This window comes from Strix aluco, chromosome 17 (genome assembly GCF_031877795.1).
Source record: "Strix aluco isolate bStrAlu1 chromosome 17, bStrAlu1.hap1, whole genome shotgun sequence".
Lineage (NCBI taxonomy): Eukaryota > Metazoa > Chordata > Aves > Strigiformes > Strigidae > Strix > Strix aluco.
This window is the reverse complement of record NC_133947.1, coordinates 16,183,033-16,320,549: the sequence shown is the minus strand read 5'-3', so window position 1 is coordinate 16,320,549 and position 137,517 is coordinate 16,183,033. Positions and strand designations below refer to the sequence as shown.

At 53.2% G+C, this 137,517-nt stretch overlaps 3 protein-coding genes across 5 annotated transcripts; all 3 read left to right on the top strand.

The window, feature by feature from the left end:
• Nucleotides 1-52,022: 52,022 nt before the first annotated feature.
• SRSF6 (serine and arginine rich splicing factor 6) lies at nt 52,023-56,775 on the top strand. Its single transcript, XM_074842818.1, has 6 exons — nt 52,023-52,279; nt 52,604-52,752; nt 54,169-54,296; nt 54,528-54,736; nt 55,043-55,132; nt 55,252-56,775. Exons 1-6 carry the CDS (start codon nt 52,173-52,175, stop codon nt 55,613-55,615), a joined length of 1,047 nt encoding a protein of 348 aa, XP_074698919.1. The 5' UTR covers nt 52,023-52,172; the 3' UTR covers nt 55,616-56,775.
• A 7,858-nt stretch (nt 56,776-64,633) lies between these two features.
• L3MBTL1 (L3MBTL histone methyl-lysine binding protein 1) lies at nt 64,634-95,732 on the top strand. The gene is made up of 23 exons (XM_074843225.1): nt 64,634-64,665; nt 72,298-72,491; nt 72,757-72,900; nt 75,020-75,243; nt 75,970-76,114; nt 76,268-76,406; nt 77,103-77,226; nt 77,847-77,934; nt 79,962-80,053; nt 80,693-80,797; nt 81,645-81,780; nt 82,739-82,830; nt 83,865-84,016; nt 84,999-85,075; nt 85,519-85,604; nt 86,173-86,283; nt 86,540-86,654; nt 86,899-86,998; nt 87,906-88,103; nt 88,428-88,474; nt 89,403-89,560; nt 90,405-90,467; nt 91,420-95,732. Exons 2-23 carry the CDS (start codon nt 72,479-72,481, stop codon nt 91,552-91,554), a joined length of 2,544 nt encoding a protein of 847 aa, XP_074699326.1. The 5' UTR covers nt 64,634-64,665; nt 72,298-72,478; the 3' UTR covers nt 91,555-95,732.
• Nucleotides 95,733-105,524: 9,792 nt separating this feature from the next.
• LOC141931133 (sacsin-like) lies at nt 105,525-119,782 on the top strand. 3 transcript variants are annotated; one of them, XM_074842920.1, is made up of 7 exons: nt 105,525-105,621; nt 105,999-106,086; nt 106,291-106,393; nt 106,734-106,836; nt 107,193-108,525; nt 108,764-108,852; nt 109,487-119,782. In XM_074842920.1, the coding sequence occupies exons 2-7, from the start codon at nt 106,067-106,069 to the stop codon at nt 119,551-119,553; spliced, it is 11,715 nt and encodes a 3,904-aa protein (XP_074699021.1). In that variant the 5' UTR covers nt 105,525-105,621; nt 105,999-106,066; the 3' UTR covers nt 119,554-119,782. The 3 variants fall into 3 exon arrangements, with proteins under 3 accessions (XP_074699021.1, XP_074699020.1, XP_074699019.1); XM_074842919.1 differs by having other exon boundaries at nt 105,531-105,621; nt 106,690-106,836; XM_074842918.1 differs by lacking the exon at nt 105,525-105,621 and having other exon boundaries at nt 105,637-106,086.
• Nucleotides 119,783-137,517: the final 17,735 nt, after the last annotated feature.

Sequence of the window (137,517 nt, the reverse complement as noted above, 5' to 3'; positions counted from 1 at the left end):
TGCTGGCATTTGTGTCTGCCCTGCTCAGATCTCAGGAGTCTCCACCGTGCTCCCTCCTTCAGCCCTGTTCAGGCTCTGCTGTGCCTTCCCACTCTTCCTGGAGGCTTTTATCTAGCTTTCTTGGTTCTTCCCCTTGGTTTTTGTCATTAGTCCTCTCAAACAGGAAAGAAATCCCTCCTTACTGGGCAGGTACATCGGGGTCCTTGGATGTTCTTTCATTCTTCAGGGTCCACCTCTGGCCAGCCGTGCTGTGAAGGGACCCAAACCCTCGTTTCTGCACCACTTGCACTAATTGATGCATTTACCCCTGCCTTGAGCTCAGAGGATGGCCAGGCACTGGTGCACAAAACCTTCTGGAGTACTGCATATATGACATTGCATGGAGTAGGGGAGGGAGGGCAGCTAGGAGTGTCCAGGAGTAACAGCAAAGGCTTGAGCTGAGCAGCAGCCATGCCACCCTTCCTGCACAAAACTTCCTATACTCTGTTTATCCAGGGTCCAAAAAGGGAAATCTCAGATTTTTTAATTAAGTGGAACACTGCAAGGAACAAAACAAAAGTGTCACTTCTGGAAAAGGAAAGCATGTGAGGGGTTTTTTTGATGTGTAGTCAGCAAGTATTACCAAGGTGGAAGGAACTCTTGTAGTTTGATGAGCAGATCCAAAACATTTCATATGGGTCAGTTCAATGTGACACTTCTGTTTCTCTCTGGTGCCATGTTGCCTCACTTGTACTGGGGTTCAGGAGCCAGGCATCCTCAGCTCACTCCTGAAGTCATCTTCTGAACTGCATCTCCTGGGTCCACTGGATGGTGCAGAGGGACATGCCAGGGCTGCCAGGCAGATAGCTGAGCTGTGGCCATCAGGAATGGGGCAGCGGCTGCTGTGGCAGAGTGGGGAGATGAGTACACAGGCTCTGCAGGCAGCTCACCAGCCCTTGGTAGGTAACACCAAGGTCAGGGCTGCCAGGAAGCACCAGTCAAAATCCCCTCTGGGGAGATAAGCACTTTGGCAGGAATTGCTCCTGCAGGCCATGCCAGCTGTCATCGGGGTTTTGCTCATCCTCAGGGATTGTTATCCCTTTGGATTTGTGCATGGAGCACATATTGCTCCTATTGCTCTCAGAACAGGTTTGAAGTGATGTTGTACAAGTGCTTTGAAATCTAGCTGGCAGAGAGGGAGGTAAGTACCCATTGTATTCCCTGGGTGCCCCAGGACTCCCAGGCTGCTGGTGTTGTTGGGAGACCCACCATGCTGAGGGTATGGGTGGCTGGGTGGTGACTCAGACTGGTAGGCAGCACTTTGCCAGCAGGACAAGGAAGGAGCACTGATTACTGTTCAAGGATCTGATCCTGGAGCCCCCATATGCCAACGTGCTGCTTGCAGCCTGCTTGGGTCGTGTGGTGGTGCAATCCTTACCCACCCCCCGCCCCTCTTTGTTGGCCTGCTTGGTGCTAGGTGCGATTCCACCCACATCCCCCGAGCTATACACCAGTCTGTGGAGATAAGGACTGACAATGTTAACGAGCCTGGCTCCTGCCCCTCCCGATTGCTCAGAAATGGTTAAAATGGCCCATCAACTCCTAAGAGCCTGGCACACCTGTGCCTGGGATGTGATCAAATGGGAGCAATAACAGAGTCGCACATTAATCAAATTCTTTTGTAACTGCTGGAAGGCACCAGAAGGCATTTGACAAAAGTCAATTATCTTGGACCCTATAAATGGCGACCACCAGGGAGACCCTTTGAGCTCTCCTGGATCGCAGCGGGCCTGTGACCAGCATCTCCCCTGAGCTGGGACGCCTCTCAGGTACCAAACCCTTAAGGTGTCGTCTGCTCCAGACGGAAGGCCAGGGCGAAGTCCCCCGCTCGAGTCTCAATTATTGCCCGTTGAGGAATGCCAAGGCATTGGGAGTATTTGCTCTAAACTCGAGAGGGAAATTTTCTTTGAGCTAGCTTCTCTTTACTCTGTGTGTGTGTGTGTGTGTGTGGGTACGTACCCTTGTTTCTGTGTGTGTATGTCCGTTCTGTGTTCATTCTACTGAATCTAAACACCTTTGTTTCTGTATGTTTGTCCATTTTGTTATGTGCATGCAAGTGTGTATATACATATATATAGGTACCGTTAAGTAAGTTAGTGTGAATCTTGTCATTTTAGAATCTGAATAAGTCGCTTTTCTTTCTTTTAGTATCTCTGAATTATTTTATAATAATAAATTGCTGTTAGTTATTAATAAACCTAGATTTCTTACTAAATATTACTGTGTCAATACTTTCATCCGCGACAGGTCGCTGGGCAGGACTAGGGAAAAACAGTGTCAGGGAGCAAGTCTGCCTTCCTCCAGACCATCCAGGGCTCAGGCAAGACCTCCCCTTGGCACCAGGGTGGGACCGCTCAGTATGGCCCTTCATTTCCCCAAGGCACCAGCAGGAACTTTTACAGATAGGCAGGCAGAGAGCAGGTAGCATCAAGTAGCAATGTACTTCAGATGCTGTGGGCAAATCCAGAAACCCTGCACTGGTCTACAGCACTCATCTCCACCTGGTTTGAAGCTACAAGAAGAAAGGACTTGAGCCTGAGTCAGTGCCTGGTCCCATCGTGGCTCAGCCGTGGAGCAGGAGGCACATCTTCTCCCTGGCTGTGTCTCTGGCAGTGCTGGGAACAGGCTCATGCCGGGGCCAAGGGGCTGACAGGACCACAGGCTGCACTGGTGCCTCTGGGCTGCTGGTGGTCCTGGTGAGCTGGTGCGTTGATGCGGGGTGGGTGAGTGGAGGAGACCCTGAGCTGCTCTGTCGGCTGAGGGGGGTCCAACTGGCCCCAGGGCTTGAGAAAGGGTCGCACAGAGTGCAGGGACCTGAGGAACGAGCTCCGTGCCTGTCTCGTGGAGGGCTGGCCATGTGGGTGGGAGTTCCAAGGCTGTCAGAGTTAGCGCCTGCTCTTTTGCAGGTGGTGATGCCTTTTTGTTTTTTTGACATGATTGCACCGGCATAACAACACTGAAGAGGCTTTTTTTGACAGTGCTTCCTGCTTATGCTTAAGGCTATCCACCCCCTCATTGCAGATGGGCTTAGGCTGCACGGAGATGAGCATAATGCTGGGGAGGAGTCCCTGAAAGTGCTGCACTCTGCCTGCCAGCCCCAACCCTGCCGTGACTGCTCTTGCTGGGCCATGTGGTCTCCGTGCTACCAGCACAAGGGCACAGCAGAGGTTTCTACTGGTCCTTTTGTCCTCGACACCCAGAGGAACAACTATATTGTTACTCCAACTCTTTCAGCTCCTGGTCCTTCTCTCTTCTTCTTGCTGCTCCCCAGCAGTGCTGCACAGCCCAGGTCCTGCTGCTGGCTGACACGGCCACATTCACATGCTGAGATGGCTTCAGGTCCTGGTTCATGTGCCAGGCTGTGCTGGAATAATCCAGAGGAGCTTCCCCAGTGGTGCTAAACTTCCTCTTGGGATACCCAGAGTTTGCCCATTCCATCAAGGCGCCCTGATGCACTACAATGCACATAAGGTCCAGCAACTGGACAAAAAGGTGGCTGCGAGGCCCCAGGGCAGCCTTGCTCTTTCTTAGGCAGGCGAGCAAAGGCTGCTCTGCTCATGGCACCAGCCCAGCAACCCAGCACTGAGAACCCATCTCCCACAGCCAAACCTTCTGGCACCTGGGCACAGCGGGGGATGCTGCCCAAATGGAGGGGGATGTATTTCCTGCTCCCCAGTAAACGAATGGGGAGGGCATATGGGCCAGCAGCAAACCCATTCCCACTGCATCGCTCATCATCTGGGCTCCTGCAGGCTGCAAAAGGCAGGTCCCATCCCTCGCAGCTCTCTGGAGGGCTAAGCTTTGCCATGTACCATGGGTGGCCATAGCTGTGGAGCCACTGACAGAGGGGGAGAGGGAAGATCTCCCCTGGGAAGTGGGGAAGGGTACTGACCCCATCAGGCCCTCCAGAAGACTGTGGCAGGCTAACGATGCCAGAAAGCTGCTCCCTGGTCCAGCCTGGGCTGCACATCCTCAGGTCTTAGCTCTCAAATTCTGGGGACACTCAAAGCTGGGTGTGCACCTGAGCTGTGCAGCTCCAGCCTGCTTCCCAGCTGAGTGAGTCAGGAGAGGAAGCAATTAGCTCTGCGGTTGGATGTCTGATGAGTCATTCCTTCTGCAGGCTCCTCTCCAGATCCACTGCAGGCAGCTGTGACATCCAGGGCACAGGGAGCAGGGACAGGCATCAGGGCAGCTGAGACATCCGGGTGGAGGTGGCAATGCAGGTACGGCCGGGATGACAGATGTTAGGAGGCATATCAGACCTCCCCAGCTCACCCCCTTGCTGTCATCCCTCATCCTTCACCTCCCCGCTTCGCTGCCAGCTCCCAGGATGCAGAGGCTGTGTCACCACACTGACACTGCAGCCCCCTCCCAGCCCAGACAGCTCCCATGGGTAGATGTGACTGCCTGGTCAGGCTGGTGGCTCATCATCTCTACGCATCACATCTGGCTCAGCAGGATCTGGAACAGGAGATACGCCACAGCAGAGCCTTGCCAAGGAGCTGTGCCAGCCGCTGGGCTGAGAAGTGTTATGTGGATGGGTAAAAGTGGAAGAATCTGGCCAAAAGATTGTCTGCTGCAAAGTTCAAATGCTCACGTTGAGACATCTTGGGTCAAACTTTCTAAAAGGTCATGGCCAAGGGCTCAGTGCCTGTAAGAGAGACCAGTTTTCCAGAATGCACCGCTCCCACCAGGCTGAGACTGCAGAGCCAATGGCAGCTTACAGCCCCTGCAAAGCCCAGCCCAGGAGCCAGTGCCTGTGCCTGCCAGACAGGTTTCTAACCTTCAGGATGACAGTTGCCCAGATACCTTTCAAACAGCAATGCTTCCTCCCTTGGCAAAATAAATCCATGGTACCTAACCAGATTTTGCATGTATCCAAATGCAGTCCATGAGGAAATGCAGAGTTTGTGGTGGAATAAAGCAGTAAATACTGGGGATTCCACTCAGTACACAACAAATGACAAAACAACACTGAACTTTTAACGCTAGAAAAAACAGAAAGCTATTCCTAGATTGAAATGAAATCTGTAAATGGGATGCAGGCTCGGAATTCAGGTTATGTGAGTGCTGGCAAGTCCGTGTTTCTCTGGTGATGTAGGATTCTGCTTATAGGAACCTGAATCTGCTTTTCTCATGAGTCCTGTACCCACGTGGTGCTCTCTTTCCTGGCTTCCTCCCAAGTTTACCAGGTTCTTCTTGATTTCTGCTGGTTCCTCTCCCACTGCTACCTCCAATCATCACCGGAGCGCCTGGGGTTGGTATGGAAATAAAGAATGCAGCATTTGCTTGTGATTTCTGTGGGTTTAATGTTTAAGCATTTGTTCTTGAGTAGTGTCTCTTAGTTTGGGTTGTACTTAGCAGTCTTGGTGATAAGAGTTATCTTGTGTGGGAATTTTCTAGGTTTAGAGAAACCCAAACACTACAGTACATGAAAGACGGGCTGAGAGGAGCGCTGGGTGGCTTGGCTGCAGGACTCCATGCTCAGTTCCTATTCTGCTTTCCTTCTTTACCATCCTCCAGCATCTCTCTCCTCATTGCCTGTTCCCTTGTTCCTGCCTCAGACTCCTGCTCATCCCTTTCCTCCCTGGTTTTCTGGCTTTCCTGTCGCCAGGCCTGAGCTGATAGCTGAGAGTAGAGAAAAAAAGGTAAATAGCAGCCTTGTTCTTGAATCAAAGTGTGTTTTTCTAAAACTCTGAGAGCAAGCAAAAGCAATTTCCTTAGAAATCTGGATCCTTCCTCCTCGCTGCAACACCTCCAGAGCCACAGCCACCAAGCCTGCCACTGGCACCTGCTCCCACCGCTGCAACCAGCAAACCCCCCAGGCCCTGGGAATCTCAGCGGCAGGTACTGAGCTCATCACCCCCAGGCACTGCAAGACTGAGGACCTGCAGCCACGAGCCCTTTCTGGACCACAGTGACTGGGGAACTGCAGGTATTCAGGAATAGCAGCATCCTGAAGGCCCTCTGCTTCTCACTCTGTGGGTCCCACTCCCTCCCCAGGTCCCTTTCCACACCCAGTCGCGGGAGCTTCTCTCCACAGTCCCTCCACAGGAGGAACCACCTCCTCCTTCTTACTGTCACCTTTCTCTTCTTACCCTGGTCCCTGCAGCAGCAGTAGTGGAGACTTCTAGGAAATTAAACCTTTCCTGAGTGACACAGGGCAGGGTATGTGAGGGTAGAAACATGCAGGAGCCTTTTGTGAAATCCAGCAAAAGCTGGGCTAAATACCTACTGGATCTGAGGAATGAGGCAGGTTCTGCAAGGTGTGATTGCTCTGGCATGCTCAAGAACTTGTTTGAGATACCCTGACCAGTAAGAAAGAGCAGGAAAAGTATTGGGTATGGTGACAGATGAAGAACACCCAAAACCAGCTTGTCTTGACAACCCCCATCAGACTTCATGGGAAATACAGTTCCTTCTCCTTTTGCGTTGGACCTCACTCTGCTGCACTTTGGATGGACCTTCCACCCTCTGTACCAGGATGAGACAGGAGAAAGACAGCAACTAAGGCAGTGGGACATCTCCATGGGGCTAAGGAAAACCACAGCTCGTGTAGAAACCCTGGAGCTCTGCCACCATGATGCTCTATTACTCAGCGGTGCTGAGGGCAGGCGAGGGAAGGAGGGTTGAAGAGGGCCACCTGCAGGCAGTGTCCCATGGCCCCTTGGCCGTGCAATGGGAGCTGCAGGCTGCGAGCACCCCCAGTATCAGCAGTGCTTCGGTGATGCCCAGTCTGGGTCACCAGCTCCACATGCAGAGCAGATGCCACTCAGGCACTGCAAAGCACCTCGTTAGCGCTCATTAGGCTCTATCCATCTCCTGTGAGCTGGGAAGGTACTGCTGGTGGGCAGGGAGAGAGGCTGTGGCAGTGGTCACACAGTGTGTCAGGCAGCCCGTGGGGGCTTGCAGGCTGCCCAGTTTGCAGAGCGGATGGCACGGCACTGGAAGACTCTGATCTGTGGTCCCTGGTGTGCTGCAGCAGCACAGCACTGGTAGATGAATCGTCTTGAACACACCCTTGTCCCTGGAGAATGCTCATTAGTGGGGACAAGGTGGCCGTACTACCTCAGTTTGGCAGTTGCTGACCTTTGTCATGAAGTATGCCCCAACGTGCAGCTCCCGGGAGCCCAGGCTGGCCTCAGCATGGCTCACTCTCTCCCTGCCTTGAGTCTGGTTCCATTTTTCTCCTTCACAGCCCACGGCAGAATGAGATTCTGGTTGTATCTCCAGGGCTGAATTTCTCACCATAAACTGTCAGCTCAATCCGAGAAACTTTCCATGGCCTGGAGTGCCCAATGTCCCTGGCTAATGGCAGGGATGGAGCGGGGCCACAGCCCCACTGACCACCCTGCTCTCTCCACCTGCCCCTCACACTAGCAGCAGAATGAGAGCGTGTAATAACTTGCAAGAAACAGCAGCCTGTAATTGTTATTTTTCATATGTAGCCCAGCAGATCCTACGAGTCTGAGCAGTGCATGGTCATGGCATCACAGCTGGGACATCACAACTGGGATCTGGCAGAGGGATCCTGAGGAGGAAGCCCAGAATCACCTCACACAGCAGGGACAGATCCTGGCTCCAGAGCTCTAGACCAAGCATCTATTCCATATGCCTGCTGCTCTACAGAGCATTTCAAAGGTGTGACTTAGTCTATGACCTTTAAATAGCTGCTACATCACATTTATAATTTTAGGAACTTGGCTGCTACCTTCCAACCCTTCCCAAAGCCCAGGTGAGAAGTCCCGGCTCACACAGCCACTCGGAGCAACAGGGGTGGGCATTACTCCCTGCTTTGCTGCGGTTGGTAAGTTTATAAATGCCCACAGGGCTTCAGAGTCCTTGGCAAATAATTCTGCGTGCATTTCCCAGAACCCGTGTTCTTACAGCAGGCAGGCAGGATTCAGCAGCTCCTGTGTCCCAGATGCAATAGGGGTACCTGCCTGGGCACCTTTCTAAACTCCACTGTGCAGCCCGAGGTATCTTAGCACGACTTCTTCTCCCCTTCTATTGCTGTCAAGAGGTATGCAAACCCACCGTACCCACAGGGTGTAAACCCACCGTACCCACAGGGTGTAAACCTACTGTACCCACAGGGTGTAAACCCACTGTACCCACAGGGTGTAAACCTACTGTACCCACAGGGTGTAAACCCACCGTACCCATAGGACTGCATTTCTGCCCACACTGCGGGGAAACATGTGCCGAGGAACCAGGGGCCCCTGCATACCTGGATTTCCCTCCCTCCTTTTTTGAAAATCCAGGAGCCTGCCCTGAGCCTGCCCAGCCATCACTCATTCACCATAGTGTGTGCCACAATTAGAGCAAGGGAAGAGAAAGCAGTGCAGATGGCATGAGGAAAACAGCAAAACACACAATCTGGCCATGGAAAGATGATACGAAGCAGAACCCTTGGGAGAGCTGAGCAGAGCAGGAGGTGCAGGTCCCTGCACCAGCTGTGTCTGGGTGGATAACAGAGAAATGGTCTCCAGTTAGGAGCAGCTGTCCCCATACCACATTTATTACATTTGTTCTTAGATCCCCAGCCACTCTGAAGAGTCTGGCTCTGTGAAGATCATTGTATTACAGCCAAGAGTCTTACTGCTGTAGCATCTACTGATTGTAAAAATGAGGCTATAATGGGGTCTGCTTGGGGCTGGAAGCCACTGGCCTGGTGGATGACCTAGCCAAATCGCTTCCCCAGTTTGTACATCGGTCTCTCCACCAGCAAAACAAAACCGGAGACATAACTCTGCCTTCCTTTTAAAATACCGGTGGAAAACACCTTGTCTGAGCTGTGTAAACATCGCATGTTCACAGGCCATATCTTGAGGGGGAGAAACATATGGCCCTTTGCCTTCCCATGGCAGTTACCCAAAGCAGGCGCTGGATGTGCCTGGGGAAGCCCAGCCCGGGCAATGGTCACATCCCCAGCTGTGACACTGGAGGCAGAGCAGTGCAGCACCCTCTGCACAGAGCTGCATCCCACTTGGACTTGGAGAAGGCAAAATCTGGCAGGAAATATAGGCATTACACAAGCAGACATGACACTTGGAATAGGGCCATATTTGAGCAGCTATCAAAACTGTCAGAAAACAAGGGAAGAGTTAAATATAAGACATGAATGAGAGTCCAGAGAAAGAGAGAAAACAGAGGGAGATGCGAGAGAAACTGAGAGCCAGACGTCAGCTGTCAGAGTCGATTCCTTTGCAGTGTGAAATGCAATTGCATGCCCAAATGGAGACTGTCAGTAGTGTAGCAAGGTCCAGTGCTGGAGCTGGGAAGTGCCAGGCTGAAGGTTAGCTGTGTCCATTCGTTCCCTTGGCATTTGGCCACACTTTTAGTGATGTTCATTAACTTTTTTTCCATAAATCCCTGCCTCATTCCATGGATGGGGAGGATTCCCCTGGTGTCTTCTCACCGAGAAAAAAACAAGGAGAGGGAGTCGCCCTTTGTGTGAGGGAGCAGGAGGAATGCGTGGAGCTCTGCCCCGGGGTGGATCATGCGCCAGTCATGGATTGGAAGGCAAACTGATGTGGGTGTCTGCTACACATCACCTGATCAGGAAGCAGAAGATGAGGCCTTCTTCAGACAACTGGAAAAACCCTGATGTTTGCAGGCCGAGGTCCTCAGGGGAGATTTTAACCCCTGCGATATCTGCTAGAGCCACAGCACAGCAGGGCGCAAGCAATCGAGGAGGCTTCTGGAGTGCTCTGGCAACAGCTTCCTAACACAGGTGATCAAGGAGCCAAGAAGGAAAGGCACTCTGGTGGATCTGATACCTATAAACACAGAAGAACTGGTCAGGGATGTGAAGGGTGAGGGCAGCCTTGGCTGCAGAGAGCATGACATTGTGGAGTTCAGAGTCCTGAGAGAAGAGAGCAGAGCAGAAAGCAGGATCACAGACCTGGACTCAGGAGAGCAGACTTTGGCCTCTTGAGTGACTCGCTTGGAAGATTCCCATGGGATGCAGTCCTGGAGAGAAAAGGTGTCCAGGAAACATGATTCCTTTTCAAGGATCAACTCCTCCAGTCTATCCTGACAAGCAGGGAATCAAGTAAAGGCAACAGGGGGTTTGAACAAGGCACTCCTGACAAAACCCAGGCATAAAGAGGAAGTGTATAAGAGGTGGAAGCACAGAGGACAATGCAGGGGGAATGCAAAGACACTGTCCAGGTGTGCTGGGATGGGGTCAGAAAAGCCCACAGAGTTGAGTCTCTCAAGGGACATGAAGTCAACAAGAAAGGCTTCTACAGGTACACCAGCAGCACAAAGGTGATAAAGGGACTGGAGCATCTCTCCTATGAGGAAAGTCTGAGAGAGCTGGGGCTCTGGATAAGAGAAGGCTTGTGAGAGATCTTTTTATTGTATATAAATAACTGAAGTCAGGTACAAAGAGGACAGAGCCAGGCTCTTTCAAGTGGTGCCCAGTGCCAGGACAAAAGGCAACAGACACAAACTGAAAAATAGAAAATTCTACTTAAACACAAAGAAAAGCTGTTTTACTGTGAGGGTGGTTGAACACAGGAGTAGGTTGCTCAGAGAGGTTGCAGAGTCTCCATCACTGGAGCTACTCAAAGCCCAACTGGACATGGCCCTGACCAACCTGCTCCCCTTGACTGTGCTTAGAGCAGGGGGTGAATGAGACACGTCCAACATTGCTTTTCAACCTCAGCAATTCTGTGGATCTTTGTTGAGTCAAGTAATTTGTTTAACATCATCAGATGGGTAAAGAAAGGGCTGTCAGATCCTCGGCAATATGGGAAATGATTCCTCTGGTGGTGTTTTGAGCTGCAGACTCCATTCTTTCAGCTCTGCTGATAAACAGCTGTGCTATGCAGGACCCCAGCTTCAGCCTCCCCTGCAGAGATGCACACACGTCCTGCGACCGGCACAGCCCACGGCTCAGCCATGTTGTGAACACACGCCGAGGGTCGTGTCTTCCCAGCCGGGCTACCCCTCCTGCCACAGAGGAGCCTCCCTGCAACGCTGCTCTGGCTGCTTCTCTGCACCCCTGCAAGCGACAGCAGCGTTTCTAAGGGCTCGTTGCAAGGTTTTAGGCTGCCGTCAGCTGAGCAACTCTGGAAGTGTTTTCTTTTTCTCTTCCTGCTCCAGGGCCCATTTGTCTGGATTGAAAATACGCCCAAAACACCCCAGTAAGGTTCAAGGGGTGTGGAGGGACCCCAGCTCAGATATGGCATATAAGCAACTTGTGTTACATTAAAACTGCTGAAGTGCTGAACTGAATCATGAATGCAGCTGGGGGTGTGGAAGGGAGAGGGTTTTGTTCTCAGAAAGGCATTTTTTTCCCGATTCTTTCCCCCAGCCAGCAATTAAGCACCACACAGCCACTCACTTACTCCCTGCCCCCAGTGGGATGGAGGACAGAATCATTAAAAAAAAGCCAAACTCATAGATTGAGATAAAAACAATTTAATAGAACAGTAAAGGAAGGGGGGGGGAAAGAAAAATAATAAAAGAATATGCAGAACAAGCACAATACAATTGCTCACCACCCGCTGACCGCTGCCCAGCCAATCCCTGAGCCGTGGTGCCCCCCGGCCAGCTCCCCCCAGTTTATATACTGGACATGACGTCATATGGTCTGGAATAGCCCTTTGGCTCGTTCGGGTCAGCTGTCCTGGCTGTCCCCTCCCAGCTTCTTGTGCACTCCCAGCCTCCGCTGGCAGGGCAGTACGAGAAGCTGAGAAGTCCTTGACTTAGTATAAACACTGCTTAGCAACAGCTAAAACATCCGTGTGTTATCAACATGATTCTCATCCTAAATCCAAAACACAGCACTGTGCCAGCCACTAGGAAGAAAATTAACTTTGTTCCAGCCAAAACCAGGACAGAAGTGAAGAAAAACAACAGATTCAAGCCTGCTCAAATGTGCCAGACCTCCAGGCTGGGAGAAGAGGAAATGTATAGGTAATTAAGGCCTATAAAAGAACATCCAAAAAGCCAGATCCATCTTAAGTGAGGGCAAAGGGGGCTAACTGCAGCTATTAGCAGGAATACTGATGAGAAAACCAGGGAACTTTGGCCTGTTTTGATCTTACTTCTGCTAATACAGGAGTTTTAATCATTACGTGCAGAGGAGATCTGCTTACCCCTCATCCCTGAGCGCTTTGGCAGTGTATACCAACCACAGGGCAGCGGTACAGCAATCTGTTTTACACACAGGGAAACTGAGGCACAGCCAGAGGCTGTGTGCATTTTGCAACGGTGCTGGCACAAACATGGGTCGTTCATCTCCTGCAAATAAGCCTGTCTGCGAGGTCACGGTGCGCAGGGGGTTGGCAGAAGCAGCTCCCTTACATTTGATTTCTTCCTCTCTCACTGAGGGACTGGTCAGATAATAAAGAGGTTGGCATGGTGACTAGGGCAGCCCTGTGACTGCCAGCTGCACCCAGCTCCGTGAGGAAGGAGGGCAGGGGGTGCCTGTCTTCTCCCACCTCTTTGGGGTGATTTAGGATGGTCCTTCTCTGCAGAGCCCTGCACCCTGCCAAGGTTCCTCCTCCACAGACAAGGGCCACCATGCTGTAGCTCTCCCAGCTTAGGACTGGGGAGATCCCACACTCCTGTTGCCCTGGGCACAATGATTTGGAGACACGAATAAAACCAGTACTCAGCTGTGACACCAGAGAGCAAGGAACCAGAACATACATTTGTGTTTTTAACATCCTTACAGAGTTTATCAGGCTGTCAATCTTCCAGCCACCTCTCTCCAGAGGCACTCTGCAGGGCTTTGGGGCTGCACAGCCCCGAGCATGCACATGGCAGGGCCTTAACCCCAGTTTCATGCCAGGAGCTGAGTGTGACCTCCTTGCACCCAGCTGCTCTCACTCGTGTTGGCTTTCAGGGCTCCCCAGCTATGACACGGTGGGGAAATATTCACATCAGCACCCAGGGCCACCAGCCATCCCAGACACAGCCCAGCAAGCCCAGGCTGCTGCTGGAGCTTCCACAGCAGCCTGGGGATGGTGGTGGTGTGGCCCCAGGTGATGTTTCAGAAGTTACAGCACCTCCCAGTCCCAGGCAGCTTTCAGTGACACCCTGAGCCAAGTCCTCCCGCAGCCAGCCAGACTGGTCCCAGCCTGGGGCACCCCAGTAACCACCACCCAGTGGGGCTGGCAGAGCTAAAGGTGAGGACGATCTCCCAGCACCTCGAGGAGAGCACGTTTCTGTTCACCTGAGCTCAGGCTGAGCCTTCAGCCAGTTCTGGCAAAACCATCCACTTTTATAGTGTGATGAGATTGCTCGCAGTGCTTCCAGCTTCCAAGGGTTCCCAAGTCAGGGTCCAGGCCCTCAAAAACATGAGGTATTTTGAACTGAGCAGTTTGGGGACTTTTTTATTCCTCTTCTCATTTCTAAACCTGCAATTTACAATCCCCTTGAAAGTTCAGGATCACAAGCGCTGGAGTAGCTTTTTCTAAGGAAAAACCTTCAAGATGAAGTTGTGGTCTCCATTCCAGCAGCACAATCCTGGGGAAAAGCAACAGACATCACCAGCTGGAAATGTGGCTTTTGCTTCTCGCTTGTCTGGAGTTTCATCTGTGTTCACACCCAAGGCCACTTCACCCATCCCTGGTTTTGAGAGGTGACGTGGTGATAAACCACCTCTCCTGTGCAAGGCCACCAGGAGCTGAGCCAGTGCCACCAAGAGCCCTGTGCAGCCGCACTCCAGCAGAGGACAGCTGATCACAGCAGTCAAGGAGGTCACGTTGGAAGACTAACTCCTTTTGACAGTATCCCATCAATCTAAATAACGCATCACAGTTTGCTTGCTAATTGCCTCCATTAAAGATGATTGTGAATCACTCAGCCAGTCGAAGTGTAGGTTTTGATGTGGAAGAGGAGTGTGTGTTGTGCACAGAAACAGCACCAATGTCAAAATCAACAGCCAACAGCCTGGAATTGATGGGGTTTGCGTCCTGGGGATTCTCAGCTCAGGAGGAAACAGGTACCTCTCTCCACGTCGATCCGTATGAGGGCTGGACAATTCAGGGTGCACTAAGAACGATAATCCATGTGCAGGGAAACTTTTATGCTAGCACCAGGTCAGCAAATGGCCCCCAAGGGCTGTCAGTGCTGTAGGGTGAGGTCAGTGGTCCCACAGAGGGGGCGGTGGCCCTGCAGGGCGCGGGGTGGCAGCGCTCGCGAAGGGGCTGTTTCAGCTCTGCAAAGCACCGCTGCTGCGCCCGCTGCGGGCAGATGTGCTCAGCGCTGGGTGCTGCCGGCACCCTCTGCTCTAAGCAGGACAATGAAGAGGAAGGAAGGACCAAACTTGGTTTGACTTCTTTGGTCGAATTCTATCCTAAATCAGAAACTGCATGAAACACTAGAAGGTTGGGATGTCCATTTTGCAGTGAAATGGGGTAAATTTTGCAATGTTGAAGGCAGTGCACTAAATCACAGTGAACCTAACTGCTCGTTGAATTAATGAGGTGGTGTTCACTAAAGTGTTTGGAAATATTAATTGCTCTTAGAAGCCAAGTGTTGTTCTTACTCCCTCTGCTTTCCCTGGCAATAGGGTTGCCATTCGCAATTGTGTTTGTGCTTGTCCTCTAGTAACTGATTGCTGTGATGCTCACAGCCCAAGAGGAGACTTGTGCTGGATGCAGATTTTCCCCATCAGCTAATCCGGGGTGCCCACAGCTTCCTCTGGAGCACCCAGTGGTGGCCAGTGCCAGCATCACGTTACTGGGCTCTCCAGAGCCACAAACGAAATTTGTGCTCGGACACTGGGGAGCTTCATTAGTGCTCTTCCTCCCAGCAAACCCGCGGCAGTCTCTCCCCCATGGGACACAGAGCCCGGGGAGTGGTGCACAGTGCTGCTGGCTGTTCGGTGCAGGCAGCTGCCTCCTCCCCTGCCTCCGCCGCTGCCAGCACCCCTCACCTCCCTGGGGAGAAGGGGCTTGTCTGCACGTCAGCCTGAGACTGATGGATGCCGGCACAGAGGAGCTGGCATTCCCATTGGAAAGGGGCCTTCTGCGAAAGGCAGCAGGGTTAAAACAACGCTCCATTTTCATGTCCCCAGGCTGCTCTCCAGCACATTTCTGTGCCCCCTGCCTGGGCGTCTGGCAGGCAATTTTCACCACAGACGCATTAAAGGCGGGTAACTGCTAGCACTGAACAGCCTCGATGGCACTGGGCAGGAAAAAAATCGCCCCGGGAAAAACGAGGGGCATCCACCAGCCTTCCCTCCTGCCAGGAGGGGTGCGATGGGTGCAGGGGTGCAGGGCTTGTGCTGTGCTCCAGACTCACCCCTCGCCATCCCAGCTCTCCGGCCCCCCAGTTCAACCAGCACATGGAAAGGACCTGGTGTGAACTCACCCCAGAGGGGAAACTGAGGCAGAAGTGAAGTGACTTGCTCAAGGTGAGACAGGAGGTGGGACATGCCTTGAGCCTCACATCAGGTTTTGTCCACTTGATTTTTTTCTTCCTTTCTGGCACAGCTCCCCTGAAACGTGATGCCTGACCCTAAGCATTAGCCACGCTCACTCTGCAGCAAAGCAGGCAGCACAGACAAGCCCTGCTCTGCCCACTTCAGCGCTGCATTAGCACTGTCTTTCCTGACAGGTGAGCAGGAAAGAAATCAGTGGGAACCCTGGAAAGAAGAAAACATGATAAGCAAATCCCAGTCATTAAGATGTGAGGTTTGCTTCATTTTTCTTCTCTCTCAATCTGGAGGGATTAACACCAGCCAGATAAGAGACCTGCCAAGGCACTTCCAGCAGCTTTGCTCAGCCTGGCCTTGAGTTAACTTCCAGCCAAGACTATTTCTGAAAGCATGGGCATCTCTGCAGCACCCTCTGAAAAAAAAGGAGGGTCAGAGAGGAAGCTGCTCTGGAAGCTTTTCTTGCACAAAGAATGGCTTTCCATCAGCAACGCTGCCGGGCCCTGACAACCGTGTCCCCATCTCACCTGGGAGCGCTGCCAGCGGGTTGGTGTTTGTGCAGCTCTTCTGAGTCTGCCAGGCTTCCACCAAGCACAGAGAAGGGCCCAGCATGGTCCCTGCCCCGGGCACCCCGGCTTGCTACGTGCCACAGCCGGGCACCCGCAGGATAGGATGGCCCAGGGCAGCCGTGCTCTGCCAGGGGTGCAGATGTGGACATGGGGAAAAACACAACCCTGAGCACTGAGGGCACACTGTTTGGGCTCACAAAACACGCACATTTTGTTCTCAGCTAATAAAGTGGGTTCTTTTTCCAGGGATGCTGCCCTTGGCTCTCTGGGTTCTCACCAGCCTTCCTATCCCACCTCTGCTGTGGCAAGCTGGGGAAATGTTTTGGTTTTGGGTGAAAGCTGAGCTCTTCACCAGCCTCCAGGATGTGAAGCTCCAGCAGGGACCACGCGCTGTGGGGCTGCAGGGACTGGTGCAAGATGGCAGCACAACCGCCCCACAGAATCACAGAATCATCTCAGTTGGAAAAGCCCTTGAAGCTCCTCCAGTCCAACCATGAACCTCACCCTGACCGTTCCCAACTCCACCAGATCCCTCAGCGCTGGGTCAACCCGACTCTTCAACCCCTCCAGGGATGGGGACTCCCCCCCTGCCCTGGGCAGCCCATTCCAACGCCCAACAACCCCTTCTGCAAAGAAATCCTTCCTAAGAGCCAGTCTGACCCTGCCCTGGCGCAGCTTGAGGCCATTCCCTCTTGTCCTGGCGCTGGTTCCTTGGGTCAAGAGACTCATCCCCCCTCTCTGCACCCTCCTTTCAGGGAGTTGCAGAGGGCCATGAGGTCTCCCCTCAGCCTCCTCTTCTCCAGACTAAACCCCCCCAGTTCCCTCAGCCGCTCCCCATCAGACCTGTGCTCCAGACCCTGCACCAGCTTCTCTGGACACACTCAAGTAATTCAATGGCCTTTTTGGAGTGAGGGGCCCAAAACTGAGCACAGTAATCGAGGTGCGGGAACCATGCCCCGTGGACCACAGGCACTTGCCGCAGTGGGCCAAGCTCTGGGCAGGGCTGTGGCTGGGGGTTTCACACTGATCGGGGTGATCAGCCACAGGGGAAAGATGGTGAGACCATTGCTTGTGTGAGCCCCAGGTACACTGGAGGAGACAGGGGAGCTGTGGGCAGCCCAGCTCTGCTGCTGCTTCTGTCAAAGCCAGACTGGTGAGGCTGTCTCAGCACAACTGCACCAAACCAGGAGGTCAGATGCCTGCGGCTATTGATGTCTTCATGCACGGGGCAACAGAGGGCTGCTGGGGCTTTTTTATTTAAGTTAGATTTGTCAGACTAGGGGACCAAAGGCTCTTTTTCTGTTTCTTCATCTTACAACTGCTGCTTTGAGGAGCAGGAGCATCACTGTCAACAGGGCCAGAGCAGGCGGTCGGGAAGGGAAGAGGCAGATCCGGCTGTGCAACAGCAGGTGGGAGGGAGGGTGACACAGGGAGTCATGAGCAGGGACAGAGGTGGGGAGGTCTTAGGGATGGGAGGCAGGGATAGATGTTGGGTCTGCCCATGTCTGTACCCCTCCACCCCTTCCTTTCTCCAGCTGCACAACGAGAAAAATGCCCAGGCTGGGGGGTCTTGCCAATACCAAAGCAAGGCCAATGAACCTTGGAGCCATCCAAACACCTTCCTGGGAAATTGTTAGTCTAAGTGTTCAGAGCCTCTGAGCCTCTTTTGGGCTGTCTCTGCCCATCCTCAGAGCTGAAGGCTGCCAGGAGCAGTCAGCCTCATGCACACTGCTGCATGCATAGGTTCAGGCTTGGCTTTTCTTTGTGGGTGTAACAGCATCCATCCTTCCTAGAGTCCTGCAGCCCTAAGCAGGGTATAAGATTTCCGGTGAAGACAATATTCGTACAAACCACAGCTGGTCCCCCTCAGAGCAGCCTGAGCGTGGCACCTGGGGCAGGCTCTGACTGCGTCCCTGGGGCTTCTCCGGAGGCTGCCCTCCCTGACCTGCGCCTTGGCTGCAGATGGAGGCACAACTCACTGTCCCTGTTTTACAGGGAAGAAGCCACAGGCCCATGTTTTAAGTAAGGCCTGAGACTGTGGATGCCGCTAGATCTGGGTACCTAAACTGAAACTCCCACAGGGATACTTTTGTTGAGCTGTTTGCGGATGCAGTGAGGGGCCCAAGAGGTGCCTGGACCACTGGCTGGTATGGAGGCAGATGCTTAGGAAGGCTTCAGCCCCGCTGGGGCCCAAGCAGCTCCTCCAGACACTGAAATTGCAAATGTGATCCCCCACATTCAGCATGCTGAACCCCAGGGCAGCCTCTGCGAGCTGCCGGTCCTGCAGTCCCAGATGGCCTCACCTGGGGGGTCACTTGTCCAAATACAGGCAAAACCTCTGGCTGAACATCAGTCATGAGCCCCTGTGCTGTCAGGGGCTGCCACATCAACTTCACGGCGAATTCCAGCACAGCTACCTTCATCCTGCTCCCAGACTGATGACTACACATTCCGGTTGCCTGTGCTGGGCAGGATCAGACCTCCATGATCAGAAGCCCAGGGTGAGCTGCTGGCGGGGGTCCAGGCGGGGGGCAGATGGGCTCCACACACAGCCCTGCGCTGGGTGCATTGCACTGCACAATCAGGTCACACGGGGGTTTTATTTTGCTCTGAAGCACTTCTGACACGAACCCTTGCGTCTCGGAGGAAACCCAGAGACACTTCCCACATCCATTTCACCTCTGCGAGAGGCTGGCCTGACTCTCCATCTTAAATCTCCCAGCCTGGAGATCTTTGCTAGTGAGGATCCCCTTGATACGAATGGGGACTCTTCTGCCTCTTCAACGACAGTATTAATTCTTTGTGCTCCACCCCAGGATTTGCTGCACTTCAGTGCTGTCTGTGGCTGCAGGTCACGGAAGAGGACCATGGAAAAGGTCACTGAGGATCAGCTGGTTTTCATTTAATTCTCCTGCAGAAGGGGAAGCACTTCTGTCTTTCATTCCAAACGAGGGAAATTTAAACCATGATGATATTTTCTTTAGTCTTTATCAAAAAGACAAGAAATTCTTTGTTAAGGAATACTTTGAAGGAATAAAGACTCCAAGCCCTCTCTGCAGAGGCAGATTGGTCAAGGTTTGGAGAGCCCTGGGCTGCAGAAGAGAGGCGCCTTTAGGACAGTCAAGAGGTGCCTTTAGGTGACAGCACTGGACTTCTGCTCCTCCGTTAACGACAAGCCACAAATACTATTTTTCGCCTTCTCCCATTTAATTTCAGCCGCCAACAGCCCCTCTCTCAAATGTAGCCACAGCACTGAGATGGAGCCCTTCCCCACTGCCCTGCTCCATGTGAGCCAGGGACAGATGGAGAGACAGACATGGCCTGGCAGGACAGGCAGCAGCAGGCAGCGCTGCCTTTTATGTGCTGGGATTTATCTGACTTGTCTGCCCGAAGCCAAGTGGCCAGTGCTGCCCAGCCGTGGCAGGAGGGGAGCAGGAGGGTGTGCTGCCACCATGCCGGGGGGGCACCATGGCTTTGGGTGTTCCCAAAGTGTGGGATATCCCATTTCTGCACAGCACCAGTCATGGGACCCAGCAGCCACCAGAAACCCAGGCAGCAGCAGCGTGAGCAGGAGTCTGGAAGGGAAACAGAAGCATGTCCAGCCATCACCCACCGCAGGGCAAGCCAAGGGCTCGGAGCTGTATGCTGAGTCCACACAGGGAGCTCTCAAAGCATGGACAAAACCAGGGGAAACAGGGATGTTTCCAGGGGAAAATCCAATCCACCAATTGTTCTTCTCTGCTGTTCAGCCAGCTCTGCAGTAGCCTCCTTTCTGCCTGACCTTGCATCTCTTTCCTTGATGTTCTGTGCCTCTGTTTCCCCACTTAGAGAATAGGAACATTGCTCCCCGCTTCCCCAAGATGCTGGGGTTAACTCCTTTTCTGCTTCTGCTCTCTCTCATTTTATGTCCTTCCTTGTAAAGGAAGAAATGTTTTACAATGAGGGTGGTGAGACACTGGAAGAGGTTGCCCAGACAAGTTTTGAATGCCCTCTCCCTGGAAGCGTTCAAGGTCAGGTTGGACGGGGCTTTGAGCAACCTGAAAAATGTCCCTGCCCATGGCAGGGGGGTTGGACTAAATGATCTTTAAAGGTCCATCCCTTCCAACCCAACCCATGCTGTGAGTCCATGTGCTGTCCTAATGGGGAACACCACAGGGACCCCTACAAGTCACAAATAGCCTGTCCCACACAGCTGACCTGCTTCCACCCAGACACCAGTCACTGGACCTGGAGCACCTGGCAGCAGCGTGGATGGGACGGACGCGTGGCTGCAGCCCCCCTCGCCACCTCTTACTCGGTGTCAGACAAACCTGGCACATGACAGGTGGAATTGTACCTGGCCAGAGCAAAGCAGCAACCGCAGCCACATGAATCATGCTCGGAGCCCGTCCCCAGCAGGGACCACACTAAATGCTGAGAGCTGAGGCGAAGGTTCAGACAGGAAAGAAATCAATAGACTGTAATTTTAAAAGCAAGTCTCAGTGGGAGAAGCTGCCGGGGAAGGCAGGTGCAGAGGGCTTGCCTCAGCTGCAGCGGAGTTTGGTTTCGCTGTGGGCTGCTACCCTTCTGCAACCTTTGCGGCAGTGCCAGCGTGCATGGCCGTGCAGCTGGGTCTGCACACTTGCTCCACTCTTGATCAGCTTGTCTGAAAACAAGACAGCATGTCAGCTCTTTATGGACACTGAAAGGACATTATGTGGGATGGGACAGTGATTTACAGCTGAATATACCCATGTGGACCTGAATGCCCCAGCAGCAATGACTTGTAGGATGGAGGCTTTCTCTCCCTGCCCAGGCAGCAAAAGCTGAATTTCACCTGTAAAGCAGGGTGAATAACTCTGATTTAGGAACATAATCAAGGTTTACACTGCATGTCTGCAGCACAACGGGATAGCACAAAGCAGTGTGCAAAGTGAACCTGTGACATCTGCTCATCAGAGACCTTTACTCAGGACTTGGTGCTATAGGTGAGATGCTCTCAGAGTTTCAAATGCCTCTTTGTGTTGGTAGGTGGATGGTGACCTCTCTCCAAGGAGCAGCATAGATCCCCTTCCCTTTCTTTCTTTGTTCTGGGCTCTTGTCAAGGTGAGCAAGGATTGTGATACCGAAACACAGTTCTTCATGTCCAAGTTCATATGTCTCACATCAAAGGAGAAACACTCTTTGTCCTGGAGGATGGAAAGCAGCTAGTGAAAGACTTAATTGCAACGTCTAGCGAGGGAGGGAGAGCAGCAGTTACTCACCTCTCTCTGACACAAAGTCCCCAGGCAGCACCAGGAGTGTGGAGGGAGCTTGGGCTCCCTTTGATATGATAATCTCACCATTTATGAGAGATGCAAACACAGAGTCAAAGGGGCTGAGGAAAACCAGACAGGCACAGGAAGGGCTGGAAAACCAGTATCATACCTCCTGGTTTCTTCTTCAGCATAAGGGAGGCAGCAGTGACTAATGGGCAAAGCCCCGGGGTGGTTGGATGCTTCTCCCCAAAGGCAGGGACCTGCCCTGGCACCCAGGGCATGTTCCTTCAGCCCTCACCGCCTGTCCCCAGCTCTGCCACCTTTGGAAATAACAGACAGAGGAGAGGACACGACGTACACCTGACTATGAGGACTGTGAGCTGCAGAGAGTCTGTTTTAAAAAGAGTTTTAAAAAAGAGAGTTTTAAAAAAGGGGGATTGGGGGGGGTGCCCCCCACCCCCCCAGGGCATGCCAAGAGTCTTGCTGAGATACCCAAAGGCAGTGGATTGTCACCCGTGGCAGTGATCTTACATCACCTCTAAAGAATAGACACGATGACGTGCAACCTGTGCACAGGGATCCTGTAATCGGCCTCCGAAGTGTGGCAGCTGCTTTCAACACCTGGAGAGCCCACACAAGGAGACACTTGGAGATTTCCCACTTGAAGCCAGAGGAGAGGAAAGCGGGATTGTAATTTTCCAGGAAATTCTGACATTTTGAAATTCCTCCTAGGTCAGACAGGTAAAAGAAAAAAGGTCACATTCTTCTTTTCACGTGCCAAAAATCACTTTGGAAGTGTTATATTGCAACAAAGTTGCTACATTTCCTTCTGATCCTTTAAAATGCTGCATTATATTATAATTCACAGTATAAAATATGCTTTTGGAATAAAAAGGTGCTTTAAAGGAAGGATTTTTAAAGAACTTTTTCAAAACCAGAAGTCACTGACATCGACAATTCATACAGAACGTCTGATTTCAGTGAAAGAACTTCCAGAGAAATGTCCTGGAGGAAAATATTCACCCGGCTCTTGTGTGAGCTGGGTTATTTGTGATCATTAGGTGGGTTGGGGGGGCTGTCCTGGCCCCTGGGTGAGAGGTTAGGTGGGAGGGGGTCTGCACCTTGTTTTTTGCAGCTGTGGCGTGCCAGTGTGGGTAAGGAAAGGTGGTTACAGCCGCAGAGGGGGTTGCGCTGAGTGTTGCTGGCTCAGAGGTGCTCCCTGGTACCTGCCAGATAATCCTCCCCTTGCTGTAGTGTCATATCCAACAATCAGCTGCTGATGGCTTCACATCGCTTCTCTGACCATTCATTAATTTTGCCTAATATCAATGTTCTTCCAGAAACAATCATTTCTCTTTCTTCAGAGCACACAAGGGGCCTTTCAGTCTTATTGCAATATGAGAAACACCAGTGAAAAGGGTCTCCATTTCAAAGGGTGAGTGATGAGAAGAGGTGGCTGGGCAGCTCGGGGCAGAGGGGCAGCAGAGCTGGGGGGCTGGGGGGCAGCAGCAGCAGGGCAGCACAGCCAGGGGAGGTGACACTCGAGGCACAGCAGCAGGGGATGAATGATTGGGCACATATTTGGAGGTTATCAGCATTCACATATAAGAAAAGCCAATTAGATGCGTATGACAGATTGTAAACCTCTTGTGTGTTGTTTAAAAAAACCATGTTTTCAGCTTGTCTGTCTTTATAGAGCTTCTCAATAACACAGTTTTACTCTGGCTGAGAAATTACAGGCATCCCGCCCACGCCACACAAAGTCTGACATTTCCAATCACATCATCTTCCTTTTCATTTTTAACAGGAAAAAAAAAGAAAACACAAACCAAAAAACACCTCAACATGACTTATCATTTGCAAGTCAAGCCAGATATGGTTTCATCCATAACTGCTGAAGCTGATCAAATGGTATTATGTTTTATAAACACCATACCTGCGTTGCTATTGCAGCACACATGGGTTGAGAGACTGCCCTGTGCACGCTTCCAAAGCTGATGGCATGTTCAGCAAACCAGCTCTGGAAAAGACAGTGACATTATGATTTCTGCCATGTCTTCAAGCAAATAAAGAGGCAGGTTTGATCTTTTGTGAGCCCCAACCTGTGGCTGTGGGTGTCAGCTCTCTCATCCATCAGGGCTGGCAGGGGCTGGTTTGCTGCAGGAGTGAGGACAGAGGTTTGGGGGGCTCCCGTGTGAGGTGGGAGCAGGCCCATGGTCAGATGTTGCCATGAGAAGATGCTGAGTGTGAGGAGCCAGCTGCCCCAAGAAGCTGAGGGCAGGGTGGTTGAAGTGGTCCCGGCTGTGGGCAGCGGGGAGGCAGGAGGCAGCACTGGGGAAGGGAGCAGCTCTCCACCACCAGCACCAAGGGCACCCGCTGCTCCAGCACCCAGAGGAGCAAGAGGACAACAGGCTGCTTCCCGGCATGGAAAAAAGCCCCAGGAGGGGAAACCCCCACCCTGCACAAATGGCGGGTGCTTCTCTCGCCAGCGTCAGGGGATGGGCAGCTTTGCTTCTCTTCATTTCACATTCAGCTGCTAGTTATCACACTAAGGGCTCATGGCTCTTACAGGCTTCCTCATTAGACGAAATACATTAAGAAATGGGGGTGAAGGGGTTCAGGGGCACGCCCCAGGCCTGGCTGTGCGGCAGAGTCTGCTGGCCAGGCGATGACGGCAGGCGCCGAAGCAGGTAAGCACTGGCTTTTAAATCATAAAGGAACAGGAAATTTCTATAGCTCTGTGCAAACCCACACACAAAACCATGGCACCAGAATGTCTTAAAGGCTTAGAGACAGCAGAAAGGAGAAAAACAGCCTGACACTGTGATCCTTTTCTAAATTTTATGATATTTGAGCCAGTTACATTTTTACTCTTTTTCCTGACGTCTGACTCAGAATTTGAGAAAATTTAATGCTGGCATTACTGGAGAAGAAATATGATGTGAAGATAATTTTAGTTTCCAAAGAGCCTGCTTTAAATGGCTGTGATTTCGCTTTCAGCTAGTGCAAAAAGCTGGACTGACACCTTTTGTTGAATAATGCATCTGGGATAACGTCCTCCGCTGCAGGGAGAGGTCTGGCACACAGCCCTGCTCCTCTTACACCCTGCTCAAGTGCTATTTAGTGGCTTCCAGGGGATTACAAACAGGGAGTGGGCTTTGTCCTGGCTCCCAGCACAGTGAAAGATGTCATTATTCTCCAGGAGAGCCAATCTACAGATGGATCTTTGTGTTATTACATGCAAATAATCTTCATCTGAAAGTACCTGCTGCTCATAACATTGAATCTAATGTTCAACTGATGACTGCAAACGTTAAAAAGAAGAAAGAAACCCCAAAGCAAGCCATAGGGCAAGAGGCTGGTTTACCATTTGGGTTGATGGTTGGACTGGATGATCTTCAAGGTCTTCTCCAACCTAGACAATTCTGTGATTCTGTGATCATGGAAGCACTGCTGCCTGGCCTTGGCTGCCGGCTCTGCAGGCAGCCCCGTGGGGCCGGTGTGCTGAGGGGCTGCCCGTGTGTCGGCCGAGACCCCCGAGCCCAGCTGCAAAGGCCACTGCCAGCACCTCGTCCTGGTGCTGCCTGTCTGCGCGGGGCAGGCAGCGGGGCTGTGCTGTGCCTGTCCTCCCTGCCCGCCGCCACAGCTGCCTCCTGCCAAGCTCCCCCAAAAGGATTTTAAACATGACATTATCTTGCACCTCCCAACAGAATCAGCCCCAAAACTCCCTGACTTAGCGTTTGGTGTGCAGTAAACAATGGCAACAGCATCCTGGCTTGGATTAGAAATAGTGTGACCAGCAGAAGCAGGGAGGTGACAGTCCCCCTGTGCTCTGCACTGGTGAGGCCACACCTGGAGGGTTGTGTCCAGTTTTGGGCACCTCAGTACGAGAGAGATCTCGAGGTGCTGGAGCGAGGGCAGAGGAGGGCAACGAGGCTGGGGAAGGGCCTGGAGAATAAATCCTGTGAGGAGAGATTGAAGGAGCTGGGACTGTTCAGTGTGAGGAGGAGAAGGTGAGGGGAGACCTCATCACTCTCTACAGCTCCCTGAAAGGACGTTGTAGAGAGGTTGGTGCTGGTCTCTTCTCACAGGTGATTAGTGACAGAACGAGAGGGAACGGCTTTAAACTGCAACAGGGGAGGTTCAGACTGGACATGAGGAAAAAATGTTTCCCAGAAAGAGTGGTCAGAGAGTGGAATAGGCTGCCCAGGGAGGGGGTGGAGTCCCCATCCCTGGGTGTGTTTAAGGGCCGTTTGGATGAGCTGTGGGGGGATGTGGTGTAGGGGAGAACTTTGTAGAGTCAGGCTGAGGGTTGGACTCGATGATCCCGAGGGGCTTTTCCAACCTGAGTGATTCTGTGATTCTATGATTCTATGATTCAATATAGGCATGACATCTCATATTTTTTGTCCTGCCTAACAGCACTGACAGTGCTCCTTCAGGGGAAATATTCAGTTAATTGCAGCAGACACCCAGGGAGGGCAGGTTTAGCAGGAGGGTCGTACTGTTGTTGGCAGGTAAAGCAGCTCCCATCGTCCAGTGGACTTGTGAAAAGCCAAAACTGACCCTCACTGCCCACCGCACCAGCAATGAAGCAGGAGAGGCTGCGGGCAGAGCTGGGCGTGCGTGCCAGGGCTCGTGTGGGGACACACACTGGGCAGCCTCCGGCAGTGCTGGGAACACACCACCAGCACCCACAGCAGCTCCCATGGAGGGTGCTGGGCACCTTCTATTTTTTTTCACCAAACACTTTGAGAAACAGGTGCAAAACACACTATATAGGTGCACACACCTCTGCTGCAAATACCCCCACTGCTGCTGGGCACTCGGAGGCAGCCTCAGCTCTGCCTGGGTGTGGGGAGGGTGGTGGAGGCAGACTGGACACTGGTGCCTTGGGGACTGACCATCAGCCAGGACAGCTGCTGCCACCCTCCTCCTGGGTATAACCCACCCCCTCTGATCTCTGGGCACAGGTGGCCCGGCCGCAGGGCACACTGTAGCCTTCCAAGGGAGGAGATGGGTGGTCTCCCCACAAAGTGATGCTGGGAACAGCCCAGGACCCTGCTCTGAGATGCTGGGTGAGTTGAGCCCCCTGCTCCCCACCACAACATCCCCCCCCCAAGGCATCCACAGGGTCACGACTTCCTTTACCACCACACAGGGCTGCCAGCAGCCGCAAGACTCCGTCCCCACAGGGTCCTGCTGTGCCAGCCCACCGTGCCCACCCCAAGGAGCAGTGCCCTCTCCATCAGCTCTTCTCAGCTCCCCGTGGCACTGCAGGGAGCTGGAGGCAGGGACGTGGGGCAGTGGGGCAGAGCTCCTCTCTCCCCGCCCACAGGAACAAATACCCAAAGAGCTGGCAGAAAGGTACTGGGAGGGCCAGGGTAGGGATGCTGTGACAGTCCCAGGGGCTGTGTGCATCCACAGCATCGATCAAGCTGTCACAGTGGTCACCTCAGGGTCTGTTTGAACACTGGGAGCCCAGGGCTGCCTGGCTGTGCAGTGATGGATGAGGCACGGGGGCATGGGGCCATTCCTAAATGCCATTAGGAAGGCAGAGTTTAAGGAAGAGTGAAGGGTGCAATAAAGAAAGGGCCTAAAGCAGTGGGGTTAACCTCATTAATTGGTTGGTATCGTTACTGATTAGTAAAAATACATCTAGTTCCTGATGAGGCATCTGTCCATAGGAATATTTGCTGTGATTTACATGCAGTCCCAAAAGACGTGGTGAGATGAGATGCAGTGTCTTTGTCTCACACTCATCTAGCAGCCTTCTGAGCACTGATAGGAGATGCTGTCTGCTCCACAAAAACAAAGAGACAGGACTGAGTGCTCCAGTTTTCTTTTCTGAAGCAACCTCCAAGCTAAGGAGAGCTGCTGGGCTACTTAAACCTCAACCAGCTGGAAGGGCTCACCCAAACACAGAGCAAATATCCTGTCTCCAGGATGATGAAGGCCCAGAGAAGCCAGAATTAAACCAATTGCAGAGGATAAAGGAAGGAAACCATGGGCAGGAGATGCAGGTCCCAGGGTAGAAATGAGGGCTGCAGAGGGAGAGGGGGGTATTGATCTCCTCTGCATAGATCAAGAATGGCCTGAACTCATGCAAAAAGCTGTGATTTTTACTGGCAGGGAGCTGAGGCCAGCTCCAGGAGCTGCTCAGCAGCAAACACAGAAACACAAGTCAACGTGCTGGCAGGACACAGAAGCTTTAAGCCTGGAAAACTCTGAAGCTGTCCTGGGGAACATTTCTGCTCAGCAGACTTCAAGTGAGACATGGCCGTGAGACCCCAGGCAGGTGAGGAGGGGAGGTGTGGTGGAGCAGGGACATGTGGGACATCAGTGTTCCCACCACGTGAGCACTGGGCAAAGTGCCATTGGCACTGTGGGCAGGAGCGACCTGAGCCTGCGACCTGCAGGCACGGGCCATGTCCAGCGTGATCGATCCTCGCAGCTCTGCCCCGCCAGCCCCTGCCCCCCTCCTCGCTCAGGAGGTCCCCTTGTCAGCAGGGCCCTGTGAGCTCAATAAAAAGGTTCATTCAAGCAAAATCAAGGTCTTAAAGATACCCAAGCTGTGTCATCCAGAGAGGTGCTTCTCAGAGCAGCCAGCCAGAGACATGCCCCACTTCTCTGCATCCACCCCTTCCCAGAAACTCAACAGAGAAGAGACTGGCTGGTGCTCAGCACGGCTCTGCCGTGGTGCCTTGTGGCCTGAACCAGCTGCATGGAGTTGGTGCTCTCCTCCCCAGCGTATCAGGCCCCTGCATTATCCCAGCCACAAGTGGGGACCATTTTACTATTCCTCATTTGAGATGAACCCTTCACTTGAAGCTGTCTCTGTATAGGATGCAGGGTACTTGGCTTTCCCTGAACTGCAAAGGACAGAGCAGCTCCACGTGTCTTGGTCTGGGCGATTTAAGTGCCAGGCCTGTACTGATTTTCTTCACAGCCCCGTGTGGATGTTGCTATCACTTACAGAATAACAAGCAGCTTTGAAAGCAATTGGATTTCACAGCATATCTTCTCAGTCCTAGGGAGCTGCCTAACACAGCGTGCGTTCCTGCACGGGTCTCCATCCTTGGCCGTGCTGGCACCAACTGCACAATGCAACCTGTGAGCGAACACCCCGGGACAGGAGCTCAATGGCTGGCACATGGCTACGACATCTGGGAGTAAGGGACAGGGCTTGCTGGTGATGGTGCCGATGCCTCAGACCCCTAGGGAAGTGCCAGGGAATGCTTACAGTCAAATACCGGCATCCTAAAGAAGGAAAAGTGGGCAAATCCCCACCTGTGTAAAACTTTTGCAAGTTACCTCTGACTCGAGGGCAGCTGAAAGCCCCTGGTTACAGTGGGCAGAGGATGGGAACGCGGCGGGGAGCTAAGGGAGCATCTGTGGGCCACCTCGGCAGGCAGGCATGGCAGCCCCTCCATCCTGGGCAGCAGCTGCAGCCCATAGATGCTTCAGCCCTTATTTTCTGCTGAGGACAAAAGCCATCAACAAAGTCCTAATTAAAAAACAACCATGAAGGAAAAAGCACAGCTAATTGCTTTTTGACTGCAGAACAAAAGCTGCTCCTCTGCCTAATTACACTGTGAAAATGAGAAGAATTTAAACAGGAATTATAAGTAATCACACAAGCAAAGAAATGGGAGTGAATGCCTATAGAAACCTGAATGCACGCCTGAGCACAAAGACACGGGCAACAGCTATAAGAGGGGGATGACAAGGGAAGTATTTAAGACTCATTATATTGAGCTAATCGGCTGCTTCTCAAGTACCTTCCTCCTCAGGCACTCCAAGCACCTTGTGCATCCTGGGGAACTGAAGCTCCATAACACTCCAGAGAAGTCCTACAGGTCAAAATCATGGGCTGTCTCTGGCAGGGGGGGAAACACATTGCTCAGCAGCAGAATGACTCACCTGCCCACCCAGGCCAGCAACCCTCCAGTGCAGTCCCCACGCGGGGCAAAACGCACTTCTCCCACCTCCTCTTTCTGTCCGAACCACAGCTCTGCAGGGTAAGAGACTGCGCAAGGTCTCCTGAGAGCAGAGCTGCCCCACGGATGGGCGCTGCAGGCTCCCTCTGGGCTGGGCAAAGGCCAAGTTCGTGTCTGGGCAAAGGGATGGAGAGCCCAGGTGAGAACCCAGGCCCAGCAGCTCACCTCATCTCGAGCCCAGGGCTACACGCATCCAAGCCCAGGGCTACCGAGTGGCCCATGTGAAGTGGGCTGAGTGGCCTGTCTCTGAGACAGGAAGTGAGCCTGGACCACCACTGGGGAAGAGGGAAAAAACCATTATGTTCCTAGAATAATCATTGGGGAGAAAGGAGATGAGGAAACTGGAAGAGGAAAGTAGGTGACATCATTGAAATACTCAGGGTCTGCAGTGGAAAAGCGAGTCCCATGCTCCTGAGGGCTGCATGGAGATGATGACCAGGAAAGATGGAAACAGTCAAATTAATGTTTCCTCACCCAGAGAATAGTTAAACTGCAGAGCTCCCTGTGCCAGGAGGTCCTTGCATCAAGTACGAGGTGTCAGGCCATGGGAAAGCAGCATGGCACACGACAGTAAAGGGTGGTCCAAGACCTGACCTGACCCCACCAAAGAGAAGACTCACTGCTGTCCCGAGGCTCTGGACTTCACCCAGACAGCTGGGTGCCAGGAGGGCAGTGACACAGAGGTAGTGTGTCCCGGTGGCCGAAGCACAGGGCTGTGACTCAGCCCGTGGCACAGGCAGGTGGGAGCCTTTGCACGAGCTGCTCTGGCTCCGTCTCCTCTTCTACTGCGCTGTGGACGCAGCTCCTGCAGCTCCGGAGGGGCAGGCAGAGCTTCCTCGAGGAGCTGGGCGCAGGAAGGGCTCACAGTGCTGTGTAGCCACGAGCTGTGCTACCGGGAACCTGCTGTTTGGGCTAAATCCCCCACTCAGGGCCAAACCAGCCTCAGATGCAGCATCAGCCACAGCGTTTGAGACTGATTATTCCCACTTGCAGTAAAGGACAGGAGAGCACTCTCCCTCTGAAATGCCGAGTGCCGCATGTGAATCAATAGTTCATTTCTTTCTCTTATCAGAGGGGACTGGGGAGGGAGAGACCATCAACATGAGGAAATAAAAGAAAATGGAAATGACATAGCAACAAGCTGATGTCTGAGCGAGCCCCGTGATATCAGCTGGATGTCATTCACTCTTCATGCTTCATGAAGAGTGCCAAGAGACTGTCACATCACTATCAAATTCAGAGGTTCTGGGAGATATGAAAGCCAACAGCCTTTTGTCACCAGGTTTGTAAGCCCAGCTTTGTGTTCCAGCTGATCAAGGGGGTGGGAGCTCTGGTTTGGCCCCATGTTGAAGACGCAAACTGAGGCCACCAACCCAGAAGGGACAGACTCTGCCCAGGAGCCAAGTCACAGCCTTGACATTCTGCAGCCAGCAAAGGAATAGCTGGAGCTTGTGCTCAGCACCACAGGTGTTGCTTGGGCATGGCCGGTGGTTATGGGGGACCAGGTCATGCTTCAAGTCAAACCCAGCAGGCCCCTGCAGAGCTGGCTGCGTTGGGAGGGCCAAACTCAGGCAACAACATGAGGGCAAGGGACTAAACTGCCTGGACACTGACCTCCTGGGACCATGGTGTTGCTGTCGGTGCCTGGCAGAGAGATGTGTCCTCGTGCAGGACAGTACATACCATACCCATACCATGCCATACCATACCATACCCATTCCATAGCTCCAGCACCAAAGCCCCACAGACAGCCCAGACATGTGGCTGCAGAGCTGCCAAAGTGCACTTTGCTCCAGGGCAGGCCTTTTCTCAGTGGTAATGATCTCACCTTTCACAGACAAATCTCCACAGGTTTTTAAAAGAAAGTAATTGCTTGAATATGTCCCAGTCCCCAGAAATAGTGAGGGGGAAACTGCTAGCCTGTGATTAAAGATTTTTCAGTGGTAAAAGCAGCATCACAAGATCTGGGATGATGGCATTACCCAACCTTCAAGTTTCTGTTTTGCAACATGCCAGCAAACACAGCCAGCGTGCACCAGTGGATGCTCTTCCAAGGTTGCTGTGTCCATAAGGTGGCTGGGGAGGCCCCTGTGCACACCCCAGCCCTGCACTGGTTGGCCACTCCACGGCAGGGCTAAAAGGCCCATCCAGTGCCACTGCTGAAGGGCCCAGCCATCGAGCCCGTCCTGGCAGCAGGCATGTTCAACTCCTGTAGAAAAGTCCTTCAAGTTTTTAACTGCAATAAATCCTGGCCACTAATTGCCCAGCTAGCCAGTCCAATAAGCTATAAACTCCTCTGTGCATGTTACAGACATCACCACCAGCCCACTGTGCCATGATGATTGCCTGTATCGTTTGTAAACACAAAATGACTCTGACGTTCTGTAGGAGGGTGCTGCTTCCCTTGACTCCACAAAGAACCAGCTCCGTTTCAGGGCAGCATGCAGGAGGCTGGCATCCCCAGCTGAGGGACCCTGGCTCAGAGCCTGGGAGCACCCACTCTCACTTCACATCCCAGCGTCTCACAGGTGCCATCTTGTAGGAGATGCTACCTTGCATCAGTGGCTGCTTTTGAAAATCCTGGTCTAGCTTGCTGTGCCCAGATACCTCTGAGGTGGCCAAAGGTAAATAAGATTTGAGAGGAATCACGTCTGAAGCATTTGCCTTCCCCAAAATCACATGCTGTGATGTATTTGCCCTCAGTCCTCAGCCGAAGGCAGATGCTCTGCACGACGGCCTGGAGAAGGATGACCGAGATAAGCAGATGAAGTAATCGAGCTCCAGCTCACATCTTGGCCTTGCCCCCCACGCTTGATGCTCTGGACACAGGAGAGCCACACACTGGGGTTGTATCAAGTTGTCCTGGTTTTGGCTGGGATAAAGTTAATTTTCTTCCTAGTAGCTGGTACAGTGCTGCATTTGGATTCAGTGTGAGAATATGTTTATAACACACAGATGTTTTAGCTGTTGCTAAGTAGTGCTTATCCTAAGTCAAGGATTTTTCAGTTCCCCATGCTCTGCCAGCGAGGAGGTGCACAAAAGCTGGGAGGGAGCATGGCCAGGAGAGCTGACCCGAACTAGCCAAAGGGCTATTCCATACTGTAGAATGTCATGGCCACTGTATAAACCGGGGGGAGCTGGCTGGGAGGGGGGGAATCGCTGCTTGGGTGGTGAGCAATTGCCTTGTGCATCACTTGTCTTTTCTTGGGCTTTATTTCTCTCTCTTTTTGTTATATTCCTTTTCATCATAGTATAATTATTATTATTTTTTATTATTATTGTTATTATATTTTAGTTTAGTTTAGTTATTAAACTGCTCTTATCTCAACCCGTGAGTTTAACTTTTTTTCGATTCTCCTTTCCATCCCACTGGGAGGGAGGAAGAGTGAGTGAGCAGCTGTGTGCTGCTTAGTTGCTGGCTGGGGTAAAACCACGACACAAGTGAAAGATGGTGGAGGGCAGGAGGGGTGCTCACAAGAAACAGTATATATTTTTCTTTTGAAGAGGCTTTTTCTACAGAAGAAAGCAACATATTCAGTCAAAAAAAAGAAGTGAGGGTAACTGCAACCAGCCAGACAGGCTGTGGTCATCACGCTCTGAGTCCCTCTAACACTCTGGATACAACTAAGGACTTTGCCGGGTGGATCACTGTCAGCTGCAGTCCTCTGACACGGGACATGGCTGGTGGAGAGGCACCATCTTCCCTGCTGCTCTGCTGTGGCATCTCTGCTGAGAGGCTCTTCAACAAAAGCTGACAGCCAGGATGCTCCGCAGGCTTCTCACTCCTGTGAGACCTTCTGCCCACAGACAGCCCACCATGGCAAGACCTCAGCCAGCTTTGCACCAGCCCCTGCTGCACAAGCCCCAGCACAGCCTCCAGATGTGCAGCAGGAGGCTGAAGAGCATCGGCCTGATCCAGCTGTGGGCAACTGCAGTCCTGTCTCCTGGGCTGAAGAACCTGGGGCCCAGGAGAGCCAGATTCACAGAGGCCAGCAAGGTGGCTGGGGGAGCAGGCAGGGATGGGCTGGGAGAGGGAGGATGGGGCAGCCCCGGGCTGGGGCTGTGGCAGGGGGGCTCATCATTAAGACTCATCAGTCTTAATCTACCCCTCCTTCTTTCTCCTGCCCAAAAAGCTGGGGCTTGGGTTTACCTCGGGAAGGAGAGATGCTATTTCTCACATTTCTTGCAAATGTTCTTCTGCTTCAGCAAACCAGCATTGGCTTACGTAAGAGACCTCAGGGATATTTGCAACAGGCAAAGGCATTTGAGCATGCAAGAGGTGTGTTTTGTAACACTGTACACTTGTGCAGGCAGGCCAGGATGCAGGAACGTTGCTTATGCAAAGAAAGAGTGAGCACTCCAGTCCCAGAGCTGTGATGGCACTTTTAGGTCCTTCTCTCCAGAGAAAAAAACAGAGAACAGGGGTGGCATTCTCCTTGCCAGCTTGTACTTAAACAGACTGCCTCTGAAAGAGGAGAGCCTGTGAACAAGAGCACAGAGGGCTGTCACAGCCCCGAAACCTCAGGCTCTGTCTGATACCTGACAGGACCTTTAGTCCACAGCTCGAGGTGTTCAGGGTCCAGAGCCAGAAGTCAGTATCAACTCTCCTGGTTTGCTTATTTTGATTCAGCACAGCGTCTCCTTCCTCCTCCCTTCCCTAAGCCATCCCAGCCATCAAACTTCCCACATGTTCCAGGCAGCACCGTGGCTGCTGGGTTAGAGGCACCTTCCCAGCAGCAAGAACCCTGTAGCCTCTGTGCTAACCATAAACACATCTGCAGCTACGGCTGTGGGACTTGAGGAGAACACCTATCTGACCTGTCTGGTTTATTAAACAACTAGTATAAAATCTTTGCTGTGTTTCAGTTGACACTGGTACAGAAGTCTGGGAGAAGCTCTAGGTATGTCCTAGGACTTCAGATCTGGGGGTGGTGGAGCAGGAGTATTTTATGGTTATAGGACTGGTAATATGGGTTGTAGGATGTTTATAGGTTCTAGCACTTAGGTCACCTGGGATCAGTCTCAGTTTCATGTGTGCAGGCCTCTTGTCTGACCTTATTCCAGGCAAACCAGCAGGAATCCCAGACACTTTGGCATCAGGCTGGCCCAGAACTCTTACCAGGGAGATGCTGAGCAATGCTGGGAGCTTTGGAAACTGGACCTTCAATCCTTCTGTGCCTGGTCTGCATTTGTACCAAGGGGTTGCAAATATGCCTGCCTGGATCTCATTTGCTTTGTCTCCTTCCATGGTGATGCTCTGGTGCTGGGTCGAAGTCATGACAGCAAACCAGGCTCCTGCTGAGCTGAGACCTTGTGCTTGTGCGTTTCTAGCAAAAGTTGACAACTAAATAAGACCTTGTGTTGGACTGCTGCACAGGTAAATCCTCTTCCCTGGCCAGATTTATGCCTCTTGGTACAAAGATAAAGACAGAAATGTAGTGTAGAAAACAAGGACTTCTTGGGCAGCGGTTGCATAATAGGTTGTTACAGGAGTGTGGACATCTTAGAGGTCAGAACATCCCCCTCTCCGCACTGACAAAGGATAAATATATCTAGGCCACCCTTCGTGGCTGCTCATTCAACCTGTTCTTCAGATCCTTGTAGTTAAAGGACTCCACAAGGCCCTTTGGCAGCCTGAAATATAAAAGCTATTTTGGACCTGCAGTAATGCACAGGGGTTATGAGCTGTAGGCTGGGGCCAGGCTGCTCATGGGCACATTCCTCTGCAGTCCCTATAATTTAGTAAACAACAGAGAGGGTGGTGCTGGCAGGTCGAGGCAGTTTGCTCTTGCGGATGGGATCACTGGAATTCCAGGGCTATAAAAACAAGACTTGCAGCCAGAATAAGGCAAAAGACTGGTGGATCACTCACCTGGATAAAGTCAGGTATGATCCCACCGCAGAGGTGAAGGGAAGATTTAATTCCTCCTTATTTTCCACACGCTGTGCTGTTTCTGCACATACTGGGCTAGCTTTAAAATCACGGTGCTTCTAAGGGGAGCTGTGACAGTTGCTGAGCAAGAAATCCTGCAGTAACAACCACCTGAACTCACCAGAAGAGATTATGGCCTTTGCACCAAGTCACACAGCCCCTTGCCCTGCCCAATTTCTTCCCCACCCTCCTCTGCTTGTGAAACTCCCCTTACGCCATCCCATAGAGTGTCAGAGGCGGCACACGCTGAAGCCACCACGATGCACTGCACTGTGGTTTATTCTGTTTGCATATGCCTCTTAGCATTATAGATTTGGCCTTTGTCTTTGTTATTTGTGTCTCCAATTCTTCCCCGACTAAGTACATTAGTTGCTATGGAAACAATTATTTCATTGGTATGAGTAATCTTCATGACAGCCACAAAAGCAGCAAAAAGTCAGTTCATATGCTGCACCTTCTACTTAATTCAGTCAGTTGCTAATTAGCTCTTGCCTTGAAGGTGATCAAAATCTCTGCCACCAATAATCCGTAGGGAAAAAGAAAGTTTTGACTGCCTGCTTTGATAATTTTGTGCTAACTTTGCATGACCAACAGGTAAATGCTGGAGCACTAACGCCATCCAGTCCCTCAGTGTAGGAGGGCCAGCGGACATCAGCTGGGTGTAGGAAGCATCCAGCAACTTGCAGCATCGGTGCCTGAACCGCTGAGCAAAGCAGAAAGGCCCAGCACATTCCAGCGCTATGGAGCTGACAAAGTCATTGCACCAGGGCAGGGAGGGTGCAGCGCCCCAGCGCAGTGATATGGGGACTCTGTGGGGGACAGCTCGCTTGGGAACCCACCAGAGATACTGCACTCCAGGCTGAGCAGCCCTTACATAGCAAGACTGGAAACTGCCTCCTTTGTGCCAGGCAGGAAGTAAAAACATCACTTCTTGCTACGTGCCAAAATAATGGGTCCTCATGTGGTGAGAGAAAAATAAGTGAGATGCCCTCTCTGCTGGGCATCACAACCAGCAGTTCCCATCTGCAGCGCTGACAGCGCTGGCTCTGCCGGGCCGGGCTCTGCTGTATCCATGTCAGACATGGCCTGTGCCTCGGCAACCCCTGGGCAACAGCTCGTCACAAAATTAACCATCGTTTGCAATATTCCAAAGTTTATCCAAGGTTTTACATTAATGAGAGACGATTAAACTTCCAAACCAGGCTCTCAGAAGATGCCCGATGGTGTGCCCGCAGCTGGCCCCGCAGTGCCGGGCTGCCAGCGGAGCCGCCCAGCACACCCAGCACACCCCCAGTGCTGCCCGGCGGCTCCCAGCTTCACCCACCCCCCACACAGCGCTGCCGGCCTGACGGGCAGAATGGTTCACCTGCCCTTGGCCACGGCGAGCTCCGGGGAACCAGTGCTTTGGAACAAGTCCCAGCCAGACTTGTGGAAGCAGGTTTAGATGGATCCAGGGGCGAGAGGCAAAGGGCAGTTTGAGCAGGGCATGTCCTCGTACCTCTGCCCGATGAGAAGTGGCTCATCTGAGGATGCTCCCAGATGACAGCCTCGCTCTCTCCTCAAGTGCTGCTGAATGTGAGACGTCAGAGGAGCACTTCTGGGTCTCTGGTAAGAGCTGATTATACAGAGCCGGGCTAATTTTAGCAACCAGACAAGCTCTTTGGTGTGAAAAAGAACCGGCAAAAAGCAGACTGGAAAAACTAACCTGATCCCAAATCACTCCCAAAGAAGTTGACGTCTCCAGTGATCCATCCACAAGAATAAACCCAGGGAAATCCTTTGGATTGTGATCACTCATTGAGAGACTGGATCTGCAGGCTACAGCAGCGAGGCCTGAATGTGTCAAGGGGATGGGACAGACCAAGCTGGTCGTTTATTTCTGTCCTTCTCTACACAGGGAAAATTTACTGCAGCTGAAATAACAACACAGCAATTAATTCTTCCTGCTTTCTCTATTTGGCAGTCACTGCAGCAGGGAATTGATACCCACACTTCTGAAGGACAGGAGTAGTGCTACGCTCCCCTTCACCTGCCCTGCGAGCACCTCCTGCCCCAGCACCCCTCTCCCCTTGGCCCATCCACTTGGCTTCCAGTACCCGCAGGACCCTGGGCTACCGCCATGGGCGTTTTCCTCACCCTGTGGAGTGCCCGTGGGATGGCGGGGAGCTGCCTGCTGCCCACCACTGCACTCGGGCACCTCCAGATCCCAAGGCAGGGGCAGCGTGTGAGATGTTACATGGGTGCTCATCCCCGAGCAAAGAGCTTTACTGAGCCACTGCAATCAGAGCGGGGGTGAGTTCAGCAGTGAGCACTCAGGCTTGTGACTGGTCCAGGGGACAAGAGTAAGTGACAGCTCAGACAGGGCTGGCGTGCAGCCTCCCCGGGGAGTGGGAAACATGCTGCAGCCCTTGAGAGCATACGCAGTGTACTGGGCTCATCTCCATCCCTGGATGGCCTGGGAGCCTGCCTGCTTCTCCTCTCTGTGGACACCTCTGGCAGCCAGCCAGCACGGTAAGTGCGTCTGGAGCACACCATGGGCTTCGTTCCGTCGGCTGGGGATGGAGCCACTTGGGAGAGGAGGAGAGCTTCCTTCCCACTGCAGGGAAACTGCTCCCAAAGTAGTCCCTGAGCCCTGCTGGGAACAGCGTGGAAGTTTTGGGCAATGCAAAGGAGAAGAGTGGTCACTGCAGTGCCCCTGCAATGGTGGACCAGCAGGTCGGGGCAGGGTATCAGAGCCCCACCCTGCTCAGCACACCCCACACCTGCTGCCTGACCAACCTCGTCCTGAGGATGCCCACAGAGAAGCAGAGCACACCCATTAACCCTTATCTTTTCCACATAAAAAGGCAGTCTCCATCACCTTTGTAGCCACCCTTTAAATACTGGAACATGGTGATGAGGTCTCCCCTAAGCCTTCTCTTCTCAAGGCTGAACAAACCCAGTTCTCTCATCCTTTCCTCACATGGCAGGATGCCCAGTCCCTTGATCATCTTTGCGGGCCTTCCCTGGACCCTCTCCAGCCTGGCCACATCTTTTTTGTACAGCAGGGACCAAACATGCACACAGTATTCCAGGTGTGGCCTGACAAGCGCTGAGTAGAGTGGGATAATGACTTCTTTATCTCTTGGTGATGCAGCCCAGCACTCCATTGGCTTTCCATGCCGCTGCAACACACTGTTCACTCCTGTTGAGCTTCTTGTCCACCAGGACCCCAGGGCTCTTTCCACAGAGCTGGTCCCCAGCCGGGTAGATCTCAGCCTGTGCTGCACTCCTGGATTATATTTTCCCAGGTGCAAGATCTTACGCTTGTCCTTGCTGAATTTCATAAGGTTCTTGTTAGCCCACTCTTCCAGCCTATCCAGCTCTTCCTGCAGGGTGGCTCTCCCTTCCGCGGTGTCCACTTCCCCACTCAGTTTGGGATCATCAGCAGACTTCATCAGAGTGCACTTGATCCATCGTCCAGACCACTTATGAAGATATTAAACAGCATTGGGTCCAGTATCAATCCCTGGGGGACCCCACTTGTGGCAGGTTGCCACTTTGAAAAGGAGCTATTTCCCACCACTCTCCAGGTGCAGACTGTCAGCCAGTTCCCCACCCACTGCACAGACACTTATCTAGACTGTAACATACCAGTTTCTCTAGGAGGAGGCTGTGGGGAACCGTATCAAAACCTTGGAGAAATCCAGTTTGACAATGTCCACCGCTCAACCGGGTAGGTTACTTTGTCATAGAAGGTGATCAGGTTTGTCAAGCACGATTCGCCCTTGGTGAATCTGTGCTGGCTTTTCCCAATCATGTGCTTCATTTCACTTGTGATAGCCCCCAGGAGGATTTGTTCCATACCTTTCCCAAGGAAAAGTTATGGAACAACTGTAACTATAGCCTCTCCTTAGAGGGAGGGTAAGACACATCCAGGACAAGGGTCCTAGACCTGCTCTCTGCAGCAGGAACAGCACTCACAAACATGTGCCTGGAGGCACAAGACCCAGGGTGCTGTTAGGAGCTCTCTGGTGATAGCACCTTGCAGGCTGTGTCCACCTCTGGTGCAGGAAGGCAAAGGGATCATTAGTATCGGACTTCGCTGACACCCCAATGAGAACCTGTGGTCTTGCTGAGGTGTCTGGACTTCTCTCTCCCTCTGGCTCCACCTCAGTGTCCCCAGCACAGACCCAGCAGGACCTTCTGCACCACCTGGAGTGGAGTCAGCAGTGAGTGTCTGGGGTGAGATCAGCAGTGCGTGCTTGGCTGATCCCATCCCACCAGATGCTGCACGGTGCCCACTTGGCACCTCTCCTCTCTCCCACCACGTACAGCTCTCTCTTCTTCCACTGTCCTTGTTTTATTAATGAGACCTATTGGCTTTGCCCTAGTCCCAGTGAACCAGGATGCTCTTTTCAACCTGCAGACCTTAAGAGCAAGAGCAAACCCCACTCACGGGGATATGCCATCAAAGGCTCCTAAAGCACATGGCAGGCAGAAATGCATCAAGTTTTATCCCTTTTCCTGGATGAGGGGAAAGTATTTCCCTGGTTCTCATTCTCCTGCCTGGTTTGTGGAAAAGGCAAATCCCTCCTTTGTGACCTCTGTATTTATTTGTGTCTGGTGCTCAGCCCTGCTCCATGCTGGAGCTCCAGTCCAGTGGGATTTTGGGATGCTACAGTCCCCCCAGTCCCATATGAAGGTCTGCATGGCGGTGGCCTTCTGTGCCCATCATGCTCACCAGTGGACTCTCCAACATCCTCTCCTCAGCACGTACCTCAGGAGGCAAAGACATAGGAAAGATGCTCAGGAGGTCACAAGCCTGGCAATCCATGAATCCTGAACAGGGGAACTCTTAGATTGTCACATCTTCTGGCTGCTACTCTGTCTTGCTTGCTTTTTATTCATGAGAAACATGCTTCTCTAACATGTGCTGCTACCTCTTTAAAGAGTTTGAGATGTTCTGGGGTCAACACCAGCCAGCTGGTGGCTGGAGGGCCCACAGGCTCCTCTAACAGGTCCTATCTGCTTGGTACTGGGGACATGAGAGACTCTGGTCTCATTGCTTTTTTCAGTCACCTGGGGAAAACAATGCTGTTCACTGTCAGCAAACTGCACCCCTGGGGAGATGCTCTTGGAGAATCTAAAAGGTGCAAATTGCTTCAGAGATAATGCTGTGACTGCAGCTCCAAGCCCATTGCAAGAGAGAGCAGTGGGGATGGAAAGAGAAAAAACCATGTCAGCTGGTTAAATCAGAGGCTGATTCAGCAGCCAACAATTATTTGGACAGAAGAACTCCAAAGAGATCTCCAAAGAGAGTTTGAGAAGACCCCAACCCCTCTAATACAAAGGGCGCGGTCCCTGACAGAAAAAACCTTTTGCTGGCAAAGGGATTTGAAGAAAGCCTTATATTATATATCTATGAGGAGAAAGCTCATGTTTACCAGCTGACTGTCAGTTTTCTCCTACTTAGCTTGCACAGCAAACATCTTTTTGTTCTGTGGTTGTATAGCACTGTGGACTACAAAGTCCCAGCCCATGCCTGGTCTTCCAGCATGCTGCCAGCACCCAGGGGGCCCGGAGGGAGTGCAGACAAGATCTGCAAGTGTGAATTCTTTTGCCCTAGTACCCAACTCAAAGTGGTCCAGTCCTGCAATGTGGAGGAAGCCCAACACGCTGCACAGATTTCAGCCACTGCTGGCCCAGTTTCCTTGCGCCTGCAGGACTCAGAGGAGGAGGCTAAGTGCTTGCAAATGGGGCAGTGTCAGGTCAAACAATCTATTTTCCATCCCTGCCCAGCAGTTCCAGCATTATTAGGAGGTGCTGATGTCTTTGGATTGATAAACAAGAGCAGAGGAGTTGCAAGGGAAGGTCACCGGTAATCACTTGCAAGACAGACTGATTGCTTTTTCATATTGCTGAGGGAGGCATATTGCTTGTGAAGTGTCACCCTCTGGGCTGAACTTTACCCTTACTACACCTCAGGGATATCTTATCCCAGAGAGGCCACATGATACGCGGGGTCCAGGCCACTTTCTGACTTGCCTTCCCACAGCTCTCCCTGTCCAGGCGTGGGATGAAATGCAGCCATTCCACTCCAGTGCCTGTATTGCCTAAATAAAATCAGCTTTTCTTTCCCACAGCCCCTACAGGCAGCTCTAATGCCATCACTTCTCACCCTGTGCACTCTCCTTTCCTCCTTATGTCCCTGTATCTGCCTGGCTGTATCCACCTGTGCAGCATGTTTCATGCAGGGACTATAAACCAGAGCTGTATTAAAGTCTGGCCTAGGGCAACTTTAAGTGCATCCTGGGAGGTCACACTTGCTGTAAGGACTTGAAGGCTCAGATTCAGCTGGCCAAGTTGCACCTATATCTCTTATTAGCTGCTCAAGGCTTCATTCCCAAGGATCACTACGCAGAGGTGGAAGACGAGGCATTTAAGAAGCTTTGAGAAGGGGCTGGTGGGTCAATTCCCTGATAAAGATACCAACTTCTTCAAAAAGGTTGTGTCTCTGCCCCTGGTAATCAGGCCTTTCCTGGGGCTCTCATGGTGATGACCAATGCAATGCCCCAGTTGAGAGGACTGTGCGATATCTGGCTCCAGGGCTCAGCCCAGCTTACAACAGCTCCCTGTTGGAGCAGGATCAGATGCTGGAGGCACTGGGAAAACTCCTGCACATCACCCACACCACCACAGATATAACACGTGGTGAGGTCACCGTGGTCGTAGAAAGAGCCTTTCAAGGTCCTCTGTGCCATCTCATGGAAAATCTCAGATCCACACCTGGTTTCAACTGAAACTGAGAGATCTGCAGCCCGCGGCCCCGGGGAGCCTGGGCAAGCTCTCTCTGCGCCGCTGTGTGCCGGCACCACCAAGGTGCCAGGAGGGCAGCCAGCTGCAGTGTCTTCACACCACGTGGCAAATGCTACAGGCATGGTTGATAACCTAGTTTTTTATTTTCTGGAGCAATGGATGCATTTTAGGTTTTACTGAAATGAAAAAAAAAAAAAATTACTTAAATGACTAAACAATCTTCCACTGAGGTTTGTACTCAATGAAAACTAAATCATTCTTATAAATAGGCTTGTCAGCAAGCCACAAGTCATGGGAAAAGGGTGAAATTAAGACATGAATTGAAAACTTTTTTTTTTGTATGGAAATCTGTAATGCTTTCAAAACAGAAAGAAACTAAGAAAACATCAACTCAATAAAATCTGGGGAAAGGCAAATTAATGAACTATTCTTACAGAGGTTACCCTTTCCTGAAAAATTCACAAACACGCTGATTTCCTACTCTGTGTCATTTAAAAGCACAAAAATGTTCTCGTTTCAGTAACACCTTCCATCCCGGGCTCTGTAAGCACAACAGGGCTGCCCAATCGTGCAAGCAGTTACCTGCACCAGAGCCACTCTTCCGTTTAGTCACATGCACTCTCACACACACGGCATAGCCCACAGATGTTTTGCTGGATTTACCAGGTTAATTCCAAAGTCTGATCACATGAAGCTGTGGCAGAGAAAAATAAACTCAAGACATCTTAATTCAAAGCCCAAAGACATAACCTTCATGGAAAGCAGTTTGCACTGGTGAGAATAAATCTCCATCTCTGCTCATGTATTCTGCTAAGAATAAATTTAATAATGTTTATCCTTGCAACATGTGTGAAAGTCTTATACCATTCATGAGATGTTTGGCTTTCAGGATAAGCAGATGAGCACTGGCTGCTGGTCTCTTGACTTGATAGAAATGCTCTGACGTCCTACCAGAGTGAATGAATTACCTTTCCCCTCCCTGGACAGTAAAGAGCCGTTGCCTAAAAGCCACTGCTGAGTCCAGCCCCGCTCCCGTGTGCCAGGATGCCTCTGTTTGCCCTCCGGCCCTGTCCCAGAGGGGTGGCATCACCTCATCCACCACCATTCCATTTCCTGCCTGCTCTTCCCCAACACATCTGCTCCGCTCACGATATCTCCTGGAGCTGGGGCTCCTCCATACTTCTCCAGAGCCTCTGGCAGCAGGGTCCCACTCTCCTGCTTGGCTTCATCATGGTGCTTCAGCTGCAATCCCTGTGGGCATCCCAAGGAGAGCCTCCCACCCACCAGGCCAGCACAGTTCCGCAGACCAAAGGGCATGTGCACAATCTCCACATGCCACCAGGTCCACGCCAGCTGCACTACCAGGGGAGGCGTTTTGCCGTCAAGCCTTAACCCTGTACTTCATTCCAGAAACATTTTTATTCATGCTGCCCCTGTTGCAAACCCTGCTCCTTCCCTGGGGTTTGGAAGGAGCTCTGACAGGTTGCTTCTTTTAGGGAGATCATCTCTTTGAATTTCCAGCTCATAAGGGTTTAGGTTTTATTAATACTGCTGGGAGTGGGATTTTTAATGCTAAATAAGTCTCAGCCTGAGTCAAGGAGGCTAAGTATCATGGGCAGCATAGAGAAGGATTCACAGAAGTTAAAGAGGTTTCCTTTAAAAAAACCCAACATTCTGTGATTAATCTCCTTAATGCAAAGAGCATTTTCTGTGACATCAGTTTAATGAGTCAACACTTCTGCCACAATGCTGCAAAGTCCTTCCACTCATCCAGCTCCTGGAGTCCAGAGAATTTCTGCTTTTTACTCAGAATAAAAAGTGCTGAACCCCAGGGGGAAGGACAATAGCTGGAGAAGGCGATGAAAGCCCCCCAGGATGCCATGTAAAGCAAATCACCATTCTCACACCAGACTTGAGGTTTTGGAGCCCCACCCATCCACCTACAAACCTGTGCCTACGCCAGGCTCTTCCCATCCTCTACCCCAAGATCCCTCCACACCATCTGACAACATCAAGGGGGGCTGGGAGAGCGGGGACGAGCCCTTCCACGGGGCTGCAGTGCTGCCTGCGTCTCAAGGACGGGGACACAGGGACTGCCTGCGGGGACAGGCAGGGCTGGGTGTGGGCAGACCCTGCCTGCACAGTGGTGGCCAGGCAGTGATAGTCATCCTGGCCACAGATCTGGCAGGCGGCACCGGCAGCATCAGGGACGGGCAGGCGAGTGCTTATCAGGGCGTCCCAGCGGGCTCCTTGCGCTGTGCCTCCGAAGAGCCGTCCCGCAGTGACAAATTTCAGCCAGGCCTGACGCGAACTGAGAGCAGATGGACAGAGGCTGGAAAGCAGATGGAGAGAAGGAAATTTGGACATAATTTGAAGGCCCTGAAGTGTCTCGTTAGGAAAACACACATCACAGGCAGCTGTCTGAGCGGCAGACCAGCCTGCAGCCAGCCATGAATGAAAAGGTGGAAAGGAGAGGATGCTAAAGAAGGCAAAGCACTGCTGCCATTCATGAGCAAGTCACATCCTGCTCCAGTCACCAGTGGGGTCGAAGGATGGCCAGAGCTCCCGAGAGATACGATGAACCTTGCCTCAAGCCCGCTGCCTGCCCAGGTGCGGGCAGCTTTTCCCAGCTCTTGAAAGCATCCGGCTCACACCACTCCAAGCAAATAAAGCCAGGGAAGGCTGGGACCTCTGTCAGCCCCTGAAACAGCCCGCCTTCACCTCACGCAGCAGCAGAGCACTCCTGAGGGGTTCCTTCACCTCATGCTCTCAGCCAGAACCCCTCGTGCCGGCAGCCACCAGGCTGGTGTCTTGTCCCCGTGCTGCCTGCGGCACGGCAGCGATGGGCAAGGCACATCCCCGGCACTGTGCCCAGAGCAGGTCAGTGGTACTGGGCCACACCAACGCAAGCTCCTGAGTGGCTTGGCAGGCTTCTTATCGCCTCCACCACCCTCCCTTCCCTGCCTTCTCTCTGTCCCCGCCACCCCACAGCGGCCCCACAGCTGGCGCCAGCACCGGGGCTCAGCAGGTGGGTCCCCCCACGACTTGTGGCCCTCAGCCCCACAGCTGCCACGGCTCACGACGCTGGAGTGAGGGCAGGAGCTGCCTACTGGAGAGCAGGATGGCAAAATGGGGGAAATGGGAGAGAGTTTTCGGGCTGTATATTGGTTTCTACATCCCTCTGCTGGGTAGTCACTACAATTGCTAAATAATGTGGCAAAGAATCGCAGCGGTGGGCAGGAACGAGGGCCATCAGGGAAGAAAAAAAAAAAAACAACAACATGTTTTTAAAATAAAAATGCCAGTGAAAGAAAAATAACTTCATCAAAATTTCCAGTGTGGAAGATCTCCACCAGTCCTATGGCCAGTCAAACTGGAGTCCATGCTAACGTCCCCCTGGTCCTGTTCTGCCTGCGGGGGATAGGATCAAATCAGAGATTTTCAGCAGGAGAATCACTGAATGAAAAATAAGCTGGGAATCCTTGCCCTGCTTTTCTAGATCTCTGGATAAGAAGCATATATATAAAAAAATCCCATTCATCTTTTATATTCTTGTAAGGCAGCACAGGTTGGGGATTCAGACTTGGAGACATCTCAGATCAGAGGTTTTTTAGCCTAAGCTCAGCCAAAGGTTTCACACGCATTCTGTGACACGTGTGTTGTGTGTCAGGATTTAACCCCAGCCAGCAGCTCAGCCCCCCGCAGCTGCTCACTCACTACCCCCAGTGGGATGGGGAGAGAATCAGAAAGGTAAAAGTGAGGAGACTCGTGGGTTGAGATGTAATAGGTAAAGCAAAAGCCGTGCACACAAGCCAAGCAAAACAAGGAATTCGTTCACCGCTTCCCATGGGCAGGCAGGTGCTCAGTCATCTCTGGGTGGGCTCCATCACATGTGATGGTGACTTGGGAAGACAAACGCCATCACTCCAAACATCCCCCCTTCCTCCTTCTTCCCCAGCTTTACAGGCTGAGCATGACACCACACGGTCTGGGGTAGCCCTTTGGCCAGCTGGGGTCGGCTGTCCTGGCTGTGGCCCCCTCCAACGCCTTGTGCACCCCCAGCCTGCTCGCTGGGGGGGTGAGAGGCAGGAGAGGCCTCGACTCTGTGCAAGCCCTGCTCAGCAGTAACTAAAACATCCCTGCGTTACCAACACTGTTTCCAGCATAAATCCAAAACACAGCCCCATACTAGCTACTGTGAAGAAAATCAAGGCTACCCCAGCCCAAACCAGCACATGGTATTAACCCAGCTATATCTAAGCACTTCATACAGATGGATCAATTGATTTTATATAAATATACATAGGATGACCTGAAATGACAGGTCTTTATATACAGCCCCCAAATTGAATAATACAAGAAATGTGGGTTCAGGGTGTAATTAGTGCTTTGTCTGGCCACAGAATGGATGGTGTTCCTCCTGTGACCTTCCTCAGGGGCAGGCAGTTCCTCCACCTGGAGTGGAGAGGGAATTCTTGCTGGAGTCTATGACCGTGTAGGAGATGCAATAGTCCACATAACATCAGCCAGTGCTACTGGGGAGAACAAACACTTTCAGAGGCCAAGGATATCCATTTCTCCCTGTATGTGTAAGCCCTAGGTGTATAAACACCCATTCAGACTGATGCTGGGTGCCCCTGCTCAGATGGAGGGTCCATTTCAGAAGAGAGGGCAAGAGACTGAAAGCCACTAAAGCCCACATGTATCTGTGCTTGGCTACTGTCCTGAACCGGGCACTTCAAAGACCATGCCCAGAAGGGACCCACATACTGCAAGAAAAGCAGTAGAAAAAAGTCACATTCTAGCCACTAATGCACAGAAACAGTCACGGTCAGTCCAAGAGGACCTATTTTGGTCCAAAGCCCAAACTGGTGCTTGTGAGTCAGTGGCTGGGCTGACTTCACGTGGTGGCTCCGAAGGAGCTGCTAAGGCACAGCTGATGAATGAGCTGCTTGAACAACAGCTCCTGGGAGCTGTTAACATCTCCCGTGCCTTGGCTCACTTAGAGACATTTTTTAGTTTGCGCCGTGACTGGATGACAATAGCTCTTGGAGCTCTCATGTTTTAACAGGTTGTTGCAGCTGGAGGACTAAAAATCCACAGGAAATCATCCATTTAAAGCACGCTGGTTTGCATGGCCTGTCTCTGAGACAGCACTTCTTTGACAGTCTGCTTTCGTCCCCCCATCCTATGGAAGAGAATTTTATCCCTTGCAATGCTCCTTGACCCTGAATTTTGGGGAGGAGGAGCCATGTGCAAGAAGGAGGACCCATGTGGGCAGGCCCTGCCAGGGAGACCTCTCCCTGAGCCTCCACTCCCCACAAACAGAATGAAGATTCAGGTACGTCCGCAGCGAAATATCCAGTGATGACGGGTATGATCACAGCAGCGAAATACCCGATGAACACAGTACCCAGATAATCCTGCCAAAGACCTGAGCTGAATCGGCCCACGTTTTGCATGTGAACCCAGACTTGCCCTCCAGTGTCAGTGCCTGTGGGATTCACACAAAGGAGCTATGGGAAAACATCAGAAAACCAGCCACGCTGCCAGCCTGCCTGTTTTACCTCCTGAGCAGCACCCGGGTTCAGAACGGGGTTCTCCGTCAGAGAGATGTGACAAGCACGAGGCGATGGGAGAGGGAAGTGTAACAGAAACAGTCAGGCACTTGACAGCAGCATTCTGAGATGCCAGTCTTGCAACAAACAGCTGGTGCATAACAAATTCATGATATGCATATTTTATACTGTTTGCACGAGACACTCGCATATGGCCATACCCGCTGCTGGCAAGACTGGAGAAAGAACATGAATTTCACACTGAGGGCTCCTCTGACAACAGATTATAGGAACTAATCACTAGCCAAATATTAGCCCTCAACAAGACAGACAAATTACATGTGATACTTTTTATTGGACTAACAATAAAAGACCCATAAAAGGTTACCAGTGCTCTGCTTCATATCTCACAGATTATGATTAATTACAGACTTCAAACCTTTGTAGAGAGAGATTAGAGCCTTTCACCCTTAGGAGGAAAAAAGATGAATTGTAATTTCTTATGATGCTCCTCCCACCTTCCACTGTGGAAGTGGCACAGAAAGACTGTAATACTTCTTTCTCCATTGTCTTAAGTGCCCAGGAAAAAGCACCAAAGGCCTGAACTACAGAGTTGCAATTCCCAGTTCTGCAGCACCAGCTGATTTGGCGGATCAGGCCATAAAATAATGCATTTGAAATGTTTATCCTGGGCTTCCAGAGGTCAGGAACACACGTCCCTTGGTGTGCGAGAAAGGCTATTGATTCAGAGGCTGAACCTGCTGCTGCGTATGCCCATGTACATCAGGAATAGGACTGTTAAATCAAGGGCATAAAGATAATAGGACACGACAGAGATAGATCAGGGAATCAGCCAGGGACCACCGATCCAGAGGATGAAGAAGATAACTGGATCTTATCTGCACCTCCTTTGAGCAACATCCAGCAGCCTGCCTGGACTGCATAAGAGGTGAGGGTTCATCTCTGGTCACTATGTCACTGTTTTACAGGCACTTCTTGCCTTCCAGGGTTACCAACAGACCATAAGGAAAGGAATAAGACAGCACAGGGCTGAGGCCATTCTAATTACAGCCATGGCTGGTCAGATAGGTCCCTAAATGTCCTTGAAACAGGGGAGCTTTTGTCATTCTCCTTCTAGGCACCAGGCTGGTCCTAACCCAGCCATCAAGCCCCCCAAGGTGGGAGAAGGCTAGAGGAAGAAGAAACAATGTGAAAAACAGATAACTGATTATGGGGGACAAAGAGTGAAAAAAGGGCAAGGGTGTGAGAAGGATTTCAAGGATTTAAAAATGGTTTGAGGGGCCACTGGAGGGGGACACAGAGCATGACACCCAGTGAGAAGGCACCTTGAAGACCCTCTACTCCTCCTCATGTACAGGAACAGGAAAACGAAACAAGGCTGCAAGATCCTAATGTGAATCCTCCCTCGCTTTCCATGTGGCCTCAGCAAATCTCTCTCTGTTGCCACCTGCCAAGAGCTTTGAGGTGTCCTCCCAGGGAGGGCCATCATACAATGGGGGCCCTTGGAAGCCTGAAAGACCCACCAGCCAACGCTGTGTATCAGTATCCCATGGAACATGGGACTTCACATCCTATACGGCCACATCCTCTGTATGCTTCTAAACAGCATATGGGGCACTGCACATGTGGAGATACCCACGGGGCTCCTGTCGCTGGATGTGCTCAGCATGTGTACGATGGAGAGCTGTCCTGCCTGTGTGCTTTAGGGCCCGGCACTGGGGAGGTCCCCGCTGCCTCAGGCCCAGGCAGCTCTGCTTGCCTCAGCAGCAGGATGTGCTGTTGCTAGTAACGAGCCAGACCAAGCAGAGACAGAATCAGGCACCTGTCTCTCCTTTCCCTTCCTAGACACTCCCTTGACACAGCAAATGCATTCCTAGTGCCATTTGTCCCTTTCCCGACCCCTCTGTCTTCTGCACTGCTTTGTTCCTTACTCGCTTAGGGATTTTTCCCAACCCGACACTGCTTTTGGCAGTGCTTTCCCTGATTGTCTCATTACAGGAGGACCAACTCACTCGTCTGCTTTTGTTTGCTCCTGCTTGTCATCCCAGTGCTCAGGATGGGTAGGTCCCAAGCTCAGTTCTTTGCATGCACAAAAACAGGCCAGAAAGTGCAGGGACTGCCTCTGCTCAGTCATGCTCCATATGGCCCTTAGCTGAACAGACTGGTTTTTATCCATTTCTAGGGCATCGTGTGGGGAAATTCTCCCAAGAAAAGGCAGTGATATAAACACCAGCTGAGGTCTCAGAGCTCAGAGGATGCACGGACAGCACTTTTGTCATGCAGAATTTATTTTCCCTATTGGAAGGGGGAAAGAAATTCCTTATACTAAGAGGCAGAGATGTTGAAATGAGTGTCATCACCTATGAGAGAGCAGCTTTTATGAGCTGTGAGGAAAATATAGAACTGCAGATCTTTCAGGAAAGGCAGTTATTTAAGGCTCTGATCCTGAAGAGCATCCACTTGAAGGGAATCCCTTAAGAACAGGATTAGCTTTCCTTCCTTTCCTTGAACTTCAGTCCAGGCATCCACACTATCTTCAACCAAGCACAAGATGTTTTAGCAAGAACTATCTCCTTGGGTTATTTCCAGCAAGTCTTAGCATGCAGCTCTCCTACTCCATAGGTGTCAGCACAGACAATTTCAGATGAATGCTCATACCCAAGGTTTTCAAAATTTGGGCCAGTGACTCATTATCCTCTTATGAGAACAGAAGTGGAAAACAACAGAATATGACTGTAGCAGGGAGAAGACCTTTATAATCAGACATTATAACCTGCAGTTATCTCAAAGAAGACACAAATGACTTGAATGGATTTTTTCATATTGTAAGTTTTTGGTAGGAGAAGCCACCCTTTAGTTCTGTGTACACAACACTCAACGCAGTGGTACTGCTGTCATGGAGAGGCTCAGAGATACTGCTACATTTTAGCAATAAATAGTTATAAGACTTTTCCCACTTATCTGTTTCTGAGAAAGCATTGGTGCTTCAGAGCTTGTTGTCTAAACAGAACAGCTGAAAGTTGAAGACCCTGAGTGTGAGATACATCCCAACTCTTCCAGGAGAGCTTTTATTTCAGTAGGCTCAGGGCAAGGTACAGCCTATCTTGTGGTGTTCCCCTCTGTGCCGGGCTATTCAAGACTGAAATAAAACCCTTTTGAATTCTCTACACAGAGCTGATGAACACTACAGCCTGGTTGAATTTACCTATAAGTCAAAATATCTCCTGGTGATATTGTATGAAAAAACTACATCAGGCCTGTAAATTAGTGTAAGTCTTTCTAAAGCAGATAGAAAACAGTGAACTCATGAAATCTTCCAAGCACTGTCCACTGTAACAGAAGAGGTCGCTCATTGTCTGTTGTACTATATGAATCAAGCTTTTATTAAATGAGAACAAATGAGACTCGAGAGATTTCCCCCACTTCAACTCAAACCCAGAAGTTGCTTTGCTACAGGTTAACTGAGGGCAACACCCTGAAAATTGAAGGCAAACAGGGTGTCTTTGGTGGGCTGTTCCCACATGGATGCTCACGGTGTTGTAGCATCAGGGGAACGCGAGCTGCTCTCCACGTGGCTGGGAAAGCTCCGCGGTACGAGTAAACGTGCCCTTTCCACTCTAAATGTTTGAATGGTATACAATATTAAAGTGTTATATGTACTAGAGTATATGGTTTGTATCAATGTACAAATCAGAGTATACACTATAGAAGTGTTAAAATGTGAAGCCCAGCAGACTGAAACAGTGGGTTTATTAATATATCGTGAGGATTTTTCTAATTCAGAACATGTGTTAAAGGGGAACCAGGACACAGCGCTCGGTAACTTCGGGCTGCTGTGAGGGATTGCTCCCATGTACCCGGACCGCCAGCAGGCCGAGCTGGAGCGCTCCGCCCCCGGCCGCTGCTCTGGCCGCTGTCCGCCCGCCGGCCCCGCCAGAGCCCGGCCCCGCCCGGCCGTCACGCACACCTGGGGGGGGAGCGGGCCCGGTCCTAGCTGACAAAGCCGATCGCGGCCCTCACCGGCTCAGCCGCCACCCGGCGAGCCCGCTCTGGCCTGCAGCCGCGGGGCGGGGCGGGGGGCCGCGGCGGGGCTGAGCGGTGCGGCCCCAGGCCGGGGCCCTCAGGCCGACCCGGCCCGCCCGGCGCGGGGCCGGTCCCAGCGCCCCCGGGAGGCGCCGTTGCGCACGCGCAGCCCCGCCCCGCCCCGCTCCGCTTGCCGGAGCGCGCCAGCGCCCAGCGCGTGCGCAGCGCGGGCCACCGCCCCGCGGGCGGACGCACGCACGCACGCACGCAGGAAGCCTCGCGCATGCGCACCGCCACGCGCCCGCCTCCGCCCGCCTGCCCCCGCCCGCTGGCGGGAGCGCGATGACGCCGCCGCCGCCGCGCTCCCCGGCCCCGCCCGGCCCGCGCCGCAACGTCCGCACCGGGCCCCGCCCCCCGCTATAAAAGCGGCGGCGGGCGGCGGGCGCCATTGTGCTGCGGAGCAGGTCGCGGCGGTGGCAGCGTGCGGGCCTGCAGCGCCGCTCCCCGCGCCCCTCTCGCCGCTTCTTTCTCTCTCTTCCCCTCCCCCCTCTCTCTCTTCTCCTCTCCCTCCCCTTCCCCCCCCGCCGCGGACATGCCGCGCGTATATATCGGGCGCCTGAGCTACCACGTCCGGGAGAAGGACATCCAGCGCTTCTTCAGCGGCTATGGCCGCCTGCTCGAGGTCGACCTCAAAAACGGGTGAGCGCTGTCCCGCGGCCTCCAGGCCGCTGCCGCCCGCCGGGCGCCCCTCCACCCCCCCTCCTCGCCCCCCCCCCCCGCCCCGTTGCCGTCCCCGGGGCCGGGCGGGCCGCGCCCGCCGCTCCCCTCCCTTCCCCCTCCCCCATGTTGTCGGCCTCTCCCGCCCGCGCTGCCGCGTGGCGCCCGGCTCAAGATGGCGGCGGCGCGGGGGGAGCGGGGGCGCTGCGGCGGGGCCGGCTCCCATTGTCCCGGCCCGGCCCGCGCGGCCCCGCGGCCCCGGGAGCCGCGGGCGGGCGGCTGACGGCGCCTTTCTCCTTCCCGCAGTTACGGCTTCGTGGAGTTCGAGGACTCCCGAGACGCCGACGATGCCGTTTACGAGCTGAACGGCAAGGACCTGTGCGGGGAACGCGTGATCGTGGAGCACGCCCGCGGCCCCCGCCGCGACAGGGACGGGTACAGCTACAGTAGTCGCAGTGAGTACGGGCCCATCGTTGTGCGTGGTTATTCGGCTGCTTCGGGCGAGGGGCAGGAGGAGGGGAGGCGGCTCGGCTGTGTTGGCAGGGCAGAGCCGGGGGTGATGGAGCGGCTGGGACCGAGTCCCGTGGGGCGGAGGGGGGGCGGGGGTCGCTATCTCGGGGAGCACGGTGGCGGGGGATGGCGGGTGCATCGCTGGGAGCAAGCTGTCTGCTGACTTAGTGCTGCAGACGTTTTTCCTGGCACCAGCGCTGCACTCGGATATCCCCTAAGAAACTTAAGAGGGCAAATAGCGAAGTAATTCTGGCTGCAGATTTGTGGCCTTCTAGAAAGGGTTTCTTGTTAATTAGAAACGATATGCTCCCCTAATTTAAGGGCTCCAGTGTTCTTGGGAGCATTTAGATGAAACAGTGATGTTGCATCACTAATGTTAATGAATAAATATCGTTGCATAATTGGGGTAGAAGCACTCAGCTGTGAACTTTCATGTGAATGTTTCAGTTGAATATATAGGAAGGGCGGGGGGAGGTTTTCAAGCAGGAATCTGTTGTACTAAGTGGGGGATATTGTAAATATTTCTACGTTCAGCTAACTTGTATAGCTTCTTGAGCTGAACTATATAGAATTTAACTGGCCTAGTACTGTAATTAAAAGTACTGAGGTGCCTCTTTCAGTAATCTCTAGAAGCTTGGTATTTGGGGGGGTGGGTATCTGTCTTTTTAAAAAGAATCAAATGTATGTTGTTTAAAACTGTTGCATGTTCAATTCAAACTTTTTAACAAGTCCTTGATGTTTCAATTTAAAAGTGACCAGTGGGGCTGAGGCTGTGTCCACTGAGGCTAAGATGACTGCCTTTCCTGATTGGCCATGGCTTTTCCATACATTGTGTGACCCTTGCCCTATGACCCTTTGGCTGACCTTACCGGAAGCCATGACGACAGCAGCCTTTTGCCATTAGACGCAGGGTGATGGTGAGGATTCCAAGGGTTAGACAAAACTGGTTAAACTGAACTAGGTGACTGTTACCTTGCGTGTTTTGTGGCCAAACCACCACCAAAAACCTCATACTGTGATGTAAGTACTTAGTGTAACTAGTAAACGTTTTTGTAAAATGTAGAAATGCATGTAATCAGTTAAGTTTTATATTTTACAATGTTCTGTAAAATAAAACTTAGCAAGGTGAATCTAATAAGGAGCAGTCACTCTCTAACAGATCTTAGGAGTTCAGACTTGTAGGATTTTAGTCTGTTTGATTTGCCATTAATATAGATTATGGCAAAATTGCAAAGTTTATTGGAGGCTTAGAGAAATAAAGTCCTACTCCAGTAAATATAACTGTTTAACTAACTTTTTCAGAACATTTAGTTTTCTTCATGCTAGGAGACAATCTAACTTTATTTCTTTGTACAATAAAGGTGGGGGTGGTGGCGGATATAGCAGTCGGAGACAATCTGGAAGAGATAAATACGGACCGCCTGTTCGTACAGAGCACAGACTGATTGTTGAAAACCTTTCCAGTCGCTGTAGTTGGCAGGATTTGAAAGTATGTATTGATGTTCTATCATAGAGCCTGTTGTGACTAGCAGGAAGCACTAACTTCCTTTGATATCGATGTTCATTTTGATTTAGGTAGAAGTAATTGAGAAGTACTTGTGCGTGAATGTTTACGCGCAATTAATGCTTCTTGCGTTTGCTCAGACTTGTCTTAAGCTAATGTGCTTGCAGAGCATAAGCATGTGGCATGGTTATATAATTCTTCATCTGCTCCCTGAAGGATTTCATGAGGCAAGCTGGTGAGGTGACCTATGCAGATGCTCACAAAGAACGTACAAATGAAGGAGTGATTGAGTTCCGATCTTACTCGGACATGAAGCGTGCCCTGGAGAAACTGGATGGCACAGAGATAAACGGAAGGAAGATCAGGCTGGTTGAAGACAAGCCACGGTCAAGCCATAGGCGATCTTACTCTGGCAGCAGGTCGAGGTAACTTCTGGGACACGTCAGTCTCGGCATCGAGGCCACTTATGCTGTTTAGGAATAGGAGGATGCCTGAAAATGTAGCAGGAATTATTTTATGTAACACAGCAAAGTCCGTTTGGGGGGTTTTTCACACATGAAGCATCAGATACAATTCATTGACAGTATATCACATCTAAGTGGATTAATAGTACGTCTTGATGTGGTCATACTTATTTTTGAGGAGTTCTTGAGCAGCTTTTCTCTGCTAGATAGCATAGCGGCCACACCAGACAAAGAGTAGGGGACAAATTGCATTTTAAATGTTTCTAGGTCACGATCTAGAAGACGATCTAGAAGCAGAAGTCGTAGAAGTAGGAGCAGCCGCAGCAGGTCCCGTAGTGTCTCCAAAAGCCGTTCCCGGTAAGTGTTACGTTGTTTTCTGTTGGTACAGGAATTGCTACTTCCTAATTGATAGATGTTTGCAACTGCTGTAAGTACACTTTGGTTCATGCAGAATAAACTCTGTCTCTTCTTGAAAGGTCTAAATCCAGGTCACGAAGCAAAGACCGCTCACGCTCCAGATCTAAAAGCAGGAAGTCTAGATCAAAGAGCAAATCGAAACCCAAGTCTGACAGGGGTTCACGCTCTCACAGCAGATCCAAGGAGAAGTCGGAGAAGTCTCGGTCCAGGTCCAGGTCCAGGTCTCGATCTCCCAAAGAAAATGGTAAAGGAGATGCTAAGTCTAAGTCCAGGTCAAGGAGTAGGTCTCGTTCCAATTCTCCGCAGCAGCAGCCATCTGCCAAGGCTCGTTCAGAGTCGCCACCCAAAAGAGCTGCATCGAGGTCCCGCTCCAGATCTCGTTCAAAATCTCGCTCACGATCAAGATCTAGTTCAAGAGATTAAGACTAGAACTCTCCTCTTACATTGCACACTATTATGGAACCTTTTCCTACTTGTCAGGCCATTAGTGTTATGTTAGTACTTCAGAAGTTGGTTTTTTTCTCTTGCAGGAGTGAATGGCCTAAGAACTAAGTAATGAGGCATAAAGGTTTAATTTGTATCCCAAATTTGAAAATACAAGATCGTATGGTGGTACAAAGCAGGAAGTGTCCCCCTTTTGTAGAAATTCAGCTAAAAGTTTGATTTTATAGCATTTCTGCAGGAGTAACTTTACTCTTAAGTGCAAAGTGGTTTTTATATTAAAAATAAACAATATAAACAGGCTTAAATCTGGGCTTTTTTGAAAGTATCATTTTTTCCTATTTTTTTCATTGTTTTAGAACTATGGGTATCATTAGCTTAATAGGTTACAGCTTGCTACCAAAGGCAGGATTGCCTTGCTGGGCAGGTCAGATAGTTCTCTGGTTTATCTTAATTTCTGGAAGCAGGCTGCAAACTGTATAAACCGGTAACAATACTAGGGAGATTTTAGACCAGCAATAAACTCAAGTTGGAGCATTTGTGTTGTATCTTAACTTGCCAAAAGAACATTCCCCCCCACCCCTCCCCCATACTGTGACTGTATTAAAGGTAATAAAGGTACTCTGGAACCTGTATCATACAGTATTGCTGAAAAATCCTATGTTTCAAACTTGAAAGAATGAAAGCTTTCTGACATTTTCTTGCTTGAATATCAAGTGTCACTGTTGTCGGACACTAACGTGTCTCCTGGGTGTGGTCCAAGTCACTAGTATGTTGTATGGTTTGTCAGCCTCTAAATACCTATTGGATATGAAAACTAGGTAAATAAAACTGTCTTCCCTCCCTTTTGACTCACTTATGTTAACATTTTGCTTCAGACTAGGAGAACTATAATCCTATTGTGTGTAAGTCTGAACTTTATTGGAAATGTAATCTCTTTGAGCTAGAGTTCTAGTCTTAACAAAGGCTTTGCTAAACCACAGTTGCCAATTCACTTAAATTGTGGAATAGGACTCATCCTAAAAAGTCCCCTTTATAGCTAAATTGATTTTTGTAACATGCAATAGCAAACATTAGAACTGCCTTGTACTCTTTATACAACGTGTAGTTTGACTTGTATAAAATTAAATTGGTGACTCAAACTCTTGTGTTTATTGCAGTGTAATGGGATTCTTTTTCTGCCTCTCGTGCTGGGGAAATCACAATTTATCCTACTTACCTCTTTTGCTGGAGTAACTTTGTTTTAGTAAGAGACTTGGAGCTCTTGAAGTGCACTTGGTTTTGTGCTTGGGAGCAGCTGGCCAGCCAAGCGCCGTCTGGCCCAGCCCGTTGTCCTTCTCTGAGGGGTGAGTGGATGTGAAGCAGTGCCTCTGGTCGGGATTTTACACACCTGCTCAGGTGAATTGGATGGGGCACAAGGAGCACAGCAAGTGCACGTTCAAATGCGACTTGACGCCAACATTTCTCTCCTAGAATTGCTTTATGATCTAAGCAGTTCTCTTGAAATTTAATACTCAGTTTCTTACCATTTCCTTGTCATATCTAGAAAGCTTGAGCTTTTGCCTCTTGCGTACAAGTAGCGGTGTTAGTACAAGAAGGGATCCCAGGGGAGTAGTTTTCCCTGATGAGCTCACATTCCCAAAGGAACCCGAATGGGAAGTGGTTACGTGGCCTTGTTGCTGTAAGATGGGGGTGCTGTTGCTTTTATGTTGTGTACTTTTCTAGACTCTATCCCAAGTGTGGAAAAGCAGCTGTATCTGAGCTGCCAAGCCAAGCTTCCCCATGATTATTCGTAAAACCAGAGTCTTGCAGGTACTTCTGGCATGACTTAAGTCCACGCTTCCGCAGGGTGAATTTAGTACTAAAGTTTTACGCTCTGCACCTGGAATGAGGTGACTTCTGTTTAGTTAATTTGTGATTTTTTTTTTTTTTTTTTTCAAATTGAAGCTGTTACACTTAAGGTGTATTTTAGCATAATGACTAGAAAAATCAGATGCTGTAGTGATCACTGCAGGTAAGACTTCGGCACTGGATTCCAAATGAGTACTGGGGACCCCGCAGAAGACTGCAAGAATAGTTTAGTGCAGGTTTACAGCCATAAGCTACACTTGGGGAAATATTTACTTCCCGTAAACTGTTGATAGAAAAGCGTTATGTCCCTTTGGCTTCATTTATGCTGATCATGGGGAGGTCAGACTTCATGGAGAACTGCTCTTTGATTGGCCTCCAGAGGTCTTCACTAACACACGCCGTACTCCTGGAAACGAACCGAGCTCCGAGATCGGTAGGTTAAGAGGTATATCTGCAAATTTTCAGCATCTCTATGTCTTTGCTGTAAGAAAACGATGTTAACTACTTTTTTGCACATGCTTGTAGATACTAGTAACGGCTTGTTTCTAAAACTGATTTCCAGTGTCAGTGTGAGAATGTCTTGGCCTTACAGTAACCGTTAGCACCCGTCTTGGTTAACGATGCATAACGATGGCTTTTACCAACTATATTCTTAGCTTTCTGAAATGAGGTTGTTATGACAATGGTTATGTTTGAAATCATCTTTATTCATGAATTACTTACAGGGAGGGCCTAGATTGGGTTTAACCAACTCGCCTGTAACTCCTTTAAATATTGAAGATTTCTTTTTCTGTTACTGGAGCCGCATGCGATGTCTCCCTTGGCTGCTATGCAAAAGAGAAACGGCCCTTGACTGTGCAAATGAAGCAGGAATTCCTTGGCATGACTTGCATCCTTCTGGATTTGTTTCCTCTGGAAAGCCAGTCGGGTTTCAGTAGCACCAGATACTGAGCCAGTGCAGGGAAGTGCAAGGCTTGCGATAACTCTGAAGAACCCACCAACAAAACCCAAACACCGTAATCCCTCCAGCTCTGTCAGCACCGTTTTTTGTAGGAGTGGAAGACTATCAGTCTGGAGCGTATTTGTGATCACAAGTGTGATTATTTCTGAGATCTCTTGTAGGTGTTATAAAAGCGTGGTTTGGATAAATGTCTTAAACTTCAGAGAAGAGTAAGAGACCGTAGAAGACTTGCATGCTTGCAGCTGTGGCGTGTGTTTTGCGTTGGCCTGCAGTAGTAGCAATAGTTGATGGCAAAACCATCTGGTGTTGCTCATAGCTCAGTTTTTAACCTAACTGTGGAGCCATCTTTTCAGGGACATGCTTTAGTATTAGGCATCCCGACTTTTTTTTTTCTGCGTTTGGTATAACCAATATAAATTTATTCTTAATAAAAAAGAGAAACATACCTTCTCATTGAATGTGGAATGCAGGATTGACTTAAAATGTTAGTGTCCTATAGCAAATTGTGAAGGAGAAATCAACAGTCTACCATTAAAAAAAAAAGTGAAACTTGAAATCTGGGTCTGAATTTGGAGCCTGTTCCTAGCCTTGTCCTGTATTTAAAATAGCATCTCTCCCTGTTCAACATAAATGCAAGTTCTGTCCTTAAATCAATGATTCCTGTGATGTACAATACCTGCTTTAAATTAGATGTTGAAAACACCTCTCCCCTTCAGTGTGTCTCACTTAAACCCTGGCAGATAGTAGGAAAGTGTTTCTACTTCATGTCGGTGGTGAGTCAGTGCTCTTCATGAAGCCACCTTGGAAGTGAATCGAAATCTTCCTTGCACCATTTCCCTTGGACAGCAGTGACACTATCACGCACGAACGGGGAAATCTGCTATTCAACAAAATTCACTCTTGCCCGGAGTTTCTGGGTGACCCATTGTTTGTGTGCGTTGAACTTAATCTCCTTGACTGCCTGTGTCAGGAGGTCATGAGAGAGAATTCTGGTTCCCAGCTCAAAAAGGTGTTTTCTTCCATGCTTTGGCTTCTAGCTTAGTGCTCTGATGGAGAAGAGAACAAATCCCTAATGCACCTGGTCTGGTGAGGAAGCAAGCTGCAAAATGTGATTATTCCTGATCTAGGTAGGTGATTGAGTCCTGAAGCGCAAATGAGGTAGTGCTTGAGGGTTTGGGGACTACGCTGAGCATCTAGCTGGTAAGGAGAGTCATTTGATTGTCCCCAAAGCCAGTCGTGGGGACAGATGAGTACTTAATTCTTACCTTAGCCTTTACATCCACTACACGGGATTCTCAGAAGCTGGTAGCACAGTTACTAGCCGAGCCCATGCAAGTGGTTCTGCTTCAGCAAGTCCCTGTGGCACTGTGAAGAGGAACGCAGCATGCTTTAATAGGCAGACACGCAGGCCTGTTTCATGCCGAGAGTTCAAAAATCTTAATAAAAGAGGAGATGGACTAAGAACAAGAGGTCTTAAAACATGCTGTTGCAAAACATGTCCTCTGAAACAGCTATTTACATTACTGAGAGGAAACAGGTACAGTATCTTGGCTTGCTGTAAGGAAGAGCACAACTTCTGTGTTTGATGTACACCAAAATAAGTATCTCCCCTATATTACTGTGCTTAGAGTGGAACTGTGAGTGGCTAGAATGGGTGGCACTCCTTTTTCCTACTATAACAGTGCAGCTTTAGCAGCCACTTACAATTGGGGGATTACTCTGTCCCAAATGAGATTATAACTGTCTCTGCATGAGCCATGGGGAGGGGCGTTTAAAAGATGATTGCTGGATTGTAGATCCACACGTGGAATAACTTGAACTGTTTCCAATTCCTACTTAAATTCAGTTTGGGTTGGCATTGTCACATCCACAGAGCAATCACATAAGGCAAAGAGCGAAAGCTGGGAAAGTAGGAATTTGGCTCAGGAGCCTGGAAATCCTGAAAATTTAGCTGAGCTGGTGTTTGGTATGTCCTTGGCAGATGATGCAAAATGCTGTGGTTATTTAAAAGAGGCACAGTTCAAATGTTGATCAGAAGGTAAAGTTCATGTGACACAATTAGCAGATCTTTGCCGTGTTTCATTGCACTTTGTAATGTCTATTTAATGTGAATAGGAATGCATTACTTTAAAAGGTGAGAAGCAAAACTAATACAAATTAGTATCTGGGGATGAGTCTCTTTAACCAAGTAATAAGCAATAGGACAAGAGGGAATGGCCTCAAATTGCGCCAGGGCAGGGTCAGACTGGCTCTTAGGAAGGATTTCTTTCCAGAATGGGTTGTTGGGCGTTGGAATGGGCTGCCCAGGGAGGTGGTGGAGTCCCCATCCCTGGAGGGGTTTAAGAGTCGGGTTGACATAGCGCTTGGGATATGGTGTAGTTGGGAACTGTCAGTGTGAGGTCAATGGTTGGACTGGAGGAGCTTCAAGGTCTTTTCCAACCCAGATGATTCCGTGAGTCTGTGAAATATTGCTTTGTGAAGTGGCAGCTATTAACGGTTCAAGAATTTTAACTATCTATTCTTGGGATCATAATGGTATCTGTTAACGTTGTGATCAGCCCTTTCCCCCCATGTTTTGTTTTGTGGTAAGGTGGAAAGAATCAAATAGCAGAAAGTGGGCTCTTAACTCTCAAAGCTTCTTCACTCATTATTATTTTTGCTAAATGTGTATGTAGATGTTGGAGAGGAAGTTTTGGTTGTTTCTTGATCCAATAAAAAATTGAAATAAACTGCTCTGAAGTGGCTCATAAACAATTACCCTTTTAGCTAGATCTGTCTAAGTTGGTTGGATGAACACAGGTGGATGAACATGAGGGAATGGATCCCGGCAGTTAGTATGATCCATACCACGGAAAAAGTAGTGGCAATGGGAAAATGTCTGCAGCTAATGCATGCTTCGGGGTGTACTGCACAATGGTTTGCACTAATACTCAAGTTTTGAACACGATTCTGGGTGATTCTCTGACTCGAGGGCTACATCCTCTTCCTCTTGTTCACAGAAAGTGACTTCTGCAGGGGGGTCTAATTTAGAATATCTCAAACACTCATTTTTAAAAATCAGCATTTTTACTCATTTTAAAAGCAAATGCTTAACTTTTGTTCCAATGTTTTGCCTTTGGACAAGAACTGAGTACAGTGATTTCAGTCCAAAATACTGAAAATAGTGGCAGAAAACTGTTGGTGATGCCGGGGTTGGAGGTGACTGGAAGATGCAGCCTGTGCTGTCATGTGGATGGAGTCATGGGGGGAATTACTTGAGCAAATTTATTACTGGTGTGTGCAGCTCCTGGAGCAGGATTATCCTGTAAACATGAATAAGAAAAGTTAGTGCTGTTAAGTCAGTAGATGTTAAATAGATCCATCTGATCTGCCAGGTGTAATCACAATGGTGCAGTTGCACCCAGGTGATCTGCTAGTCGAAGAGCAATGTAGAAATGGGTAAAGTGCAGAATGCTTTCCCCTGCGCAGCATTTGTGTTCCTTGTTCTGCTCAGTGTCAGCTGTCAGCATCCTTGCTCAGCACCGACACGAGAAGAAAATAATACAGCAAACAGTCTCTCGTGATCACCATGGCGCAGCAGTGCTGCTGTACAATTAACCTGAGGGGCAATGGCAGGGTGCAAGAGCTGCCCTGGGGTGGCATCTCCTCTTCTGCTCGACTCTCTGGTACAAGCATGCCACTCAGCGTGCGGTAAGTGCTGACAGTAACTGGAGAGACAGGAGAAAACACTTTGAAAGAGCCTCTCCGCTTACCTCGTCTATTTGCTAATAATTAAGAATTATTGCTCTGTGAGCTGAAAGTGTAATCCATCATTTGCCATAATTTAGGTGTCAGCTATGTATGTTTGACAACCCAGAGCAGAATTGTTTTGTAGTTCTCCATACACAAAAGTCCCCTCGAGAGTGTGAAACTGAGGCACAGAATTGCAGTGACTTGCCCAGTGGGAATAAAAGCTACGGATGCCAGTTTGTACTTCAAACTTACTCCTGTTGCTTCATGTTTTGCAAGGTCTCTATCAGGCTTTTGGGTTAAATTAGCATGGGACATGACTGTGGGTGAGGACAGGAGTGGCAGGCACAGCCACCTGCGGATGCTGCCAACCTGTGAGTAGCAGAATATGTGGGGATGAATCCTGGCCTAACGTGTCCCAGAGCATCTCTTGTTAAGCACAGCCCTGCTGCAGTCTGCACTAGTTAGGTCTAGTGGTGTTAATGCTGCAGCAGAGTCTGATAAGCCTCTGTCAGAATAAATTAAATAATAAGAGCATTACTAAGAGCTAAGTTTAAATAAAACTTCATAGAATCAGAGAGTATCTCAAGGTGGCAGTGACACATAAGGATAATCGAGTCCAACTCCTGCTCCTCGCAGGACTACCTAAAACTACACCACACCACTAAGAGCATCATCCAGGCGCGCCTTGAACTCTGACAGGCTTGGTGCTGTGACCACTTCCCTGGGGAGTCTGTTCCAGGGACCCACCACCCTCCCAGGGAAGAACCTTTTCCTAATGTCCGATCTGAACTTCCCCTGACGCAGCTTCATTCCATTTCCTCGTGTCCTATCGCTGGTCACCAGAGAGAGGAGATCAGCACCTCCCCCTCCGCTGCCCCCCTTGAGGAAGTTGTAGACTGCGATGAGGGCACCCCTCAGCCTTCTCTTCTCCAAGCTGAACAAGCCAAGTGACCTCAGCCGCTCCTCGTAAGTCTTGCCCTCGAGACCTTTCACCATCCTGGTCGCCCTCCTCTGGACACCCTCTGGTAGTTCGATGTCCTTCGTATACTGAGGCGCCCAAAACTGCTCCCCGTGCTCGAGGTGGGGCCGTGCCCGTGCAGCGTAGAGCGGGACAGTCACCTCCCTCGACTGGCCAGTGACGCTGTGCTTGATGCGCCCCAGGACAGGGCTGGCCCTTTTGGCTGCCAGGGCTCACTGCTGACTCTTACTCAACTCGCCATCAACCCAAACCCCCAGATCTCTTTCCGCGGGGCTGCTCTCCAGCCTCTTGTTGCCCAAGACACTTTATAACAGAGGTTGCAGAAATGGAAGTTGAGGCACAGGAGGGAGAAATGGTCTGGTATTACATCAGGCAGAAGGCTCGCTGGGCAGCCAGGGATGCCCCCTCTTTTTTTGCCTAAAGTAGCTGTTTCCCAGGGATTCATCATTCTCAATTAATGGGTTTTTTTTATCGTAAGCATAACCAGGAACAGGGAACCGCTGGGAGAAGCTGAATGCTGGGTTGCTTTTCAAGTGGCTGAGTTTCACTCTGCTCCTGATGTGAATCTATTTGAACCTCGCACTGCAGCATAAAGGATTTATATGGGAAGACCTTTTTCTGTACTGTGCCACTTCAGGTTTATTTAAAAAGGGGGAAGAAGGCAGTAGCTGCAAAGGAGATACCTGTTACTTACTTCCTGATTTTCAGGATCTAATTCTTTCATCAGTCTTTGACTTCATCTTTTCTGATGTATTTCAGAGTACAAAACTCAAGGTGATGAAAAAACTGGCAGATACTCATGCTAGATCAAAGAGTTTGTTCCTGCTCTCCCCGAAGCGAGCGAGCACACTCCTTGCCCTGGGTTGGGTCGGGCAGGAGCTGGCCTCCACGGTGAGGAGTCCAACACGCACCGAGCGCCGTTCTCAGCGGCTCTTGGTCCATTGTTGGTCCTTGTGCTTCCAGCCTTGGTTCCTTCCACTCCCACCTTCTGCGGGTAAGTGGGACAGACGTTGTGCAAGTGTCTAAAAGGCACGTGTCTTGCGTGGACATAAAATACTAAAGGGTGGGCAGGGAAGCTGCCCTGGTGTTTGACCAGAGCGCTCACCAAGTGCTGCTCGGCGCTGTGCAAGGGCCAGCACTGCCTTTCCTCTGGAGAACTACTTCGAGCAATCCTTTTGCTTCCCGGTGATCTTGGGGATTTTGTTTTCACGTTCTCTGGTGATTCCTCTAACCCGCGGTACGAGAGCCAAGGAGGAGAGGCTCTGCCCCGCAGCCCGTGCCCACGTCAGACGAGGCCTGGGGAGCGGGTTTGGTTCCCGGGGCCGCCCGGCTGGAGGAGGGCACGTTGCCACCAGCGATGCAGCCCAATTGCTCTACGCGGCGGGTTCGGTTTATACCAGTGACTGAGAGAAAAAGCAGCTTCTGGCTCTCGCGCTCTCCTGTCCCACCTAACCCGAGAGAGAAAACCAGTGGGAAAGAGCGTTCCAGCCGCCTCGCAGCCCCGGCAAGGTGAGGGTGGGGGCCGCTGGCACCCCGGAGCTCAACACTCGCCTTCAGGTGCCCGGTGCCAGCCCCGGGCTCCTCGGCGCTGTGGGGACAGGCCACGGCCCGGGGGAGCGAGGGGGGGGCGGCCTTGGGGCGCCCGGGCTGGGGGGCTCCGCGGGCCGCGCGTTGCCATGGCCACCTCCCCCCCCTCGGCCGCCCCCCCCCCCCAGGCAGCTCCCCGAAATCCTGCGGCGGGATTAAACACTGCCACTGCGGCGTGGAGGAATACACGGGTTGCCATGGCGACGGCGCTCATTAAGTGCATGCATTTTCAACCTGCCCAATTACCGCCCCCTCCCCCCGCGCACACACTCACGCACACTCACTCACACTCACACTCGGCCCCGCGCCCCTCCCGCCGCGGGCTCCGCCGCCCCGCTCCCGCGTGTGCCCCCCGCCCGGTGCGGCCCTGCTCGGCTCGCAGCCCCGGGCCGGGCCGGGCCGTGCGGGCGCCGCGGCGGCGGCCCTGCCGTAAGGCGGCTCCGCGCAGCGCACGCCGGGCCGGGCAGCCCCGCCGCGGCTCGGAGCAGCGCCCTGGCCGGGCCCCCGCCGTGGAGGTAAGGAGGCGCTGCGCACCCCGGGGGCCGCCTCCCCGCCCGGGCTCGCCGCCGCCGCAGGCGAGGCCGCGGCCGGGCGAGCGGGGCCGGGGCCTGCCGGGGCTGGGACGGCGGGGCCGGGCCCGCTCCGCGCCGCCCCCTGCAGCCGGGGCGGCCCCGGGCCCGGCGGGGGAGGGACGCTCCGCCATCGCCGCCTTTTACCAAAAGCCACCCCGGGCGGGCGGGGCGGGGCGGCCCGGGCCCGGCGGCGCCGCGTCCTGGCCACGGCGGGCGGCGCGGGGAGGGGGCCGGGCCGGGCCGGGCCGGCCGGGAGCGGAGCGGGCCGGGGGTGCCCGGGGGTGCCCGCCCCGCGGGGGGACGGCGGGCCCGCTGCGCGTCGGCTTAGGACGGCAACGTTCGTGTGCAGCGAAGTGTTTTTCTCAAGGCAAGCCGCTACGCCCAACAGCTTATAAAAAAATATTAAAAAAAGAAGGGACGTGCGGGTGCTTATCTCCTTCGGCCGAGCTCTGTACTGGTGCGGCTGCGGGTCCCACTGGGCTGACTGGTCCCAGGTGCGGGTGCGTGGTGCGAGGCGCTGGCCGGGTGTGACCCAGTGGAGACGGGGCATGGGACTTGCCCGGCTTTTCCAGGGAACCCTCTCTGGGACACACGGCGGTTGGAAGCCCTTTCCAAGGCGGACACCTGAGCATGTTCCTTCTGCTGTTTCTCAAAGCCCGCGTGAGCAGACGCTGCCCTGGGGCCTGGACACGGCGCCACTGCAGCCCCTGGAAGGGTCCTGCTGCACGGAGGGCGTTAGTCCAGCCTAGCAGGTCACGGAACAAACAGCCCAGGCAACGGAGAGGATGCTCCATGTGGTCTAGGCCAGGTTCTGGATTTGCTTCTTTACCAGTTATAAAAGAAGATAAAAGACTGGACATTCAAAATATTTTGGGATCATGTTTCAGTCCTCTTTGGACGTTTCTGCCTGCTTATACGTGTGACTTGTACTTGTGGAAAGATGTCCTGTGTTGTGCCCTAACCCTGTGCAGGGCTGGATGCTGCAGCAGGGCTGGCACTATCAGTAGGCGGCAGAGTGGAAGGTGGGATGTGACTGTCCCCTTCGTGCCTCTCAGCGGTGGCTGGGGGTCTGCGCCCAGTCGGAGCCACCCGGGCTTCAGGCTGCCTTCTGGCCTTGAGCTTGGATGGTGTCACCTTGAGCCCTTTGGGGTGGCATATGAGGTCACTGGTAACTGCTCATTCTCCCCACCTGTGGGTCTGAGCCCCACAGGCCCAAGAGCTGGTCCCAGTGGCAGTGACACTCCTGGGGACAGCAGGTGACACCCAGCCTCTGGGTCTCTGCTCTGTTAGCTTTGTCTGACCCTAAAGCTGAAGGCACCCTGCTGCTCTCTTGCCCTTCTCCCTCCAGTCCCTGTCTTCACAGAATCTATTTGCTGTTTTGAAATGTGCAACACAAACAGCCTCTGACTGCGTGGAAGGACATGTCATTCTCTGTTGAGATGTTGATAAATACCATGGGCAATTCCAAACCTCACCCCATGCTGCAGCAGAACCTAGGAGGACTTTGTGGCCCCTGGTTCATTCCAGAGGAGGCAGAGGCATTGCCTCCTGGATGTAAAGCAACAGACACATTTGGAAGGGAAGAGGCGTGTTGTGTTTGCCTTTCTCTGCTGGACCACCTGCCTGTGCAGAGGGTGTTGCTGAGTGAGCTCCTGTGCGTTACATGGAGCATATACTTTCTGCAGTGCCATTAGTCTCTTAAATGCCTGCCCAGTGCAATGCCAGAAGACGGGAAGACCCAGGGGAGCAGCTCCCAGCCCACCGTGTCTCCAGTGCTCTGGTGCACCACTTGTTTTAGCATGATACTAGCTGGTGCTTTTTCTTAAAGGTCCAATTTTGCCACTGGAGGTAATTAATAGTCCATATCTCAATTTGCTAAGGATGGGAAAGTTCTCTGTTATAGCTGAGGAAATTCTTGAAAAAATAATTGACAGAATCACAGGCTGGTTGGGATTGGAGGCACCTCTGGAGGTGACTTTGTCCAGCCCCCTGCTCAGTCAAGACCACCCAGAGCTGGTTGCCCAGGACCGTGTTCAGGCGGCTCCTGGGTATCTCCATGGGTGGAGACTCCACAACCTCCCTGGGCCGCCTGTGCCAGCGCTCGGTCACCCTCACAGTGGAAAAGTGTTTCCTGATGTTCAGAGGGACCCTCCTGGGTGCCAGTTTGTGCCCACGGCCTCTGGTCCTGTCCCTGGGCACCACTGAGAGGACCCTGGCTCCGTCCACTCTGCACCCTCCCTCCAGGTCTCTGTACACACTGGGGGGATCCCCCTGAGCCCGCCCTGCTCCGGGCTGAACAGTCCCAGCTCTCAGCCTCTCCCCGTGGTGGATGCTCCAGTCCCTTCATCACTTCATGGCCCTTCGCTGGACTCTCTCCAGTATGTCCCTGCCTCTCCTGTACTGGGAGCCCAGCACTGGACCCAGCACTGCAGGGGTGGCCTCCCCAGTGCTGAGCAGAGGGGAAGGATCACCTCCCTCCCACTGCTGTGACACTCCTCCTAACGCAGCCCAGGACACCGTTTGCTGCCTTTGCTGCGAGGGCACGTTGCTGGCTCATGGTCAGTGTTGTGTCCACCAGCACCCCCAGGGTGTTTCTGTCAAGCTTTAGCTTTCCAGCTGGGCAGCCCCCAGCATAAACCACTGTGGATTTCAGGAACGTTTAAAAATCTGAGAAGCCACAAAGCCAATAAACATGTTAATATTTTTTGAAATACAGTTATTTTAAGCCAATTTCGTGATGAAAAGAAACACGTATTTTGACCAGACTGCTTTATAAAGTGCTGACGGGGCTGTACGGTGTCTCTGTGCTGGGAGCTGCTTTTCTCCGTGCCCCTCTATGGCCTGTTGCATGCAGCATTTCCCTCCTCTTTCCAAACAGCGGATCATTCCCTGGATTTGCTGGGGCTTTGCAAGGGGGTGGGTGTGAGACTGTGGCAGAGTTGGAGGCTTGTGTGTATAGCAGCCATAGAAATGTTTGCTTTCCAAGCCCCTGTGTCACTGGTCCAGAGCGCTGGTGTGCCAACACCCAACGTTTCTTGTTTGATGAGCAGAAACTTTGTGAGCAGCAGAACCAGTAAAGCCTGGTTGCCTTAAAACGTGTGGTTTGTAGCCAGCTTCCTCTGCATGTGTGAGTATGTGTGCACAGATCAGCTGTGCCCAGCCCCTCTCTGGTGCTCAGGAAGTTCAGCCCCTGCTCAGTGCTCGTGCCTTCCCCTGCGAGGTGAGGGGCAATGCAGAGACCCTGTTCTCTGTGCAGATGCTTCGTTTCCCAAACTTGAAGGTTTGACTCTGGTAGAGCCCACTGTTACAGAGACATCTAATCTTGCTGTCAGAACTGCATGAAATAAGCTGGTGGGGTCTGGCTGCAGACAGACGGCCATAGGCACATACATACTCATACACGGTGAGCGTTATTGCAAGAACTGCGTTACTGGAGCAAAGCAGGCCAAGACAGAGAGTGCTTCTGGGTGAAAGTTGCCTTGAAACATTCCTCCTTCCAGCCAGCGTGTTGTGGTGGTCTCTGGAGGGACCGTGGGTCAGGGTGTATGTGTGGCCAGGGTTTGCTAGGGTGACTTTTCTCCTTTCTGGCTTCTCCAAAATGGGAGCCCGAGGTCCTTGGCTGTCCCTCAGCAGAAGGCAGAGGAGAGGAGTGGGTGTGCAGAGTTTTAGGTCCCTGTGGGCCTAAAGGAAAGACTAAATGGCAGGCTTGTTGGGGAGGCAGACTGACCTACATGCTCTGTAAGGCATGTGGAGTTACACTCAATACCAGGAAAAATGGAGAACTCAGGGCCTCACTAATAAGTCCAAAATAGCTTTCACCTTTACAATTGCTTGCTAGTTTAAAATCTGGATGGTGGGAGTTTTGAAAGCTGCTAACTGTTGGTCTAATTCTGGTCCTGTTGGGGCAGGCAGAGTTTTATCAGATGTCACTGGGGCACCTGTAGGCCAAAAGCTTTTTAAGATCCCAACTAAATAAAAAATTTAGAAAATAAATAAACCTTTTGTTCATAGTCTAGAGCAGTCACCAGAAAGGGAATGTGTTACTTTGTTTTGCTAATTGTTGTGCTAATTTTCAGGAAGCATGGTTTTCATCCTGGGAGGTTTTCAAGGCCAGACTGGATAAAGTCCTGAGCAACCTGGTCTGATCCCGTAGCTGACCCTGCTGTGAGCAGGAGGTTGGACTAGAGACCTCCTGAGCCTGAATTATGCTGTGATCCTTAATGGGTCATACCAGAGCTTGCAGGAGACCCCTTGAAATGATCTCTGGAGTGGCAGTATCTGCCCATCTCTGGCTCCATGCGCTGAAGCAACCATACTTGTCCCAGCCACGGGCATCCTCTCCCTGACATCTCTCAGAGGTCCTGCTCTCAGGGAGCAGGGTTGTCCAAAGAGATGTGTGCCAGTGCCTTTTTCCTGCTGTGACAGTGATGCTAGGGCAGACCATAGCTGTGGCTGTGCTCCATTTTTCTCATATGTTGCTCCTGACCTGAGATATTTCACAGCAGGTTGGGCTTCCAAGGTTTTTTCTGCCAGGGTTTTGAAAACTGTGAGCTGCAAACAATGTCTCCAATCCTGATTCTCACTCCTCCGGGTTGGGGATGGAGCTCTGCAGCCATGTCGTGCCTGCACCCATCCCACCAGCAAGGCTCCAGAGCATTGCGAGGCAGTGGTCCAGAGCAGTGCTCTGGGGCTTGGGACTGTCTGTGCAGGGATTATCTCAAAAATCCTAGTTAAAAATTGAACGATATGTGCTATGGTTGATGTGAGCAGTGTTGGTGGTAAATTGTCTAACACTGTGGAAGCCCTTGATAAGAGGAGGGAGAGCCCTGAGAGTTGCTGGGTTTCACTTGTGGCAACAATGTGCTTACAAGTTCACACCAACAATGTTCTTGCTGCTCATGTGTGGTCTTGAAATAACTTTGGGCCTGTCTCTCCCCTCATGGATCTTAAAAGGAGAGAAATGTGACTTGAGATGTCTGTAAGTGTAAGGTTTTGTGGTGTCCAGGACCTCAAAGCCTTTGCTCCCCTGCAGAATGGAGCAGGACACATGCTGGAAGGGTTGTTTACAGAATTTGTGCTCCACATGTGCTGGAAGGGCAGGAGTTGAGGCAAGGTGTTAGGAAAGCTTTCTGCCAACGAGAAAGAGGTTGTTTTTTCCAGAGGTGCCAGGGGAAGCACGGATACTGCTGTGGAGGGGCAGATAAGAGGAACAGGAGTGACTATTGTAGGGCAGGGCCATGGGCTGGATGGGCTCATCAGCCTCCCTCAAGCTCCTTAGAGGGCTCCTGACCCTCTGAGCTGGGGGGACGTGCCCTTTGCTGCAGTGAGGTCTTTCCCAGGAGGTTGTTGGAAGAGAGATTGTCTGGAGGTTAAGTCCTAAATGTCAGTTATTTAGTTCTTCCAGTTTAAGGAATAGTGCTGCAATCTATAATCCAAATTAATTCTGTTCACCCTGAACTCATCAGGTACAGGAGAACCAGTCTCGACAGCATCGGCAGGCAGCCCCACAAGGATTTGGAGAGTGACACGTCATAATTACTGCTGGTTATTTTCTGTGCAATTATTTGCTTTTGTGTTCGCATCATAGACTGCTGTACAGAGATGAGTTTGAGCATCACCCAGCTTGGGCACTGGATCTAGTTATTTCTCTTCCTTTCTAGGCATTTCCAGTCCGAAGTTCTGTTTAAATAAGAAGCAGCCAACAGCTCACACAAAATGAGGAGCTATCCTTGAAACATTTGGCCGAAGTGATGAATCAAGGATAAATACCAGATTTAAGTGCCTAAGAAAGCAGATAGGTTCCTAGTGAGTATTAGGAAGCACCAAGATAGGTTGGCTGCCAAATTCATTTTGGCTTTCAGTTGGAGTCCAGTGTCCAGCTGAGTTACTCAGTTCCTTCAGTTCTCCTGACACTTAACAGTGCTTTTCTGACGTTACAGCTGGGGGGCCTTAAAGGTCCGTACCACCTGTCAGTTGAACATCAGGTATTTCTGATCACAAACCTGGCAGCACTGTAAGAGCGAGGAAGGAGTAGATCTCCCCCTAACATGAGCACACCATCCCACTCTTTACCCTCTGGTTGTAACAACTTTTTCCTACTGTCTCAAGTTTTAAAATTCCAGACTTTGCCCTTTGTAGCCAGATTCTTATTTAACTGTGCTTCACTGAAATGATCATCCTGTTTTCCACATGGCTGTCTTTCAAATTCAGGTTGCATCAAAAGCAATCAAGACATGAGCATGGTGCCCATAGCAGCCCTGCCTCCATCCCAGCAGCAAGTGCTTTGAAGAGGGTGTGGAAAACAGGGCAGGTCCAAAATCCTTCCTCAGCCCAGTGTGCTCAGACTCCAGCAGTCTCTGGGACATTCGGACCATCATTTTCAGTAGGCATGGAGACACCCCATTCCCTGAGCACGTCTGATGATACTGCTGGTTTTCTGCTTAGCTCAGCCTGTCCATTGTGTTTTTCACTAAGGCAGGAGCAGCACCAAGAGCCCTCCCTCGCCAAGGTGCCCTGGGCACCTGGAGGCAGTGCTGTTCTTCCCTCTGGCTTGCAGGCAGGCCCTGGTCTGGGGACATCCTGGTGTAGGCAGGATCCTGCCTGCTGGGACGCAGCAGGGGCCAGCTGCTGCCCCAGGGACAGGGAGCTGAGGGAGGCAGCTGGCAGGGCTGCTGTGGCCAGGTCCAGCTTAGGAGCTCAGGTCTGAGATCAAGCCAGGATGCCAGCCTGGCTGGAGACCAGCACTGCTGCAGCATGGCATAGACAGGCTGAGGGTGGGTTGACGCGGAGCCCCTGGGCCCATGGGTGGGGGTCCCAGGGGGGCAGGTCAGGGCTAGTAAGGGCCTGCCCCTTGCCTACTCCTTGAAATTCATGGCTAGTGTTGACATTGCTAGTTCTGTGAGAAACTCAGCTGCATGCAGTGGACTTTGTGTTCCCCGCCACCCCAGTTAACTCCTGTCACTTGTGAAATTCTCTCTTACAGCCAGTTAGAAGATCAAGGGTGACTGCCCAAGGGAGAACTGGAAGGGGAACTTCAGAGACGTCAATCTCCTCCAGGGTGGGATTTGCCAACCCTCAGTCACAGTCTGTGTCAGAGTGGTGTAGGCCCCAGCGGGAGCCAGGAGCAGCCATAGCTTGTGGACCTGCTGTGCTGATACCATCTTATGGTGGTGCCAGGTAAGAAAAAGCCCTCAGCACTTACAGGCTCTGAGCTAGAATCTCGCAACAGGGGCTTTACTAGGTCATGTTGGTACCAGCTGTGACCTTCATGCTGTTCTCTGTTGGGTTCAATGAGCCTTTAATACATCTTACAGGGGTTTCTACTGGGAGATGGTGGAAAGGGAGGGATCGTCCTCCACGGTCTCTTTCTCACTCCTTTGTTGTGTTTGTACTTGTACCCAACTTGATTTCTTTCTTGTCCAGTGTCTCGCTCTGTGCCCAGGCAAGGTGATGGACAGCAGAGCAGAGATGGAGGTTGTGAGGAGCACAAAGGGGAGTGCTGCTGGGGAGGTCAGTGTCCACGTGGTCACCACCGAGAGCACTGTGCAGAGCACCCACCTGCCAACAACTGCCTTCATCATACCAGGTATGCAGAACTGCACTCTTAACTGGTGCCTCCCCAGCCTTCTCCCACCGCACTGGTACCTCCCACTCCTTGTATATCTGTGCTTCTCCCAAACCTTGGGAGGCAAAGCCGTGCTGCTGTTGCCATCTTAGAGGTTCTCTGTGGCTATCCATCACTTGGACAATTTGTGAGTGATCAAAACTTCTTGATTTTTAAACCAAAGCCCTAATGTCTGTGGGCTCCTGGGTTGCTGCATTATCACAGAATTACAGAATATCTCAAGTTGGAAGGGACCCATAAGGATCATTGAGTCCAACTCCCTGCTCCTCGCAGGACTACCTAAAACTAAACCACATGACTAAGACCATTGTCCAGATGTGCCTTGAACTCTGACAGGCTTGGTGCTGTGACCACTTCCCTGGGGAGTCTGTTCCAGGGACCCACCACCCTCCCAGGGAAGAACCTTTTCCTAATGTCCGATCTGAACTTCCCCTGACGCAGCTTCATTCCATTTCCTCGTGTCCTATCGCTGGTCACCAGAGAGAGGAGATCAGCACCTCCCCCTCCGCTGCCCCCCTTGAGGAAGTTGTAGACTGCGATGAGGGCACCCCTCAGCCTTCTCTTCTCCAAGCTGAACAAGCCAAGTGACCTCAGCCGCTCCTCGTAAGTCTTGCCCTCGAGACCTTTCACCATCCTGGTCGCCCTCCTCTGGACACCCTCTGGTAGTTCGATGTCCTTCGTATACTGAGGCGCCCAAAACTGCTCCCCGTGCTCGAGGTGGGGCCGTGCCCGTGCAGCGTAGAGCGGGACAGTCACCTCCCTCGACTGGCCAGTGACACTGTGCTTGATGCGCCCCAGGACAGGGCTGGCCCTTTTGGCTGCCAGGGCTCACTGCTGACTCTTACTCAACTCGCCATCAACCCAAACCCCCAGATCTCTTTCCGCGGGGCTGCTCTCCAGCCTCTCGTCCCCCAGTTTGTGCGTGTAACCGGGATTGCCCTGTCCCAGGTACAGAATCTGACACTTGCTCTTGTTAAATTTCATACAGTTGGTGATTGACCAGCTCTTTAGTCTATTCAGATCTCTCTGTAAGGCCTCTCAACCCTCAAGGGGGTCCACAGCTCCTCCTGGTTTAGTGTCATCGGCAAACTTAATGTACATTTGACTTCTGCATCCAGATCGTTTGTAAGAACATTAAAGAGCACTGAGCCCTGTAGAACCCCACTGGTGACTGGCCGCCAGCCTGATGTCACCCCATTTACTGTAAATCTTTGAGCCCAACCCATCAGCCAGTTGTTCACCCATCGTATTGTGGACTTGTCTAGCTGTGTGCTGGCCATTTTGTCCAGAAGAATACTGCGAGAGACAGTATCAAAAGCTTTGCTAAAATGAAAAAAACCCTCATCTATTGGCTTCCCTTGGTCAACTTTTCATAAAAGGGAAGTTAGTTAAGCAGGACTTTCCCCTCGTGAACCTGTGATGGCTATGACCAATGACTGCATTGTCTCTCAAGTGTTTTTCAGTAAGTCCCAGAATAACCTTCTCCATAATTTTACCAGGCACTGAAGTGTGACTGACAGGCCTGTAGTTACCAGGGTTGTCCTTCTTACCCTTCTGGAAAACTGGAACAACAGTTTTCAGACCAGCTGACCACTGTCTTACAGGAGGTGTGCGAGCGAAGCACAGATGTGTGTGAGGTCAGATCAGGGGTGTTCTTTAGAAGCAAGTCTCCCATTTTTTTCCTGCTCCCAGTGCCTTCGTTCTCACTGTGGAGAGGCCCTGGGCTGCACAGTGTGTTCCTTTGAAAGGGAACAAAACTGGAGGATGCAGTCCAGGAGCTCACCAGCACAATCCTGCCGCATCAGGGCATCCTGGTCATGGAAACAGTCTGAGATTAGGCTGAAGTAGGAACCCTTGAATGTGGATAGTGTTGGTGCCACCCCCAGCAGAAGCCATTGCTGGCTGCAGATGTTGTTGGGTCACGCTGCCTGCTTGTGGGTTCTTTAGCCCACAGCACTGAGCCCTCGGCTGGGAGACAGTGTCCGCTCTATCATTTTGTGCTGCCTTTGAGCCTTATTTGCATCAGTTAAGTGTTCTGTGTATGCCTCTGGTTGTTTGTTTCCTTTCTTCCCTTCTCAAGCAAATGCCACTACCATCAACCTTCCCACGAGCACCTTAGAAATTCAGCGATTTCCCCGGGAACCACAGAGAAGCACAGGGCCCGAGAGGCCAGAGAGGGGAGCAGGGAGTGAGCCCATCACAGCTACTGTCATTCCCCAGATCAGCGGGGTGCAGACCTGCAGCACAGTCCGTGTGCTGGAGTGGAAGGATGGAGTGGCCACTTTGCCTGGGAGTAACCTGCGGGTAAGTGTAGCCTCGAGCCCCCGTGTCTGCCTGTCCCCAGCCCTCCCCACAGCTGCCTGCCTGTGTAAGTGGCAGTGCCCCAGCGTGTGCCAGGCAGGGACCACCAGGATGTGACGTGGCCCCTGGCAGTACCCGCGCCCCAGCTGAGGATGCTTTGGCTGTTCCGGGTGTGCGAGGCTCTTCTTGTGCCCCATCCCTTTGCCCCTTCATCTTGTAAGCTTAGCAGAGAGCACACACATGGTGCCTGGGGGGCTGCAGCAGCTCTGCCCTGCACAGGGAGGCAGAGGGATGCCACGTGCTGTGCAGGGCATTTTTCCTTTCCAATCTGTGCCGGAGTTGGCTCTCACCAAACTCCAGCACTCACCTTGGAAACAGTGGCCTTGTGCTCATCAGACAGCGGTACCTTTAGGTGTACCCCTGAAATAGCTTGCACAAAATGCATCGATTTCTCAGCTGCTACTGAGCCTCAGGGCACCACGTCCTCCTGCCATCACCCTGCCCCTCGTGCTGCCAGCCAGTGCTGGGCTCACCCAGGTGCAGGCAGTGTACTTGCTCTGGCAGGCTCAGCAGTGGCTTTGCTGCTGTGCTCGCCTCTGTCATCGGAAGAGCTAATGACCAAACCGTGTCCCTCTTATTCTCAGAGCTCACATGCACCTGCTAGAGTCAAGTTACATTTCTATCCTCCTTGTTAACTATTTTTCCTTGTTTTTTGGTTCCATGACACAGTTTCGAATAAATGAGTACGGGACGCTGAAGGTGGTGAGTGCTGATAAGATGCCTCCAGTGGAAGCTATAAAGGAGGGTCACACAGAGAAAGATGGTGACTCAGAGGTGACACCCACCAGCAGGGACAATCCTACCGTGGCTCAGGGTAAGGGCACCGTGGTGGCACTTCTGGGGCGGGTACCGTCACCCAGCAGGCATTGTCTGGCGGAGGCCCTGTGTGAGGCAAATGTCTTCTGCCTCCTGCTCTCCGTTCCTGGCTGCGCTTTGTGCCTCACTGCTCCTCTTGTCTCTGACTCAGATGTGCCCGAGCAGACCAAGCTGCCATCAGCAGAAAGCATGTGCCACTGTGATACCTGTGGCCGGAGACACGTGTCGGATGGCGCCCGGGAAGGCAGGGGCTTCTGCAGCGAGCACTGCCACCAGCAGTTCAAAGAAAGGTGAGTGAAGGGCAGTCTGTTCTGTGCAGAGCCATATCCATCTGTCTGTCTGCTCTCCCTCCCCTCGCTCTCTTGCTCCAGCAAGGGATGCAAGCAGATGTGTTTCCAGCAGGTGCTGGGGACCCCACTTGTTTCCCTCTTTCCTGTAGGCAGAGTGCCCTGGCTGCAGGGGCGGGGATGAGGACTTGTCCCAGGGGACAGCAGCAAGCACAGGAGCCAGATTTTTCTCCTGCCCAATTTGTGGCCTCATAAATATGTATCTGCTGGGGCAGGGCTGCAGCAGGAGGTTGCTGCAGTGAGTGCTTCCAGGCTGAGCAGCAGTGGGAGGCATGGGTCACAAGGGCATTTCCAGCCCCTCTGCTTACTGATGCGTGACTCCTGGGACTCATTTTCCAGCATCTCTGTGTGACTGTGACGCAGCTTAGAGCCCTGCTATGGAACTAGATTGCTTTTGATCCATCCCTGGGTTCAGGTTTCTGACACCCAAGAGTGTGAGGGTGTTTCTGGTCTGTACCCTGGTTCTAATCTCTTGCCAACTCCTGTGCTAAGAGGAGCACATACATTAGTCAGCAGGGATGGGAGCATGCGTGAGTAAGAAATGGGGTGACAGGAATGCTCCAGCAGCCACTCCCTTACTGAGACCCCAGCCATTGCCACACACCGCGCTGCAGTGGTTACTCTCCTTCCCCTGTGCAGGTCCGTCATTGTGGAAAACTCTGCCAGCAGCACCAATACCACCGAAATCCTCAAACCGGTGAAGAAACGAAAGAGGAAGGACTACCAGAGCCCTTCGGAGGAAGAATATGAATCTGAGCAAATGGTAGGAAGAGGGCAGGGAGTGCATGTGTGTGCCCATGCTGATGTCAAGGCTGAGCCATGGGCCACCGCTGTATGCGCGGTTCTTGTCGGTGCTTTTCAGTGCTACGTCAGCTGTATGTTGAAGGGGTAACCTCTGGGCTGTTAATGCCCAAAAAGACTTGGATGTGTGGAGCATGAGGGCTTCTAGACACTTGGCTGGCTGTTTGGCACACCGAGCTCTCAGATTGGGCAGTGCTGGACACGTCCTGATTGAGCTGTAGGTATCAAGCGCACTCAGCTGCTCTCTTGACTCTGGGCCACTAAAGTAAGTTTTGAAGCAAGAGAGTGTCTGTGTGTGTGATGTGTATCTTGGGGAAGGGAGAGAGACTGGCAAGTCAAGGAAGCTCTGCTTGCCAGCCCTGACTGTAACAGATCCACTCCACATGTGATTGCTACCACTCAGCACCAAAATCTGCCCCGAGCTCCCATCATCAGATCTTTGATGCCCATTTCTGGGCCAAGCATCAGTCAAGTCACGGCCGTTGCAGAGCACAGTATGGCCCTTGGCACCAACACACAGCATAAACCTCTGTGCAGACCTCCAACATGATGGGTTTCTGTTTTGTCTGATCTCATGTCTAGGAGGAAAAGCAGGAAGAGAGGAAAAACTCCGCGGGAGACTCGGCCATCAGCAATCCAGAGGCTGATGCATGGAACGGGAGTCAGCACGGTATGGAGGGCCAGGCGGGCGGTGGGGTGTGGGGTCCTGCTGTGGGGCTGGGCCAGAATTTTGGTGCTCCAGCAGAGTCAAACTCCCAGTGCAACACACTGGTACATGTTCCTGAAGGCTTGTGAGCTCCTCTGCTTGCTTGATCCTGCTCTCTCTGTCTCTTTCCATTTCTCTCCTTTCCTCTCTTTCTCTCCGTGGGAGGATGCACCCTTACAGGTACAGCTGTGTCTTCTTCAGGCATGGGGCCGTATTGTACAGTGCTTTCTGGTCCCTCCCCTTGGGAGCTGAATTCATTACTTGCTTGTGGATACCATGTTTGCTCTGAGAGGCATTATCCTGAGCAGTAACATGACTCTGTGCCACGTCTGGCTTTGCCCCACCTTTGGACAGTCTTACAGGGAACTTCCTTCACGTAATTGGGAGCTCACAAGTTTGGGAGCTGCCTCTGTAGGTCTGGTCCCACAGAAGCTGAGTGATTTGGGGTTGTCTCATCTCATGGGGATCTATTCCTGGACCGTATCAGAGAAGATCTCAAATGCAGAGCCATCAACACAGAGGGAAGGGAGACAAGCTGAGGGATGCAGTGTTTGTGGGTTTGGTTTTTTTCCCTGCAATATGGTGGGGGAAAGGGGGAAGGAAAAGTTGGGAAAATACTGAAAATAACATTTATGGGAAACTTTTTGTCTTTGATAGTGAGAGGTCATACTCAAAGTAATTCTAAAATTAAACTGTTGCAGCTTCATCCTCCTCTCCATGGCCAAATGTAGGGACAGTAGCAGGGGCCAGATGTCATTAACCCCTGATGTCATTAACCCCTGATGTTAACACTGAGTTAACCACTATTAGAAAGGGAACTCATACTTGCTTGCCAGGTCCTTTTCTCTACAGTCTGAGCCCTGAGCATGCTCAGAGCTTGTATGCAGCATATAAGTAAGCAGTGCTGAGCCTTGTTATTTCAGCATTCCCCAAACATGCCTGCCACTTTTTTCTGTGTCCTAAAGAATAATAAAGGTGTTCATCACTCTTAAGTGTTAGCAAAGCATGTAGGTTAGTAACCTTGCTCACTGAAGTTCAGCTTTAATTTCTTTCACAAGTTCCTGTTTTTTCCATCTCCACTTCCCCTGAGCCCAAGGGAGGAAGGAGTTGGTCTGTTTTTCCCCTGCATTTCTTGCCTGTCCTACCCAAGGCTGTCGGCCATGGCTGACCTGTAGCTGTGAATTACTCAGTGCTGGAATAGGCACAGCACTCCTGGAGTCAGTCCCGTCAGGCAGTATGAAGCAGGGAGAGAAAGTGGCTGGAGAGCAGAAGACTTGGATCGTGTCCAGTGTGCCTCAGGCAAGGCCTTTTGTGGCCTTCCCAAAGGGGTCAAAGGCATGAAGGATCCCCTCACTGCCTATGAAGAGATGACGGTGTCTTCTTTTTGTGAATACCATAAGGGTAAATGCATCTCTAGGGCATCAGGGTGGCCCCAGTGTGCCAGGGGGGGCTCAGGTGGTTGTCTCAGAGCAGAGGATAGCAGAGCTGGTACCTCTGGAGCGGCGGTGGGATGTGAGCCTGCTGCTGGTTTGACTGGCCGGGAGTCCCTCGCAGCTGGGAGTGATTCCCAGACCTCTGGATGGGTCCTGCTGGCTGCCCCAAATCCATCAGTGGTGTGGCCATTTCGGATGGCCTGGCTGGAGGAGGACGGGCTGCAGAGGTGTCCTGGTGCTTTGCACAGGAGAGCTTGGCCCTCGAGCTCCTTCGGTGCCTTACCAGAGCATTGTACAGTGACACAGGACATTTGGGTCATGGGGGCCGGTTGGCTCTGTCCCTCCTCAGGCAACCGGCTAGGTGTGTCCAGAAGGGGCTCTGGTAGGATGGTGCTGAGCTTTGCAGGGGTGCAGGACTGTGCGAGAGAGCGGGATGTGGCCCCAGCAGGACCCATGCGCTCACCTGCCCTGCGCGCTGCCCCGAGGCAGGGACGGAGGCGGGGGGCTGGAGCGGACCCTCAGCAGCGCCTCTTGTGTGTGCGTTTGTGCTGCGCTCAGGTGCCAGTGAGGAGAAGAAAGAAGGCTGGTCTTGGGCGTCCTACTTGGAGGAGCAGAAAGCTGTCGCTGCCCCTTTAGATCTCTTCCAGGATGTGAGTTGGGATTTTCCTGTCTTTTTCCCTCTTTCATCTTCTCTTTTTCTTTCCCTTTTTTTTTCCCACCCCTCCTCCTTCTCCTCACTTCCTTGCTTCCCTTTTTGCGGGACTCTGAGCAATAAGCAAGCTCCCATCTTCACCTGGATGTGACCAGTCAGCCTCCAGTTTTGATTTGCCCTGATTTCCACTCCCTAGCAGGGTGCTGTCCCCCTTCCCAAGCACCCCACATTTGCCTAGGACACCCCTGTGGCTCTGGCAGGGTGGTGGAGCCTTTCCAGCCCTTCCTCAAAGCCAGGTGTGGGCTCTCCTGAGGCCACGCTGCTGTGCTGCACCCCTGCTCCCAGGTGTCTGATTGCCAGGGTGCAAAAGGAGCCAGGCCCGTGCCCCAGTCTCCCTGGCTGTGGCTGTTAGCCCAGGGACACCTGCCCTGCCAGTAGAAAGAGTTGCAAACCTACACGGAGGTGGAATAATGTGTTTTTCTACGAGAAAAGAATTAAAATTCGGACGACAACATAACCTGTCACCCACAATCTCCTGGTCCCAGTAGCTCCCATTGCCTGGTGGTTGCTCCTTGGGATGTTCTAGACCCAACTACCTGTGTTGTTCTTTACATTGTAGTTTTATTTTTGTTTCCAGTACCAAGTAGCTTCCCAGCACAAGAATGGCTTTAAAGTGGGAATGAAGCTGGAGGGCATCGATCCGCAGCACCCATCTATGTACTTTATCCTGACGGTGGCTGAGGTAAGGCGCCTCCGGCTCCCGTGTTCCTTGGTTCCTCCTGGCACCCGCACGGTGGGGGGCTCTGTGGGAGCAGAGGTGCTGCCGGCTCTCCTGCAGAGGAGACAGGCTTTGGGCCCTCGCCTGCCTCTCACTGCGTGAGATGAGCTGGTGCTCCAGTGCCTTGGGCAAGCAAACGGGGAGTTTCCTTCCAGTTCTCAGCGCTGTGGAGCAGCTGCCGTGCCCCAGCCTAGCTGGCCTCCCCATCACCCTGACACAGCAGGGCCATGGCGGGAGAGACTGTGGTGTGGCAACAGCTTCTTATCTTTGAGCTGATGCCCCTTGAGATGGTGGGTGTGGAGACAGGCCACTGCTCTTCCTTGTGTCCGTGGTGGCCCTGTCTGGAGTCTCTCAGCCATGTGGCAGCCGAACCAGCCTTGCCTCGCAGCACTCCCCGTGCAGCCAGGGAGATCAGTCACACAACGGTGACTGCTGGTTTTGCTGCTGGAGACATTTCACGAAAGCAGCATGGCATTTAGCCAAAATCCTGCACCAGCATCTCCCCTGGGTGCAGAAAAGGGAATCCTTGCACTTGTTGGAGCCACCAAGGTGCTCCACCACGGCATCTCACGCCCCAGCCTGAACCTCCCTTCTTAGGGCTGGCTTCTGGTGGCCTTGCACTTACCCTGTTCCATGCTGGACACCTTCTGGGACTGGCATGTGCCTCCTGTTTGGGCACTGCCTATGATTAGCTCTTGGCTTCCCTAAGTGATATGCTGAGATTGTGTGCGGGAGGGGAGGTGTGATGCTCAGCCAGGGACAGCAGGAGGTTTCCATGGTCCTTTCCTTTTCCTGCCCTCCCTGCTGGTAGGTGTGTGGTTACCGGATGCGCCTCCACTTTGATGGCTACTCGGAGTGCCATGATTTCTGGCTGAATGCCGATTCCCCCGACATCCACCCTGCTGGCTGGTTTGAGGAGACAGGGCACAAACTCCAACCCCCAAAAGGTAAGGAGTTAGCAAGTCTCGGTGGGCACTGTTGAAGGAGGAGGATGAGTAGTGGGCCCCCAAATGTAGAGCTGGAGATGGGGACAGTGTGACTCCATGGGGCCCAGCAGAGGATGCTGCAATGAAGCTGGTGCAGGGTCTGGAGCACAGGTCTGATGGGGATCGGCTGAGGGAACTGGGGGGGTTTAGTCTGGGGAAGAGGAGGGTGAGGGGAGACCTCATGGCCCTCTACAACTCCCTGAAAGGAGGGTGCAGAGAGGGGGGATGAGTCTCTTGACCCAAGAAACAAGCACCAGGGCAAGAGGGAATGGCCTCAAGCTGCACCAGGGCAGGGTCAGACTGGCTCTTAGGAAGTATTTCTTTGCAGAAGGGGTTGTTGGGCATTGGAATGGGCTGCCCAGGGCAGGGGGGGAGTCCCCATCCCTGGAGGGGTTGAAGAGTCGGGTTGACCCAGCGCTGAGGGATCTGGTGTAGTTGGGAATGGTCAGTGTGAGGTTCATGGTTGGACTGGAGGAGCTTCAGGGTCTTTTCCAACCTTGATGATTCTGTTACTCTGTACTGGGGCGGTTCCACAGGACAACCTTTCAGGCACCCGTCACGCTAAAGATCTCTGCTCACTTCCATTTTGGGGCAAAGCCCTGTCGCCTGGGATGTCCCAGTGCCAGGCTGGAGCCAGCAGCTGTGCCCCAGGGCAGGTGGGACTGATGGTTTCCAGGGAGGAGCTGAGCTCTGGATTTCCATTCCACTGCTAACATTTTCTAGCATCCCTTCAAAATCAGCCATTAGGCCTAAGCCACGGGCTCTGGGTTTCCCAGGGCTGCTGTAGACCCCGTCTGCCCACAGCAGGACACGCCTGGCAGGGTGAGGGCTGGTCAGGGATGGCTGGGCTCGGCCTCACAACCTCCTGGCTGCTCTCTGTGAACTTGCTGCTCTCGTTTCTCTTCCTGAGGGGTTGTAGGTTATAAGGAAGAAGAATTCAGCTGGACAAACTACCTGAAGATAACAAAGGCTCAAGCAGCTCCTAAGCACCTCTTCATGGTCCGAAACACTGTGAGTAGCAGCCTCTCCTTCCTGCCAGAGCCCGCAGGTTCAGGTGTGACTTCTTCCCCTCCCCCTGAGCAGAATGCCTCCACCAGTGCTGGGCTTTCCTCTGTCCACCCCACACTTCTCAAAGCCCACAGTGCAGATGGCCAGGAGAGTGTACTGTGGGAATTTCTTAATGAGCTGTGGTATGCTTTGCTGCTGAGGATCTGTAGCTTGGACACTAGTTTGGTGTGCCCAGAATTAGCATTGGTCTGATGCACTGTTTCATCCAGTTTGGTCTTATGGACCTGTAAATCTGTTGCAAAAGTACTGGTGAGGTGAAGTAACTGCTACTCTCAGCAATTATTTTGCCCAAAACTCTCAGTTAATGTTTCATAAGTGTAATTCTTTTGTCTCTGTTTTGAATCTTCATTGTTTCTGTCTCTGCCTTTAATTTTTCATATGGCAGCTTGGGTAAGAAAAGTGGGAATATAGCAAAATGGTCATGCTTTCTTTGTCAGCTGCAGAGGAAACTCAAACCTACTGATAAATCAGCCTCTCCCAGTCATTTATTGTGACTAAACCCTCCTGTTCATGGCTGCAACAATCCCACTAGTGTGCGTGATGCAGCATTTTGCAGATTTCAGATCCAAGAAATAAAGGCAAGGTAGGATGAAGGGCCCCATCCCAGCTCCTCCTGCCTAGCCTAGGGCATCAGTCGCAGCTAACACTGGAGGAGTGTGACCACAAACAAGTGTGTTGTGACAAAATTTGAATCAGTGTAAGTTGGAGCCTGTTTTTCTCTTGGAGGTTCTGAAGATTTCTTTTCCTCTTTCGTTGTGTGGTCAAGCTGAGTTACTTACTCGCTGCCTCTTTTCTTGCATGCGCAGCAGGGCTCTGCCCTTCTGGGATCCTGAATGGTCCTGGGCCTGCCTGGAGGCCAGGGAGGATCTGGTTTTGGAAGGGTTCGGGCAGGTGCCTCCTTGCAGCAGGCGAGAGAAGTGGTGAGGAGGGTGCTGGGACCGTGGCTCTGAAAGAAACCTGCCCTTCTCTCCTCCCAGCACGAGGCTTCCCCGGGCTTTGAGGTGGGCATGAAGCTCGAAGCTGTGGATCGCATGAACCCTTCCCTGATCTGTGTTGCCACAGTGACTGACGTGGTGGACAATCGCTTTTTGGTGCACTTTGACAACTGGGATGATACTTATGACTACTGGTAAGTGCACAGGGGCTCCTGAGGTGCCAGTGCTGGGGAGACGCTGCCATTGCTTCAGCAAGAGGGACAGGGGTGCTCAGGAAGGCATGGGACAATCCTGACATGCTGCTGCAGACAGGCCACCAGTGGTCCAGTGAGGCAGAGGGCCACCCCCCTGTGCTGGGGGACAGACCTTTACCTGTTCCATGTCACATTGCCATGGCCCTGTAGTTAACATGGGGCAAAGACAGGCGTGATCGTATCCTGTGGGCTCGCCCTGAAACCCACCTGGGAGTGGGGCCACCTGCAATGCAGAGACTGAAGGCCTGATCTTAAAAAGAGCTCCTGTGTCAGGGGATTGTGGCCAGGGCAGGGAGATGTCCCAGTTGAGACCAATTAAAATGGCCCGTTAGTACAATCAGGGTCCTGAGAGCAGCTCTGTTTCCCTTGTGGCTGAAGCCCTCTGACCTTCTCTTACTTCTCGCCCCGAGGAGCTGCGGGGCTGCAGTGGTTTCTGTACCCAGCTGCTCCTCCCGCGCTGGTGCTGTGCAGCTACCTGCTCTGTCCCAGGGCAGACCTGCGAAGCAGCAACACCCGAGTGTGCTGTGACCTACTGGGAGCCGTGACCAGGACGTGAGCCCCCCGGATTGCTCAGCTCTCACTGCTCTGAGCTCTGAAGAGCATGGCCTGTCTCCCCGCTTGCAGCAGAGGGTTGCTGTTCTCTGGGCTGCTCTGCGGCAGGGCCTGCACCTGGGGGGTGTTTGTGTCCTGCCCCTCTGAGCTAGAGTCCCCTGTTCTAGCCCTTGCCTCTCCAGAGCCTGTGGTTCCCTGGGTCTCTCAGGGACAAGTGTGCTCTGGAAGACCCTGGCTTCTGCCGGGGCTTCTGCCGGTGGTGCAGGCCTGGGTGTGCTGCTAAGCGGCCTGCTCTGGGCCCCCACAGCCCGCACTGCGGTTATTAGCCAGGTATCACAGCCCTGTCTAAGAATTTGGGTGTGTTTTCTAGGTGTGACCCCAGCAGTCCGTACATCCACCCAGTTGGATGGTGTCAGGAGCATGGCAAACCCCTCACACCTCCTCAAGGTGAGTCAGTCGCCCGGGAGCGAAGCCTTCAGTGGTGAGTCCCCCTGGAGATGGGCTTCTCAGGGTGGTGTGGGGAACCTGGGGGAACAGACCCCATGGCCCTTGCTTGTCTGCAAGCCCAGGCAGTTTCCTTCAGGAAGGCCACAGCCAAGGAGGTGACATGTTCCCACTGAGGCTTCTGTACACGTGTTCAGGTGCAGCATGGTGGTTGTGTCAGGCTGAGTGGAGACACGAGGAGGACCCAAGCTGTCTGTGCAGGCCCAGATGTTTCTGCTTCTTTGTATCCTGGATTTCATGGTCCATGAGAAAATAGTAGCACTTCTTGATGTCTGTCAGGTTCCCGTGTGCCTGGCACAGACTTGATTGGTCCTTCAGGGCAGTAGAACATTCTGGGGTACTTACCATCTTCCTCTGTCTGACCTTCTGCATCTTCCCCCTTCTAGATTATCCTGACCCTGACAACTTCACCTGGGAAAAGTACTTAAAGGAAACCGGAGCATCTGCTGTCCCAGCCTGGGCCTTTAAAGTGGTGAGTGCCACATCATCTGGTCCAACGTGCCTGGGCAGGAATTCAGGTTTTCTCCATTGTCAGGTCTTTGCTTTTGTGAAAAGTCAAGTGATGTTCAATATGCTCCTGCCACAGGCCTGGTGTTCAGATCTACATTCACGTTTCAGAAGTCAGGGCTATCTTGGGCAAATAGTTCAAAACTGGGAAAAATGGGAAGTATGACCATGCCCTCAGCTAGACAGGGATGGGAATGATGGGGAATCATTTATAGTTGTTGTTGTCTCTAACTGCAGTGACAGCAGCTGTGTCTAGCCAAGTGTGGCTGCAATATAGATCCCCAAAATGTCTCTCTTAGAGACCTTCTTCCCTTGGGCACAGCTGCCCCATCTTGTCAAAACACAGCTCAGATCCGGGAGGCCTGTCCCCACTCTTTCCTGTTGTCACTGTGAGCTGGGATGGCTCTTATCTGGCCAGGCCAGGGCTGGGAGCTGGGATGGGGAAGCATATGCTGCTGGGAAAGCTGCTGAGGGGCGTGGGAGCCTGAAGCAAGGCCCTGCTCCCCACTGACCTCGGTTCTTCCTGGCCCCAGCGCCCACCCCATGGCTTCCTGGTCAACATGAAGCTGGAAGCAGTAGACAGGAGGACTCCTTCCTTCATCCGAGTGGCCAGTGTGGAGGACGTGGAAGATCACAGGATAAAGGTGGGTGCTGGAGTCTCAGTGCTGAGCCTGTGTCCACGCACTGGTGACTTGCTCCTGTGCTTCACTGCCCGTGGCAAAGTGTGTGGAGGTCTGTGGAAGCACATCGTGTACAGGTTGGCAGGTCCCAGTGCCTCACTCCAGGAATGGGGGAGACCCTTGTGTTCAGCTCTGCCCTGCTGTTAGCTTGGAGGGCTCCAGAGCTCCCCAGGGAGGTGCCCTGAGGTTTGAAGGGTGACCTATCTGCTTGTTTCCTCAGATCCATTTTGATGGCTGGAGCCACGTCTATGATTTCTGGATTGATGCAGATCATCCCGACATCCACCCCATAGGCTGGTGCTCGAAAACTGGACACCCACTGCAGCCTCCTCTCAGTAAGTCCTGCGCCTGGGGCAGTCCCTCACACCAGGGCCCAGGCGTGCCAGATGCCCACTGTCACTGCCGCCTGCCACGCCCAGAAATGGGGGGGCAGATGCTGTCCGAGAGTGGGCAGGGAGGAAGGGCTTTTCCGTGGAGTTGTCAGCTGGAAAAGTCCTCCCTGTGTGGCACAGGCAGGGAGGCCGGAGCCCTGGGTCTGCAGCCGTGACAGTCTCTCTCCTGTTTCTCCTCCTGGTGTAGGGCCAAAGGAACCAGCCTCCTCTGCCCATGGGGGCTGCCCAACCCTGGGCTGCAAGAACATCCCTCACACCAAGAGCTCCAAGTACAGCTTTCACCACAGGTGAGTTCCCCAGCGCGGCTCAGAGGGGCACAGCTTCCCTGCCCGTCCTTCCTCTGCTCCCCCCTGCCACCCCCACCAGTGACCAGCCCTTCCCTGCACCCACCCCATGCACAGCCCTCCTACCCTGCTTAGGGGCAGCCCTTGCTCTCCCCAGGCAGCCTGGAGCCTGTGGCTACTGTAACTCCTGTGAGCCCCCACTCTGCGCCTGTCCTGTGCCACTCAGAGCCCCTGGGAGTGCCCTACGTGCCTGCCTACCCATGGGGACGTATGGGCTGGGAGGGGACAATGCCTCTAAGATGCTGCTCACTGACACCAGCTTTGAGGATGATGTTTCTCCCACCCGTCATGGATTTCTTTCGCTGTGAGGTTGTGAGCTGGGAAGTCCTGAGAAGGAACAGTGCATCTCCTCCAGCTCAGTCAGTCACTTGTGTGACCTTTTCCGAGGGGAACCAGGCATGGTGTAGTGCTGACCCCAGCACAGTAGGCTGGTGTCAAGAGGAGCGAGTATGCTGGAGCTTCCGTGAGGATGGGGAAGGCAAGTCTGGCTCCTTCTCTTGTGACACTTGCTTCCTCCTCACTCTGAGACTAGTCTGAATGCCTGTGGGGTCAAGGAAAGGAAGATGGAGACTCTGTGAACCCCAGTGACCTGCTTGATCAGGACTGTGGTGACTTGCGCAGGGTCGCTGTGATGGCAGTGGAGAAGGTGTTTGTACCTTGAGGGACTGGGTGTGCCCAGCCTCTTCATCCAGCGTCCTCGCCCCGGGAATTTGTTCAACACGTCTTTACTCTGCTTTCTGTGGCCAGGGCTATGGCTTCCTGTACTCAGGGGCAGAGGGGTGGCCCTGCTGGCTCGCCCCTCATGCTGCTCTGAGCCGGATCCAACACTTGCCTCCCCTCTGTTCTCTAGGAAATGCCCCACGCCGGGTTGCGACGGGTCAGGACACGTGACTGGGAGATTCACGGCCCATTACTGCCTCTCAGGGTGCCCGCTGGCAGAGAAGAACCAGGGCAGGCTTAAGGCGGACTTGTCCGACACCGAGGCCTCAACTCGCAAGAGAAACCTGATTGGCTTCCCTCAGCGAAAGAAGTCTCGGCACCACGGGAGGTAGGGGCGAGCCCGGTGAGCCCCGTGCAGCCGCGCAGGGCCCTGTGCCGCGACTGCCATCCCTGGGAGGGATGGTCAAGCCGGAGAGGCTCCTGACCGCGGGGGAGCACGGTTGCTGGCAGCTGGCGTTTGTCCTTCCAGCTCTGTTGGGCACCTCTCTTGGTTTTTCTTCCCGTGTTTTGTGTCTTTAGCTGTCAACCCTTTGGGTCAGGGTCCAAGAGGTAATCCTTGCTCCCACTGCCAAGGCATTGCTCTGTGCGGTGTGGAGGAGGGCCCTCGGGCCAGTCCCAACCCAGTTGGAAATCAGTCTTCCTGTCTCTTTAGAGGGCGACCTCCAAAGTACCGGAAGATCCAGCAGGAAGACTTCCAGAGTAAGTGCCATCCTCTGCCACGGTGTCATTGCAGGGGCGAGGCTCGAGGAGCTGGGGTGGGGGCTGTTGGAGGCAGGTCTCCCCTGGCTCGCTCAGTCCGGCCTCGCGCAGGTCAGCACCGGTGAGGAGCTTGTGGTCGCCTGCCAATGTTGGCCATATGACACGAAACGTCCCTGCCTCTTACCAGAGCTCTGCTGGGACCCTCGTCACGTCTCTTGGTTTGACTGTGAATCTCTGAGTGCTGTAGGACAGGGAATTAGGATCCTCTCTCTATAGCAGGGCATTTTCCCCAGTGCTTTGTGCTCTTCAGACAGGGATGCTCTGCCTTCATCCTGTGACTGCTGTCCCCCAGAATATCAGTGTGGTTGTGAAGTGCTAAATTTTCGCTGCAGCACAGAAACTGATGCTGAACAGTTTGCTTGGCATTTAGTTCTGATGACTGACATAAGACGTTTATTCCAGCCAGTATCCATTTTACCATGGACTGTCCTGCTGCCTACCCCAGCGCTGGGGGTGAATGAAGAGGATCTTTTCTTGGGAGCCATCCTTGACTCCTTGGAGCAGAGAGCAAGGGAAAAGCTTTGTTAAAAATGTGAAATGAACTGAATGATACAGGATGGCATTCTGGTGTGAAATTTGACATTGAAGTCTAGTTCAGTATGGAAAATGAATGATAGAAGGTGCTGAGAACAGCACAAAGCCAGCTTGCCTCTAAACTTCTTCCCCTGCCATCCCCAGTCCCACCAAACTGAGCACTTGGATACACTGATGTCCTGTTAATTCAAGGGAGAACCACTAGCTCTTGATACCTGGACCCCTGAGACCGTCAGCTGCCAGCCCAGGGCCCTCCCCAAGGCTTGCAGGATAGGATGGGATGGCATGTTTTCATCCTTCTACCTTGTATCACATCTTGCATTTTTTTTACCAGCTATTTCTTCAGACAATATGCACCAGTCTCTCTTCATGTCTGCCCTGTCTGCCCACCCCGACCGCTCCCTGTCGCTCTGCTGGGAGCAGCACTGCAAACTCCTGCCAGGGGTGGCTGGCATCACAGCAACCACAGTGGCCAAGTGGACCATTGATGAGGTAAGATGGTTTTGAAGACTGCATGCTGGCTCCTAACCCCCTGGCATAGCTGGGAGCACTCTACCTGGCTGTGTGACACCACGGTACATGTACCAGGCATGGACGTGCTTCGGTGGCCACTGGGCTAGTGAGAAGGTGGTCCACTGGACACGCTTGTGGGGTACTGTGTGGACAGCTGCCAGACATGAGCTCTGATGGCAGCTTCTGGGAAACACAGGCAGAACTATCAGGTTCTTGCTTGGCTTGAATATGACACTAGCCCAGGGCAGGCAGGTGAAGGCAAACAGCAGTCTCTTCATTTAACATGTTACGGTTTTCTAAAGAAATCAGTTTTATCTTTGCCAAGTTGAAAAATTAAACTGTAGACTCTGCAGATGAGAAGTCACTTCCCTGTTTCTCTGAAGAAATCTCCAGGTTTTTCATTGTCGCCTTCATTCACTTCCTTGGGCATCTGCAGTGGCCCCTCTTAAGGCCTGGGTCGCTGGCACTCTGGCACCAGCCCCAGCAGCCAGCCCTGCCTGATTTCCCCATTACCCCCTGTGTGCCCCTCTCCTGCCCCCACCCCTCGGAGGGAATCATCTGGCTGTGCTGGATGTGGCTCATTGGAGATGGAGCTGCTGGAGCGTTTCTGCTTGGGGCTGGCAGAGCCCAGCGCCTGTGCCCTGGTCTGGGGGTGATCTCTAGGCACGGGAGGGTGCTGCAACCGCCGCCTTTGCCCCAGCAGCCACATGGTACCTTACGGGGTGCAAAATGCTTCTGTGGGAGTGAGGATGTGGGCTCGTGGCGGGGGTCACCAGCTGGAAACATTGCCTCTGTGTTGACGTTTTTCTCTGTTTATTCCAAGGTCTTTAGCTTTGTTCAGACACTGACGGGTTGCGAGGACCAAGCCAAGCTCTTCAAGGATGAGGTGAGAAGGGCTGGAGAATGAGTGCGGGTGGCTGAGGACAGCTGTTTGCTGACAGGGCAGGGTGGGACTGGCCAGGGACCTTCCTGCAGCAGATTGCTGCTGGATGCTGAGAGCACGTCCAGCACCAGGCAGTGATCCCACCCTGCAGCCCTGGGGGCAGCAGCCCCACTGCATGCAAGTGTTCCGCCCTCTGCCTGTGCAGATACGGTGGCGGGAGGGGAGATGCTGAGCCCCGAGGAGCTGTGCTGCCCTGCTCTCCCAGCATCAGTGAGGGGAGGCTGGGATGGGGGAGTGGGAGGCTGGTGCTGCAGCTTTAATAGCACCATCACCTCCTGCGGGAAGCTGCTTACTCCTCCCCAGTTCATCCTTCCCCACCTGCATTCTCTCAGCAGCACAGCAGTGTGGTGGCATTGCTGTCTGTCGGCCAGGTTCTTCGTTTTCAGACCCCTCTGTAGACAGACACGCGGAGCGGCTGCTTTCCGGCACCCGCCTTACACCCGGGGCGGGCTGAGCCTGGGCGTGCCGAGTACAGCAAGTGTCCCAGCCTGTTCGTAAACGGCCCCTGAGCTTTAAGGGTGCTCAGGCACACAAAGCTGAGCTGGGGGCAGCCTCCACGCCTGCCTGGAGCCAGGGAATGGACCGGTGTTTGCCCAGAGCAGGTTGCCTGCTGACTGTGTGCTGTGCCCATTGCAGTCTGGCACAGAAGCCCAGGCTGGCTGCAGTGTGAGCTCCTGGGGCGGCCCCTGGAAGGGCCTTTCCCCGTCTCTGCCCTGTTCCTGGGCATGTCAGCTCCCAGCTCTGCCCCCTGCCCTACTCCCTGGGATCATCTGCGGCACCTGGCTAAGGGTGAGCACGACTGTGCATGTCCCCAGGCTGTGCCCGTGCTGGCTGTCCCTCGGAAGTCACAGCCCAGGGTTTCAGTGAGTGCCTTTGTCCCTGCTCTCCTCTCCAGATGATCGATGGTGAGGCGTTCCTCTTGCTGACACAGGCTGACATCGTCAAGATTATGAGTGTCAAGCTGGGCCCGGCACTCAAGATCTACAATGCCATCCTCATGTTCAAGAACGCTGATGACACCTTAAAGTGACTTTTCTTGGCCCGATCGGGACCCTCCCTCAGCACTGGTGCTGCCAAACTAACTGGTCAGGACAGAGATTCCCCCCGACCAACCACAGCTTGTCATGTCCTGCTCATGTCCTCTCAGATGCCGCATCTCCGCTCTCCCACCAGTCCATCTCCCATCCTCTCCCCTCCCCTCCACGCTGCCCTTCTCCTCCAGCGCTGGGTACAGGCTGACCCCGAGCCTTGGGCGCGGCTGCAGGGACGGGGGGTGGGCGTGGGACTAGTCTGTCTTAGCACGACAGCCGCCCCCCATGTCCTGCTGTGACTACCCCGGTCCGGGGGGGTGTTGAGGGATGGGGGAGCAGTGCGGAGGGTGCAGCAGCTGGGGGCTGACACCACTACTCAAGTCACCCAGTGAAGGGAAGGGACTGACTGTCTGCGTACGTACTTGCACCCGTTTAAAGGCTGGTCTTGGCTTTGCTCAGCAGCTGAGAGGTAGTTTTTTCCCCTCAGTGTGTTCCTCTGCGGGGGCTTGTGCTAACATCGTTTCCACAGGACAGTCGCAAGGAGCTTCAGCTCACTTTGCCTTTTTCTCTGAATTCTTTTGACTTTCCCTTTCAACACCAGATGATGACTTTGCTCTGCCCCTTTGCTGCACTGGGAACCAGTGACCCACCTCTTGCCCCTTCCAGGGAGCAACGTGTCCTGGCTGCTGCTCTGTCCACGACCAGCGTCTGTGCTTTATTCCTCTTTACTGTAATGCAGCAGCCCCGGGGCCCACGGGGCCTGAGCTGGGTGGGTGCAGAACAAGCTCCATTTCCTCTTGCACTTCAGGCTGTCTTGGCTAGCACGTCTCTGGGAGAAAGGATGCTTGATTAACTATCCCTTTGCAGCAATTAAAAAAACCCTCTGCAAAGGAGATCTGGGCCCTCTTTGGTCCCTTTCTAGAGCAGAGACAGCTGCCAAGGACAAGAAGCATCCATTCCTCCGTAGGCAGATCCACGGCTCGCTTCTGAAGGCATTCCCGAGTTGTCTGACTTGATCCTGCCAAGCTGCCTTCTCCCCCTTTTTTGCCCTCACAAGGCCCCCGGGTTTTGCTGTCTGATGAGCAGCATCTTCTGTCCCTGGAGCAGAGCTAAAAGAAATTCAGCAGTTAACTTTTTTTTCTGTCCTTTCAGTAACACAGCACCTTTTCAACAAGGGTGCGGGCACTTGGGGAATGCCCATGTAACACTGTCCCTTGTCATGGAGGAGAGGTCGAGTAGGCTAGGACTCCAGAGCCAGGAAAGCCAACGTTACCTGGGGGGTCCTGGCAGAGTCCCAGGCAGCTTCTGGTAGTCCCTGTGTGTCCTGGCATCCCCCACGCTGCTCCTGCTGTGTCTGTCACCCTGTGCACGCCTGCTGTGGGTGCTGTTGGCGCAGTGGTGTGGCAATGCAGTGCTGGAGGGCGGCCACCTGCCCCCAGGGCTCTCCATAGTCTGCAGTGATGTGATCCGAGTCCCACGTCCACTGTCTTTCCCATTCCCAAGAATGACATATCAGTAGCAAAACAAATTTTCCCACTTCCCCAGTGCCCAAAGACAGGGATGAAGGGATCTTAGCAAGTGCACCAGCAATGTGTCGGAGCAGCGCTGCCTTGGGAGCCGCTGTCACACCTGGGTCAATCTGTTCTAGGCTTCCCATGGAAATGTAGCATTTTGACTCTTTGTTATTGAATATTTGGGGTCACATTTGACCTGCTCTTGAAACGTCTGCTGCTTGCTTTTCATGCAGGACTTGCAACTAGTCCATGTGTTTGTTTTGTCAATGCTTGGGTTTGATTTAGGCAGCTCTCCCTCTCCCTTCCCTTTCTTATCTTCTTCCATCTCTTCAAGCACTGCGATGTGGCCAGCTGTGGAGAGAGGGGAGTGGGAAGGAACAGCCGTGTCCCTAGGTCCCACAGTCACTCCCCAAGTCACCCTTGGTCTGCAGTAAATGGTCCTGAAGTTGGTCTCTTCAGCTGATGGGGAGTCTCGTTCTGGGCCACTGTGTGCTGGGGGAGAAGAGGAGGAGACCTGAGACCTCCAGCTGTGAGACTCTGTGCGAGCAGTGCTCAGCCCTCTCCAGGTGTGATCTGGAACAGAACAGCTCCCTTGCATAGAACGTGGTTATTGAGCTTGTAAGGAAACATCTTGTGAAAGCACCCTGTTCTCATCTCCCTCGTGCTGTCATTCCTCCTGTTGGGCAGGGACTAAGCACTGTCCCTGGGTGCTGGGCGAGGAGCTGCTGCCCAGGTGCCAGATCTGAAACTAGCCCCGAGGCTGGGGAGCCTTGTCCCTGCCAGGGCTGCCCTGGAGAGCAGAGGTGAGGGTGAGCTCAGAAGATCCCTGCTGAGGGGCAGAGGAGCCGTGAGCCAGGCCATGGCTGGCCCGCAGGACACCCACCGCCATTAGCTCTTGCCCTGGTGCTGGGTGCAGGCTGGCCGTGCTCTGCCTGGCCACCAGCAGAGGTGTGTGCTGTGCCAGCCCTGGGCTGCGGCCTCACCTGGGCGCCTCTGACCTCCTGCGGAGAGAGCAGATGCAACCCGACGGGCCTACCTAGGTGCTCCCCGTGGGTGGGGGGTCTGGCTGTGCAGAGGTCTGGGCTCTGCGCCGGGAGCAGCCCCGCTGGAGGGGTGATGGGAGACGTGAGGGTCTGTGGCACACACTGACCTGCTGTCTTGAGCAGCCGTTTGGGTACAAAGCTGCTGGATTCATCTGGGTGAGAGTTACAGGCTTCGTAGGTGGTCAAGGGCTATTTACTGTTAAAACTTAAAACCTTCTTGTTTCCTTTAAACCAAACCAAACCCAAAGCATTGTGTGTGTATGTGTGGAGGGATGTCTGTGGAAGTACCACGACGCTGTTTCCCCTGCAGTTGGTGTGTTGCTGTGTTAGCGTGGGGGTCTCCGTGGCTGTGGAGGCGGCAGGCTCTGGTCCCGGGGTCGCAGGCAAAGTGCCCTCCATGAGCAGGAGTTGTCTCTGGTCCCAGCAGGGGAGCCAGGGGAAGGAAGGTTTGCTGCAGCCCTGGCCTGGGCAGGTCCTCCATCTCCACAGAGCATCGGTGGGGATCAAGGGCAGCAGTGACCAAGGCAGAAGCACCAAAGGTTTTCACCCTTGCCCTGTTGCCTGACCAAACTCCTTACAGGGATGTCCACTGCCATGTCACTAAGAAACTGGAGAGGACAATGGGGCTGAGTCTGCCCCACAGTTTCCTCTCTGGGGTCTTTCTGAGAGACGTGACTGCAGCCAAAATTTTTAAGTCAAATGGTTTTTTTGAGTGGAGGCCCCCAAGCCTGTGCTCCTGCCATTCCTGCTGCTGCAGGTGGTGTTGGCAGGGCTCAGCTGGAGCCCTGGGACATGTCCCACCAGATGCTCCAGCCTTGGGGACAGGGTCTCTTCTGGAGTGGCTGGTCCGCAGGTGCCTCCGGGTGCGTGGGAGCGGTTGGAGCCTCTCAGGGAGGTGTTTTCCCTCGTGGAAACGAGCAGCACCGTGATGGTGCGAGCCAAGGTCTCCATTCCCGTGAGAGCAGCCAGCCTGAAGCTCAGCGCGGAGGGGCCATGCCCACCTCGGCCTCCCGCCGCCGCTTCCCGCGGCCACCGCAGGCACTTTTAGAACAGACAGAAACCCTCCAAATGGTCGAGGAGGGTCGAGGGCTTGGGGCGGCTGCCGCCTGCAGAGATAACGTGGGGATGTGAGTGCAATGAGGGGCGTTGGAGGAGAGGAGGGGGCTACGAGAGGGTTGTGACGTGGCCACCTCTGCTCCTCTGTCCCTCACTGCTCCGCTGGGGAGGGGACCCCCGGCGCAGGGCTGCAGCCTGGCTCCCTCCCTGCCAGCCTGCCCGGCCCTCGGCGGCCAGAGGGGAGGAAAGGGGGGGGCGTATTTTGGAAGGAGTGTGATTATGATAACAAAAGCTTTTTTGCACTTTCATTCATTTTGCACTCGTTTTTAATTTTTTTTTTCTGCGTTTTTTGATATTCGCACCTCTTTGTGTTTTCATAACAAAAATACTTTTGTTGTAGCCAGTGAAGCTATTCTGGAACTTTGTGTCCTGAGTATACAGAGGTTTAAAGGTCCTATATATATAAATTTATATCTGTATAAAAGTAAATTTATATATATAGATCATGGTGTGATGTATTTCGTCAGTGTTTTAAAATAATAAACGAATGTGAGCAACGGAAATCTGTGCAGCCCGAGCCCGGTTATTCGGCCCTGGGGAAAGGCGCTTGTCCCTGCGGGGACAGGAGGAAGCGGACACACGGACAGACACACACACGGACGGACACACACACACGGGGACACATACATGGACACACACACATGGGGACACACACATGGACACACACGGACATACACGGACATACACACACACACGGACACCCACAGACACACAGATGGACACATGGACACACAGACACACACATATAGAGACACATGGACACACACGGACACACACGGACACACACACGGACATACACAGACACACACACAGACACACACGGACACACACATGGACACACACGGACACACAGACACATGGACACACATGGACACACACGGACACACACGGACACACACACGGACACACACACGGACACACACATGGATGGACACACACGGACACACACACATGGACACACACATGGACACACATGGACACATGGGGGACACACAGGGACACACACACATGGACACACACGGACACACACACATGGACACACACACGGACACACATGGACACACAGACAGACACACAGACTCACACACGGACACACAGACACACACACACACACGGATGGACACACACAGACACACACATGAACACACACATGGACACACAGACACACACATAGGCACACACACAGGCACACGGACACACACATGGATGGACACACATGAACACACAGACACACACACGGACACACACACAGACACACACAGACACACACATGGATGGACACACATGGACACACACACACATGGACACACACATGGACACACACGGACACACAGACACACGGACACACACGGACACACACACGGACACACACGGACATACACAGACACACACACAGACACACACGGACACACACATGGATGGACACACATGGACACACAGACACACACATGGACACACACGGACACATGGGGGACACACAGGGACACACACACATGGACACACAGACAGACACACAGACTCACACACGGACACACACACAGACACACACACACACGGATGGACACGCACAGACACACACATGAACACACACATGGACACACAGACACACACATAGGCACACACACAGGCACACGCACACACACACACATGGGGACAGACATACGGACACCCACACGGATGCACACGGACACACAGACACACACACATGGGGGGACACACACGGACACACACAGGCGTGCACACACATGGACACACACACGGACGCACACACACACGGCACACACACATGCACACACACACACACACACAGACACACACACACGGACGGACACGCACATGGACACACACACACACACACACACAAACACACGGCCCCCGGCCCCACCCCCGCCGAGCCCCGCCCCCTCCGTTGGCCCCGCCCCCCGCCCCACCCCCTGCCCCGGCCTCCCGCAGCTCCCGCAGCCGCCGCAGCCCGGAGCCGCCCGGCGCCCCCCGCAGTGACCCCCGCAGGCAGCCGGCGGGGCAGGGACGGGTTATTTATCCCCCCTGGAGGGAAATCCCGGCGTTCCGGTCCTGGTCCCGGTCCCAGCCAGGGCGGGCGGGGAGCGCCGGGGGGGCCGCACGGCCTCGGCCGGGATCGGCCCCAGCAGGAGCGGGAGCCCCGCGGTGCGCCGGGTGCGGTCTGTGGGGAGAAGGAAGGGACCGTGACTGGGGGCCCCGGGAGGAGCCCCCGGGAGCTCCCAGAGCACAGGGCACCCGTGGGGGCAGCAGGTGACCCAAGGGTACACATGGGCCTCCCAGGACAAACAGACACACGGGGACGCGCTGGGGAGCTCCTGGGCCAAAGAGGGGTAAAGGGGAGTTCAGAGGGAGCGAAGGGAGCCTCGGGGGCTCCTGTCAGCTCTACTTCCCCCATCCCCGCTGCCTGGGACACCCCCTCCTCACAGTCTCTGACCTGTCACCCCGCCCAGTGGCTCCAAAGACGGGGACGAGGACAGGAGCATGGAGCTGGCCCTCACCGGCCACTGCCAGCCGGCTGGTGCCACCGGGCTGCGATGAGACGTACAAACTGCCCCTGGGGCTGGCAGGTGCAGGCAGAGGCGTCCCCTGCCCCCTGCCCCCCAACGGGTGGCCTAGCATGTGCCTATAGGGTCTCAACCACAGGGTCTCTGAGGAGCTGGCGAGGCTCAGACACTTCTGAAGGAAGCTGTAATCCTCTGCCCGGACTCCTGGCACAGCTGCTTTCTTCCCTCACATCCTCGTTTCTAGTTCCCCAGGATGTGTCAGATGCCAAGGGAGGGAAGAGCAGGCTGTGGCTGCGGGGATGTCTCACCTCTCACCACCAAATCCACGGGCTGGCTGACAGGAGACCGTTCGACCAAAGCAACCTTGGTGAAACACCGGCAGCTGCAGCGGCCCCCACTGCCTCGATGCACATGGGAGAGGTTGGAATCATCTCGTTCCTTAGGGAGGAAGTCGAGAGCTTTGACCTGGCCCTCCAGGTATAGGAAACAGCCAGTGTTGAGTGTGTGATGGTGCAACGGCAAATCATGGAAGCTCCTTCAGCCACCTCCTGCCCAGGCAGGACAGAGAGGACAGGTGGAGGGAGATGGAACTCTGTGGGGAGAGGAGAGGGCATGAGAAGATGTGAAGGGCTTTGACATGGTGCCAGGAACCACCAGGATCTCCAGGATCACACCAGCTGGCTCAGGCAGAGCTGACGATGGTCCCACCTCTCCAAGCTCGGGAAGAGGGGAGAAACCCTGCCCATCATGTGAACAAGGAAGCCACGTGGCTATGTGCATCCTGGTCTGCCCACGTGGCATCTGACCCCACACGAAGGGGTAACAGCACATCCCTCACCTTGCACCGTGACGTCCAGGGTTTCACTGTGAGCCAGCACGGTGCCTCCACCCAGGTAATGGCAGCTGTAGGCGCCTGTTCTTCCCGGGTGGCATTAGAGATGGAGAATTAGGCCCTGCTGCCACGCAGCTCCAGGGTACGGAGCTGGCAGCCATCCTTGTACAGCATGAAGGTCCCTTTGTCACACTGGCAACTGCAGCAGATGGTGGTGGAGCCTCCTGGTGGGATCACCCCAGGCGGCTTCAGGAAGATGGAGATTGTGGGGGCACCTGCACAGGGAGAGAGATGCTGCCAGACAGACCCCTGGCCCTGCAGTCGGCCTGGAGCTGGCTCCAGGCCCCATCTCCACATAAGGGTGAGTTTTGTTCTGTGGGGCTGGCGAAGAGCCCTCGGAAATGGGTGGGGGACCAGAGATGTATCCAAACTCCGTGTCTACCTCCTCATGATACTCACTTGGTGTAGCCTTGCTCTGTGCCACCAGCCAAGCACCTGCAAGAGAAACAGCCGTGTAACATCTCGATGGAGTCCCAGACACCTCTGGGAGCCCACACAGCCTCTGGCACTCACTGAAGGCTAGCACGGGCGTCACGGGCAGCATCATGTCCCTCTGGGCTCCCTCCATCCTCAGCTTGAGCAGGGCTTCTTCAGAGGAAGGCTTTGGCCGGAGGCAGTGAGCAGCTGGGCGGCTTCCTGCGGGTCCTGATATGCCCTCGTTGCCACAAACCACCTTCTGTCCCACAGCTTGGGTTTCTGCAGACCCAACTGCAGGGCTGGGATGGTTGAACTGGAACCAGAATGTTCCAGTCACCTGCCCAGCCCTGGGCACCCGTGAGGTCCTGTTCTGAGGATCCTGTGGACCTTAGAAGAGAAGCTACCGAGACTTTTTGTTTCTGTTTCTTGGCTCTGGTCACTTGATGGGGCAATGGCTTCCTCTCAGCCCTTGCGAAATAGGGTGATGATTTGCAGCTGGGGCGGGGAGAAGAGACAGTGCAGGACTCTTTCTAAATCTTGGTGAGAAAGCTCCAACAAGTGGCATCATAAAATAGCTGTTTTAATAAGGCAGAATGAAAAGGGGACTATAGATAGCAAGTACATCCCTTCAGAGGCAGGACACCCCACTTTCCTGCAGCACTGATGGACCCCACAGAGATTTTCCCATGGCATGCTGCGCAAATCCCATCGGTAGAGAAGAGTCCAGCATCTGAAGGGGTGTAAGATTTACTTGTGATCTATATTAATCCTTTTTATTCTATGTCATTAAAACAGATATTTTATCACTCCATTTGTTGTCAGGCCTTTCTCACCGAGGTCCAGGAGGACCTCTGCACCGTGTCACGCTCCCTTGTTGTGCCCAGAAACCCTGCGTGGTGCCCCCGCCCCAGTGCCGAGCAGGTAGCGGAGGGGGAAGGGACACTGGGTCCAGCCACAGGCTGTGTCCAGGCTGGGCTCTTCCCCACAGCTGTGGGGCAGGCTTGGTGGCTCCACAGAGTGGAGTAGGAGGGAAGCAACCTAGCTTCCCTTTTGGCCTCCTAAGGGGATGTTTCATCCCACCTGGCCTATTGTGTCTTTCTTTGGAGGAGGGACAGCAACAGCTCCTACCTGTAGGTCTATTAGACTAGATGTCAGGAAGTATTTCTTTACAGAACGGGTTATTAGGCAGTGGAATGGATTGCCCAGGGAGGTGGTGGAGTCCCCATCCCTGGAGGTGTTTAAGAGTAGGGTCGACATAGCGCTGAGAGATATGGTGTAGATGGGAACTGGCAGTGCTGGGTTAATGGTTGGACTGGATGATCTTCAAGGTCCTTTCCAACCTAGTTGATTCTGTGATTCTGTCTGGATCCATCCCACAGAACTGGCCCCATTCCTCACCCATCCAGCCCTGTGCTGGAGCAACGGCAAGGTCCTTACTCCAAATAACTGCTCGCTTCCTCCACACCTGGAGCCAGGCCTCCAGCCTCCTCAGCTGCCATCTAGTCAGGGTTGGCCGTGGTGCAGACAGAGCTCCCTTTGGCAATAACGAAGGGTTAATCAAACAGGGGAAGCCGCTTGCACCTTTGGGTGATGTAGGAGTGAGGAGGGCATGGAAAGGGTGGGTTGTGGGACTGGAGCTGTGTAGGACAGGTGGCAGCTTGTCCAGGGATCCCACAGTGCTGCAGCATCTGTAGCTCCCTGCCCTCCTGCAAGCTGCAGGCAGGCACGTCCTGCCCTCCTCTGACTGTGCACAACCTCTGCCGCGACTGGCCCCAGCAGCAACAAAACCGCAGGGCTCAGCGCTCGGCAGATGGTGTTTATATGGCTGTAATCTAGGGGGAAAAGGCGAAGCAGCCACTGAACTTCTCCAGGGCTCTCGGCTGCCCCACGTGGTCCTCCCTAGACCCCCTCTACATTTTTCTTCCTTCCCCCTTCAGCCCTTTTGGTCTCCCTTGGAGATACCATGGGGTAAGAGAAGTTTTGCAGCAGGGTGTCCTATGGCTTTCTTTTCTGGGGCACCTCTCCTGGCCCTGTCTCCTGTCTAACCCCCCCCTCTTTGCCTCCCCCAGGCTCAACCAATTCTTGGCATCTCCCTTCAGGCCCAATCATCTCAACAGCTTCCACTGTCCACGCTGGGCTGAGGGACACCAGACTGCTCTGGCCTCACCAGTGCCCAGTGGAGAACAAGCCCCTGGCTCACCCCGCTGGCTGTGCCCTGGCTAACGCAGGCCGGGACAGAGCTGGTGGCATTGCCGTGGGGCCCATCCGTAGGCACGTTGGACTCTTTCCTCACATCCCCCAGCTGGACACCTACCTGTGGGTGCAAGCCCAGGGCATGTGCCCATGGAAAGAACTTTGCCCTCTGTCACCACTGTAAGGGGTTGCTGCATCCAGCAGCCTGAGAGGGACGAGGCTGCCACAGCTCCACGCCCCCAGGTCCAGCCAGTCGTGGAGCCGACAGCGTATGTCCAGCAGGCAGGCACGCAGGCATGCCTGTACACACACATATATACAGCCGGCCACCCAGATCAATACAGGCACATCGAGCGCTCACACAAACAGCACCAACGGCCTCATCCTGCTCCCCTCCCTGGATGATCAGGATGTACCCTCTGAGGTGAATTTGAGCTTAAATACAAAAAGCTTTGATGAACCATGTATTGGGCAGAGTCCTACTGCCATAAGCAGTTCTACAAGGAGTCTGAAAAGATGCAGCATGAGCCAATTCCTCATATACACTTGCACCAGCACCAAAGCACCAATCCTGTGAGCACAGGTTCATCCCCCAGCGCCAGCTCTACTGACCACAGGTGGCTCCTCAGGGATTGCATGGCATGATGGCTACAAGACAGGGCTGCTGCACTTCTTACCTCATCAGCAAGGAAAATTTCACTCCCAGACAGGAGTTGATGTCCCTGGCATTCCTGCTCCCAGCCAGTTTAACCCTTTCTGCAGCTGGACATCCTGACCTGCCATGCCAGATCATTCCTTGGTCACAAATTACCGTTGCTGAGCAGTTACACCTTCACATGCCATGGCTCGTCTATGCTCTATGCACTTGCAGATGAGCTTTTTATCACGTAACATAACAATTTCCAGTTCTAGGGGCCACTGGAGTCCAGTGGGACAGCTGGCTCCTCCCTTCTGGTGCAGCAGAAGGGATGTGGCTCACTGTCCACCTGGCTGGCTGGTGCGTCCTGGCACTGCTGGGGGACTCCATCCCTGCAGAGGAGGAACATCACGCCCCAGCACTGGCACATGTAGCATGTGCTCATGGTTGTCCCCAGTCCCATCACAGCTCTGAGTTTCATGAAGATGAAGAGTTTGGGAGAGTGTGAATCTGCATGGAGAGGGAATGAAGCCATGAGGCACCGACCTGCACACCACTGTGGTCAGGAGCAAGGTGACAGAAGGAAGGCGGTGAGGGGGCTTCCTTGAAGAGGTGTCCCACTGCATCCCCTGAAATTTGTCCTACATTCACCCCAAGGCAGCATGTCCTATAGGTGCTCTTATCTTCGCATGTTCCAAGTGGTCTCCATGTCTTTATGGTCTTCATACAGTCTCTGTGGGCTGTGGTCCATGCAGCCTCAGTGTGGTGTCCCAGTGGTTCTCACGTGTCTGTGCAATCAGTGGGATTTCCTGTGGTCTCCACATGGTCTGTAACAGTCCATGTGCCTAAATTGGTCTCATGTAATTTATGCAGTGGAAGTGATCTCCATATGGTCCCCATGATCCATTTGATACAGCCCCTTGATCCAGGACAGTTCAGATGATTCTGTTGGCCAGTCATAAACAGGGGACCAGAAACTACCCCCCTGGGGTCCCTGTCCCTCCCAGCCTTGTCCTTAGCACTGATGTCCCCCTGTAACCTCTCCCCAGAGAATCTGTGGACACTCACTGGTGTACTGTCGTGCCTGAGCAGCCCACAACATGTAGTGAGATGGTAAGAGTCAAAGGGAGGGAGGGAGGGATGAAGAGGGTCTGTGAAGCCCTGGTCTGACATAGTTGCCCTCCACAAACACACATCCTGGTCCCACATCTTCCTGGATATATGTCCGGCTCCCATGTGTTGCCCCCAGATATGTCTCGGTCCCTCCTCACCTTTGACACATGTATTGTCCCACATTTCCCACCCAGACACATGTCCTGGTTCTACCTCCCCCCAGAAACCCCTATAGATGGCCAGAGGTCCAGCTCTGTGCCCAGCTGAGTCCACAACAGGGATCCTTGCTGTCCCCATACCTCACCAGCCCCTCTGTCCCTGACCACCCCTGGGCTCAGGGACTCTGCAGGGCAGGGACAGCCCATGTCCTTTGTTCCCCATTGCCTATGTCCCTGGAGATGCCTTTCTCAGTGCCCTCCAGGTCCTCGTATCCTCCCATTCCCTCTGTCCCCACACAGTTCTTGTGACTGGGGGATGTCCTCAGCTGCCTGTCCATGGGGACATGCCGCATGGGATCTACCAGGTCCACCAGGCAGGGACATCCCTCTAAGAGGTGACCTCTTTGAAGGAGTCAGGTGGGCTCATGGTCACCCAGAGTTTCCTTTTGACCAGGGGATTTGGAAGAGACCTGCTAAGCCTTCCCTTCCATCAACCCCACCACAGCTCTTCAACCCATGGCCATGTCCCCATGTCCTCTCTATCCCACAGACATGTCTCAAAGTGCCCCTCTCGCTATGTCCCACATGTACCCATCACCCCATATACATCCTCCACATCCTCCCTACACCATTTCCATGTCTCCATGTTCTCCCCACTCCACTGCCATGTCCTCCATGCCCCCACCATTATAGCCACATCCCAGTGTCTCCCTCACCTGTAGCAATGCCACCCCACAGCTCTGTCTCCGTGTCCCCACATGCCATAGCAAAGTGCCCCTGCTCACAGCAATCCCACCCCATAGACAGCTATGTCCCATGTAACTCCATCACCCCATAGCTGTATACCCGTGGCTCCCACCCCATTGCCATGGCCCCACGGCCACCTGCTCCATAGCCATATCCCCACGGCCCTTGCCCCACTGCCATACCCCAGTGGACCCCATCCCACTGCCATGGTATTGGGAGCCATGACCCACAGACATGTCCCTATGGCCCCTGATCCATAGCCATGGCCCCAGAGCCCTTGTCCCATGGCCATGACTCCGTGGGCCCAGGCCCATAGCCATGGTCCCATGGTACTCTGCCCCACAGACATATTTCCATGTATCTTTCTCCCATTGCCATATGCCGGTGGCCCCATACCTATAGCCATATCCCTATGCCCCCCCTGCCCCATTGCCATGGTCCCCAACCCATAGCCATACCCACATGCCCCCCCCCCCACCACCACATCCATACTCAGAATCACAGAATCATCTCGGTTGGAAAAGACCCTGAAGCTCCTCCAGTCCAACCATGAACCTCACACTGACCATTCCCAACTACACCAGATCCCTCAGCGCTGGGTCAACCCGACTCTTCAACCCCTCCAGGGATGGGGACTCCCCCCCTGCCCTGGGCAGCCCATTCCAACGCCCAACAACCCCTTCTGCAAAGAAATCCTTCCTAAGAGCCAGTCTGACCCTGCCCTGGTGCAGCTTGAGGCCGTTCCCTCTTGTCCTGCCGCTGGTTCCTTGGCTCAAGAGACTCATCCCCCCTCTCTGCACCCTCCTTTCAGGTAGCTGTAGAGGGCCATGAGGTCTCCCCTCAGCCTCCTCTTCTCCACACTAAACCCCCCCAGTTCCCTCAGCCGCTCCCCATCAGACCTGTGCTCCAGACCCTGCACCAGCTCCGTTGCCCTTCTCTGGACATGCTCGAGTCATTCAATGGCCTTTTTGGAGTGAGGGGCCCAAAACTGAACCCATTCATCGAGGTGCGGCCTCACCAGTGCCGAGCACAGGGGTGAGATCCCTTCCCTGTCCCTGCTGGCCACGCTAGTGCTGATACAAGCCAGGATGCCACTGGCCTTCTTGGCCACCTGGGCACACTGCTGGCTCCTGTTCAGCCGGCTGTCAATCACCCCCCCCCAGGTCCCTCTCTGACTGGCAGCTCTCCAGCCACTCCTCCCCAAGCCTGTAGCGCTGCTGGGGGTTGTTGTGGCCCAGGGCCAGCACCTGGCATTTGCCCTTAGTGAAGCTCATACAGTTGGCCTCAGCCCATCGCTCCAGCCTGGCCAGGTATCTCTGCAGAGCCTCCCTACCCTCGAGCAGATACTCCTGTCGCCCAGTGGCCCCCACCCCATAGCCACAGCCCCATTACCATGGCCTTATGGTCCTTGCCCCATAGCCATATTCCCATGTCCCTGCCCCATAGCCATGGCCTCAGACCCTCCCCCCACTGCGACCTATCGCTGTATCCTCCCGGTCAACTGGCTCCCAGCACCCCCCCCACCCCCCCACCCCCCCCTCCACAGTTTCAATGTTTGGGTTAAAAGAGCCGAGAGGCGTGTTCAGCAAGGAAACGAAACTGCAGGGTGAGGGGGTGGGGCCAGGGCCAGCGGAGCCACAGTGACTCTGCGCATCGGGGGGAGCCGGTGTCCCCCCACAGCCCCCGTCATGGCCCACAAGGAGCCGAAAGCGTGAGTGGGGCTGTGGCGAGGGGGGGCACCGGGGTGTTACTGGGGTTTTATGGGGGACGTGAGGGATGGCTGGAGAGTTCCAGGGGTCACTGAGGGCCACTGGTGGGACTGGGGGCTCAAGGGTTACTGGGGAGACCTGGAGGCTTGCAGGGGGTATATGGGGAGGTGTCAGGGTTGCTGGAGGATCCCAGGAAGAGATGGGGGCCTTGGGGACGTGTGGGGGGGACCCTGGAGGTGGTTGTTTCAGTGGGTCCCGGGAGGACATGGGGTCCTTGACTCCCCGCTCCTGGGGGATCCGAGCAGGACAAGGGGGTCCTGGCTGCCCGTGGAGGTGAGCTCTGCCCTGCTCCCCCCCGCCCCTTCTCTCCGCTTTGCAGGGAGACCTTCTGCCAGCGGGCACCCATCTTCCTTGACTACCTGCACAGTATCCTGCAGAAGTACCCCGATGGGGGGCAAATCCTCAAGGTGAGACCCCCCAGGGAGCCCAGCCACCCCGGGCTTTCTTGCCCAGCTGGGCAGACAGACCGCAGGCAGCTGGGGTGGGCGGTGGTCCTTGCCCAGCACCAACCCCTGGACCTTGCTGGCCAGCGGGAGAGCGGATCGGTGCTTTTCTCTGGGGGCTGGGGGGTGGTGGGGGGGAGGTGTCCTGACACTGATCCCTGAACCCAGGAGCTGGTGCAGAATGCGGACGATGCTGGTGCTAACGAGGTCGTCTTTGTGTCCGACGAGCGGGAGTTTGACATCACCAGAGGAGGGCTGGAGGGCACCCAGGGTGAGAGGCGCTACGGGCACTGGGAAAAACTGGACAAAGCGCAGGGGTGGCACTGGCAAGTACTGGGAGGGTTTGGGGGATACTGGTGAAGAACTGAAGAAAGATCACAGTGGACTGGGGGAACTGGAACCAGTGAGGTGTTCTGGAATGTGTTGTGGGCACTGAGGGTACTGGGAGGACCGAGGGGGATTTTGTGGGACTGGAGGTGAAACTGAGGTTGTGGGGATACTGAGTGTGGGTCACGATCCCCCCTACATGTCCCAAGTCCCCCCTAACCCGTGGTCCTGACTCCTCAGGCCCAGCTCTCCTGGCCTACAATGATGCCCTGATGTCCCCCCAGGACTGGACAGGGATCCTGCGCCCAGGGGTGTCACACAAGCGGGAGGACCCCAGCACTGTGGGGCGCTTCGGCCTGGGCTTCACCTCTGTCTACCACCTCACCGGTGAGCAGCACTGGGGGCCTCAGCTGGGACTGAACTGGGGTTGTACTGGAGGCACTGAACTACAGGTGCTGGGGAGTACTGGGGGCACTGAGGGGGTGCAAAATGGAGGGCTGTGTCTCAGAGGAAACCTGAAGCACCGGGAGGCTGGGAGGCTGGATGGTGGCGGAGGGCAGGGCTGCAGAGGAAAACTGAGGGAAGACTGATGAATTGGGATTAAGCTTGGGATCATGGGAGGCACTGTGGGGTCAAACTTGAGGGTACTGGGTGGGCACATGGGGCAGTGATGGGTTGGGACGATCAGAGGAGGCAGTGGTGTCCATGCCATCCCTGTGGCCTCATGGTTCTCATGTCCCCAGACCTGCCAGGTGTGCTGAGCCCCCCATCCTTGGGGGTGATGGATCCTGAATGCCAGGTGCTGCCAGGTGGTGGTGCCCGCTGGGATGTCTCTGCAGCCCAGGGCCTTCCTGGCCTTTTCGAGCCCTTCTGGGCTGGGCTGGAAGCTGTGGGACAGCACCGTGACTCTGCCCAGGGCACCCTCTTCCGCTTCCCCCTCCGCCGGCAACCCTCGGAAATCACTGCAGCGGTCTCCGATCCTAAGCGCCTCCGTAACCTCCTCCAGACCTTCCTTGCAGAGGCCCCTCTCGCCCTCCTCTTCCTCCGCCACATCTGTCGCGTGGCCGTGCACCACGTGGCCCCTGATGGAACACAGACACTCATGGGGACCCTTGTGGCATCCCCTCAGCCTCTCCCTGTGCCAGGGCCATTAGGGGATGAGGGACTGAGTCTGGCGTGGCGCCTGGTGGCCCTGCACGGGGCTGGGGTGGGGGATGGGAGCAAGTGGCTGGTGGCCACGGGCAGGGCCACAGAGGGGCCGATGGTGGCACTGGGCTCAGGGCTGGGGTGCTGCCCTGAGCTGAGCCTGGCGCACCCCCTCTGTGGGCCCTGCCGAGGGCGGCTGTGCTGCTTCCTACCCCTGCCAGCCACAGATGAGATGACCACAGGGCTGCCCGTCCACGCCAGTGCCCCCTTCGCCCTCTCTGACGACCGCCGCCACCTCCGCTGGCCTGAGGAGGGCGAGAAGGGCGGCAACGATGCCCGCTGGAATGCCCTGCTGCTCCTTGACCTCCTGCCGCGGGTCTACAGCCACATGGCTGCTGTGGCCATGGCTCTGCCTGACACAGACACCTACAGCATCTGGCCAGACCCTGAGCACACGCCGAGCGGTGGCCGCATCCGAAGTTTGGTGACCCGTGTCTGCCGGGAACTGGCGTCTGCCCGCACCCTGGTGCCAGCCGCAAAGGGGGCCGTGGGGCGGCTGCGGGCCGCTGAGGCTGTGCTGCTGCCGGAGGCCACAGGGGACATGGCCACACGGCGGGTGGTGCAGGCCTTGCTGGTGGCAGCCGGGGAGCCAGTGGCTGAGGTCCCAGCCCATGTCCGGAGGGCACTGGCGTTGGGGATGGTGGAAGGTGTACGGGAGGCCACGGCGGGCCACGTGCGGGAGGTGCTGCGTCGCCATGGGACCGTAGGCCTCCCTGCCACTGACCGGCTCTCCCTGCTACGCTACGTGGCTGGGGATGGGCGCCATGCTGAACTGCGGGGTCTCCCCCTCCTGCCTCGCGCCGATGGGACCTTTGTGGCCTTTGGAACCGAGTCAGCCATTGTCTACGTGGACACGTCAGACTGCCCCAGGTGAGTTTGTGGCTTCAGGCAGCCCCATTCCCTGCAGGAGTGGGCGGGTGAGCCAGTTACCCAGGGCACAGCACCCGCTCCTGAGCTGAATGGCCCCATAGTCAAACCTGAACGTTTGGGTGCCTCACTGCCCTCCTCTCCCCCAGTATCACTGGTTGGGAGCTGAGCCAGGTGTCCGGGAAGCTGCCTGCCCCCCATTACTCCTCTAGTCCTCCAGAACCTCCATTTGTCCCCACAGGGAGCTCCTGCCTGGCCTGACTGGGTCATTCCTGCCCTCAGACCTGGAGCCAGGCTTGGACAGCCTTCTGCGAGGCATTGCTAAGGCGGGTAAGAGACAGGGGGGTTCCTGGACCTCCTTTGGGTCCCCTCATATTCTTCTAAACCTCAACAGCCCTAGGCACCCTTGTACACCCTGGGGCTCCTCTGCAGCCCCAGTATCTCCCTGTACCACACTGATACTCCCTATACATACCTGGGGCCCCTGAGCCCTGTCCGAGGCCCTGCTCTGGGCTTCCCCCATTCATTCAACAGAACTGTAGATCCCAAGTCTCACTGTCTCCAGTTTGGGGTGTGTTGTCTGAGCCCAGGGCCACCTCTCCTATCCTGCATCTCCCTGTGTCTCTGGGGAGTCCCCTGTCCTTGCCACATTTCTCTGTCTCCTCTGTGCTCCCTTGGATCCTGGGTCTCCCTGTGTTCCCCATCTGAGGACCTCTGTGCCCCCCAGTAGTGGTCCTGCTAATACCTTTTTCCCTCTCAGCTCTCCTCTATCCCCACCAATCTGGGGTTCCACTGTTCCCCCTGTTCAGGGTATCCACTGTCCTTCCAGAGCCCAGGTCTTCCCATCCCCAGTATGGGGGGCCCCCCAGTCCCCTGCAGATCTCAGGTTCTTTCTCCCCTGGGTCCTCCTGCCAGGTCCTAGGTCCCATGTAGTCCTCATCCAGCCTCTGCCTCCCGCACACAGGTCTCTTCCCCAACCTGGTTCTGCTGGACCCAACTGTGACTGCCCAGACCCTACGCTTGGCTCTTCCCCCTGCCTGGACGTCCCAATCTTCAACCCCAGTGACCTGGTGCCCGGCGCGAGGCCCCCCCCAGCCTCCAGCCTCCTGGTTCCCAGCCCTGTGGCAATTTCTGGCCCACCACATGGAAGACCTGAGCCCTCTGGAGGGGCTCCCTCTCATCTCCCTGACCCCACTGGGTGACCCCAGCATCCGTCTGGCTCCGCTGCTACCCCAGTCCAGTCTTATCTTCCAGGCATGGGAGGACCAGTGCCTGCCACCTGCTGTGGCCTCTGTGCTGGAGGTCTTGGGTTGCCCAGTGGTGCCACCAGGCATGTGGCACCGCTCCCTGTCCCTCTATGTCCTGCCTCCATCCCCCCTCAATGCCTTGCGGGCCCTGGGCAGGCGGGGAGTCGCAGTTGTGGCCCCCTGCCTGGCCTCGCTGCCTGCTGCGGATGTGAACACACTCCGGCTCTACCTGGCAGACCTCCCCTCCCTGGAAAAGCAGGACAGGGCCACACTGGCCGCTCTGCCCCTCTTCACCCCACTCCCCTGCTTGGCCACCCCACAGCCCACGGAGCTGGTACCAGCTGGTGCCACCCCTGCCCTGGAGCCACAGCTGGAGGTGCTCAGAGATGTGGTGCTGCCAGAGGCCATGTTGCAGTGCCGGGATGAAGCTGACCGGCGGCTCCTTGGGAGGATCAAGACATCCTTCACCAGTGTAGCCAACGTGATGCTGGAGGCTGTCAGAGCCGTGGACCAGGGTGCCTATGCAGGGCGAGCGGCTGAGACACAGGCTCTGCTGCTCTGGGTACTGCAGCATGGAGACATCCTCTTTGCACAGAGTCCCCCGCTGCAGCAGGCCTGCAGCAGGCTGGCCTTCCTGGAGACTCCCAATGGCCCTGTGTGCCCACGAGACCTCTACGACCCCTGCGAGAGCACCTTGCAGGCACTGCTGGGCCCTGAACACTTTCCTCCTGCCACCTTCCGCAGTCCACCTGTCCTCCGTGCCTTGAGAACCCTGGGCTTGCGGCACGGTAAAGACTGCCTGGCACCTTCGGACATCCTAAAGGCTGCAGCAAGTGTGCGTCAGGGTAACGCAGTGGCTCTGAACAGGGCTCAGGCACTGATCAAGGTCTGCAACCGCCCCAAGGCACTGGCTGGCTTCAGCACTGCAACGCTTAGGGAGCTCCAGGCCCTGCCGTGGGTGCCTCGTTCCAAGTGCACTGGAAGTCCTAGGCAACACTTCCTGCCCCCCAGGGAGCTGCGGTCCATCCAGCACCAGCCCCTGGTGGGGCTTGCCATGCACCTGACTGGTGCCTTTGTGCCAGAGGCAGAGAATAAGCTGGGACTGAGCCAGACCCCACCGCCAGAGAGAGTGTGGGAGCAGCTGAGACAGCTGGCAGCGTGCAGGGACATGGGTGAGGTAGGTCCTGCACTCCGGCCTGTCTACCAACACATGCAGGAAAACCTGAAGACCTTTGGGGCTGCCCCGAATGATGCAGTGGTGTGGACCGGGTCTGGATTTGTCCTGCCATGTGATGCCGTACTGGGCTATCCTGATGAGCTGGAGCTGGGGATGCTGGTGCCCCGGGTGCCCCCTGACTTCCTGCCCTACAGCTGCCTCTTCCAGGCTTGGGGGGTGCAGCCGAGGGTGAGTGAGGAGAGGGCGGTTGCAGCCCTGCGCTGCCTGGGGCAAGACATAGACACACGCAGCTCCAGAGAGGGCACTGCAGCAGAGTTGCAGGTGGCTGTAGCTGTCCTGGAGTGGCTTAAGAGTCGGGGGCACCAGGGCAAGGGCACAGTGCCAGTTCCTGTGAGGATCTCGGAGGGCTCAGGTTTTGCCCTCCGCCCAGCTGCCTCTACCGTGTACCTGGACATGGAGCTGGAGGCAGAGGAGGATGTTCAAGAGGTGGTGCATGAGTCAGTGCCATCCAGCACAGCCATATTCCTCGGGGCAGAGCTGCTCAGTACACGGGTGCTAGGGCCAGAGCTGTTCACGGCCTGTGGCCCCTCGGAGCCCATCACCTTACGGCTCCGCAACATCCTCCGGGAGTATGGTGAGGAAGGTGACCTCTTCACAGAGATGGTCCAGAATGCAGAGGATGCTGGAGCTACTGTGTGCCGCTTCCTCCTGGACCTCCGACACTGCAGAAAGGCCACGTCTGGGCTGCTAGACCCCGACATGCTTGCCTGCCATGGCCCAGCCCTCTGGGCCTACAACAATGCCCTGTTCACAGAGGATGACCTCCGTAACATCACACGAGTTGGGGCTGCTACAAAGGAGGGCCAGGCAGGCCAGATCGGACGTTTTGGACTGGGCTTCAGCTCTGTCTACCGTGTCACAGATGTGCCAGCAGTGCTGAGTGGGGAGACAATGCTCATCTTTGATCCCAATGGCACCCATCTGGGCAAGCACATCCCCAAGACCGGCTGCCCTGGCATCCGCCTGGACTTCTCCAGACGACCACGCATCCTCCGTGCCTTTGCTGAGCAGTTCTGGCCCTACCATGGTATCTTTGGGTGCCGCCTGCCTGAGCCAGGAGCCTTTCCAGGGAGCCTTTTCCGCCTGCCTTTTCGCACTGAAGAGGAAGCTGTGACATCCCAGATTTGCTCAGAGGCCTTTGGTACCAAGCGCATCCAGTCCCTTGGCACTGGCTTCCTTGGCTCTAACCGGCTCCTGCTGCTCTTCCTGCAGAAGGTGAGGGAGATGTCCTTGGAGATGCTGCCAGACACAGCCACCTCTGCAGAGCATACCATGCCTCTGGCCATGCTACGGCGAAAGGAGATTCAGGACTTGGGGGCCCCTGGGGACCCCCCAAGCTGGGCAGCCATCGAGCGGCTCACAGCCTGTGAAGAGGCATCCAAGACCACATGGCACTACCTAGTTTTGGTGTGTCAGGGTGATGGGAAGTTGCTGCAACTGTTTCACCAGAACAGACAGGCAGGGCTCCATTCCCTGTCTCCCGTGGCTGGTGTGGCTCTTCCCCTTGCCCTTACTGCAGATGGCAAGTGGGTGCCACGTCTGGATGCTGAGAAGGGACAAGTCTTCTGCCACCTTCCCATGCCAATCGCCTCAGGGCTGCCAATCCACGTGCATGGGGCCTTCAGCATCCTCTCAAACCGCAAGGGGCTGTGGGACACAGCGGAGCGGGGTGAGTGGAACCGGGCACTGCTCCGCAATGCTGTGCCACTTGCCTGGCTCCGGGCGCTGGACCACCTCCGCATCATGCATGAGGCAGGTGAGTTGAAGAGCTATGAATATCATGTCTTCTGGCCGGACACTAACACTGCCCGTTACCCCTTTACGGAGGCTGTGACTGGTTTCTACGAGGCTGTGACAGCCAAGAATGGCCCCAGGCTCTTCTCTGATGGCTGCTCATGGTGCTCACTGCAGGACGCCCGCTTCCTGCACCAGGCTGTGGTCAGACACCCCAAGCTGGGTGCCGTGGCAAAGCGTGTCTTTGCCTCCATCCTGCCGCATCCCCTGTTAGCTGTGGCCTTGCCAGAGCATGTGCAGAGGGGCCTCGGGCGGGCAGTGGATGCTGGCACCTATGACTGGCCCCGCTTTTACTGTGAACTTGTGCTTCCCAACTTGGAAGACCTCTCTGTTGTTGACCGGGACTCACTGCTTCTCCATGCACTGGATATGTCCCATGATGAGGTAGACAAAGTGCTGCAGACAGTGCCCTGCATTCCTGCCACCCCTCATGGTCACCTGCAGCTCATCAATTGCCTGGTGCATCCCAGAGGCCGCACTGCCTCTTTATATGACCCTAAGGACGGGCGCTTCCCCACTGGGGATGCCTTCCTTTCCCCAGAAAGACTAAGCCGACTGGAGAGGCTGGGCATGGTTAAGGACACAATGGCCTTGGCAGAGCTACTGGAACGGGCAAAGACAGTGCAACTTATCTGGACCAAGGACCGTGCCCAGGGCTACCGGAGGGCTGCCTGCATCCTTGAGCTGCTTCAGGATGCAGTGGAGAAGAGGGTGAACAACACCTTGCAGGCAGCTTTCCAGACTGTGCCCTTCCTCCCTGGTACACTGCCCACTGGTGAAAATGTGCTGTTGCCAGCTGCCCAGCTCTACCATCACAACTGTGCCCCACTAGTGGGGCTCATCCACCCTGTCTTGGCTCCTGAAGTGCTGGGGGAAAACTTCAGCCTCTCCAAGGAGGTTGCATCCTTCTTGGGGCTGGACCGGCAGCTACCAGCAGCGACAGTCCTTGAGCAGCTGAAGGCACTGACCTGTAGCTCCAATGCTCTCCCTTTGGAGAACCTGCAGAACAAAGCCCACTGCTGCTACAAGTACCTGAACAGGCTGCTCCAGAGAGATCACTCCAACTGGGATGAGGTGGCTTCTGCGGTGGCCCAAAAGGAGCCCTTCATCTTGATAGGCTCCCATTTTGTGCCAGTCACGGCTGTGGCTGAGACGCTGTCATTTGAGGCTGTCCCATATCTTCACCAGCTCCCAGAGCAGTACTGCCTCTACAGCCAACTCTGGGAGTGTGTGGGGCTGCGCCACACATTCACCTGGGACGATTATGCCCAAGTGCTCTGCACCCTGGCAGACATGCATGCTGGAGAGCCGCTGCCAGACAGGGAGCTGGCTCTGGCCTTGCGGCTGGTGTCTTTTGGCTTGATGGCAGATGACAAAGAGCCAGATGCCTACCAGACCCAGCAACTCTTTCTACCTGATCAGGAGGGCATTTTGCGTCCACGGGACAAGCTCCACTTCAATGATACGCCATGGATGCCAGTGGACAGAAATGTCCTGCTGTGCCATGAACAGCTGTCCCGACCCACAGCCCTGCGCTGTGGGGTGCCTACCACACGCCACCGGGCGCTGGAGAGGAGCCAACTGCTCACTGCAGACCTGAACCTCTGGGCACAGCCATTTGGTGCCCGTGAAGACTTGCCTACACGACTGCAGAACATCTTGGGTGAGTACCCAGCATCTGCTCGTGATATCGTGACAGAGTTGCTCCAGAATGCAGATGATGCTGGTGCAAGTCTTGTGCACTTTGTGTGGGACCGCCGGCAGCACCCAGTGGCTGCCACTTTCAGTGAGAAATGGAATGACCTGCAGGGCCCTGCCCTCTGCATCTTCAGTGACAGCCCCTTCCAGCAGCAGGACATTGAAGGCATTCAGCGTCTGGGGGTGGGTGGCAAGCGAGGCCGGCAGGATGTCACAGGCAAATACGGCCTTGGCTTCAACACTGTCTTCCACTTTACTGATTGCCCAGCCTTCCTTACTGGAGACAGTGCTTTGTGTGTCTTTGATCCCCATCTCTACTATGTGCCCGTAGCCACAGTTGAGAGTCCTGGTGGGATGTTCGCTGTCAACCCTGAATTCAAGAGAACCTTTCGAGACATTTATGGCACCTTCCTACCCTCCTTCTTCAACCTGAACCAGGGTGTCCTTTTCCGGCTGCCCCTCCGCACTGCAATTGGGGCTGCTACCTCCAAGGTGTCTGGCATGGTTGTGAGGGACCAAGACCTCATGGCCATGGAGAGAGTACTGGCTGAGGAAGGTGAGGACTTGGTGCTCTTCCTCCGGCACCTCCGCACGGTGGTCTTCTCTGAGATCCCCCGAGATGGGAGGAACCTGCTGGAGAGGCTGCGGGTGGCCACAGAGTTGACAGATCGTGATGCAGAACTGAGACGGGGTTTTCAAGCGAGATTGAGCCAAGCTGTGGATGGGAACAGCCCCACCTCTGTCTCCTATACCATGGCAGTCAAAAACAGCAAGACCAAGACCAGCACTGTGTGGAGGGTGATCTCCCAAACTGGGGTTCAGGAGGGGGCGGAGGAGTCTCCGGTGCTTGAGCGTCTGCCCTATGGAGCTGTAGCTGCCCGCCTGAAGCCATTGGACTTGGACAAATTCAAGGGCAAAGCTTTCTGCACCCTCCCACTGCTGCTGACCACAGGCCTGCCTGTGCACATCAATGCCAACTTCTCTGTGGATACAGCCAGGCGCAATCTCCGCCAGGACCCAGGCAGCACAGAAGCAGCCTGGAATGGCTTCTTGCTCCAGCGTTTGGTGGCTCCACTATACTGTGCCTTTCTCACTAGGCAGTGGAAAGCTCTGGGACCTGAAGGGCTCCAGTACAAGTCCCTGCAGGTCTGCGAGAAGCACCTGGCCTCCCATTACCTCCAGTTCTTCCCTACTGTGAGAAAGGAGCTACCTGTCTTTCAGGACCTGGTGAGGGATGTCTATAGGCACCTAAGTCATGCACGTCTGCCCCTGGTGCCTGTGTACCACGTGAAGCCACCTAAAAACATGGTGACAATCACCTGGGCATCTCCAGGTGGTGGGGACGTGCTAACAGAGCCATACTTCCTTAAGGTGATGCCTGAGCAAGCTCTCCAGAATGTGCTGCAGCGCCTGAACATGAACCTGGTGCCAGCATTCCCCCACCTGCGGAAGATCTATGAGGAGTTCTCCGAAGCCCATGTGGATGCTGTTGTCTTGCAGCCACACTCTCTCCGGCGCTTCCTCAAGGCCCTGGCAATCCCCGTGCCCCGCATGGTGGCTGAGACACCCCTGAGGACCCCAGAGAGCTGCTCCATCCTGCTGAAACTCTGCCTGGAGCCCACGGATGTGGACCAAGCAGAACTGGAAGGCCTGCCGTTGCTGGCCACACAAGATGGCTGCCTGAATGCCCTCAGCATCCACCACCCAGTCTTCGACAACACCTTTGCCCACCTCTTCCCCCACCATCACCACTGTTTTGCTGACAAATTCACTTCTGACTTGACCCTGCCCTGCTTTGTGAAGAAACTTGGCCTCCTGGAGGCCACACCGTTCATCAAGAAGGCACTGGGTCAGCTGAACTGGACCAAAGAGGGAGAGAAGTGGCTCAGGGATCTGTGGAAGTTCTTCAGCACTGTGGTCTACACACCCATAAAGGCCAAAAAGAACTTGGAGGCGGACATGAAGTCATTCATGAATCATCTCCAGGATGTGGTGGTGCTGCCTGTTCAGGGGCATGAGAGAGGCTCAAAGCACCTACTACCACTATCCTCCCTCCCCAGTGTTCTTTATGAGTGTGACACAGAGGTGGCCAAGGTGCTGCACAAACTGGGCATCCCTATGCTCCTACAGTCTCTGCTGCCTTTTGACTTTGCCTACCACTGCCTGAAGGCAAGGGCACTGCAGGCCACTGAGCCCAGGGCTGTGCTGGCCCAGCTGGCGAACGCCAGAGCTGATCTCCACTGGAAGGACTTAAACAACTGGGAAGTTACTATGCTGCTGAATTTTGTGCGGGGAAAAGTGGATTCGTTGGCAATGAAGCAGCTCCGGCTCCTGCCTCTCTTCCGGAAGTACGGTGGGGACTATGTACCTGTGGCACCCTACCGCAAGGTGCTGGTGCTCAGCAGCCACTTCCTAGAACTGACCCGGGGTGCCCAAGCCCTGTACAACCTGGAGAAGGACATGTTGCTGCTCACAGCAGACAAGATCCACCAGGACTTGGCCAAGGATTTGCAGTGGGAGCTTACAGATGACCAGCAGCTCTTCCTGACTGTGGTGCTGCCCCGGCTGTCCCAGCTCACAGTGCAAGAGCTTATGGAAGCTCTGCGCTTGTTCTTTGCTCTGCAACCCATCTGTGATGTTAAGTTCAAGGAAACTGTTGTGGCAGCTTTTCAGACTGTGGCCTTTATACCCAATACCCACGGTGTGCTGTGCCAAGCCTCCTACTTCTATGACAACACGTTCTCCTTCCGCACTCTGCGGCTCCAACACCGCTTTGTGCCCGAGTCTTTCTTTGTGGAGCTAGATTACAAGCAGGAAGCTGCTAAGGATTTCCTGCTTCAGGTGGGTGTCCGCACCAGCCTCTCTGTGGAGGATTTTGTGGCACTGGCCCAGGAGATAGAGCAGCAAGCAACTCAGGGTGGGTGCCACACTGAAGACCTGCTGTCACAACAGCAGGAGATGCTCAAAGAGCTTTGCACCCTGTTGGGCAAGCCCGTGTCAGAGGCTTTCCTGGGGCAAATTGCCTCAATCCGCTTCCTGCCTCCACTGGACATCCCCCCATGCCTGATGAACCTCCACCCCCCATTTGCAGCCTGCACTAAGCCTGTGGCCCTGAAGGGCAGCATTTACCACTGCCAAGAAGATGTGGCTGAGCTCGTGTGGACATCAGCCATCATCCTGCCAAAGTCCTTTGAACTCAAGCAGGACCTCCTGGAGGCCATGGGAGTCCTTGTAGAGATACCCACTTCCCTGGTGATGGCCAACCTGGAGCAGGTGTGCAGGGCAGCCTGCCACACGCAAGAGCAGGTGAACACACGGGCCAGTGTGCTCCAGAAGGTGTACAACTTCTTGCAGACCCATCTGAAGGAGGTGGACACAGGGCACCTTGCTGAGCTGCCTGTGGTGCTTGCCAAGTCAGGGGACATGGCCATGCCACATCAAGTGGTGACATCACTCCCGGATGAGGCTGACTTTTATCCCTATCTTCTCACGCCTGACTCTCATGTGGCTGCCTATGGAGACCTCCTGCAACACCTTGGGGTGGTCCTGCTCCCCACACTGACTCACTACAGCCATGTCCTGGCCAAAATCCACCAGGAAAGCCATGCCAGTGGGATTCTCAGTACTATCCAGAAGAAGACAGTCCTGCTGGCCACAAGGCATTTCTTTAAGCTGCTGCAGGAGGCACGGGAGCCCCCTCATCTCTCCACTGTGGATGAGCTGTACTTGCTGAGCACTGCTGACTGCCTAGAGTCATCCCACAAGCTGTACTTCAATGACTGCGTGTCCTCAAATATCTCTAAAGCCTTAGAGAAGACCTTTGTGTTTATGGCTGAACTGCCAGGGACCGGGTGTAATACCTGGCAGCTGCTACAAATGCTACCACAGCACCTGCGGCCACGGGCACTCTCAGAGGTGACAGAGCAGCAGCTGGAGGAGGGCAGTCCACGGCTATGCCGCTACGGTTCTCACTGTCCTGGGCAGAGGCGTCTGCAGACCCTGCTGGTATCACCATGGTTTAGGATGGGGCTGAAGGCTCTGCTCCGGTGGCAGAGCCACAGGGCTATGATGAGAATAGAGGGGGATGGCGGCTTTGCAGTGGAGCAGCTGAAAGTGCAGTGCTGCGAGGACATCTGCACTATGCTGGTCCACCGTGGTGCAAAGGTGGAGGGCAGCTCCCAGCCACGGGTCATCCATGTGTGCTCGGCTGGTGGAGCCCAGCGACTCCTCTACATCCGGCATGCAGAGATGGTGCTGGACCGTCACCAGCTGAGGATCCTGGAGACACTAGCGCAGGAGATCAATATCATCCTGGGTGGACAGCTGGATGCACCCGCCTTGTCAGTGCTGCGTGAAATGCTGGTCTGCCAGGAGCCACGGGACGTGGCCTTTGTTTTGGAGGAGAATGATGTGGCTCTGGTGGGTGCTGCACCAGAGACAGAGGAGGTCATGGCACCAGAGCTGGAGCGAGAGCTGAAGAGGCTGCAGGAGGAGGCTGTGGCAGAGGGCAAGCCATGGAAGGATTGGCACAGCCTGGTGCCAGAGGTGAATGGCAATGTGGGTCACAGCCTGGCAACACAGCGCTACTGCTGGGGATGGGAAGGCCATGGCTCTTGGTTTTCCAAGGCCATGGCCATGACTCCATCCATCCCAGAGGCCCAGCGGTGGCTGCAGCAGGCCAAGAGTGACCTGCAGGCAGCCCACAATGACATCAGGCACTGCTGCCCCAACTGGGTCCTCTTCAAGGTGCACCAGGCCCTGGAGAAGGCGCTGGTGGCTGCCATACTTTGCCATAGTGAGGTCTTTGAGGCTCCAGTGGGGCTGCTGGGACTGGCCCAATGGCTGGAGGCAGTGGAGCCAAAGCTGAGGGGCCTGACAGAGGAGGTGGAGTGGTTGCATGGCTGTGGTGTGGATAGCAAGGCCACCCAGTACCCGAGTTACCACCCCTTCCCCATCACTCCCAACAAGGCCTTCAACAGTGTGGATGAGGAGGAGGTGCTGAAGCGGATGCAAGGAGTGCTGGGGAGGCTGCAGGACCACATGGACAGAATGTGAGGATGTCCCCACAGAGGGGGCATTGCCAGCTGGGCCACAGGACCACCACAGACCTGTCGTGGACTCACCATGGACTTGTCACAGACAATACCAGACTGACCAGCCCTGCAGCAGGACTGAACAGGAGGGTTGGGAGCAGATGGGGGGCCTAGGCCACTGAAAGTCATGGGGTAGCATGTGCCATTGGCATGCCTTGAGGGGGGTGAAATAAAGTACAATAATAAATGTTTCAGTGCTGGTAGACTCTTCACTAAACAGGGTGGTCAGGGGACATGGAGAGGTCATGGCTGACTGGGTGTGTGTGGAAGGTGAAGGCGGTGATGAAGGGGTTTAGAGCACTGTGGTGAGGAGAGCTTGGCTAGCTACCAGGTGCCCATCAAGCTGCTTTTCACTCCCCCTCTTTGACAGGACAGGGGGGAGAAAATATAATGAAAATCTCATGGGTCATGATAAGGACAGAGAGATCACCCACCAATTACTGTCACAGGCAAAACAGACTCGACTTAGGGAAATTAATTTAATTTATTGCCAGTTAAGCAGAGTAGGATAATGAGAAAAAGAACAAACCTAAAAACACCTTCCCCCCACCCCTGCCTTCTTTCCAGGCTCAACTTCACTCCCAACTCTTCTACTTCCTCTCCCGAGCTGCGCAGGGGAATGGGGAATGTGGGTTGGGGTTGGCTTGTAACACTTCATCTCTGCTGCTCCTTCTTCCTCACTCTGTTCCCCTGCTCCAGCATGGGGTCCCTCCCATGGGAGATAGTCCTATGCTAACTTCTCCCATGTGGGTCCTTCCCACAGGCTGCAGTTCTTCAAGAACTGCTCCAGCGTGGGTCCTTTACACAGGGTGCAGTCCTTCAGGAACAGACTGCTCCAGCGTGGGTCCCCCATGGGGCCATGAGTCCTGCCAGACCCGCTCCTCTGTGGACTCCTTTCCACAGGCTGCAGCCGCTGCCAGGAGCCTGCTCCAGTGTGGGCTCTCCGTGGGCTGCAGCTCCCTTCAGGACATCTCCACCTGCTCGGGCGTGGGGTCCTCCATGGGCTGCAGGTAGATATCTGCTCCACCGTTACCCTCCAGGGGCTGCAGGGGACAGCTGCCTCACCACGGTCTGCACCACAGGCTGCAGGGGAGATCTCTGCTCCCGCACCTCCTCTCCCTCCTTCTCTCTGACCTTGGTGTCTGCAGAGTTGTTTCTCACAGATTCTCGCTCCTCCCTCCCAGCTGCTGTTGCACAGCAGTTTTTACTCCTTCTTTAATATGTTAAATATGACGAGCGATGTTCCTCAGCAGCCAGTATTGGGACTGGCGCTGTTTAACACCTTTGTTGGTGACATGGACAGTAGGATCGAGTGCACCCTCAGCAAGTTCTCCCACGACACCAAGCTGTGTGGTGCGGTTGACATGCTGGAGGGAAGGGATGTGCCATCCAGAGGGACCTGGACAGGCTGGAGAGGTGGGACATGCAAACCTCATGGAGTTCAACAAGGCCAAGGGCAAGGTCCTGCCCATGGGTCAGGGCAATCCCCAGCACAAACACAGGCTGGGGGATGAGTGGATGGAGAGCAGCCCTGAGGAGAAGGACTTGGGAGTAGTAGTGGATGGAAAACTGACCATGAGCCAGCAACGTGCACTCACAGCCCAGGAAGTCAACCATATCCTAGGCTGCATCAAGAGAAGTGTGGCCAGCAGGTCGAGGGAGGGGATTCCTCTCCTCTACAGTGCTCTCGTGAGACTCCAGCTCTGGGACCACCAACATCAGAAGGACACGGACCTGCTCGAGCGGGTCCAGAGGAGGCCATGAAGATGATCCGAAGGCTGGAGCACCTCCCTGTGAGGACAGGCTGAGAGAGTTGGGGGGAGAGTTCAGCTGGAGAAGAGAAGGCTCCGGGGAGACCTTAGAGCGGCCTCCCAGTGCTTAAAGGGGCTACAGGAAAGGGGGGAGGGACTCTTGATAAGAGAATGTAGGGATAGGATGAGGGGTAATGGTTTTAAACTGAAAGAGGGGAGATTTAGATTTAGATTAGATTTAGGAAAAAATTCTTTACTGAGGGTGGTGAGACACTGGCACAGGTTGCCCAGAGAAGCTGTGGCTGCCCCCTCCCTGGAAGGGTTCAAGGCCAGATTGGACGGGGCTTTGGGCAACCTGGGCTAGTGGAAGGTGTCCCTGCCCGTGGCAGGGGAGTTGAAACTAGATGATCTTTAAGGTCCCTTCCAACCCAAACCATTCTATGATTCTATGATGTTATCACAGAGGTGCTACTAACACTGCTGATTGTCTCAGCTTTGGCCAGTGGCAGGTCCATCTTGAAGCTGGCTGCAGCTGTCTCTGGTTGACACCCCTGCAGCCCTGCTGCTACCCATGTAAACCCAATAAAAGGATGATGAGATGGTGTCAAGGGGAGCATGGGGGACTCAAGAGGGCATGAGGCAGGTGAAATAGTAAAAGGAGCTCGAAGTTTCAACAGGCTCAAGTCATCGCCATTGGCTCAGAGGCTACCACCAAAGTCAAACTTGGATTGTGTTGGTATGTTGAGGTGAAACGTCCTGATAGGGATCATGGGTCCAGGGATTGCCAGGCTGCCAAGGCATCATCTCCAAGTGTTGGCTGGTACCTGCCATGAGGTCAAAGGGCAGTTCCTGGGGAGACTAGATCATCTAATTGGGCCAAGACTACACAACTAGGATGTCATCTCTCAGTGCTGAAGATTCACTGTCTGGTGTCCTGATCCTTGACCAGTTGTAAAAGGTGGAGGCTTATATACCTTGAAGGCTGGGAAGACTGACAACATGGCTTCTGTCTCTCTTGTCTGTGGTTCTCTCCTGTGGCGATCATAGGATGCAAGAAGGAGCTGAGGCTGGACGTGATGTCAGTGGGCAGCGTGCCTGTGAGCCTCTGGGGACCATAGAAATGAGGGGTGGCTCCGATCAGGAAGATGCAGTGCTGCCACTCAGTGGGGCCTTCTGCCCTGGTGGCACCAGGACTCTATAAGCAGGATGGGCACCAAGGCTGTGGCTTCCCATGGAGGCTGGTGTGGGAGCAGGAAGGTTGGGGTCTTCCACAGGGTCCATCACAGGATTCCCTGGGCTCCAGGTGCTCCTGCCAGATGGGTGGGAACCTTGAGGTTAGAGCAGGAAGGGGGTGCATGCCTTTGTCCTCCCATGGGTAAAAGGAAAATGGGGGGTTTGAAGGAGTCCTGAACACCTGGGTACTCCTCTAGCTTGCAGGAAGGATGTTCCTCATGTCCTGGATGTTTGTTTGTTTCTGCAGTTTGTGGATGAAGCATTGAGTAGAAAGAGAAGGGCAGGGTGCCTGCAAACCTGGACACCTGTGTTTGTCAGCCATTAGTGGAAGTCCAGGAGTTAGAGCAGGGAGCATGTCCTACCTTTGTCACCTGAGTTCTCCCCAGGGCTCTGGATATCTGGGTCCTCTTCTAGCTAATCAGCAAACTGCACCTCCCTCTGAGAAAGGCACCATAGGAATAGTGGCTAATAGGGCATTTGAGAAGCTCCTGAGGAGAAGCATGCAGTCATTTCATAGAAGTGTTGGGAACCCCCTGCCACAGCAGCCTGTGCGAGGACACTCACCTCAAAATCTAGTTGCTGCTCTTCTTGGCTGCTCTCTGGAGACAATGTTCCCTTTCCCTTCTCTCCTTCTCCTTCTCCCTCTCCGTCTTCTCCCTCTCCCTCTCCTTTTGTTGTGGTTCCCATCCACCCTCACCCCCCCCCACTCCCGACATAACTCTTGCCTAAATTTTCAGTCAATATCTGACATCAGCTCTAGATATCAGCTGCAGGTCACTATTTCTGAAAGTGATTTTGAAATCAACTCTTATTAAAAAAAAAAAAAAAAGCATTCTCCATCACCCACCCATCTTTAAAACTCAGTTCCCAGCATCTTTTTTTCACCACTACTCTTTTTTTATTATTATTATTATTTTTGCTTTTAACAATTGCAAACTACAGGTTTAGGTTTTGTTTGAAATGAGTAAACTTTCCTTCCGCTCACCCTTTTCTTCTTTATTGAATTTATTCTGTGGAGACTCATATAGAGTTCAAAGTTTTCATGAGAAAATATGTTGTTACCAGGAGCTGAAACTGCTGATTCTGCCCTGAAAGGGCAGTTTGTTTAAACCTCGGAATAGCCAAACGGGAAGCAGCTGTACTCAAGACAAAGACAGAGTGTGACCTTTATCTCAACTGTTCTAGAGCTCTCTCAAAAACATTTTAGACTCTGATATGTAAAATGGATCTACACTGAATTGCTTGATGGGAGAAGGAATTGGCTAATGGAAAGGACCATGGGTCTGCCCTCTACCTGGGAAAAGGCTTTTGCTGAGCACTTCTTCAGGGTCAGTCTTCTAATTGCTTGTCCGTTTAGTAAGTGGTTTATACATTCACATCAGCTCTGGAAACAAGAGCTAGAGAACGCCTTTATTACAAAAACATAAAAGCAGGTTGCTGACCAATCAGGAAGTCAGCAGTGCCAGGAAAAAGAGTGTAAAGAATTAGGATTAAAATGGTCGTTAAGTGCAACAAAACCTCTCATTTGGACAATGAAGGGCAAGTCATTAATGGTGTTTGTGTTCCCAGCAAAAGCCAGCAAGGAAAGATGACGTGTTAGAGAGTGCTGGGTGCCGTAACTCTGACAGTCTATCCCTCCACTGGGAGAGGGGGGGGCTTTTGTAGGCTTAAGATAGGTGGTTGAGAGCAAGGATTCCTGGCTCCTCTTAGTCCAGCCCACTTCTCCAACCTGTCAAGGTCCCATTGACTTGCAGCCCTGCCCTTTGGTGTGTTGACCATTCCCTCCCGTTTCATGCTGACTGTGACTTTGGATCTGTCCTGTCATCCACATCATTAATAAAGAGCAATATTAGCTCCAGTGTTGAATCCTGAGGGGTGCCACTACACACTGGCCATCTCATACAACTGATCCACCAGTTCTGAGCCCACTGGTTCAGTCAGTTTTGCTCTCACTTCACCACTCACTTATTCAGCCCATATCTCACCAGTCTGGCTATAAGGAGACTATTTGACTGTTGAATGTCTTGCTAATGTCAGGTAAACAACATTACTGATCTCCCATTATTCACACAGGCATTCATTTTATTGCAGAAGCCAATCAAGTCGGTCAGGCATTGGTTCCTCTTGGTAAATTTATTTCCCTCATAGGTTCTTGAAAGTGGATTCCAGGAGGATTTGTTCCATCACCTTCCCAGGGATTGCAATGGAGTTGACTATCCTGTAGTTCCTCGGACCCTCCTTTGTGCCCATCTTGAAGATTGGTGTGATGGTCCTTCCAGTTCTCAGGAGACACCCTCTGTTGCCATGATTTTCCAATGATGATAGCTGCCTTAGCACCCTCTGGTCCTATGAACTGCTGTATGTCTAACTGGCTCAGGAGCTCCCTAACTATCTCACAGAATCACAGTTTCAGCCCTTGCCCAGGGAGAAAGTAAATTGTTCCTGGTCTCCACAAAATATGGGCTTATATGGTTTGAAGAATAGTCTTCAAATCATCTCTAAACCCCAACTTTCAACTTTCTTGGAGTATTCCTTTCCACAATATGGTGCACCAGTCTAGCATGGTCCCTATTCAGATGACATCCATTGTCACCAACACAGTACTGCTTTTTCTTTACCCACCTCTGGTGAGGGGGAGCATGGAACGTTACATTTTTTCCCATGTATGACATGGAACAGAAATCACTGTTGTAAATCCTGCCAAACGTTCCTGAATATGTACCAGACACGCAAACATGGCTCTCCCAAATTCACTGCCTCCTTGAATACACGGTGATCAGTGGCACGAAGTCTAGTTGGAGGCCAGTAACTAGCGGTGTACCCCAGAGGACAATACTGGGTCCAGTCTTTTTTAACACCTTCATTAATGATCTGGATGATGGGGCAGAGTGTGCCCCCAGCAAGTTTCCTGATGACACAAAACTGGGAGGAGTGGCAGATATGCCAGAGGGACACGCTGCCAGCCAGAGGGACCTTGCCAGACTGGAGAAATGGGCTAACAGGAACCTCATCAAGTTCAACAAGGGGAAGTGCAAAGTCCTGCACCCCCAGGTGCAACCCCAGACACCAATATATGCTGGGGGCTGCCCAGCTGGAAAGCTAAAGCTTGACAGAAACACCCTGGGGGTGCTGGTGGACACAACACTGACCATGAGCCAGCAACGTGCCCTCGCAGCAAAGGCGGCGAACGGTGTCCTGGGCTGCGTTAGGAGGAGTGTCACAGCAGCGGGAGGGAGGTGATCCTTCCCCTCTGCTCAGCACTGGGGAGGCCACCCCTGCAGTGCTGGGTCCAGTGCTGGGCTCCCAGTACAGGAGAGGCAGGGACATACTGGAGAGAGTCCAGCGAAGGGCCATGAAGTGATGAAGGGACTGGAGCATCCACCACGGGGAGAGGCTGAGAGCTGGGACTGTTCAGCCCGGAGCAGGGCGGGCTCAGGGGGATCCCCCCAGTGTGTACAGAGACCTGGAGGGAGGGTGCAGAGTGGACGGAGCCAGGGTCCTCTCAGTGGTGCCCAGGGACAGGACCAGAGGCCGTGGGCACAAACTGGCACCCAGGAGGGTCCCTCTGAACATCAGGAAACACTTTTCCACTGTGAGGGTGACCGAGCGCTGGCACAGGCGGCCCAGGGAGGTTGTGGAGTCTCCACCCATGGAGATACTCAGGAGCCGCCTGAACATGGTCCTGGGCAACCAGCTCTGGGTGGTCTTCACAGAACAGGGGGCTGGACAAAGTCATCCTCTGGAGTCCCTTCCAACTTCAAACACTCTGTGATTCTATAAAAAAATAGGTTGCAGTTTAATAAGGACAAGTTAAAAAGTGCCACACATGGGAGGATTTTTCTGCCCTCACCTAAGTGGCTAATGTTAGATGTCTCTGTCTGAGTTATTACTCTGCTTGTTGCATAATCAATGCAGAAAGACAGACACTTCCAGAGGAAAAGTCCTTTTATCTAAAGACAGATAGGACAAGCAGGTCAGATGAACTGGCATCTAGAGGTTCGTATTTCTCTCCATCAGCTGCACAAAGACAACACTGCCAATGACAGGCTAGAGATCCAATCCCTAGAAAACAGCTGGGGATTACAGCTGATTGCAAGCTTCCCTGTGTCAGCAGTGTCCTACTGCTGTGGAGAAAGCAAACACCGTGCATCACCAGTAGTACCGACAGTCAGACACACACCATCATCTTCCTCAGTCTGCTCAGCTCTGCTGAGACTTCAGCTTGCACAGTGTCTGGTCCTGAGACCCTAGTTCAGAAAACACACGGACAGGCAGGATTTACTCCAGAGAAAAGCAACAAGCATGGTCAGGGGTCTAGAAAATGCTTCCAGAAAGGATGGAAGGAACTCAGGTAAAGATTTAGTTTAAAAAATAGATGGATGGGAGGAACTGTTCACAAGATCCAATACAGACGGGACAAGAAGTCAAAGGCCAAAAGAAAGATCTAGGTAACAGTTAGGGAAAAAGCAAACCCAACAAATTCCAGTAGCAAACCTAGGGGAGGCTGTGAAACTGAAAACTTTTAGGGGCATCTTGGAAAAGGCAGTTTCTGGACTGGCAGTGTGGTTTAGATGCCCTCTCAAGCTCTCTTCCAGCCTTATTTATTGTTATTCTTTTTGTATTTATTCACATGGATATCCCTTTTATGAGTGTTACCACCTTGATCTGATTCTCAGTTTATGATTTTTTTCCCCTAATGATACACTAACATGACCAGGGAAGATGGTCTATCCCAACCCTATATACAGGAATCTCCTGCACAGGGAGCTTGTTGTCACTGGTGACATCTGCAGCCACTTGCCCATATCTTCAGCCCCACATCCCCAAAGGAGTTCAACATACTGGAAACATTCAGAGAAGCTGATTCAGCCAAGCAATTGGCCTTCACAAGCACCAATATCAGGCTCATATGCCTCATACCTCCCTGCTTTTTTTATAGTCAATGGGGAGAGAGACAGTCTCTTTCAGAGGTAAGTCAGACCAAAACTTTGATTTTTACTACCGTGAATCTCTCTTTGAAGAACTCCCTTCTTTTGATTCTGGGCAAGGGCTTGGACAGACTGCAAGTTAAACTGAGCCATTAGGAGCACCCACCTCTGACTCTTCTGATCATGCTGAGTGTGTGTCATGGTCGGACCCTCTGCCACCATCTACCCCTTGAAGGAAGGAGGCTCCGAGTCCAAGGCACACGGTAAGGTTTATTAGGATAAGGCACTTATTAGGTAGATAACAATTACACCACCCTGAGAGTGGGGATTATTCTGCTTCTATTCCAAATTCCTTATAATCTACCTAATAGGAATCACTCAATTCCAAGGAAAGTATCCTCACCTGGCATCCTAAGTTAACGGGAGCTCACCAAGGCACAGGCTAGCTGCTCCTCAGGAGCTGGGAGTGATTTATGCACCTTCCTCAGTGGTTTCTGTGGTCACTGACTAGCAGTGCCATTTCACTGTTGCTGGGCTAACTTAGACTAGATGTCAGGAAGTATTTCTTTACAGAACGGGTTGTTAGGCAGTGGAATGTATTGCCCAGGGAGGTGGTGGAGTCCCCATCCCTGGAGGTGTTTAAGAGTAGGGTCGACATAGCGCTGAGAGATATGGTGTAGATGGGAATTGGCAGTGTTTGGTTAATGGTTGGACTGGATGATCTTCAAGGTCCTTTCCAACCTAGTTGATTCTGTGATTCTGTGATTCTGTGAAAGGTCAGACCCCCAACCAAAGCACTGCCACTCGGTCTGGGTCATCTCCCACCGTGTGCTATAGCAGAGTCCGGACCCACCACCCTGCACTCCGATCCCAACACGTATCTTCCCACCTGCAGTCATCCTGACCAGAAGACCACTAGTGGTATGTCAAGGAGACAGCGTTCCACATCACATTAACCTGAGCATGCCCAGGCCTGCGCTGTGCCACGCACAAAGCATGGCCTACACACAAGTCCCTGCCTGCATGATAAGCTCAGCAGCTCATTGTAACTGAGGACCCTGGTACCTGTGATTATGCCACCCACCGGGCCGGGCTTTTGTCTAACAGCACAGCAAGGAGTTCTCATGAGAGCTTCTTTTTGTTTGACAGTAGAAACAATGAATAAAACTGTCCTCCTGCAAGAAAATCCTACAACAGCTTGAACCACGAAAAGGGGGTGCCTTCTTTATGGGTGGGGTCTGCACAGGGTGCTGGGTGTTCATCGAAGTCTTGTTTGATGCTACACTGCTCAGGGTTCCCAGCACCCAACGGGATGTAAGATTGTCCGTGCTCTGCTCTTCTTGTAGTGTTATCTTTAATAAATAGCACTGTGAATGATACCTTTTCCCAAACAGCACATGAGCTTTTGAACTTTAAAAAGTCTTCCTTTTCAGCTGCACTGTGTCTCTTTTATACTCTGTGTCACTCCTTTGGCTTTGAGGGTAGGATCGCTACTTTTTTCAGTACTTTGTACTAGAGATCACACTCCAATTGCACGTTTTTACAAATAATGATGCTCAGCTTTTGGCAATAAAACATACTTGGGAAAAAAAAAACCCAACAATTTGTTACATTTTAGCAAGCCAGTAAGAGGATGCTAGAAAGAGTGGCTTTATAACAGGGTGACAGCTTGCTTGCTGGAAGCCATTTCTGATGGGACTCAGTGCATTAAGATGGGAGAGTCTTTAAGCTGAGTCCAGTGGGAATATAAAGAATGTTGGGTGGTAAAACTTCCTGTGGAGCCCCTTTGGGTTAGGAGATCAGCTCTACAATAATTTAGGTCAGACTCTGAAGAGCTCTTTAGCAGTACAAAACTGGCACAAGCCAGCTGCATGCTCCTGTCCCAACAGCTACAGATCCACCAGTGGCAGCACAAGCACCTGGTTATAGTGACACTACTCAAGTTAGAATTAGATATACTGCATTTAAATCCTCTGAGGAGGACAGGGAATCGAGGTTTTATTGTGTGAGCCTGGTTACTTTGTATAAATGAGGCAGGCCTTACTAACCACTATATGCTTGAAGAAACCAAAAGACTCATAAAGAGGCTCCATCCTGCCCAGAAGGCGCTGAAAGTTGAGCAATTGCCGAAGAAGCAGAAAGTCAGAAAAAATCTACGGTAACCAGGGGAAAGGTAAAGGCGGCAGGGGGAGATCACGACCGCCAACGCAATTCAAGACCAGAAAGACTTGCCCCCCCCCACGCCTGTAAGGAGCATGCGTGCTAATGTGCATAGCGAGCGAGGCTGATTTAAATATAACCAGTGAGGGACAAAGGGGTAAGAAATGAACCCGTGGTCATTGCAGGAAACGCGTATTCGTGTACTCTGACACCTATAAATACAGTCAGGTTCTTCTGAGGGGTGTGCTAGCTTTGTGGGATTACCCATCTTGGCACAGACGTGAAAGAAATCAAACAGCTCTGCTCTGTGTGTATACTGGCGTAGTGCGGGCCGGGGGAACGACCCCGCTTGTGGGACAACACTGTCACTGTCACCAGCTCAGCCCCCCAGGACTTTACAAGCACCTGCACAAGCCAGCTGCAGGCTCCTGCCCGAACAGCTACAGACCTACCAGTGACATCAAAAGAACCTGCACAAGTCAGGGGCCTGCTCCAGCCTTTTACCAACTCAGCCACCTACGACATCACAAACACCACCGCGAGCCCGGCGCATGCTCCTGCCCTGACAGCAGCTCAGGAACCAGTGACATCACAAGCAGCTGCACCAGCCAGGTGACTTCTCATACCCAATCGGTTACTCAGACACAAGTGACATCAAAAACACCTGCAAAACCCAGAGCCTTGCTCCTGCCACACAGCTACAGAGACACAAGTGACATCAAAAGCACCTGCAGAAGCCAGAGGCCTGCTCCTGCCCAGTCACCATCTCAGCCCCCTGTGACATCACAAGCAGCTGCACAACCCAGGTGACTTCTCCTGCCCTAACAGCTACTCAGCCACCTATGACATCACAACCAGCTGAATAAGGAGTATCATGCTTGTTACATAAGAAAAACCTACAATGTAAAGATGGCTTTGAAAAAAGTGTGAATGAGAGTTTGACCAACAGTGCCCTTGCCCGTGCTGTTAGAAGAAGCTAGACTAAACAGACCGGAGGCAGCAAAATTGCAACAAAATAGTGCAAACTCAGTTAATAAATATGCATTAAGCATCTTGATAGAGCAGAAGCATTGAGCTACATCACCTAGGCCGGAGGGACTTTTGTTCTTTGAAAGCTGTTGCCTTTAGTCAGCTGCTCAGTGTGTAGCGTGGTGTGGAAGTGGCGTTGGTTGCTGCTCTGCTGCCTGACTGGATTCCTGTTGTCCCATCACCTGGATGTTGTGTGTCAGATGAATCTGTCTGTGGATGATCTGGTCTAGTGGAGCAACAATTGACTCAAGCAGAATACAGATAAGGTCTTACTAATGCTTTCTGGGGAAGGGAGGCATCTCGCGGTGAGCAAAAAAGAAAGCACAAATAATAGAACTTACTCAAGCCCTGCCTGGCAGTTTTCCCTTGACCTTTTCTTACGTGTTTAAAAGACCCTTTTAAAGTGTGCTCTGCCTAATTCTTCATCTCTCCTGTTATGGCACTCTGCCAGTATAAGGGACATGGTGGCACAAAGTAACCAGTGTTAAGATCAACAGGTTTTGGTTGCCTTCAAGACAAGAAGGAGAAAAAGAAGAAAAGAGTGAATTGGTCAGAGAGCAGTCATCCTGCACTGGGAACACCCCTCTGATCAATATAGGTTTTCCTCCCTCTGCTCACATGAGAAGCCCCTTGTTCTCTGTTAATGGGTAGAGAAAGATCTGTTTGCTGTTTAAATGTGTTGAAAATTAAATCACAGAATCACAGAATTGTCTAGGCTGAAAAAGACCTTGAAGATCATCCAGTCCAACCACTGACCTAACACTGATAGATCCCAACTCCACCAGACCCCTCAGCGCTAAGTCAACTTTACTCTTAAACACCTCCAGGGATGGGGACTCCACCACCTCCCTGGGCAGCCCATTCCAATGCCCAACAACCTATTCTGTAAAGAAATGTTTCCTAATATCCAGTCTAAACCTTCCCTGGCGCAACTCGAGGCCATTCCTTCTTGTCCTATCACTTGTCACTTGGTTCAAGAGACTCATCCCCCCTCTCTGCACCCTCCTTTCAGGTAGCTGTAGAGGGCCATGAGGTCTCCCCTCAGCCTCCTCTTCTCCAGACTAAACCCCCCCGGTTCCCTCAGCTGCTGCTAATGCTTTTAAAGACAGGGATTTTCTGGCTGAGATTTCTTTTCCATTAATAACACAATTTGCAGGTGACCCTTTGCTTAAGCCCAGAAGCAGTGGCAACCCCTCTTTTTGTAAGCCTGCCAGGGCCTGCAAGGCCACCATAAATAGGTGCTGCCAAGCACCAAAACCGTAGTGCTTTGCTGGTTTGCTTGCAGTCTGCAGTTCTGACCCAGAACAGGGAAGCACAGCCAGAGGAGAACAAGGTTGTACCTGTGCAAGGGTGTGTAAAGCTCTCCAGCTGGGGTGCTTGATGTTTGGATGGGGTGGGGAAGAAAGAGTATGATATTGAGATCCTGCATGGGGAAGTTAGGGAGCTGCTACTTCTGCTGCCAGCTGGGTTGCAGAGGGAAAGGGAGCAAACTGCCTGTAGGAGCCCCTGCTTCATTAAGTAGAAGTATTTTTCTGGAGAAGGAGGGAAGAAAGGTAGTGCCCGGGTTTTACAGAATGTGCATACAGGCAGGGATTCATCGGTGCATGAAAGGCCGATGGGTCAAAAAGCTAGATATTACCTCTTCTGAAACTCAAGTGTCCAAAGGCTTGAATCTTCAGCTGAAACCAGACGCCGGTGTGCTTTGCGGGCCTGCGCCATCGCTGCACCTCCATCCCTCCCCAGTCAGCAGGTCTGTGTGTTGTGCAGTGGGGTGGAGAAGCGGGTGTGTGAGAAGAAGGGCAGTGGGAAGCGCAGCGTAGCGTGGCTGCGAGCTGCTGTGGGCAGGGGCTGTGCGCCCAGGTTTGTGCGCAGTGGGCAGCAGTGTGTTAGGGCTGAGAGGTGGGTGGGAAGGCAAGAATGAGCAGGCTAAAGGAGTTCCATTTGAAACTCCTGAGTTGGAATGGGCAGTGGGTGCCTGTGCTGTCTGTGCAGTACAGAGCTGAGCAGTAGCGCTGACATTAGGGTCACAAATAACAGGAAGCAAAGAGCTGCACTGGGTGTTGAAGAAGAATGAGCATGGGACGGTGAGCGCAGGCATCCTAGAGATGGTGGCTGTGAACTCCCGTCGGAGCGGGCAGTGGGTGTGTGATCTTCCTGACTGTGGAGTGGACAGTTGAGTAGTAAGCCTGCTCAAGTAGTGGTGGACTTTGGACTTGGCAGTGTTAGGCTAACAGTTGGACTCGATGATCTTAAGGGTCTTTTCCAACCTAAATGATTCTGTGAGTGCAGCAACCTGCCCCTCCCATGCAGTCCCTCACACACACGTGAGGGCACATCAGCCATCACAGGCTCCTTCGTGGAAAGATACCCTGCACAGTAACAGACACAGATGATCCTCCTGGCACAGCAGATGATGAGAACAAGAGCAGGTGATTCTCCTGGCACAGCAACACCTTCCCACATAGACATGTGGTCATACATGGTAACAAATCTCTTCTCCCTATGTTCCCCCAGGAACCTCTTCTGTCGTGCACTAATAACCACAAACATGCACACAGGGCAGCCCCCACATGTGCACAGACGTGTGCTGCAATCTCTCCACTCCTTCCCCTTCACTCTGTGAGCCTCCCCCTGCACCCCTGCCCTTCCCACGCCTTGGCTGCTCCTCCAAAGCCAGTGCTTCTTCATGTGCCCAGGCCTGATGCCCAAACCAAAGCAGGTGTGACACTTGAGCAGAGTGGACTAGGAACTGAGGAGCTTTAACACACTTCTCTCCTTTCTTACGAGGGCTAGGGCAAGTGGAGGAGCTCCTGGAAAAAGGAACTGATGTGGCAACAGTTAGCCAAAGCTGCTCTGCAGTGTGTGTGCTGGGCCAGGGGGACGTCTGCCATGCAGGGATGGGTGGGAAACTGTGCTCCCCACAGCCTGCAAGGCCCCTTCCTTGTAAGTGTGCATGAAGGACTTTTCTGTGTGTACCTGTAGCTGTGGACAGAGAAACAGTGACCAGAAAATAGCAGCTTGTAACCATAAGTACTTAGCAGAAAACAGCAGAAACATCCACAACAGCAGAGCCTCCTCTACACACACATATGTTGACATATATGTTGTAGCTAGGTAGATACCTGCACGAAGCAGATGGAAAAAGGACCTTCTGAAGACTTTCTAAACCCCTGCCACTGGCACATCACTATGTCTGTGTCTGAGTACATAATGGGCATTGGCCTCCCTGTTGCTGCCCCAAATGGGCAACTACAAGTGTGTGAATGAGTAAGTGAATGTGCTGTGTAAAGTTACCTTCTACTACTAACAACAGCTTGAATCTCTGAATGGTACTAGCTTAATTATTAAAAAGTGTTTGAATGCATATCGATTGCAGTCTGTGTCTCCCCACAAAATCAATCCCCTCAAAGTTGAAAGGGATTTTGGTTGAAAATGAGGGGGAAGGGGGGGATGCACAGATGCTCCCTGCTGCCCTCCAGCCTTTGAACACATTACAGAACAACTCAGGTAGAGGGGGACCAGTGCACCTGGTAACGAGGGGGGTGCTTGGACATTGCCCCTGGGTCTGTACTTTGTGCACTCCTGGTCTGAAAAGACATAGTTGTGCCCTATCAAGTGGATCTGCAAAAGAAGGACACCATGAGGACAGCACAACACTACTTAAGGTCTTCAGGCCACCCCAGGATCCTCAAAACCAATCAGCAAAGGTTTCACTTCTGTGCCAGAACCCTGTCCCTAGCAGGCACCTGACTGATGTTCATATGACAGTGAAGATGGGACCATCTGAAAGAAAAGACTTTCTCCAAACAGAGCTCTGAGCTCTTGGGAGGCTCTTGTTAACAATGTCAGCTGTGGTGATAGCACCACTGACCAGAAATCATGGCAAATCCTGCCACTGATGGATTTTTCTACAAACTGCCTTTTCCTTCTCTTTTTCAAGGCTCTCTGCAGCTGTCTTAGACCCAGTTTCAGATAGAAGGAGTCTGTAAGAGCCATTGTAAACTCTAGTGGCTGCTTTTGACAAGGTCTGATGCTGCAAAAATAGACCAGCCCCATATACTATATCCAGGTAACTGATATGGAGTCAGCCATTACAGCAGGTAAGAATGAAAGTCTATATTTATAGGCAGCATTTTTAAAAAAGAATGCCCAGGAGAGTCCTCTCTAAAAACTGCTGCTGGGTAGGTTGATGGGTTTTGACAAGCTGAAGATCTTCACAGGACCTTTTGGAGGACTTCTAGATTTCTTGCAGCCCTTTGTCTACATCAGCTAGTGTACATGTCAAAAATAGTTGCAATGGAAAGCCAAGGGTTTAGTCTGTGTCCTTACCAGGAGTATCGTTAGCATGCTTCAGCTTCTAAGTCAGTGCAAGAAGCCTGGCCAGAGAAAACAAGGGTCTGTGAATGGTTAAAATATCATTGTCTGTGGGACAGAATTTGGAACATCATCCCTTGGCTCAATAAGATCCAAGGCATTTCCAACAACTAGGAGAGACCCCGACAGCTGTACCAAGCTGTCTGCTTGGTCTTCCCAGCAGCGGGGAGCAGAAAAGGCCCAGAAAGTGCTGAATTCTCATACTTGATCCAGACTATCTTCATCTCCACTGACAAAGCAGCTGCTCAGTGGGACATTTGTCTACTTGTGTGTCCTTCTGGTATGTGTCTTCTGCTTTCAAAGGAGGGGGGACAATAATTGCACTTGTTGGCATGGGGCTGTCAGGACTGCTAAAACTAGCAGGCTGTATGAGAAGGAATATGACACGAGACACCTTGCTGTTATCAAATTTAAGCAGCCACAGCAATCTTAGCAATACCTGAAGCACAAAGGAAAGACATGTCATGCCCTGAGTTAGTTCAACATGTTTTTGCCCAAGGAGATGAGAGATGCGAGTGCAATCAAAGGCCCCTACACACCGAATGCAGGGACAACAGGGGCTGTGAACCGAGTTCCTCACAGACTTCAGGCCCTCGATCGTATTCTGACTCCAGGAGAGATGTGGAGCAGAAACAGAGACTCCTGAAAGGTGCTGGATGGGGATAACCTGCTTTCTGCCATCCACAAGAGGGAAACTTCTGCATTCAAGACCTGTTCAGTCAATCTGCAGGTCCAAGGAAAGACATCAGGAAGAAACCAGAGGCAGTCACTGGATTCCTGCACAAGAAGCCAAGTCAAAAGTAAGCAATTCCCAATGCATGCATGTTCAGCAGGCTCTCCAGAACACAGCAGCAGCTCTTAAACTTCTCAGCCTTCTTAAAACAGCATCCCACCTTTCTGATGTGGATCTCAGAGTGTGATCCCACTCCCTGGGGAAACCAGGTCATGGATTTCCACCCCAACAGTATTGTGCCCACAGAGCCCTGGGGGCTTAGGGCACCCCAGGTAGTTTCTCACATACTGACTTCTCACACAGACCCCCAGGAAAGCAGGGAGGGTGCTCTGCAGCAGGGAAGTTCTCCTTAGCTAATGGGAAAACCTGGATGGACTGTGTTTTCTGGAGATGCTGCCACATGGATGTGAAAGAACTTGGAGGAGAATGACAGAATGCCCAGAAACAGTCTCACTTGTTCCATCAAACTTTGCTGCTCTGCTGTAAAACATCCTCAAGTAAGGTGTTCAGTCCAGCACCTGAATATCAGTATCTCTAGAAGGGATATTTTGGAAGGTATCTCAGGAGAATTTTAAAGCAATTCAGAACTTTTAGAGTAACATGTAAGTTGTAAGGGACTTCCTCAAGCATATATATAAATGCACAGTGGTCAGAGTTAATAGTGGTAGTTTATGTCTTGTATCTTTAACAGGAACTTGATTTAAAAGATTTGTGGTTTAATGGAATGTTTGCAGTTCCCTTGATCAAGTTTTTGAAGTGTGAAGTTTGTAGTAAAGGTTTCAGAAAAAGCTTTAGTTTCAGCCTGCTTTTTGTCCCCCCCTTCCTATCACTCACTCCAGTCTAACCCGTACCACTGAGGCAAAGGTCAGGGGGAGAATTCAAATGTGCTTTGTGGGAGTAGCTGGTGTATTTGGAGAAAAAATAGCAAGCTTTTGAGCCCAGTTTCTAAAGATGAAATGAAGAAGCACTATCGTGCAAAAACCTGGCCTGTTTTTCCCCACAATATTAGTTGTTCTAATGAAATATTTCACTTCTTCCCACAGAACTTGCTTTATGTGCTTAAACTAGCATGACAACAGCAACCTTACTACAGCCAGGCTTTACAACTGCACAGCACGTACCTGAGTTAACAAGAAGCATCTCTGCATTGCATCTGTTCTCTGTAATAGGCATGAATGCGAGCTGGCTGGCCTGAGAGCAAGTACTTTGTGTGTGTAGAGGAGGGGGTGAGGTGAGGTGAGGTAGGTCTCTAATTGCATGTGCCCCAGAAGTCTTGCACAACTGAACTGAAAAATGAAGGGTTTACACTGGGGAAAATACAGTTGAAAACCAGAAAGGACTATGTGGTTACTGCAGACCTTTTGGAGGCTGAGTTAGGAATATTGGTGTTTTGAGGACAGTGAAAAGGGGTAGGAGGAGGGGTGATGGGCAGACAGACTTTCCACTTTCTGGGAATTCTGTCACATTAAATAATGAGGAAAAAAGGCCCCTAATACTTTTCTTCATGTGCAACTGCTTTCACCTCTTGGGATCTCCTGAGTCTGTTACAGTCTATTGAAAGCCCTCGGTGGTCTCTATCAGGTACTTTTCCCATCTCACCATGAACCCATGTAAACATTTTGCACTCACAACACCCTGTTGCGAGGCGTTCAGCAGGCCTGCTCTGCTGTAAGAAAAAACACCTCCCCTCATCTGCTTGCTCCCACTAGCTGTATCCG

Excerpts from the sequence above, each read along its gene's own strand:
- L3MBTL1 (XM_074843225.1), top strand. Across the intron at positions 80,054-80,692 it reads CTTTAGATCTCTTCCAGGAT|TACCAAGTAGCTTCCCAGCA; the intron begins GTGAGTTGGGAT and ends TTTTGTTTCCAG. Across the intron at positions 88,475-89,402 it reads CCAGCAGGAAGACTTCCAGA|CTATTTCTTCAGACAATATG; the intron begins GTAAGTGCCATC and ends TTTTTTTACCAG.
- SRSF6 (XM_074842818.1), top strand. The coding sequence starts at position 52,173 with ATGCCGCGCGTATATATCGGGCGCCTGAGCTACCACGTCCGGGAGAAG. Across the intron at positions 54,297-54,527 it reads GTAGTTGGCAGGATTTGAAA|GATTTCATGAGGCAAGCTGG; the intron begins GTATGTATTGAT and ends TGCTCCCTGAAG. Across the intron at positions 55,133-55,251 it reads GTCTCCAAAAGCCGTTCCCG|GTCTAAATCCAGGTCACGAA; the intron begins GTAAGTGTTACG and ends TCTTCTTGAAAG.
- LOC141931133 (XM_074842918.1), top strand. The coding sequence starts at position 105,671 with ATGGGGGACGTGAGGGATGGCTGGAGAGTTCCAGGGGTCACTGAGGGC. Across the intron at positions 106,087-106,290 it reads ATGGGGGGCAAATCCTCAAG|GAGCTGGTGCAGAATGCGGA; the intron begins GTGAGACCCCCC and ends CCCTGAACCCAG. Across the intron at positions 106,837-107,192 it reads CTCTGTCTACCACCTCACCG|ACCTGCCAGGTGTGCTGAGC; the intron begins GTGAGCAGCACT and ends TCATGTCCCCAG.